Consider the following 142,151-nt stretch of genomic DNA (forward strand, 5'->3'; position numbering starts at 1 on the left):
TCTGCTTTTGCATTTCCTTGTGAAACAATGTCTTTGGCTTTGGTGTGTGCTTTACATTTGCACACAGCAAGTCGTCTTGCCAGTAGTACAGCTGCTAACAGTTCTGTGAGAAGGTCAGCGTGCTGCACTTGTTTTCCTGATGATGTTTTCATGCCTCTTCTGGCCCACATTGCTGCAAAAATGTGTAGAGTCGAGTGGGCATATTGGCTGTCAGTGTAAATTGTTACTTCTTTGTCCTTGAACAATGCACAAGCTTCTGTGAGGGCGATGATTTCTGCTGCTTGGGCCGACAGGTTGCTAGGCAGCTTTTCTGCTTTCAGGGTCTTTGTCTGCGTCACTACTGCATAACCTGTGTTGTTATTGCCTTGTTGGTCTTTGCTTGACGAGCCATCAACAAATACTGTCTCTCCTTCAGTCAGTGGAGTGTCCAACAAGTCTTTCCTTGGTTTGCAGTCTTCGTCCAAGGCTTCCAGGCAACTGTGTTTTTCCCCATCTTCTTCCGTGGGAATGAGTGTTGCTGGATTCAAAGTGCTGCATCTTTTTATTGTCAGGTGAGGTTGTGATAATAACACTGCTGTTAAACCTAGATGTCTTGCAGGTGATAAAAACGACATCTTGGTTTGGGTTAACAGGACATCCACTGAGTGTGTTACCAGGAGAGTTGTTGGATGGTACAACACTACTTCAGCTGATTGTTGGACTGCCATTGCTGCTGCACACACTGATTGGACACAGTGAGGTAATGCTTGTGCTACTGCATCCAGTTTCTTTGAGTAGTATGCTACTGGTCTTAGTTTTTGACCTTGTTGTTGTAGCAATACTGATGTCATGAAACCATTTTTACAATCAACTGTTTGAGTAAATGGTTTATGGTACTTTGGCAGGCCTAGTGCTCCTGTTCCAGTGATGGCTTGTTTGATCATACAGAAGTTGTTTTCTGCTTCAGGTGTCCATGTAATGGGGTCTGACAGAGCAATGTCTTCAGTGTAGATCATGTCAACTAGGGGCTGAGTGACCTCTGCATAATTAATCACCCAGAGCCTGCAGAAGTTCAGTAACCCCCAAAAATGCCATCATTTGTCTCTTTGTTACAGGCTTTGGTGCATTCAAGATTGCTGTTTTCCTTTCAGAGGTGAGTTTTCTTCCGTCTCCAGAGACCAGATGTCCAAGAAAAACAACTTCAGTTTGTGTCCATTGAAGTTTGTTCAATGATGCTTTGTTTCCTGTAGCAGCTAAGTGTTTGCAAAGACTAACAGCTTCTTGGTGATTTTCTTCTTTGGTCGGACTTGCAATCAGTATGTCATCTACATATACTAAAATTTGTGTAGATTCTTTGTGTTCATGTTGGCTAATGCAATTGTTTATTTCTTGTGAAAAAATAGTTGGGCTTTCTGCGTAGCCCTGTGGTAACCTTGTATATGTGTATTTTTTATTGTTAAATGTGAATCCAAACCAGTGTCTGGCTGACTCATGCAATGGAATAGAAAAGAATGCATTACTCAAATCAATGACTGTGAAATATTGTTGTGACGCTTTGAGTTCATTTAACAATGTATGTGGGTCAGGGACACACGGAGCTCTTTGTTTGACTGCCATGTTCACTGCTCTTAAGTCATGTATCATTCTCCATGATATTGTGTCTGCTTTTCTTACAGGGAAAATGGGTGTATTACACATAACTGTTGGCGCTTCAATCAAAATTCCTGCCTCTACCATGTTGGCTATGACTGGTGTAATGCCTTCTTTGGCGTCTGGCTTCAATGGATATTGGCGGAGTCTTGGTCTGTAATTTGTTTTGGCTTCAATGATGACTTCAGTTGCTGTGGTCATTAGGCCTACATCTGTCTTTGATGCTGACCACAGTCTGTCGGGGATTTCTGACAGTTCTTCTTTACTGATCAGAATCTTCTTCTCTCATTTTGTTAAGTGTTTGTTTGGAGTGAAGGTGGTTGTCCAGTTTAGGGCTAATCTGTAGATGTCTTCTCCTCTCAGATTGTTGATTCTGCAATTGTTTTCCATGCTTGGTTGTGCATGATGGTTGGAGTCTGTAGTGGATCTCCATCCCTCCGGGTGATTTCTTTCACTCCAACTGATGTCTCTTACCTTTTGGTTAAAATCTGACCACTTCATGTCTTGATTTTTCGCTAATGAGATGTGCATGGGTACTGTGGTTGGGTGATTGGGGCGTAGATTCATGATGGTGTCTGGTAAGATTACTGTCACAAACATCCAATCGTTTTCTTGTGACCAGTACACGTTTTTCACTCTGCCCTTACTTGGTTTCACTTTCCTCCACTCTTTTAGGAAATGTGTGTCTGCTGGGTGTTGGCAGAATTTAACTGTGGCATGGAGGTCGTATTCATTTTGAGGTTCCCATTCACTGGAGGCTAATAGTTCTTCTGGTAGGTTCTTTAAGGCTCTGACTATTGAACCTGGGCCATGGGAAGTGGGATCCAAGCTGTAGAATGTTCTCGGTTCTCCTGTTCCTTGAAGAACCAACATTGGCTTTAGATCATCTTTCTTTTGGACCACCATTTTGTGACCTTCTACCGTTAATGTGAAACCCATTTGTTTAATTAGGTCTCTTCCCAACAAATTTTCTGGGCAATTTGAGACGTAAACGAAGGTTACCTTTTTATGTTCTGTAGCGTCTTCGTCATACACTGTGATTGGCTCAGTATATTTTCTGCATGAGGGGGTTCCACCTACTCCTGCAACTAACAGAGTTCTTTTTGACAATTTGATCCCAGGTGGCAGCACCTTGAGGACTGACGACTGCGCACCTGAGTCTACAGTGAACGTCAATTGGGTCTTGGCTGGGCCTACATCTAATTTTCTCTTTGGGGGTGTGACTGATGAGGTGTTGCTAAATAAAACTGATAAGTCAAACACTTGTTGGGGAGGGGAGTCTGTGTCTTCTTCTTTTTGACTTTCAGGTTCCTCCTCAAACAATTGTTCTCCTAGTCAGTCTTCATATTGTTCTTCTTCAATAGGTTTTGGTTTCTTTTGTTTTGGTTTGGATCTGCATTCCCTGGCAAAATGTCCTTTCTTTCCACAGTTGTAGCAGGCGTCGTCGTAGGAGGCAGACCTTCCTCTGCCTCTTCCTTGGCCTCTCCCCTTGACTGGTCTGTCTTGATAGTACACTGGAGCTGATGCAGTCTGTGCTTGTTTTTTCTTTTTCAGAGTTTCAGCATGGATGATCCAACCCATCAGATCGGTGACTGAGGCAGTTTTCCAGTTTGGGAAATGTTTTTTGGTGAAGTTTGCTGTCCCCTCCATTATGCCATCCATCAGGGTGGATCTCAGGAGGGTTTGGAAGGGGCTGTTAACATCCTGTGAGTCTTCAAATCCACTGGACAGTCTCATTGTATCAATCAGACGATCAAGGAATTGTTGGGCACTTTCAGTGGATTCTCGTTTGCACTGTCTCACTCTATCCAGGTCTGGTGGTTTCTTGTACATGTTGACTGCTCTTTGTAACATTGTGTCTAACTCTTGGAGGAGTTCAGCATTAGGGTTTTTAGGAATGCCAGGGGCTTGGTCTGGGTTGAGGGTGCCCTGGTATCTTCCCAGTCTGTGTCCAGATGTTATTTTCAAAACACTCAGCAGTTCACGCCCATTAAGATGATATGATCTTTGCACATCCATAATAGCATCAGCCCACTTTTGAGCATTCTCTTCTATGAGGGGGACACCAGCACACAATGCTTTTTTCTCTTCTTCGGTCCATGGCCTATACACTAAGATAGTAGGTTGATGTGGTTGGCCTGTGGTATCATCAATGTTTCCAAATGCTGGGTTAGCTACGGCTACCATGGGATACGTTGGTATAGGCTCCAGCTCAGGCAATGGAGGATATAGAGCTCCTTGGTATGCAAGTACATCAGACTGAGGGCCTCGTTTGTTTTTCTTTGGTTTGTTGCCAGGGGGCGCTTTACTTTTCCCTCTAGTGGTGACTCCTTCAGTGGGTGGGCCTGTGCTCTGTTGGCCCGCCTCTTCTAGTGGGGCTTCAAACACCTCCTCTTCGTCCTCAGACGTGCGTGGAGCTGCTCTCTGCTCATTTCCTGGTGCTCTCTGTCTGACCCTGACTCCTGTTTCCTCTGTCTCAACGATTCTCATACGCAAAACTTCCTTTCTAAGCTTTTTCTGCTCTACTTCTCCTTGTCTTTTCTTTCCCTGAGCAATCCATGCATCAATGGCGCGGAGTTGGGCTTCAACTCCCGCTGTTTCTTTCCCTTTACTGGCTTTTTCCTTTCTTTTCTTCACTGACTTTCTTTTCACTTCCTCCTTATTAGGGACATCGACCAAATCGGGAGAAAATTCTAATTTTCTCACCCAACCCATCACATACTTTACATATTCCTCGCTCACTGTTCCCATATACTTCACATCTTTATGTTCCAACAAAGCTTTTCTCTGGGTTTGCCCCATCTTTAATTCGGCAAACCAAACCAATTGGCCAACGCCCTAAACCATCAATCACAGCGCTGATCTGACACACACACACACACACACACACACACACACACACACACACACACACACACACACACACACACACACAGACGTACAGACGGGCGCATGCGCACTCACGCACACGCACACACAGACGTACAGACGGGCGCATGCGCACTCACGCACACGCACACAGACGTAAAGACGGGCGCATGCGTACTCACGCACACGCACACACAGTGCACTTTATTTTATTTCTGTATAACAAAACTCCGATTTTACTTGTAATCACTCACAATGTGTTTTGTTCCGGCCAGACAATTCACGATGTTAATAAAAAATGATAGTACAAATTATGATAACAAGAACTACCAAAGTCATGATTAAACACGGTTCCTTACAGCACTCAATCATTGTTTTATACTCTTTTAAAACTTTGTAGGTGGGGTTGGTCTTTCCTTTTGTGTCACTGTTACGTAGACACCGATGTTTAATTTCCACTACCCAGATACACGATCCCGTTAAGTGCTATTACCACCAACTAATGTTAGTCGTTATTTTACACTTAATTATAAACCAACTCTAATTCATTTTTATGGTTTCTTGGGTTATCCGGATTTTAAAATTGCCAGCTGGGCTTTTTCAACGAGGGCCACTGCCCTTTCGCGCGCTTGCCAACTCCCACCTCCTTATTTTATAATTCAACCTAAAACTGTGCTTTTTTTTTTTTTTTTTCCAATTTCAAAAACGTGTAGTAGATTTCACTACCTGATTATCTGATGCCGGCCTGGTTCGTGGGACCCAGTGTCTAGGCGCACTGCCGTGAAAGCTGGAGGAGACCCGCTTCAAACAAAGGGAAGCGCTGTCGACAGATTCTTGGTGTCCTTCAATCCAGCGTCGGCAGATCGTCCAGATGTGGGTCCCGGGTTTCGGCACCAATTAATGTGGGGTCCATTTAAAGGCAGACCCCGTGTGGTCGGTCATCAGATGTAAAAAGAACTTCAGGCAGAGACAATGTACAATTTCATACCGCTGCAGCGGGGAGAGGGGAGGGAAGAACACACTGGATGTGTGTTCTCGACTCCATTGTTTCTTCCTCTCTCTCCCTTACCCCCCAGCGCAGCCAACTTTTATTAGGTAGAAGAATGTGTCATAGGTGGGAGGGCATTAGACAGACAAAGAAAGAGATATGTAGACAGTGAATAATGAAGAATGTTTCTGAGAAATACACAAACTATGTATAGAACATTCTGAAGTAACTTCACACATCCATACAGCACAACCAGTGCGGAAGTCACCGTTGTCATTCATCCAGCCACCACAACCTGCGCTGGAAGCCCGCTTGCGAGTGTCCTTCTTCCGCGTAACATGCGTTGTTCATGCCCGTGTGCTCTAAGTGTGGAAGTCATGGTAGTCATTCAACTAGTGCGCTGGAAGCCCGCTTGGGTGCGTTCCACCTGCATACCATGCCTGGTTCATGCCTGCACACCCTAAGTGTGGAAGTCATGGTTGCCTTTCATCCACCCAGCACAACCATGCGGAAGTCACGGTTGACATTCATCCAGCCAGCACAACCATTGCGCTGCAAGCCAGCTTGCGGGTGTCCTTCACCCGCATACCATGCATGGTTCATGACTGCGCACCCTAAATTTGGAAGTCATGGTTGTTATTCATCCAGCCAGCGTAACCAGTGCGCTGGAAGCCCTCATGGGTGCGTCTTCCCATCGCATACCATGCCTGGTTCATGCACGTGCACCCTAAGTGTGGAAGTCATGGTAGTCATTCAACTAGTGCGCTGGAAGCCCGCTTGGGTGCGTTCCCCCTGCATACCATGCCTGGTTCATGCCCGAAAACCCGAAGTGTGGAAGTCATGGTTGCCTTTCATCCATCCAGCACAACCATTGCGCTGCAAGCCTGATTGCGGATGTCCTTCGCCCGCTTGCGGGTGTCCTTCACCCCCATTCCATGCCTGGTTCATCCCTGCGCAACCTAAGTGTGGAAGTCATGGTTGTCATTAATCCAACTAGAACAACCAGTGCGGAAGTCACATATTTCATTCACCCAGCCCGCGCTACCAGTGGGTTGGAAGCCCGCATGCGAGTGTCCTTCACCCGCATACCAATTCTGGTTAATGCCCGCGCACCCTAAGTGTTAAAGTCATGGTAGTCATTCAACTAGTGCGCTTTAAGCCCGCTTGGGTGCGTTCCCCACTGCAAACCATGCCTGGTTCATGCCTGCAAACCCTAAGTGTGGAAGTCATGGTTGCCTTTTGTCCATCCAGCACAACCATTGCGCTGCAAACCTGCTTGCGGGTGTCCTTCGCCCGCTTGCGGTTGTCCTTCACCCGCCTACCATGCCTGGTTCATGCCTGCGCACCCTCAGTGTGGAAGTCATGGTTGTCATTCATCCAACTAGAACAACCAGTGCGGAAGTCACGGTTGTCATTCATCCAGGCAACACAACTATTGCGCTGGAAGCCTGCTTGGGGAAGTCCTTCAAACGGATACCATGCCTGGTTCATGCCCGCGCTCCCTTAGTGTGGAAGTCATGTTGTCATTCATCCCTCCAGCACAACCGGTGTGAAAGTCACGGTTGTCATTCTTCCAGCCACCACAACCTGCGCGCTGCAAGCCCGCTTGCGGGTGTCCTTCTTCCGCGTAACGTGCGTTGTTCATGCCCATGTGCTCTAAGTGTGGGGGTCATGTGAGTCATTCAACTAGTGCGCTGGAAGCCCGCTTGGGTGCGTTCCCCCTGCATACCATGCCTGGTTCATGCCTGCACACCCTAAGTGTGGACGTCATGGTTGCCTTTCATCCACCCAGCACAACCATGCGGAAGTCACGGTTGTCATTCATTCAGCGAGCACAACCAGTGCGGAAGTCACGGTTGACATTCATCCATCCAGCACAACCCTTGCGCTGCAAGCCTGATTGCGGGTGTCCTTCGCCGGCTTGAGGGTGTCCTTCACCCGCATACCATGCCTGGTTATGCCTGCGCACCCTAAGAGTGGAAGTCATGGTTGTCATTCATCCAACTCGAACAACCAGTGCGAAAGTCACATATTTCATTCACCCAGCCCGCGCTACCAGTTGGTTGGAAGCCTGCATGCGGGTGTCCTTCACCCGCATACCATGCCCGGTTCATGCCCGCGCTCCCTAAGTGCGGAAGTCACGATTGTCATTTAACCAGGCAACACAACTATTGCGCTGGAAGCCTGCTTGGGGAAGTCCTTCAAACGGATACCATGCCTGGTTCATGCCCGCGCTCCCTAAGTGTGGAAGTCATGGTTGTCATTCATCCATCCAGCATAACCAATGCGGAAGTCAAGGTTGTCATTCATCCAGCCACCACAACCTGCGCGCTGAAAGCCCGCTTACAGGTTTCCTTCTTCCGCGTAACATGCGTTGTTCATGCCCGTGTGCTCTAAGAGTGGAAGTCATGGTAGTCATTCAACTAGTGTGCTGGAAGCCCGCTTGGGTGCGTTCCCCGCTATATACCATGCCTGGTTCATGCCTGCACACCCTAAGTGTGGAAGTCATGGTTGCCTTTCCTCCAGCCAGCACAATCATGCGGAAGTCTTGGTTGTCATTCATTCAGCGAGCACAACCAGTGCGGAAGTCACGGTTGTCATTCATCCAGGAAACACAACTATTGCGCTCGAAGCCCGCTTGGGGGTGTCCTTCAACCGCATACCATGCTTGGTTCATGCACGCGCTCCCTAAGTGTGGAGGTCACGGTTGTCTTTCATCCAGACACCACAACCATAGCTCTGCACGACCGCTTGCGGGTGGCCATCACCCGCATACCATGCCTGGTTCATGCCCGCGCACCCCAAGTGTGGAAGTCATGGTTGTAATTCAACCAGCCAGCACAACCAGTCTGGAAGTCATGGTTGCCTTTCATCCATGCAGCACAACCGTTGTGCTGCAAGCCCGCTTGCGGGTGTCCTTCACCCGCATACCATGCCTTGTTCATGTCCGTGCACCCTTGTTGTTGAAGTCATGGCTGCCTTTTATCCATCAAGCACAACCAGTTCTTTGGAAGCCCGCTTGGGTGCGTTCCCCCCCAAGCATAATTTGCCTGGTTCATGCCCGCGCACCCTAAGTGTGGAAGTCATGGTTTCCTTTCATCCAACCAGCACAACCAGTGCGGAAGTCACGGTTGTCATTCATCCATGCAGCACAACCGTTGTGCTGCAAGCCCGCTTGCGGGTGTCCTTCACCCGCTTACCATGTCTTGTTTATGTCCGTGCACCCTTGATGTTGAAGTCATGGCTGCCTTTTATCCATCCAGCACAACCAGTAAGCTGGAAGCCTGCTTGTGGGTGTCCTTCTCCCGCATACCACTGTCTTCAATCATTGGCGTTTCCCTGAAATAGCAGAGGACCTGTAAAATCTTGAGGTACTTTTTGTCCGTCATATTTTGGAACATGACGTTGGATTCGTATTTCTGGGTCAAAAGAGTGGCGGAACTGCAATCCCAATGGAATCTGGCGATGTTTTTGCTTTGAGGTTTGCTGAAGATACCAAGCAGAAGTTGTTTTGACTGTTGTTCCTGAAGGAGTGCTGAATAGACACAAAACTGTTCAGCTGCATTGGCCGAGAGTATGATCCAATCTACCTGCATTGCAGCAGATAAGTCTAACATTGAAACGCCATTTCATGGATTTGGAGTCCCTTTGTCAAATTCCCTGGGGAAGCAGGAGACATGAAGCCTGAGTCCCAAATTCCTTCAGGGTCGAATCAGTCAGTTACGCGCCGTGAAATCCTAATAAGACAAACTCTGATTCCGAGACAAAGGACTTTGAACAGTTTTACTCTCAGTATCGCTCAGTTTACATAAAAAGGACTAGCTGCATTGGCCGGGAATCGGACTCGCGCCTCCCGCGTGGCAGTCGAGAACTCTACCACTGAACCACCAATGCTTTCTGGCAAAGCAGTAGGATTTGTGGTCTTTCGTATTCATTAAAACAATCTGCCATTTCGGATAGCCGTCAAACAGGGCTATGCCCCATTGCTCCTCCACCAAGGGAAATCAGTACCACTGTCAGGATGGCCAAGCGGTCAAAGCCGCTGCATTCAGGTTGCAGTCTCTTTGGAGGCGTGGGTTCGAATCCCACTCCAGACATTCTCCCATTACAAAGTTTTAGTGTAAGCTTTTGTTAGTCCCCCTCTACTGGTGTCTCCCCGACTCTTGTCATGAATCTGACTTCAACAATGAAATCGCACTCCGAACCAAAACCTCATTCATCATTGTTTGTACCACCTACCTTTTCAGAATAATCAAGTCATTACACACTGTCTGTCGTGACCACAGTCTTCAATCATTGGCGTTTCCGTAAAATAGCAGAGGACCTGTAAAATCTTGAGGTACTTTTTGTCCATCAAATTTTGGATCATGACGTTGGATTCGCATTTCTGGGTCAAGAGAGTGGCGGAACTGCAATCCCAATGGAATCTGGCGATGTTTTTGCTTTGAGGTTGGCTGAAGATGCCAAGCAGAAGTTGTTTTGACTGTTGTTCCTGAAGGAGTGCTGAATAGACACAAAACTGTTCGGCTGCATTGGCCGAGAGTATGACCCAATCTACCTGCATTGCAGCAGATAAGTCTAACATTGAAACGCCATTTCATGGCTTTGGTGTCCCTTTGTCCAATTCCCTGGGGAAGCGGGAGACATGAAGCCTGAGTCCCACATTCCTTTAACAGTCCTTGTCATCTTTGTAATGCTCTTTATTTGTACTCTTAACTTTCAGTTGAGGGTTGAATCAGTCAGTTACGTGCCGTGAAAAGCTAATAAACAAGACAACTATCATGCCATGAAATAGACACACAATAGTTGCCCTTCTTGTTGGCCGAACCGTCAAAAGAACTCACTTTAGGTTGCAGTCTCATCGGGTTTGTGGGTTGAAATTCTGATTGCAAGAGAATGGACTTTGAACATTTTTACTTTAAGTATCGCTCAATGTACATGAAAAGGACTAGCTGCATTGGCCGGGAATTAGACCCAGGCCTCCCACGTAGCAGGTGAGAATTGTACCACTGAAACACCAATGCTTTCTGAGAGTTTGTTTTTAATTTTGCCGTCTTTCATATTCTTTAGAACAACTCGCCATTTCAGATGGCCGTCAATCAAGGCTATACGCCGTTGTTCCTCCAATACAAGAAGTTTGCGCCAATCATTGCCGTTTCCATACATTCACAGAGGAACTGGAAAATCTTGAGGTACGTTTTGTCTATCAAATCATAGATCATGATATTGGACTTGCATTTCTCAGACAAGAGAGTGGTTAAACTGCAATCCCAATCAACCCTGGTAGTGTTTTTTACCATGAGGTTGGCTGAAGATGCCGAGCAAAAGTTTTTGGGACTGTTGTTCCTTAAGTCGTACTGAATAGACATAAAACTTTTCAGCTGGATTGGTAGAGATTCAGACCCAAGCTACCCACATTGCAGCAGAAAAGTCTGCCATTGAAATGCCAATGCATGGCGTTGGAGTCTCCTTGTGCATGTCCCTGGGGATGCAGGGGATATGAAGCCTGAGTCCCATATTCCTTCAACAGTTTTTGTCATCTTTGTAATGCTCTTGATTTGGATTCTTATTTTTAAATTGAGGGTTGAATCAGTAAGTTATGTGCCGTTGCATGCTGATAAACAAGAAAACTATGATCTATAAAATAAACACAAAATAGTTGGCTTTCAGGGTCGCTGAACCATCCAATGAACTCACTTCAGATGGTATTCTCCTTGGGTATGCCAGTTAATAACATGAGCAGTATCACATTAACTTCATTCATAGGCGTTTCCATACCCGTACATTGGACCAGGAAAATCGTAGGCCAGGTTTCATTCATCAAGTTTGTGATCAAAATTTCAAAAGCAGGTGTGTTATATTCATTGAAGACACTAAATTGTCCACAGATGTAGATAAAATTTATTTTCCAGATGCCTTGCAATTTACTGGCAACCAGTCTAGGGTAGGCCTAAAATCTATACTTCAGTCCATCAGTCTGCAAATGGTCACATCGCCCTCTTGTTCTCAAACCAGTCTTAACAGTTGTGACAGTGCTCATGTTATTAACAGAAAAGTGAGTGCTGTAGTGTAATATTCATACCACAATGCTGATTCCATTTCCATTTCAAAATATTTAAACTAAACCTGTTCCAAGGACAATATTTCTTGTGCTATTGACACATTAACATATTTCAGTTACAGTTACATAATTAACGTATTCCAGTGACAGAATGAGTCAAGAGATATATAATTATCTTTACCTATGTGATGTGTGTGTAGTGATTATATTGTTTTAGCTTCCCCAAATAAGATCAAAGGAGTTCTTCCAGGCACATTTTAAGCACCACCTGCCTTTCATACAAATATTTAAATAATCAAAATGGCAGCTGTTGTCACCAACAATACTTCATAGTGTTTTAAAGCTTTTAATGCAATTCAGTCGAGACAATCAATGAGGAAACACGAGTTTGTGTATTACACAATGTGCTTTATTGCAGCGAGGGAAGACCAGTATAAAGCTGCGTGAAATAAATGCTTATCGTGTTTTTGGTTCTTGGTCATTTTTAACTACAATTCTTCAATACAGCTGTCATTATCTTTTGCTTGAGGATGTCACCCTACATCTCAGCCAAAGTAGTGTTGTTCCAGGCAACATGGCAAGCATCCATCTCTACAAAATTAATGCAAATTCTGAAATAGACCAAAGGAGAAATGTGTTTATGAATGAATAGGGAGGAACGAGCAGTGTATTTTAGTCACCAGAAACTCATTGAAAAAAATTGATATACAGATGCATGTGTGTTACCTTTCAGGAGATATGCCTAGGTGTTTGTTGAGCAGCCCACACAGTATTTTGGAGTACTCCTTGATTTTAACACAGCTGATCTTGTCAATGCTGTGGTAGGAGCAGAGTGCACATGGGTCGACATTTCCTCCAATCATCATAATTTGATCTGCGTGGATATGCACCGCAATTAACTGATTCGTGCAAACAAACAAAAAGACAACAAAGGTGCATTAAATTACTATCAATGACGAACATCAATCTCATCATCGGGTAATTCATTCATACCATGAATCTCGACATACCTGTGCAGGCTTGCCCACAGCTTTAGCCAGTTCCTCAGTCGTTTCTGACAGCAAATCCGCTGGCAGGTCCTCTTTACGTACGGTTGTGTTAACAAAAAAAATCTGCATGGTTTCCGCAGAGCACGGTCTTCTCTTTGCTTCAACGTGGGACTGACTGATGTTCCAAAAGGTGTGAAGTAGAAGATGGAAGGTGGAGCAATGTTCTTATATTCGTGTTTGGCAAGTGGTAAGTTAATATACATGTAATTATTCCTTTTCATCCCTCAGGGGTAAATTCAACTCACACTCTCCTACAGATCTGCGTTGCACACCACACATACAGTAGAAGTAGGAAACCCACATGCAAGTATGCAAGGAGATGGCTATCTTTCCCCTTTATTTTCATTTTCCTATATTGCATCAGGTTGCAAAGACAGGAGGGAATCCCCAACTTAAATCTTCCCAGCTGTTTCATCCAGCTCTATGGAGGGGTCCCAAGGTGTTCCCAAGCTCACTGGGGAAAAGAGCCTTTGGAAAATCAATCTCCTAACCTTTCCTTAGTATCCATGTCAAGTGAAAAATGTCTTGCAAGTTTGGCAGACTTGACAGAAAATCAACAACCTTGCTAAATTTGAACAATTACAAAAAACTAAAAATGCCTCAAAATGAGGCTTCAAAATTGTGAAAACTGAATCATTTGTCTCAATGGCTAGAATCTTATGGATCTGACCGGGCCAAGTTTGACAGTTTGCCGCTCCATCTAGTCCAAGGGTGCCCAGGGGTGGGAGTTTGGGGTTGAATTTTATTTTTTTTATTTTAGAACGACCAATAATGGAATAGAATGACCAAGTCACAAAGATCTACCCACTACAAAAATGCAAAAAATTATTTTAAAGTATATTGAGGATTCTTTATGTTTAAATGTATGTTTGTGTGCCTTTCATAACCGCATGAGCCATTATTGCACAACACAACATAGTGAATCATAAACATTTTTTGTACAGTGAAGAAAATAAGTATTTGAACACCCTGCTGTATTGCAAGTTCTCCCACTTAGAAATCATGGAGGGGTCGCAAATTTTCATTGTAGGTGCATGTCCACTGTGAGAGAGATAATCTAAAAAGAAAAATCCAGAAATCACAATGTATGATTTTTTTCACGATTTATTTGTGTGATACAGCTGCAAATGTTAGGGTAATGTATTTGAACACCTGTCTATCAGCTAGAATTCTGACCCTCAAAGACCTCTTTGTCTGCCTTTAAAAGTCCACGTCCACTCCATATATTATCCTGAATCAGATGCACCTGTGTGAGGTCGTTAGCTGCATAAAGACACCTGTCCACTCCATCCAATCAGTAAGACTCAAACTTATAACATGGCTAAGACAAAAGAGCTGTCCAAAGACACCAGAGACAAAATTGTACAACTCCACACGGCTGGAAAGGGCTACGGAGAAATTGCCAAGCAGCTCGGTGAAAAAAAGTTCCACTGGTGGAGGAATCATTAGAAAATGGAAGAAGCTAAACATTCAGTCAATCTCAATCAGCCCAGGACTACATGACAGGACTTGGGTCAATGACCTGAAAAGACCTGGGACCACCGTTTTCAAGGTGACTGTTGGTAATACACTAAGACGTCATGGTTTGAAATCATGCATGGCACGGAAGGTTCCCCTGCTTACGCCAGCACATATCACGGTCCATCTTAAATTTGCCAATGACCATTTGGATGATACAGAGGAGTCATGTGAGAAGGTTTTGTGGTCAGATGAGACCAAAATGGAACTTTTTGGTCATAATTCCACTAACCGTGTTTGGAGGAAGACGAATGATGAGTTCCATTCCAAGAACACCATCCCTACTGTGAAGTATGGGGGTGGTGGCATCATGCTTTGGGGGTGTTTTTTTGCACATGGGACAGGACAGCACTGTATTAAGGAGAGGATGACCATGGCCATGTATTGTCAGATTATGGGGAACAATTTTTTTCCTCGCGGCACGCCGACTGGTCGATTATGATTGACGCATTGAGCACCCCTGATCTAGTCTATGCACATTTTCAGTAATAATCTTTGAGCACGTAAAATGTATTTGGAAACAAATCCATGATTTTCCTTTATTAGACACAATATGATATTATATGGTGGCCCATCTCCAAGCAGCAAACGCATGAGGTATTGTGACCTTTTGACACATTCAATATGCCAGCGACGTTTACATATACCGCAATTTGCATCAAGGTGAGGATTACATAAACTTGAGGTCTATGGAAAAGTAAGCCCATTCGATACAGCGAGGCAATGAGAAAACATGAATTTGTGTACTACCAGATGTGCTTTATTGTGGAGGGGAAAGACTACTGAAAATCTCCATTGATTGAACTAGTAAGTGCAATAAAGGTCAATTGACAAGGTATAATCATGTGTATTTTGCTTTTGCGCATTAAACTATATTATCACATTTCAATGCAGATGGAATGGTTTTCTTTGAGCCCCTCAACCTCCATCTCAGCCAAAAGTGGAGTTGTTCCAGGCCACATTGCTGGGATCCATGTCCACACAATTAATGTAAATCCTGCAATAGACAAAAAGAGAGACAGTTCATAGATACAGCTACAACAGAACAATGTGTTCATTTTGGTAATCATCCTGCCTCATCATAATAACTGGTTGGAATACCTGTCAGGAGATACGCCCAGGTGTTTGTTGAGCAGTCCACACAGTAGCTTAGAGTACTGCTTGTTTTGAGCAGAGCTGATTTTTCCAATACTGTGAAGGAAGCAGAGTGCACACGGTTCTCTCTTCCCTCCAAACATTATCATTTGCTCTGGGTTGATTTGCACAGCAATGTACTAATACATGCAGAAAGAGAAAAAAAAAAACATTGTAAAGGGTGGATCACAAAAGTACAAACCCCTATTCTAATTAAAGGAATACTCTGCTGAACAATGAAAAGGCTTAATCCGATATCATTTAATGGTGTTTTGAGAAGATTTTTATCGACAAAGACACATTTTCATGGGCGCTGCCATTTTGGCAAGTCACATGACTTAAAAAACAGGAAGTGACATCTCCTTTGTGCCTCCTGTGCGCAAACACAATCACGGACAGCGCTGATTTCTCGGGTTTATCCTCATCTGCTGAAGAAATAGCAGCATTGGTTGATCGGGAAGATGGAGGAATACGTCCATACAGATTTAAACTTGTGGCTGTAAATACTGGTGAATATTTGGATGGATTTTCGGACGGGAATGATGCGGAGTCTGACTCGCTAACTACTAACCATAGGCGCAGAACGGTCAAACGCCGATTGTGTGGAACTATAATTTTGGAAACTTTTGACAAAGGTCGCTCAAAGAAAAAAATAATAAGAGTACTGAAGTTTTTAACAAGAATGGACAGCCTTTGTGGCGAGGGAGGGTTCTGCTGTGTATATAAATTCACAGATGGGGAATATACGAAAGCATTCATACAAATGTTTCTTTTTCTTACTAGGCAGAATATACCACCAAGCCTTCTTCGGATTATTTCAATCCGAATTATGGCAAACTTTCGCAGTAGAGTAGGGCATTTTCACATGTCCCATGGTCGTGGTACTGCATGTGTTTAGACTACAAATTGGGCCTGACTTTTTTGTTTACGCAGAGAATACATCACATCCGGGCAAGTAGGTCATGTGACTTGCCAAAATGGCGCCGCCCATGAAAATTCGTAATTTCCAATAAAAATCTTCTCAAAACACCATTAAATGATATCGGATTAACCTAAAATTTTCAAGGTACAGTAAGTATGACATGACCTATCGTTTTAAGGTTTTTCATTGTTTAGTGGAGTATTCCTTTAAGTTGAGACGTAAAACTGAAAATTTGCCAAAACCTTTCAACCTCTATTAAAATGAAACACTATGAAATGAGATATTTAATGTTCAAACTGATTCTCGCACCCAAATAGTCTCCCATTTTGAGTTTGATGCCTGTAACATGTTCCCAAAACATTAAGACAGGGGAAACAAAAGACGAAGAAAGTTGAGGAACGCCTCCTCAGAAAACACGTTTTGAACATTCCACAGGTGAATAGGTTAATTACAAACAGGTGCGTGTCATGACTGGTTAGAAAAGTAAAGCCATTATATCAAAGAGAAAAAACAGCATGCGGAATGTTTTCAGTCAAATTCAAGAGCCAATATCTTGATGGCATAAGGGTGTGTTAGTAACTATGGCATGGATAACTTGTCCATCTGTGAAAGCACCATTAATGCTTTTAGGTACATACAGGTTTTGGAACAACATATGATGCCATCCAAGCAACATCTTTTTCAAGAGCTTCCCTCCTTATTTCATCAAGACAATGCTGAGGCACATTCTGCATGTATTACCAGTCACATTTGAAAAATGCACAGGTGTGGTCCACCAGTCAACCCCAGTGTGGTGGCCATCCAGGCCACCAAATGTGAGGCGTCCGGGTGGACAGGTCAGGAGGACGACCCGGACGCCAAGCACCAGGATGCCCACGGGGCGATTCGGGTGGATGACCTCGGTGAGGAACCAAACGGTGAAGCAGGAACCAGACCAAGGCAGGCCACTGCTCCGGACAAGGACCTCCCACGCCGTGGTTGCGAGATGACCAGGGATTGGTCGCCACCGATGGTTGGTCAGGAGGCAGCCGTAGATCGGTCGCCGCTGAGCCTCGGTCACGAGGCAGCCAGAGATCAGTTGCCGCCGAAGTCCGGTCACGAAGCGGTCGGGAATTATCCGGAGCAAGGAGGACGGCGGAGAGAAGAACCAAAGCCATGACCGCCACCATCACCGTCACAGCCATCCCGAGGACCCTCCAGCTCTGGGGTGGCTCATCAAAACTCCCCAGCTCTTATCGCCGTCGAGACAGGGTCGTGGGACGGCCTCCTGGACAGGAATGTGAGGCGGCTGGTGAACCGTCGCCACCTCCTGGACAGCAACGTGAGGCGACGGTGGCATCACCACCTCCTCCTGGAAAGCAACGTGAGGCGGCGGCAGCAACGCCATCGTCACCTCCTGGACAGCAACGTGAGGCGGCAGCGGCGGCGCCGCCATCACCACCTCCTCCTGGACGGGAACATGAGAAGGCGGTGGCGCCATCGCCACTTCCTCCTGGACGAGAACGTAAGAAGGCGGCGGCGGCATCACCACCTCCACCTGGACGGGAACGTGAGAGGGCGGTGGCGCCATCGCCACCTCCTCATGGACACCAACGTGCGGCGGCTGAGGAACCGTCGCCACCTCCTCCTGGCCGGGAACGTATGGGCGTCCCCGTCGCCGTTGGAGCAGGAACGGGGGATGACCACGGACCGGTCGCCGACGAAGCAGGAGCGTGGCGCGGCTGCGGACCGGTCGCCAGTGGTACTCCTGGACACGGACAAGAAGCGGCTGTGGAGACATCGCCACCTCCTGGACAGCAATGTGAGGCGTCCGGGTGGACAGGTCAGGAGGACGAGCCGGACACCAAGCACCAGGATCCCCATGGGGCAATTCGGGTGGACCACCTCGGTGAGGAACCAAACGGCGAAGCAGGAACCAGACCGACTGCTCCGGACGAGAACCTCCCACGCCGGTTGCGAGACGACCAGGGATTCGTCGCCACCGAGGCTTGGTCAGGAGGCAGCCGTGGATTGGTCACCAACGAGGCCAGGTCATGAAGCGGCTGGGAGCCATCAGGTGCGAAGAGGATGATGGAGAGAAGGACCAGAGCCAGGATCGCCACCATCACCATCACAGCCATCCCGAAGTCTCTCCAGCTCCGGGGTGGCTCAACAGAACTCCCCAGTTCCTGTCGCCATCGAGACAGGGAAGTTAGAAGGAGGCCGCGAACCGGTCGCCGCCGGTCCTCCTGGACAGGAACGTGAAAAGGTGGCGGCATCGCCATCGCCACCTCCTCCTGGACGGGAACATGAGAAGGCGGCGGCACCATCACCACCTCCTGGACGGGAACGTATGGGCGTGCCCGTCGCCGTCGGAGCAGGAACGGGGGGCGACCGCAGACCGGTCGCCGACGAAGCGGCAGCGTGGAACAGCCGCGGGCCGGGCGCCACCGGTACTCCTGGACACGAACGAGTAGTGGCTGCGGAGACGTCGCCACCTCCTGGACAGCAACGTGAGGCGGCATCGGGTCGGTCTCCACTGCCACGTGAGCTTCCAGTGCATTCGTTGAAACAGCAACGTGGGCGTGGCACGGTGGCGGGTCCGTTTCCACGGCGACGTGAACGAGAGTAGGCAGAGAGTCAGTCGAAACTGACACATGGGCGTGTCTCGGGAGCCGGTCAGTTCCAACTGCCGCGCGAGCATGAGTCAGAAATGAGTCCGTTAAAACTGCAACGTGGGCGTGTCGAGGTGGTGGACCCGTTCCCACTGCAACGTGCGCTTGGTGAGGTGACGGATCCGTTCCCACTGCAACGTGAATCTGGGTCAGCAGCGAGTCAGTAGTAGTCGCGACGTCAGCGTAGCTCGGCTGGTTCTTCAATCTTTACTGAACCTGGGCCGTGAAAGCCGCCAATTCGGCGCTCTGCCGCTCTATCTCCGTGTGATTTGGCGGCTCCTCCTCCCTCTGGCCTGGAAGCTTTGCCACCAGCTGCGCGTCTGCCGGTTTCACCATTGCCAGCGAGGAGTGGGAGGACGGTGTCTTAGTTGTCGCGCAGCGGGAGGCACAAGGGAGCGCCCGGCTGGGGAGTCTCCTCTGGCCGCCACGCGGAGGTCCCGGGTAGATGGCCAAGCGGTTCCCACAAACGGGTTGGTGTACTCGGACCTACCTGCTGGAAACGCGGGGAGGTGAAACAAACTGGCTTGATTGAAGATTCGGCGAAGAGATTCGTAATCGAAATAATCAGAGTCGTACTCAGGCAGCCGGTCATACAAATCAAGGTCCTCCTCATAGTCCGAAAAGTCAGAGTCCAGAAGAATATGCGGTGCCGGACGGGTCGTGGTCGGGTCATATTCGTAGCTTGCCGGTGGAGCATATGACACGGAAGCAGAGAACGTCATAGAGCCTACCCGGATCGGACAGGCTTGGTCCTGCGGCAGATGGTCTACCTTGCGTCGGTCCCGGAGACGCCGGGTCTTTCCTGCTGGGTCCTGTTTTGGCCAGATCGTTCTGTCAGGACCCATAGGAACGGAGGTAGGACCCAAATGCAGGAGGACACGGAAGATACAAGGTAGTTCGGGGAAAAACGCTAATTATTAAATGGTCGGGGATCGGGCAGGCAGTCAGGTGCAGCAGGATCATGACAGATAACGCGGTAATATCGGGGAAAATGAGTGTTCGCATTTAGATATATGGACAGACTAGTCTAACATTAGAACTTAGATCAAGTCAAAGTAAATCACAATCTCATACTTATTATAGTTAGATACTGAAATACTAGCTGTGTTATATCCCAGAAATCTTTTCAATGTAACTCAGCCTTTCACAATCGACCGGCGTGGTGGGGTTGCATGTGCGCATTGCCGCAACTGCCATAAATACGAGGCCGGCTTACTAGAACGTGCCTTTATGTGCGTGCGCTTGACGTATTGGCCCACACATGAATCAAGCGACGAGGTGGATGATAGTCTCACGTCTTTTTTTTTGGGGTGGACTGCCGCCAAATGATCAACCAAAACTGCCTTGTGATCGACGCATTGAGCACCCCTGATGTAACTGAATTTCCTTTGACATGGCTCATTATGTTGATGACTTTCGACATAAATGCACTCGCAGTACATGAAGCAGCTCGGAACATATGCTTTTGGCATCGTTTCCATACACGCTCAGTACGGTTAACTTGCATTTGCTGTTTCCAGGTGAATACTGATTGTTTAGAATCTGGCTTGTTCTGTTACAAACGTTTATGTAATAAACACGTTAATTAGTATTAATTGTACACAAAATAAGCAACGTCTTTCAAGATCTATTTTTTATACTCATAAATTTTACCTGGGTGGGTTAGATTTGCGAGTGCAATGTGTGCATCAAATGTGAGCGACTGTATATATGTTTGGCACAATTCTTACGCCGGATGCCCTTCCTGACACAAACCTTCTCAGGGAGTGGAGGCCGCAGTGGGATATGAACCCACAACCCCTGGTTTTCCAAACCAGTGCTCTAAGCACTGAGCTACGGAGCCTCAACTGTATTACTATAGTATAGCTTTGTAATAAAAGAGTGTGAGTACTGCACTGGCCGGCCAGCACTCCAAACCCGTCTCTTACTGAAAGTGTGTGTGGAATTTTAAAGTTCAAAACACTACAATGGAAACCCTGACTCGTGAGAAACTTAAATTGTACATCAAGACTCTTGAGAAACTTAAATTGTACATCAAGCAACAATGGGCTAAGCTGCTCAGAAAATTGAAGTTTTAAATAGTATTAATTATGCTCTGAAGCTTTGGGGCTCAACATTCTCGGAACCTTTTACCCATCTTGGGAAATGCGAAAATTGAACCCATTAAATTGCTCGGAGCTTGACAAACTTTACAGAAGCGTGTGCCATGTGTAATAAGAAGCCGTGTCGCTTGTCATACCTGCGCAGGCTTGCCCATAGCTTTAGCCAGCTCCTCGGTAGCTTCCGACAGGAGAGCCGCCGGCACATTGTCTTTGGCCACGTTGGTGGAAACCACGAACATCGGCATGATTCTCACGTAAAGTGGTTATCTCGTTCTTTGAAAACACTAAAAAGGACTGCGACTGAAAGGTTCCGGTCCGGGAAGCTGTAAGAGACGGATCCGTAGGCATATATAGATACACAAATAGAGGCTTGATCGAGCAGGTTGATGTGTCGATTGGGTACGTCAGTTCGTCTGCCATATTTAATGTGGAAGCTCTGCTTGCGTACTCAAACTACAGTGCGTAGTTTCTGTCGCCCCCGAGGCTTGATTTATGAATTACAACAACAGAATCGTCATTTTGAAACTCTATGGCGCCCCCCAGATATGGGGAAAGCAATTTATACCCGTGTTTTTATTAGATACACATTATCTTCAGATTCTCTCAAGTCAATCGATCAATCCAATCTTCAAAATTCCTCTGAAGAGATCATTATTGGATGATTATTTTCTGGTACGAGAATGCAAAATAATAGTTAAGTTTTATAATTATGTTAGCTTTTAACAAATCGCTCGGTAAAATAGATCGTCTGCGGTTTGGGCTAATTAATGTTAGCTAGTAATGTCCAGTGAACCTTTGTGATGCCTGTCTGACAGGGACAGTATGGAAAATGGCAGCAATGTTTTTCTCTCGCTCTCACACAGGTAGAACACACACGATTATTGTGCGTATTGTGTGTGTATTGTAGAAGCGCCATCAGAGAGGTCATCAATGGTGGCATCGTTGGACCTTAAGTGTTCTTCAAGCCCACCTAATTGATGTGGGTTTTTTTTTTTATATTTTTCTCAGAAAAAAAAGCAGCAATAAATTCGACAAAAAAACGTACATTTTTCAAGACATTTCACTTTTATGTATAGACTCAGTCTCGGCTCAGACGAGGCGTAGACAGGTCCGGTTTGGTGGCCTCAGTATTGCATCTCTGCCTTTTCCATATGATATGGTTCTGTTGGTTTCACCAACTCATGCACTCCAAGTCTCACAGGAGTGGTTCGCAGCCAAGTGTGAAGTGGTTGGGATGTGAATCAGCATTTCCAAATCTTAGAACATAGTCCTCAGTCAGAAAAGAGTTGAGTGCCCCCTTCAGTTCAGGGATGGGATCTTGTGCTAAGTGAAGGAGTTCAAGTAACCTGGGATCTTGTTCACGAGTGAGGGAAGAATGGACCGGGAGATCGACAGGCGGATCGGTGCAGCGTCTGCAGTGACTTTGTATCGGTCCGTTGTGGTAAAGAGGGAGCTAAACTGAAAGGCAAAGCTCTAAATTGACCTGTCAATCTACATTCTTCCGCTCACCTCTGGTCACGAGCTGTGGGTCATGACAAAAAGGACAAGATCCCGGATGTACGTGGCCAAAATGACGTTCCTCCGCAGGGTGTCCCTTAAAGATAGGGTGAGAAACATGGTCAGCCGGGAGGGCCTCAGAGTAGAGCTGTTGTTCCTCCACATTGAGAGGAGCCAGATTAGCTGGATGGGGCATCTGATTAGGATGCCTCCTGTATCTCCCTCTGTTATCAGGCATGTCCCACTGGAAGGAGATACAGGGGAAGACCTATGACATGCTCTAGTCTAGAGACTATGTAGGCCAGGGGCCACCAACCTTTTTGAGGCTTAGTGCGAATTTCTGAGCTCCGATTGTATGAACGGGTACATGACCTGTTTCCAGCAATCTTCAGAGTCAGAGTTTATCATACATAAAAAAAAACGTTTTATTTGTTATATTATACAATATTGAGTGCTGCGCCGCCGTGACGCCAAAACACTTAAGTATTGTCATTGAATTTATAAACTGTGTTTATAATGAGCAGATCCTGAAGTGGAGATCTGAGGTGTAGTTTTTGTCATGCTCCTGGCTTCCTGCCCAGGCTGGGCGTGGCTAGCCAATTAGTCTGAGCACACCTCCACCTTGTTCCAGCTAATGCCTCCCAGTATATATAGGACTTGGGGGACAACTTGTCCTTCGCCAGATCGTCATCCTTGATGCTTCGTTCCCGCAATCCCGTTTGCCTGACTTCTGCTCTCCGTGTACCGACCTACGCCTGTCCCTTGACCCCGCTCTTGAGCCTGCTGCACGATTACTTCTGCCTTGTTTGGACTGCCTGCCTGATCCCTGACCTTGGACCGAATAAAGGTTTTCTCTATACTGTCTGCTTATCTCTGGAGTCGTGCATTTGAGTCCACCCTCGTGCCCAGTTCGTGACAGTTTTCTAATTTAAAAAAAAAAAGAGCACGGACTAACTTGTGGACGTTTTCAGTGAAGCGTGAACACACTTGTTGCCATCAGATTAGATATTTGAGTGTTTAGTTATTCTGACACAAGACAGTTACAGTTATACAAGATGAGCATTGACTATTTTACAAAGGAAAAAAAGTCTCCAGTGCTGTCCATTGAAAAGACCAACATTTTTTTTTCATGAAAAGTGATGGGTAGACTTGGTAAATGTAATGTTCATTTTTTTTTTTTTCGTGTGTCATAGCATTAGCGACAAATGATGCGTGAATAACAAGATGCAATCAAAAGTAACTGTTCAGTGTGACAGTTATGAATCCCGTGAACATGGTTTTTGACTGAAAACGTTAGACACATCTCCGAACAGAAAATTGAGTCATCCGCGCTGATCGTTGCTTTGCCACAACGAATATGGCGGCGATTTCGACGTAAGAACCATGCCCAATGTTTCTGCGGAGAGAATGGCTATAGACCAAAGGACGTGGCGGCTTTTTTTCTTTTGTTTTAAGCGCACGCTACCTCGCCACCAGCCGCCATTGATTCCACATTGAGATAATACAGTATTTACAAACAAACCAACTTGATTATTTTTCTTAGAAACACGACTTGAGCGCGCACCCGGACAAGAGCATCAATGTTCTGAGCGCGACTGCTCTTGTCTGCACGGCACGTGACTGAGCATGCGTAGTGTCCTAAAGCATCATTAGGCAGGGTTGAGGAAGTGGGGGGGACTCGCGGTGGGAAGTAGTAGACAAGTTCCATGGCGTTTTCCTTTGTCGTCCTCGTCCTTTGCTTTTGAACTGGGCTCGCCCTGCGTCGGCATTTCTGAACACGAGCGGCTTTTTCTGCGTTTTTCAGGGAATCGCCGCAGGCATCGAAATAAACATACGGTGAGTATTTCAAGGCATGTACCAATTTCCATTCGAATACAGTACATGACTCCTGAATGCTCTGGCTTGACATTTTCTCAACATCTATGTGCTGTTTGACTCCAAGAAGGTTGTGGAAATCGGAAGTTAATGAGAGGAATAAAAACTCGTTGGCAACGTTTTGTGTTTGGGATATCGGAGCGACGAATGGAACACGTTTTTGCAGTTGTGTGCGTGTATCCAGTATAGCCTGTAAATACACGCATACATACTTTTACATAATTAAAACACTTATCAAAACTTTTCGTTTGGTAGTCACAGAAAAAGACTCGACAAATTAGTCATTAATATTAAATTAAAGTTAATTGAAAATCAGTCATTGCTTTTGATTTGTGGTTCAATCAACATAGGTTAAAAAATGATGTTACCCTTAATATGCAGTTGCGCAACTCTTTCAGGCAATCACTGCACTCAAACACAATTTTGGTAACTTTCAGTGACACTGCTGCACCTCTCAGCAGGTATGTTGGACCACTCTTCATGAACAAACTGCTCCCGTTATTTTGTGGACGGAAGTAATATGTATGTACGAGCAGTCTTTTGAATCTGTCATCAGCTTTCCTCCTACAGCCATGTCCAGGGAAGTCGGGTAGTCCTGTGGATCTTAAATTTCTCAACATGTGCAACTACTAGTCACAGCAACATCAAGGTGCTTGGAGATAGCTTTGACATTTATGATGCTTGTCTTTAATTATTTTTCTAATTACTGACACAACTCTCCTTCGCTTCCTCTGGTCCATGTTTAGTGTGATACATACCATGTCACCAAACAGCACTGTGATTACCTTTCACACTTTAAATCGTCTGACACACCGTTTAGAAATTTGAAGACACCTATGATGTGAAAAAGAGGACGCCTGGTTTCAAAATGTCTCTTAGGGCCAAATGATTTTTATTTTCTTATCTAGGGGTGATGTAATTTTTATCCAGGAATGTTTCATATATTTTTTTTTATTTTTTTGTCATTTTTTCTGTTTTTCCTTTGGTGATTATCCATCCATCTTCTACCCGTGTATCCGGGTTGTGTCGTGGGGGAAGTAGGATTAGCAGTGTTGCTCAGACTTCCTTTTCCCCAGCCACTTCGTCTAGCTCTTCCAGGGGGATCCCAAGGTGTTCCCAGGTTAGCCAAGAGACTTGGTCTCTCTACCGTGTCCTGAGTTGTCCCCGGGGTCTCTTTTCGGTGGGACATAGCTGGAACACCTCACCAGGGAGGCGTCTGGGAGGCATCCGAATCAGATGCTCCAGCCTCCTCATCTGGCTCCTCCCAATCGACTTAGCCCCTCTCAGATAACTAAGCTTCTCACCCTATTGCTAAGGGAGAGCCCATACAGCCTGTGGAAGAAACTCATTGTGGCCATTTCTGTCCAGGATTGTGTTTTTCAGTCATGACCCACTGCTCGTGACCATAGGTGAGGATAAGATCCTCGATCAACCAGAAAATTGAGAGCTTCACCTTTCGCCTTTGTTCCCTCTTTACCACAGCGGACTGAGACAAAGTCCGCATTACTAGAGACGATGCACAATACGCCTGTCAATTTCTCCCTCCATTCTTCTCTCATTTGTGAACAAGACCGCAAGATAGTTGAACTCCTTCCCTCAGCGTAGGCTCTCATCCCTGACCTGGAGAGGGCACGCCACCCTTTTCTGACATGTGGACTATGGTCTCTGATTTGAAAGTGCTGATTCACATCCCAGCCACTTCAAGCTTCTCTTCTTCAAACCGCACCAGTGAGAGTAGGAGATCATGGCTTGATGAAGCCAACAGAAGGACATCTGGAAAAAGCAGGGATGTAATACTGAGGCCATAAAACCTGACCTCATCTATGCCTCGGCTGCGTTGAGAGATTCTGTCCATAAACGTTATGAACAGAGTCAGTTACAAAAGGGAGCCTTGGCGGAATCCAACTCTCACACAAAATAAGTCTGACTTATTTCCGGCAACGCAGACCAAGCTCTGATACCGGTCGTATGCAGCCCCTGTTTCCCCTGGAACATGAGTAAAGTTCTATCAGAAGTGGGAGTCGAAACTCCTTCTGACAGGGGATTCTGCCAGACGTTCCTAGCAAAGCCTAACTTTATGTTTGGGCCTGGTACGTTGGACCAGCATCTGGCCCCACCATAGAAGCCAACTCACCACCAGATGGTGATCAGTTGACAGCCCCCCTTTTCACCTGAGTGACCAAGAGATCCGATCACATGACCACAAAGTCAATCATCGGACTGTGACCTAGTGTGTTCTGGTGCTAAATGCACGTGTAGACCCCCTTATGACTTAACATGGTGTTTATCAAGAGTCCGTGATAAGCACAGAAGTCCAGTAACAGAACAGCACACGCTCCTTCGTACTTGCAAATCTGCACAGTCGAGCACGAAAAATAATGCGCGTAAAATTGAGTAGAAATACATAGATATTGAAAGACGTAGCTTATTTTGTGTAGTCTTGACTAATGATCCCTACAAGCTACGCCATTGCGCACTTGTCGCACACTCTCAGCGCACATGAAAACCAATCCAGCGCAGTGAACCATAGCCTGATGTCTTTTTTTTTTTTTTTTTTTTTAATACAGAACCACACAGTCAGTCTCTCACAAGCTGCTGCTCAGCCTACTTCTACTTCCTAGTTTACCTGACACTGCCCCCCTCCACTCTTAAAGGGGTACACTCATAATTAGAAACAGAACACACACCCAGAACTTTGTCTGCGGGCATGACTAGTGGACCACACCCATAACTTTATATCTGCGAGCATGACTGACCAAACCAGAACATGTTTTTCAAATCTGAGTGACTGTATTTTGATCGGGCGGGGCATTCTTTCCACTCACACCCTTCCAGTTCTGTCATTGCCCACGTGAGCATTGAAATCCCCCAGCAGAACCACCGGTGGGGCTTTCCTTCACTACCTTTAAGGACTCCAAAAATGGTGGGTACTCTGAATAGTTGTTTTGTGCATCAACACAAACAACAGTCAGGACCCGTCCCCCGACCCAAAGGCGGAGGGAAGTTACACTCTCATCAACCGGGGTGAACCCCAACATACAGGTTGCAAGCTGGGGGGCAACAAGTACACCCACACTTGGTCCCTCTTACCGTGGGCAATTCCAGAGTGTAACAAGAGTCCAACCTCTCTCAAGAGGACTGGTAGTGTGTGGAGGCGAGTCCAACTATTTCTAGTCGAAACTTCTCGACCTCACACACCAGCCAGTTTCTGTAGCTGGAGATCGGATCGCCAAGGTCCCTGCCTTTGCCCATCACCCAGCTCACACTGCACCTGACTCCTATGGCCCCTCCCTCAGGTGGTGACGCCATAGGAAATCGTTGATTTTTTTTTTTTTTCATTTATTTCTATTTCTATGCACACTGTGGGATTTTTTTCATTACCAGAGGGGTACCAAGAACTTTGTCTACATATATTTTTAAAAAGGTGAAAGAAAGGAATTTGCTTGAACTCAATGTAAATACTACGGTGCCGTGAAAAAAAATATTTGCCCTCTTCTCAATTTCTTTTGTTTTTGCGTCGTTTCTAGGGTTGGGAATGTTGTGTACAAGGCCAATTCAATACAGATCTTGATATGTGGGTAAAACAAAACAAAACAATAGCTATATGGGTGGAACGATTCGATTCAATAATAAAGTATGGGAGCGATATAGCTCAATTCAAATCAGTGCTTAAAAAAAAATGAACATTTGCACATATGCCAATCGTAAAGAACCTTGACTTAACCCAATTCTGTCAGAGGACATTTGTCCAAATTTATCTCCAAACATCTACAGTATTGTAAAAGAATGGTTAACCCTGAGCTTGGTTGCTTTGTGACACTGGAAACACAAAAGTAGTTTTATTTAAATATCAAATTAATTATTGAAAGACTAGAATAATACTGCACTGCACAACAATTTTCTCTCCCCAAACTGTATAAACAATATTTAAAGGGCCACAGACATACCTATAAACATTCTAAAATAGATGAAATGAAAAATACATATAACATTATTCACTTCAATGTCTACACCAAAAAATAAATATGAGCGGAGAGCGTTTCATCGATGCGCAAAGTCTCATTCGACAGCCAAGTGGTAGCCATATTGCCTGGAACGTCATCAGCAGACATCACACTGGGACATTCGCCATTGAAAACACGTAGTGGCACCTGCTGTGGGAGAGGAACATCAAAGATTTTCAGATTTTTTCCAACGCTCCTTCTAACACAGAAGCTCTTTTCGAAGAAGAGAACATCTCACAATCAAGTGAAGTGACTGGGGCAATATTACCGTATCGTTTCAAGCCTTATTTAGATGATATGCGGATCACTTCTAACTAACACCAGACTCCCTGACAGTATGTGTGACAGTATGTGACGTACTCAGCTGCGAGCTACGATAAAGCGTGCCGGCTCGGCAGAACAATGAGCCACCCCGGCCGAAGCCGTGATCGGCGGACGTGCACATCGACACATTTAGCACCCATGACTTACGGACGCAGATCTTTTGTTCCGTTCTGAGAGGATTATGCCCCCCCAAAACTTTTTTTTTTTTTTTACTGCACGCATGCACTGCTTTTTTTAAAAATGTATGTATTCTTTGCTACTTGCCGAAGGCTGACTGACTTTTTAAAATTTTTAAGTTGTGATGACTCTTAGTTCAACATCTTGTTGTTGTCATAATCCCCTTGTTAAATAAATTAATTGTAGCTAATCACAATTTTTGGTTAATTTTCACTCATAAGATTCAAGCCTGATCACCTCCAAGCCTATTAAATCAACAAATCTCTCTAAACAAAACTGTTCCAACAAAATGACATGATCCAAAGAACAGTCATTAAATCAAGTAATTGACATGTATCTATCCGGAAAGGGTTACAAAGCCATTTCTAAAGCTTTAGAATTCCAGCAAACCTTTTGGGAGAGCTGTTATCCTCACATGGAGAAAACGTGGAACAGTGGTGAAATATGCCAGGATTTGGGTGGCCTACAAAGATTACCCCAAGAAAACAGCAACGCCGTATTCGGGAGCCCACAAACTCAGGATAATTTCTAACTAACTGCAGACTACCCTTGCCTCAGTTAAGGTCAGTGTTCATGACAGAACAATAAAGAATCAGCATCAGCTTTAATGGCCAAGTGGATAAAAACAAGGGATTTTTCTCCAGCATTCGGTGCTGCCCTGGTACTACATTCAAAACAAGGAGCAAGACCAAAACCACTGCTGGCCAAAAAGAATATAAAGATCTCGAAAAGCATCTAACTGACTCACAATACTTTTGGGTTGGTATTATATGGGCTGACAAGAAGACAGTTGAGCTTTTTGGAAGCTGTCCATTTTCACCTGACGTAAATGTAGCACAAAATTTCATGAAAGGAACATCACACCAACAGTCAAAGATGTGTGAGACAGTGTGATTTATCTTGGGCTGCTTCGCTCCTTGAGCAACTTTCTGTGACTAATGGAACCATGAGTTCTGCTCTTGAACATATATTGGTGAGATAGAATGTTCAGTCATCAAATTGGTGACTTCAAGCTTAAGCGCACTTTGGATTCTGCAGCTGGATAATGAGGCCCCTCAAAAATTTGTGGTTCCGATTTCCTACATTTCAGAACTAAGGTAGGTCGGGATTTATTTATTTATTTTTTAACAAAAATATTTTTACATTGTCCAATCTGAACTCGACACCCAACAAGCATGTAACCATGAATCTGTGTTATACCCTCAGTCTCTCAATCTGGCAGCGTGTATTATTTATTCCATAACAACATGGTACAATTAAAAAAAAAAAAAAGATCCAGCGCAGTAAACCACAGCCTGACGTCTGGAGGTAACAGAAATGAAGATGTTGAGGTTCTCGCTTGGAGTGAGCAGATTGGATAGGATTAGAAATGAGCTCATTAGAGGGACAGCCAAAGTTGGATGTTTTGCAGAGAGAGAGAGAGAGAGGAGAGAGAGAGAGAGAGAGAGAGAGAGAGAGAGGAGAGAGAGAGAGAGAGATGAGAGAGAGAGAGAGAGAGGAGAGAGAGAGAGAGAGAGAGAGAGAGGAGAGAGAGAGAGAGAGAGAGAGAGATGAGAGAGAGAGAGAGAGGAGAGAGAGAGAGAGAGAGAGAGAGAGAGAGAGAGAGAGAGATGAGAGGAGAGAGAGAGAGAGAGAGAGAGAGAGAGAGAGGAGAGAGAGAGAGAGAGAGAGAGAGAGAGAGAGAGAGAGAGAGAGAGAGAGAGAGAGAGAACAGAGAACAGACTTCGATGGTTTAGACGTCCAGAGGGGAGAGAGTGAGTATATTGGGAGAAGGGTGCTGAGGATGGAGCTGCTAGGCAAAAAGAGCAAGAGGAAGACCAAGGAAAAGGTTGATGGGTGTCGTGAGGGAGGACAGTGTGTGTTAGTGAGGAAGATGCACAAATGGGCTTAGATGGAAAAAGATGACACGCTGTGGCGACCCCTCACGGGTCAAGCCGAAAGGAAGAGAAGAAGAAACATGGAAAATAACACTTGACACGGGGTCCTGAAAGCCAACTCCATCTCCAGGACATGGTGCCACCCTTTTCTTGATGGTTCTCGTTAATTCACGCTTTCTTGTGCGTAATGAGATGAATATTCATGAAGGAGTCTCACATTGCAAAACATCGGAATATTAGGAGAGATGATAAATAAACTTGACTAACGAGGCGAAGGGTTGGACCCGGATACAGGAAGACAAGATGTAAGCATGGATTTTAAGAAGGTTTATTGGCAGGCAGAGGTCATACACGGGAAGGCAGTCGAACAGGACGATGGTACACAAATCCAAAGGCAAAAGGCTTGGTCCAAAAAACATGAAACCATATAAAAAATTCGTACATGGCAAAACATGAAAACGTAACTTGACTTTATATGGCTCTGTAACACTATGACATGAGACAAGGCATTTACACTAGCTGATGCTTGTAAACACACATGCATGTACATACAACGGTCTGGCAAACATGAAAAACGAGGCTTAAATACACTACGAAATCAGGGCGTAACCAGGTGCAGCAGCGCGCACCAGGAAGTGGCACGGCCATGCCCCCACCCCCCCATGGCTGCTGTCAAACACCCGGGATAATCCTATGCTTACACAGTAACGCGTGCACGCATTCAGGGAGTGTGCTAGGTCGATCATATCTGTGCCTCACTCTTTGTCATCCTCAATCCTCCGCGCCGGGAACCACGCCCCGCACAGATTTATGATGTTGTATAAAAACGTTAGGGTCGGCCGGAAAATCTGAATTTTTTTTTTTTTTTTTTAAATACACCTCATCCAAAATACAACAGGTAGTCAACTTCTGAATGAGTTAAAAAAAAAAACCAACAAAGGTTTTGGAGTGCCCGAGTACATGTCCAGAATTAAATCCAATGGAAATTCAGTGGCATGGCTTCAAAAAGATGTTCATGATCAAAAACCTTCCAGTTTTACTGAATTCAAACAAGTCTGCAAGGAGGAATGAGCCAAAACATTTCCATTAGAGATGTGAAAGACTCTTTGCCGAAATGCTTGATTTCCATTGTTGCGTTTATGATGGCCCAACCAGTTATTAGGCTTATTAGGTTATTACTTTTTTGTACAGGGCCAGGTAATTTTTGAGTCGGATTTACAAAATGAAATCACCATTTGAAGTCTGCATGTTGGGTTCACTTGGGTTTTATGTGCCTATTTACATCTGTTTGGTGATCATAAACATTACAAGTGGGGAAAGAATTAGAGAAAGGGGCCAGTAATATTTCACAGCATTGTATTTTTCTGTATTTGAGGCATGGCTCAGTCTTTGATTACTGTATGAGCACTCCTATATATCACAAATATAACAAATACCATCATGTCCAGCTCCCGTTCGGACCTGTCCCTGCGACAATGGAGGAATCAGTGACAACATTCGAGACACATTTGACAACCATTATGGACAGCCTCATACGGGCATCTGTGTGCGAGATCACCAAACTGTTCCAGGAGACGGTGGCTGACTACCTGGTGGAGCTTTCGCTGAACCGTAAGGAGAATGATGCTCTTAAGCTGCGCCTGAGGCTTACTGAGAATAAACTGAGGACAGAACGCATGTACGGCGTGGGTTGGGCCACAAGCCGCCGCAACGCCAGACCAGCAGCTGAGGAAGGAGGACATCACAAACGGAAAGTTGAAACAGACCGTAAGTGGAAGTAATATTATCTCAGCGGGTGCTATTATACGATGTTATGACTACTGTAATTTCTCGTGTATAATCCCCACCCCCAAAGTTGACCTCAAAATTCTGGAAAACCCTTCTATCTTTGCATTTTTACAATGCGTGATTTTTATTCAACACATATGATCAAAATATGGAGTTTAATCTGTATTTTGTTAGTTTTATTTCATTTTTCTGATGTTAAACACTTTATTTGAACAATAGCTCTGCCATTTGCAGGGCACATATAAAAAAAAAAAACTACCATTGACACTCACATTCACACCTACAGGCAATTAAGGGTCTTCAATTCCACAACCATGAATGTTTTTGGGATGGGGATATGGGAGGAATCCGATGTACTTGGAGAAAACTCACATACACTAGCTACGGAGAAACATGCAAATTCGACACAGATGAGGCCGGATTTGAATCTAGATCCTCAAAACTGTGAGGCAGATTTGTTAAGCAGTCGTTCACCATCCTGCCACAATGTTGCTTATTTACAGTTTTTTATTTTTTTTCATTTTTAAACCTATATCATTGATACCCAAACATTTTCCTCCGAGGTTGCATAAAGGCAAGATCAAACTATGCACGTGCTGCTTTTATCTTAAATTAAAAATGCTAGAATCAATCTATGTCCCAGTTTTCTGTAAAAGGATGTTTAAGGCAAATAATTTACAGTGAGATTTTACAAGATTTTTGAGTGGCCGAGGGCCACTAGAATTAATTTAACCTGATTTGACAAGCTGCCGAATCCCAGCTCCACATGCAAAACAAACACGAGCAATCTGGAGTAAACACCTAAAGGTCAAGTGTCATCCCTATAAACATTCTAAAATAGATATTGTAATAAAAAATAAATATAACATTATTCACTTCAATGTCTATACAAAAAAATAAATATGAGCGGAGAGCGAGTCATCCATGGGCAAAGTTGCGGAAGTGTCATTCGACGACATCCAAGTGGTCGCCATATTGGCTTCGTCCCCTGTCCGTGACGTCACCCCGGATATTCGCCATTCACTGCGACGAGATATATGATAAGCCACGTCGGCGCCGAAAATGACGAGCCACCCCAGCCGACGTGGCTTATCATGGCGTCGTTGTTCATAGCTGCCGTCCACGATGAACAACACCGCCAAGCCGGGGCGGTTTGCGGCGTTGTCGTCACACTAGGTCGAGTACAGCATTGTCGGAATGGTTGTTCAGAGCCGCCGCCGTCTGCAAGCCCAACGCGCAGCCTTCACTGAAGCCATGACCGGCGGACGTGGCACCTCGGCCGGTATGATTCATTTTTGGCGCCAAGGTAGCTTATCACTGAGTCAAGCCGGGTCGCTTTACGGTGTTGTCACACGTGGCTGAGTGCGCCATTGTCGGAGCGTTGTTTATAGCCGCTGCCATCCGTGAGCCTATGCGGCAGCCTTCTCTGGCGAGGCGACGCAGCAGCCTTCGCCGGCGAGCCCAACGCCGTCCGACGCGCACATCGACACATTTACCACGGCTGTCATACGTCCGCGGATCTTTTGTTACGTTATGAGAGATGGATTACGTGGTCCGCCCCAAACTATTATTTTTATTTTTTAGTAGCTGTATACACACCTACCTGTCATTTGGAACCCACAAAGCTCTCCTCCATTGCACCCGTGCAATCCATTTTTCATGACTAATCGGGTCTCTTACAAACTTATGAAGGGTAAATCCATCCTCAAGCAATGTCCAGCAATGCAACAAGCCAGCATTTTGGCGAACGCGAAGGAACATTGAGCTACCTTCCCGGAGGTAAAACTAATAGAAACAAACGAGTCCACTTGAGGGCATCCTGCCATGTACGTCACTTCCTGCTTCCCGAAAACAAATCCCTCGAGAGGATTTTCATGGCGGGAGTTACAAAAAGCTGTATACGTCAAAATCATGTTTTGTGGTGGGGGGGGGGGGGGAACTCATGGGTCCAAATGGATTGCACAGGTCCAAAGGACAAGAGCTTTATGGTTTCCAATTGACCCCTCCGTACAGGGCACTTAACCACGCCTCCTGAAGTTACGTCACCCCACATGTGCTAACTTCAGACAAACAATTAGCAAAAATGGCGGTGCAGGAAGAAAAGACTTGAGCGAAATTGTCCGATTTACTAGCTGATTTCTCACTCGCATTCTTAGCGAATAGTGAAATATCGTTGAAAAGCAGACAGCCGGCTTCAAGTATTTCAGTGAGGGGTATTTCAATGGTATTTACATGCATATCGACGGAGAAACCATTGACATTAGCGCGAGATCTTTCCGGAGTCAGAGGAAGACCGAGAAGCCACATAATTTAATATATTATAACCCAAAGACGAATTCGTCATTGACAGTTTCCTATTTTCGTGTTACATATCACACTTGTGTGCAGAATCTGTATGTGTATCTGTATAGCCGTTTGTGAACCGCCGTATGAAGGAAAAGAAGGCGAGGCTTGATTTTACGAGTTGTTTCTCTCGTTTTCTTTGTGTAACGTCATGCGCTCCCCTCAATAATTATTCTTGCATTATTGCCGAACCTACGTAAGTCCCGACCGAGTACGACAATCACTACTTTAGTGTCCTCAAACATCTTTCCTTGAGTCTTGGTGTCTCGGTGCACGTCGAAGGCTTTTAGGACTCGCTAGTCCAGTTTAGCTTAGATCGCTAGCCACCAACAGAGACACGTTTGTGCAGTCAGATCATCGCAAAATATCGCTCAACACAGATCAAGTTTGTCAATCATTCACACGTAACTATATTATGCAAGCTGCTAATTAATTTATATGAGACGTATTGAAAATCAAATATAGGGCTTACCTTCGTGCAAACATCTGTTCTGGTTGATTTTAGATGGATTCAGTTGATCATACGATCTTCCACAAAGTTTGATCCATCGAAGACATTTTACGTACTGGGTCTTCGGTTTTGGAAAGGGTACGAATTGAACTCCACCAACTAGCATTTCAGGATATCTGTCGTCACTATTACAAAGTCCGTGACTACACCTCTTAACCATATCTATTGTTAAAGAACCCAAATACGCGATAAAACGCTAACTAAAGCTATACTGGACCATGCAACGTTGTCTGAGGGAACGGTGGGTGCAAAAAAGGGGCGTGGTTTAGGCAGATTTCTGGCCTCTGATTGGTCAGTGACGCGGATGATGCAATTTCTACAGAGGGGTTAATTGACAGATAGGTGTGTATAGAGCTATTAAGATAAAATAAAAAATTGTTGTGGAGGACTAATGTGTAACACAGTTTATAGCTTATGTTACGTGTGAATTTAGAATAAATCCCCTTGGTCAAAACAGCAAAATATAACAAAGCACTTGTATTGCTTTTAAGACAATTTAATCAGACGCAATACAATACAAGACTAAACAATAACAAAATAGAAGTACAAGGACAGTTTAGTAGTGTGTAACATGAACAAACAACAGTCACCAAACTGGTGTGTTCCAAGTTGGCGAATGTTATTTTCAGCGAATGTTTGAAGTCGCCAAATACTCTGGATATCTCCTTAAGACAAAAGGCAGAAAACAGCTTGGCCTCCGTGTACTTGTGTACTTGTCCAAAAGCAGCAGTGATAGTAAAGAAGCTCCATCGACAGCCATCCTCCCGAACATTCCGGACATCCGCGTCCGACGATGTAACGGAGTCCTTCTCTCAGAACGTAACAATAGATCAGTCATAATAACTTCATAAAGTATGTAAGTCAGGGTTGCCCAATGTTTCGATGGGCGTCATTTCCTGCGACACGGTGATGGGTCGGGCGGGGTGGTGGCCGGGTGCGTTCTGTCGCACCAGGGGCGGGGAGGAGAAAGGCGCTCTCCCCTCGACCTGCCATCGGTATCTGGGCACCTCTGATGTAAGTAATAAAGAGATGAATAAAAAATAAATAACTCCAGTAGCAATACAGACAACAGACACACACAGCTCTAGATTCATTCCGATAACATCCATATTTACCTCCTGAGTACGCTACATGCACAAGACTTGTGAAATGGTTAGGAAATCGAACAATTATGGGCCAGTCATTTAGAGCATTACACCGGGTCCCTCGTCCTCCTCGTCAGCCCACTCGTCTGTGTCTGGAGGGGAGTCTTGTGTCAGTCGACGCATATCGTCCAAATATGGCTCAAAACGATATGGTAAAATGGTCCTGGTCACTTCGCTTGCTTCTGAGATGTTGTCTTCCTCAATAAGAACTTCTGTCTCTGAATGTGCATCAGAAGAATCTGAAAATCGCTCTCGTTCATCTGGCATTACATTTGGCGCAGTGTGATGTCTGCACATGATGTCACAGACAAATATGGCCACCACTTTGATGCGCATTGTATCGAGGCCGACTGATGGAACTTTGCATTATAAACCATTCCCAGCTCACTTTTCACGACAATTATCATCAAAGTGATTAATATTATTTGCAGTTTTGATAACAGTACCTATTTTATTTTTATATTTGTGTCAGTGGCACTTTCAGGATCATTGTGATATGGAGCAGAGAAGAGGAAACTATTTTCCCTTCTAAAAATGATTTATCTTTGTTCAGAAGATTTTTTATTCAGAAGAGAAATTACTATTTTTGTTGCAAATGTGTTATTTGCATATTTTCACATCTAGAAAAGCTGTATAGTATATCAAACTAACTCAATGGTAGTAGTAGTGGTGCCATCAACCCCCCCATGCCAACATCTACTTTTTTAAATCTAATGATAAATTCATCCATGTTTTTGTACTTGAACGTACCTCTGTTAAATTAAAATTAACCCAATGCTGAACAATGAAGTAAATTAAAATTGTAAACTTTTCTGTGTTCATGTTTGTTGTACCTAAAGGAGTTATTTTATTAATGACATCATTTTAAATGGTTGACAGACTTTTTTTTTTTTTTGTCAAATATCGGAATCAGCCTCAAATAATCCTTATTGGGTTGGGCCCTAATAAAAATGGAAGTTATGTTGCAAGCCATCTGGCAGGAGCACATCACTCTCTCCCATCCCTTTCTGCAAGTTGAAGTTCCCACTTGGCTCTTTTTGTGCTCTGACACACACTTCCTCCTTTTGCTCCTCTGCCTCCTCCTTTCTGTCTTCTTCCTCCCCCTTTCCCCCCTGACATGCTTTAAACTCTTCCTCCCTTCTCCGTCTTGTACCTCCCCCCCTCCTGTTCTCCACTCCCTCTGGCTTCCTCCTTTACCTCCTCTCCACCTCACTAGTCTTTCCATGCGTTGATTCTTTTACTCCATCATCACTCTCCCTCCTCCCCCTCCTTTCTGTGCCTCACTCTTCGTCATCCTCCATCCTCTGTCTCCTCACCTTTTAGTTTTAACTTTTCTTTTCTCGCTCTCACACTTTTCTCCTTTGCTTTGACACACCATTTCTCCTTCCCTCATCTTTCCTCATCCCCTGCCTCCTCCTTTCTTTGTCTAGTCTCCCTTCTGTCTCCCGGATGCTTTGACACGTCCTTTCCCTCAATTTTCCTACCGTTCCTTCCTCCTCCGTGCTTCACCTCTCCCACCCTTTTTTCTCCCTCCCCCATCTTCCTCAGCCTCCTCCACATTCTAACATTCTACCTCCCTCCTCTGTTTTATGAAGCTCCTCCTCCTCCTGCCCTCACTTCATTGCTCCTCTCCCTCCCCCACCTCCTTCACTACCCTGCCCCCTCTCTCCTCCTCCCTTGGAGCCCGCCTCCACCTCCTCCTGTGCTCTTTGCTCACACGTCACGTCTCTAGTGTGCTCCTTTCCCAGTCCTCCTCCTCCACCACCACTACTGTCGCAATTAAGCGTTCTCTCCACTTCGTGTACATCCTGTCCTTCCCTCTCTTGTTCTTCATCTCTTTTTCCTTGCTTATATAACAAGCAGATTCAACATTGAAAAGCTGAGTTTGAGTAGCTAGCAGCAACATATTTCTGATTTGTCATAATTACCTTCTGAATAGTTGACATTTCCATTGTCAAGTGAGACCCCATTTTGTCCTGATAAATCTGTGGTTTAATGGGTAAAATGAGTTATTGAGGAGACAAAATAGTTTGGATTGTTAAATTCAACGCATGTCCAGAAAATTACAATGCTCTCAGAATGTACTGTTACCAACATTCACCAGGTAGGTGTCTAGAACGAAACACAAAATTAAAACTAACCAGTAGTACACATTTATAACCGCAAGGTGGAGTTATATAGAACGTTACTCATTATGACACCAGGAGTGTGACTTCGGAGTAACACTTCCTTGTTCCCTCTTAAGTCCTTCCAATGCCATCACACCGTGAAAGATACGCGTATGAGTTGCTTTTAAATGGATCAATTTTTTAAATTGTTTAGAGGGCGTACATGTTTTTACATAAATGGGATTTTTAATGGAAATTTACTATTTGGAGGTTGGGAACACATTAAACTAATTTACACAATCCATCCATCCATTTTCTGAGCTGCTTATCCTCACAAGGGTTGTGGGAGTACTGGAGCCTATCCTAAAGAAAGACAGTGGTGCTACTGTGAATTATGAAAGGAGATATTCGCGAAGTACAAAACTGAGGCGCGTGTTTGTTACGGTTAAGTCGACTATACCAAAGAATAAAAATGTAATAAAAGGCAGCTAGTGTTGCAAAGGAGTGACTAGCATTACAAAGTAAAGGCCACAGATAACAGAAGAAATGGAGAAGCTACTGGAGAATTACCCAGTCGAATTATGGACAGTGACTTCGGCGTAACACTCATCCTCCTCCTCTCTTGAGTCGCTTCAATGCAATCACACCGCGAGCAAAAAGATAAATGATACACATATAAGATCCTTTATATGTATGTATTTATTTTTTATTTTATTTTATGGAGGATGTACATGTTTTTACATAAATAGAAATGTAAATGGGAATTTAGTATTTGGAGTTTGGGAAAGGATTAAATCAGAATCATAACTGATGAATGCTGATACAAAATAATAATTTTCCAAATAGGCGTGATCAATTTTGTACTATATTAAAAAAGAAACGCAAAAGAAGATTCACTCAAAATTAACTTTTGTTTGAAAACTCACCAATTATATTTATCCAGCAAAAATGCCTTAATTCTACTTGATGTTCGCTCGAAATATGAACTGTTTCATGAGCTTTTGTTTATTGAACTCGTTCAGGAACAATACTGTGTACATCAGTGTACAAATCAAGATTCATAAAGACACGGATGAAAGAGCTCAATGGGAATGAACTTGACTGGCTGGCACAATTCTGACCTCAAACCTATGGAACACTTAGAAAAATTAGAGCAGAGACTGAGAGCCAGACCTTTTTGTCAAAAAGTGTATAACCTCACAAATGTTCATACATTCCCATAAACAGACTTCAAACCCTTGTTGACAAACCTTCCAGAAGACATTTGTTATAACTACAAAGATTGGATGGACGCTGTATTAAACCGTATGGTTTAACAATTGGATGTCACTTAAATTTATATCTGAGTCAAGGCAGGTGAACAAATACTTTTGGCATGACAGTGTATATCGGAATAGGGACATGTAGTTATAGGTACTAAGTGGAAATAAAGATATGTTATACTGGAATTATGACTAGACAGGATCATATTTGAGATGTAAAAGTGGAGTTACAGATCTAAAATTCCATTAATTATAGATATCAGGAAAGAGAAACAACATACATTTACTTTTAATGACAAAAGTGACTTATCTATCTTAAGGGAAATGAGATGGTAGATACCTCACATGCCATTTGTGGATAGGAAGAATGCAGTTTTGCATATGTCAAATGTTTTTTTTTTTTTTATTAGATAAAACTGAAATACAGATCTGTAACACATATCCAGTGTAACTGTTAAATGCTAAGGGTTGCCATACACTTGTCACTCCAATACCCTCATCTTCCTCCTTCAGCCTTACAACCCCACCTTTTCTCCTTCATCAGTCTCTCCTGACTTACCACTCTTCTCCCACTCATACTCCCTCCTCCTCACATTGTGCTGTCTATCCTTCCTGTCCTTATGCTTTCTTTTCCCCTTAGCAGGCAAGTCAAAGAAGGGCCCTGCAGCAGCCTATCGTAGAGGCTGGCCTGGAGGCGTGTGGGAGGAAGGCGGAGGAGGTGGCAGCGAAGGAGGAGCAGCAGCAGTGGTAATGACAGCAGGACAAGGAGGGAAAGATTCCAGGCAGATGTACCTTGTCCAGCTCCCCAGGGGTGAAGAGGATGAGGAAGGCACGGTGCACGACAACGAAGGGGAGGGCAGCCTCAGCGTTGAGGGGAAGGAGACACCTAGCATCAAAGAGGAGGTGAGGGAGGAAGAGGAGGAAAAAAAATCAAGCACATCATCTGCTTCGTAACTTCACACAAAATAAGACACAACAAGATTGTGGTCAGATCACTGTGGCCGTGTAGTTAACAAATGGAGGACCAGTGATTTGATCGAGTGGAAGCTCTCCGTTTCACAGGAGCACTAAGCTTTTGTGTCCAAATAAAAAGGCCATAGAGCAGAGTGTCTGTGCATAAGCATTTAAAACATCCATAAATTTTCTGAACCACTTATCCTCACTAGGGTCGCCGGAATCCTGGACTCAATCCCAGCTGTCTTCGGCAGGAGGCAGGATACACCCTGAACTGGTTGCCAGCCAGGTGCAGGGCACATGGAGACAGACAGTCGCAATCACAGCTAGGGACAATTTAAAGTCTCCAATTAATGCATGTTTGTGCGATGTGGGAGAAACCCCACACAGGCACAGGGAGAACATGCAAACTCTGCACAGACAGGGCTGGGATTCAAACCCCGTACCTCAGAACTTTGAGGCCAATGCTCTACAGCTGCTCCACAGTACTGCCCATTCAAATCATAATATGCCAAATGTCTTAATCGAGCCATTTCCAAATACTTTTTTTTTTTTTCCCTAAAGGTAACGCCACACCAAGTGATGTCATTGAATAATTCATGTCGCCGCTTGTCTGCAACTGGTTTGGCTGCGACTCTCGAATTTGCAATTAGATGGCAAATCAAGAGTACTTGTCACAATATCAAAATTCTGCCTTTTGTTACTTTACCTGCATAAAATACCTCAATTCCGGTACTGAAACGAGAATGATGGCATAAGTATAAAACAGTTAAAAAAAAGTGGAATGAAAACCAACAAAACAACTTGAAGTGCTTTATTTTTTAAATTAATTCATAATGTGAGGATAATCTTGTAAAATTATGCAGTGACGAAATTAACCAATTAACTCCTTTTCTAAAAAATTACTTAGATCGAAGCCAGCATTATTGTAATAACAGGTGTATGTGTATAAAATCGTGTATCTATTTACAGTATTTGTATGATATATTAAGCTCATAGATCATTTTCCATTTGAGACTGAGATCCCCACGATAAACATGTCTGGAAAGAATGAGTCCAAGCCCTGGAACAATGAGTCCCTGCAATTTACCACCTCTGCAATATGATGGTTGTTGCTTCGCAGTCCCTCTATTTTGGGGATTTTCATTTGTATGTTTTTGTATATTTTCAGTTGCTCTGGGTCCCTCTCAATATACATGATGCATTTTTTAGACAATATATTTTTTCTAACAGTCAAAAAATGATATATTTAAAGCCCAAGTGTCATCCCTATAAACATTCTAAAATAGATATTGTAATGAAAAATACATATAATATTATTCACTTCAACGTCTATATGAAAAAATAAATGTAAGCGGAGAGCGCGTCATCCATGCGCAAAGTTGCACAAGTGTCATTCTACGATATCCAAGTGGTCGCCATATGTGCTGCATCCTCCGTCCGTGACGTCACTCGGACATTCGCCAATGAAAAACGTGGTGCACCCGAACTATGGGAGACAAACGCGCCTCTTCTGACACGGAAGCTCTTTTTGAAAAGAACACCACACAACTGAGTTAAGTTACCTGGGCAATATTACACTATTGTTTCGAGCCCTCGAGGCAATATTACATTATTGTCTCGAGCCATATTGAGATGATACGCGATCACGGCAAAACCGCATCCCCGTCCAATGCACTTCCGTGGTGGAGATGAGCCATCGCGGCTCATCGCTGCCGACCGGTGTGGCTTGTGACGGAGCCAAGCGGTGCTGCTTTAGGGGGTTGTTCATAGATGCTGCAGTACGTGATGAACAACAGAGTCGAGCCGGGGCGGTTTAGTGCGCGCACGCGGCTGAGTGAGGCATTCTCGGCTGGTTTCTTCAGAGCCGCCCCCGTCCGCAAAGCCCGACGCGCAGCCTTCGCAGAAGCTGTGACCGCCGAATGCGGCGCCTCAGCCGGTGTAACTGATTTTTGGCGCCATGGTGGCATAATATGGAGCCGAGCCTTGTTGCTTTAGGGGGTTGTTCATAGCCGCCGCAGTCGGCAATGAGCATCACCATCGAGCCGGGGCCCTTCACTGCGTGCATGCGGCTGAGTGAGGCATTCGTGGCTGGGTTCTTCAGAGCCGCCGCCATCCGCAAGCCCGAAGCGCAGCTTTCGCTGGCAAAGTGACGCAGCAGCCCGACGCTGTCCAACGCGCACATTGACATATTTCGTACGCGGATCTTTTGTCACATTATGAGAGACCGATTACGTGGTCCGCCCCAAACTATTATTTTTTCAGTAGCTGTATACACACCTACCTGTTATTTGGAACCCACAAAGCTCTTGTCCTCTGCACCCGTGCAATCCATTTTTCACGACGAACCGGGTCTCTTGCAAACTTATGAAGGGTAATTCCATTCTTCAAAGTGTTCAAGCAATGTCCAGCAATGCAATGAGCCGGCATTTTGGCTAACACGAAGGAACAACAAGCTACCTTTCTGGAGGTAAAACTAATAGAAACAAACGAGTGAACTTGAGGGTGGTCCCACCGTGTACATCACTTCTTGCTTCTTCTCGAAAACAAATCCTTCAAGAAGATTTTCATGGCGGGAGTTACAAAAAACTGTATACGTCAAAATCATGTTTTGTGGTGAAAAAACGCATGGGCCCATATTGGCTGCCGTTTTTTCAATAATAACATACTAAAAATCAACCATTTCATGACAGTAGCCCTTTAATGCCATTGATACAATACCAAATACATCCTTTTTAAAGACAATTTAAATTCTAAATAACATTGGCATTGTAATGTAGAACAATAAATCATCTTGGATACAATACTAAAGTTCTCTGTTTGCAAAAATTGTATTTAAATATTAAATATGTGCGACACAGTGGTTGCTTGGTTAGCACATCCGGATCACAGTTCTGAGGATCGAGGTTTAAATCATGGCCTGGCATATTTGGAATTTGCTCATTCTCCCTGTGCCAGCGTGGATTTTTCCTCCCAAATTCCCCCGCAAAAAACAAAAACATGCATTGTAGGTTAATTGAAAACTCTAAATGTGTGAATGGTTTACAGTGAAGAAAATGAGTATTTGAACACCCTGCTATATTGCAAGTTCTCCCACTTAGAAATCATGGAGGGGTCTTGACATTTTCATCGTAGGTGCATGTCCACTGTGAGAGAGATCATCTAAAAAGAAAAATTCAGAAATCACAATGTATGATTTTTTTAAAAATGATTTGTGTGATACAGCTGCAAATAAGTATTTGAACACCTGTATATCAGCTAGAATTCAAAGCTGTTCACCAGCTTTGCACACACTGCAGGAGGGATTTTGGCCCACTCCTCCACACAGATCTTCTCTAGATCAGGTTTCTGGGCTGTCACTGAGAAACATGGAGTTTCAGTTCCCTCCAAAGATTTTCTATTGGGTTTAGGTTTGGAGACTGGCTAGGCCACGCCAGAACCTTTTATATGCTTCTTACGGAGCCAATCCTTGGTTTTTGTGTGCTTCAGGTCACTGTCGTGTTGAAAGACCCTGCCAGTCTTCAATGCTCTGACTAAGGGAAAGAGGTTGTTCCCCAAAATTTCACAATACATAATTTAATCCAAAGCATGATGCTACCCACCCCCATGCTTCACATTAGGGAATGTATTTGGATGGAACTCATCATTCATCTTCCTCCAACGGTTAGTGGAATTATAACCAGAAAGTTCCATTTTGGTCTCATCTGACCACAAAGCTTTCTCCCATGACTCCTCTGTATCATCCAAATGGTCATTGGGAAACTTAAGACTGGCCTTGACGTGCTGGTTTAAGCAGGGGAACTTTCCGTGCCATGCATGATTTCAAACCATGACATCTTAGTGTATTACCATGTCACCTTGGAAACGGTGGTCCCAGCTCTTTTCAGGTCATTGACCACTGTCGTGTAGTCCTGGGCTGATTCCTTACCTATCAAAGGATCATTGAGACCCCATGAGGTGATATCTTGCATGGGGCTTCACTCCGATCGAGACTGACCATCATGTTTAGCTTCTTCCACTTTCTAATGATTGCTCCAACAGTGGACCTTTTTTCACCAGGCTGCTTGGCAATTTCTCAGTAGGCCTTTCCAGCTGTGTGGAGTTGAAAAATTTTGTCTCTTGTGTCTTTGGACAGCTCTTTGGCTTTGGCCATGTTACAAGTTTGAGTCTTACTGATTGTATGGGGTGGACAGGTGTCTTTATGTAGGTAATGACCTCACACAGGTGCATCTGATTCAGGATAATATATGGAGTGGACGTGGACCTTTAAAGGCGGACAAAGAGGTCTTTGAGGGTCAGAATTCTAGCTGATAGACAGATGTTCAAATACTTATTTGCAGTTGTATCACACAAATCATTAAAAAAATCACATTGTGATTTCTGGATTTTTCTTTTTAGATTATCTCTCTCACAGTGGACATGCACACATGATGAAAATTTCAGACTCCTCTACGGTTTCTAAGTGGGAGAACTTCCAATATAGCAGGGTGTTCAAATACTTATTTTCTTCACTGTATATGTGCCCTGCAATTGGCTGGCAAACTGTTGAGGGTGCACCCCAACCCTTGTCAATAAATTGCTGAGATAGGCTCTAGCATGCCTGTGTCCCAGGTGAGGATAATCAGAATTATGTTTATTCACCAAGTACATTAGTACCATACAGGGAATTTTTCTTTGGGAGTTGGAGCTGCTCCAGTACGACATACATGACAACAACAGTCACCTGAGACTTAAAGACATTGCTGTAACAGTCATGGAGCAATAAGGGCTGCTAGTAATCTGGCAATGATTGAACTTTTTTTTCAAGCATTACAGAAGATCAATGAATGAATGAATGTTCCATAGTGTAGGTATAGAGCTTGTGTACGTGACGTCACCATTTTCACCCAGCCATATTGGCGGTCAAACAGAGCTGCTTGACATTGTGGGAGACATTGAACCAGACGAGAATATTTACAATACCCGAGACCTGTTGTGCTGTTGTTTGTCACAACAGATGAGACAGATATTCAAAGAGATCATTCTATAGCATACCAGCCGAAAAGACCAGAAAATATCTATGGATTTCAGCAATTAAACATGATTGATGGTGCCCAATGAAATACAAACACGCCTGTGTAGCAATCGTTTCATTTCAGATATGACTTATTCTTCTCAATCTCAAATTACCAAAAAGTATTCATAATGCCAAGTTGGCTCATTTGAGAACAATGCGTGTTAAAAAAAAAACTGTCTGTGGCAGAGGTTTACGGAGGTTAAGTGTGGCCGCAATCGCTTCCATGTACGTCCCATGGAAACCAACTCCGTCCTCAACCAGGGATCATTTATTTAAATATTGGTATTTGTATTGAATACTAGCAGAAAAGATCGATGGTCAAAGGTCTCACTGGGATGCCGAGAGAGACTCCGTGTATGATATGTTCTCCGCTCATTTTTTTTCGGCTAGACATTGAAGTGAATAATATTATATGTAGTTTTCATAACAATATGTATTTTAAAATGTATCATAGGGATGTGCCTTTAAGCTCCAGCCTTTAGATCGCTAGCGAGTGTAATAAACGGGGTAACTTTCCATTAAGATTCCCTAGTTGTGTGGATTTATGGCCCAAACGCTGTTCTGCTAGGAGCTTGCTACGTTGTGCGTGGTGCAGTGGGTATTACTGCAACAATGGAAATCAATCTGTTGCAGAAAAAACTCCCATGTCCATTGTATGGAACAATAACCTGCCTTACTCTGTCTTTGATTAATGAAGTTATGGGAAAGAGTAGTGGAGGCTAGACTCAGGACAGAAGTAAGTATCTGCGAGCAACAGTATGGTTTCATGCCTAGAAAGAGTACCACAGATGCATTATTTGCCTTGAGGATGCTCGTGGAAAAGTACAGAGAAGGTCAGAAGGAGCTACATTGTGTCTTTGTGGATCTAGAGAAAGCCTATGACAGAGTACCAAGAGAGGAACTGTGGTACTGCATGCGTAAGTCTGGTGTGGCAGAGAAGTATGTTAAAATAGTACAGGACATGTATGATGGCAGCAGAACAATGGTGAGGTGTGCCTTAGGTGTGACAGAGGAATTTAAGGTGGAGGTGGGACTGCATCAGGGATCAGCTCTGAGCCCCTTCCTCTTTGCAGTGGTAATGGATAGGCTGACAGATGAGGTTAGACTGGAATCCCCTTGGACCATGATGTTCGCAGATGATATTGTGATATGCAGTGAAAGCAGGGAGCATGCAGAGGAACAATTAGAAAGATGGAGACATGCACTGGAAAGGAGAGGAATGAAGATTGGCCGAAGTAAAACAGAATATATGTACGTGAATGAGAAAAGTGGAGGGGGAAAAGTGAGGCTACAGGGAGAAGAGATAGCGAGGGTGGACGACTTCAAATATTTAGGGTCAACAATCCAGAGCAATGGTGAGTGTGGTAAGGAAGTGAAGAAACAGGTCCAAGCAGGTTGGAACAGCTGGCGAAAGGTGTCTGGTGTGTTATGTGACAGAAGAGTCTCTGCTAGGATGAAGGGCAAAGTTTATAAAACAATGGTGAGGCCGGCCATGATGTACAGATTAGAGACGGTGGCACTGAAGAAACAACTGGAAGAAGAACTGGAGGTGGCAGAAATGAAGATGTTGAGGTTCTCGCTCGGAGTGAGCAGGTTGGATAGGATTCGAAATAAACTCATTAGAGGGACAGCCAAAGTTGGATGTTTTGCTGACAAGGTTCGAGAGAGCAGACTTCGATGGTTTGGACATGTTCAGAGGCGAGAGAGTGAGTATATTGGTGGAAGGGTGCTGAGGATGGAGCTGCCAGGCAAAAGGGCGAGAGGAAGACCAAAGAGAAGGTTTATGGATGTGGTGAGGGAAGACATGAGGGCAGTTGGGGTTCGAGAGGAAGATGCAGGAGATAGGCTAAGATGGAAAAAGATGACACGCTGTGGCGACCCCTAACGGGACAAGCCGAAAGGAAAAGAAGGCTGTCTTTGATTACCTCCTACCAAGGCAGGATTTGTACTTTTGATTTGCTATGTATGGAAGTTCTTCAGCAACACACACAGACACATATGTAGGGCGGGTCATATGCCAATGAGTATGTTTCATGATCAGGAAATCAAGTTCAAACTTGCATATATAAACTATTTGTGATATAACCGTTCTGAATAACTATTTTAACAATGCTGTATTTAACCTTTAGCTGAAACATGAATGAATATGGGTTATTTCCACACGCATTGCCTTTTAGTTTTTTGGTCTGATATTGATCCAGGTTATAAAAAAGTCAAATGTTCATTTTAGTCTTTATTTAACACTCTTTATTTAAACAATGCAAACATTTTTGACTCTGCCCCCTAAAAGAATTGGAATCGAGAATTGTTTGGAACCGGAATCGTTCACATTCAGACGATGCCCAACTCTCCCAAAGAATACATTGACTTAATTCTATTATTAAATATGATTTTATTTATGGGGCGCCACAGTGGATCAGCTGGAAAGCGTTGGCCTCGCAGTTCTGAGGTCTCTGGTTCAATCCCGGACCTGCCTGTGTGGAGTTTGCATGTTCTCCCCATTTTTGCGTGGGTTTTCTCCGGGCTCTCCGGTTTCCTCCCACATCCCAAAAACATGCAACATTATTTGGACACTCTAAATTGCTCCTTGGTCTGTTTGTCTCTATGTGCCCTGTGATTGGCTGGCAACCAGTTCAGGGTGTACCCTGCCTCCTGCCTGTTGACAGCTGGGATAGGCTCCAGCACTTCCGTAACCCTCGTGAGAGTAAGAGGCTAAGAAAATGGATGAATTTTGTTTATGATTAAAAAAAAACATAGAAAATGGTTAATTATCAGGTCTTAAACATGATGAGCTAATTTTATTTTAAACAAACATACCTCTTGTTGTAACAGGCCTTAAAAGTATTGAATCTGTTACCCCATCACTATATACATACAGTATGTTATATATATAAGTTTATACAATGCAATAGTCATTTATTTGAAAACTTTTACATTCTTTAATGATAAAGAATACATTTTCATCCACTCATTGACTTCTGTTGCTTTTGTTCATTGCCTACGAACACATGACGCTCCAATAGTGGACTTTTTTTTCCTTTTTTTGCTCCACGTTGATAGTGGTTTATCGTCCAATATTCTGGTGGAGTTCTATTTTTCTCCAGTGATTGGTGTCCTTTAACATGCGCTAATTCTCATTTGTCGTGAACCGTACCTCTGCACTTGTAGACATATGTCTAGCTTGTTTGCTGATAGGTGGTCATATATAAGGTCAGATTTGTCACTAAATTATTTATATAACTATATCTGCAACTTACACGTTTTCTGACCTCCACAAATATAGCTGCAATTTACAGTAAGTGATACTTCAAAATGTTTGATTTTGTTACAGTGACTTCAGGATTGTCTGTAGGTGTTGTCTGCATGGCTCAGTTGCTAAATGTTGTATGTCCGCTGTCCAGTTTCATCTACTATATTTGAATTAGTCAACTGTAGTTTAGCCATGCTGCTAGGTGTGTCTAAAAAACGAGCATGGCAGGATGCATCACGGCCATGCCATGTTTCGTTCTTTTATGCCCACTTTTACGCTGCTGTAAAAGTCACTATTTTTCCTGCTTTTTTTCCATTTTGCTTTTCTGTGTGCATTACCTGCCTAGGGAATTTTAATGCTGTTCTGCTGGCAGCCGTTTACCTTCCTCCCAGCTCAACCAACAACAGGAGGAAGGCACTGTACGAACTCCACCGGCTCATCAAAAGACAGCAGACATCGTACCCTGATGCCTTCCTCATCCTGGTGGTAAACCCAAGACAACGTTTCCACAACTTCATGGGCATGTTCAATTTCTCACATAAGGAGACGGAATTTTGGACAATGTTTACACAACTCACAAAGGAGCCTACAAAGGCCTCCTCACTCCCCACCTGAGAGCTTCAGACCACAGTACTGTCATGCCTCCATACAGACCGTTGGTTAAGGTGACGTAACCAGTCCAGAAGAAGATCTGCGTGTTGCCACAGGGGTCATCAGATGCACACAAGGTTTTTTTTTTTTTTTTACCACCACAGGCTGGAGCATGTTCAAAAAGGCAGCTACCCACAGCAACATCACAGACCTCCAGGAGTACACAGAGACCATCACTGCCTGCATGAGGAAGTGCATGGAAGATGTTATGGTCTCCAGAACCACCTCCATTTGGGCCAATGAAAAATCATGGTTCACAGAGGAAGTCCACAGGCTTCTGAAGTCCCGGAGTGCTGCCTTCAGCGCTGGGACGAGGTGAGCCTCAGGGCAGCAAAGGCCAACCTATCACGTGGCATCAGAGAAGCTAAGACACATTACTCCAGGAGAGTTGACAACTGCTTTGACATCACGACGAGAGAGACCAGGAGTGGCGTGGTTCCCAGACATCACGGATTACAAGCCCCCCCCCAAACCTGTGACAACTCCTCTTAGCTGCGGGAACAGTGCAATTAATTCCTTTTTTGCTTTAATGCAGACAACGCCCCAGCACAGAAGATCCCTCTACTTCCCAATGACTGAGTGCAGCTCCAGACAGGGTGCGGAGAGCCCTCACAAGGACTAATGCAAAAAAGGCCTCTTGGACCGGATGACATTCCTGAACGCGTCCTGAGAGACTTTGCAGATGAACTCACAGCTGTCCTCACAGACATCTTCAACACCTAACTAAGCCAAGCCGTCGTTCCAACCTACTCTGAGCCACCACCATCTTCCCAGTCCAAAAGAACCCATCTCCCTTCTGCTACAATAACTATCCCTTGATTGCACTCACTCCCATCATTATGAAATGCTTCGAGCAGCTAGTTATGGAGCACATCTAGATCAGACAGGTTTCTGGGCTGTCACTGAGAAACAGAGTTTCAGCTCCCTCCAAAGATTTTCTATTGGGTTTAGGTCTGGAGACTGGCTTGGCCACGCCAGAACCTTGATATGCTTCTTACAGAGCCACTCCTTGGGTTTCATGGCTGTGTGCTTCGGGTCATTGTCATGTTGAAAGACCCAGCCACGACCCATCTTCAATGCTCTGACTGAGGGAAAGTGGTTGTGCCCCAAAATATCACAATACATGGCTGCGGTCATCCTCTCCTTAATACAGTGCAGTCGTCCTGTCCCATGTGCAGAAAAACACCCCCAAAGCATGATGCTACCACCCCCATGCTTCACAGTAGGGATGGTGTTCTTGGGATGGAAGTCATCATTCGTCTTCCTCCAAACACAGTTCGTGGAATTATAACCAAAAAGTTTAGTTTTGGAGTCATCTGACCACAAAACCTTCTCACGTGACTTTTCTGTATCATCCAAATGGTCATTGGCAAACTTAAGATGGGCCTTGACATGTGCTTGTTTAAGCAGAGGAACCTTCCGTGCCATGTATGATTTCAAATCATGACGTCTTAGTGTATTACCAACAGTCACCTTGGAAACAGTGGTCCCAGCTCCTTTCAGGTCACTGACCAAGTCCTGTCGTGTAGTCCTGAGCTGATTCCTCACCTTTCTAAGGATCATTGAGACCCCACGAGGTGATATCTTGCATGGGGCTTCACTCTGATTGAGATTGACCATCTTGTTTTGAGATTGACCATCTTGTTTAGCTTCTTCCATTTTCTAATGATTGGTCCAACAGTGCACCTTTTTTCACCAAGGTGATTGGCAATTTCTTCGTAGCCCTTTCCAACCGTGTGGAGTTGTATAATTTTGTCTCTGGTGTCTTTGGAGAGCTCTTTGGCCTTGGCCATGTTACAAGTTTGAGTCTTACTGATAGTATGGGGTGGACAGATGTCTTTATCTATCTTACGACCTGACACAGGTGCATATGATTCAAGATAATACATGGAGTGGAGGTCCACTTTTAAAGGCGGACTAACAGGTCTTTGAGGATCAGAATTCTAGCTGATAGACAAGTGTTCAAGTACTTATTTGCAGCTGTATCACACAAATAAATCGTTAAGAAATCATACATTGTGATTTCTGGATTTTTCTTTTTAGATTCTCTCTCACAGTGGACATGCACCTACGATGAAAATTTCAGACCCCTCCATGATTTCTAAGTGGGAGAACTTGCAATATAGCAGGTTGTTCAAATACTCATTTTCTTCATTGTATGATGGTATCTCTTTTGCCCTCCACTCAGCCCTCACCGACCTGAAGACCAAAGACGCAGATGTCAGAATGCTGTTGATCAAATTTAGCACAGCGTTCTATACCATCGTCCCCCAGCAGGTCATCCTCAAACTAGACCAGCTGGGACTCAACACCTCCCTATGCCAAAGGCTGTTGGACTTCCTGATAGGGAGAGCCCAGGTAGTTCGGGTTGGCAGCAACACCTTCAACACAATCATACTGTACACAGGGGCCCTCCTCTTCACTCTGCTGACATTCTACTGCACACACACATCCAACTCCAACCTCTAAATCAAGTTTGCAGACGACATGACAGTGGTGGGTTTCATCAAGAAAAAGATGAGACAAGCTACAGGAGTGAGGTAAGCCACCTGGCGATGTGGCGCCAAGACAAAAATCTCCACCTGAATGTGGAGAAGACTAAGGAGGTCACAGTAGACTTCAGGAGAGGGCACATCCAGAGTCCCCCCCTAACTGTTAAGGGTGCTGCAGTAGAGCTGTTGAGCAGCCCCAAATTCCCGAGTGTCTCTGAAGACCTGTCCTGGACCACTAACTCCAAAGCACTGGTTAAAAAGGCTCAACGATGACTAATACCAGCTGAAACTGAGAAGAGCGAGAGCCCCATCATGATCTCCTTTTACAGAGGGCGATTGAAATCATCCTGTGCAGCAGCATCACAGTGTGCTACGGCACCTGCACCAACTTCTGCTTCAGAATCCTGCAACACACTGAGAGCACCTGAGATGATCATCAGTCTCTCTCCCCCTCCCTTCTGGAGATTTATCACACCCGCTTCACTCTCAAGGCCACCAGGATACCAGGTGAGCCCACTCACCCATCCCAATGCCTCTTCAAATTGCTGCTATTAGGAAGGATACTGCAGAGCCTTCGGGCCAAAACCAGTGGGCTCAAAGACACCACCATTGACTCCAGACCATAAATTAAGATCATGCACAAACTACACTTTAAGCACTGTATTTTCTTTGCCCTTTCAGCACTGTGTACATTTCCCAACTGATTATTCTGCTTTGCTGTGAATAAATGTCCATCATTTTATACACTGTCCATAATATTCAACCGTGTACATTGTTGTTCATAATGTCAATACCACACAGCTGTGTATATAAAAATTGCAGTTGTTGGAAACTTAGCCAGATTGACCACATTGTCTATAGAAATAAAAGCACAATGTACATATTTTAGACCAGTTTATTTATATTTTATTAATTTATATTCAACTGTTTAGTCCAGTGGACCGGTGGCACAGCTGTAATGCATTGGCATCACAGTTCTGAGGTCCCGGGTTCAAATCCCGGCCCTGCTTGTGTGGAGTTTGCCTCTTCTCCCCATGCCTGCGTGGGTTTTCTCCAGGCACTCCAGATTCCTCACACATCCCAAAAAGATGCATTCATTGGAGACTCTAAACTGTCCCTGGATGTGATTCTGAATGGGACTTTTGTCTGTCTCCATGTGCCCTGCGATTAGCTGGCATCCAGTTCAGGGCGTACCCTGCTTCCTGCCAGATGACAGCTAAGATGGGCTCCAGCAATATCATACTTCTACTATTTTTTTTAACACACCAATCCCTTTCAACAAATTGCCCAATTGCACAACCTATTATGAATACTGGACCTTGTTGGCTTTCTTAGAATTTACTTATAGTATGGAATGTAGAAATAAAAAATATACTGAAAATGGGTATTAACCTGGTTAGTCACATTGGACTGCTATTATTTTCAACACTACAGTATAACACATCTGACAATCAAATTACTTGAACATGAGCAACACATAATGGGGAGATAAGACCGTCTTTGGAGGTGGTATCAGTGACATGACAAAGACTAGACAATGCACATTTATGAAGGAATGCCTTGATTAAGGCCAGTTTGGGTGTTAAATGTAGCACTCACTCACATCCCTACATTGTTGAAGTAATATACAATACAATTTATATATACATATATCCATACTTCACACCAGATGCTGGCATCATGCATATTTATCTTATCTTACCTTATTGCAGGACGCTGTGCGAAAGCTGGCAATGTGACCGTAATGATGACAAGCACCATAGAAAATTGATGAATTGACTCCAACTGGTTCAGTTTGATGTTGCTTGGAAAACATCTGTGCTTCTCCTTCCAGTTTCCTCAAACCGAGGGATATCAACCGGCTTCTCTCAGGCTAATCAAGGAGGCTCTGAAGATGGACCGGCCTAACCACAACGTCTGCAATAATTCAAGTGTTCAAAGCGAAGGTAAACAAGCTCTGTGTATACTTATACACAGCATTATGACGACTTGCACTTTCTGATTTTTGACACGAAACATATGTATACACTAATCACAAAGCCTTATGCATATTGGGCTTTGTGGTGAAATTGCACAATAAACCTGAAGGACCATATAGAGCTCGTGCACGTGACGTCACCATTTTCACGGTGCCATATTGCCAGTCAAAAAGAACTGCTCGACAGTGTGGGAGACATTGAACTGGAGCAGAATATTCACAATGCCCGAGACTCGTGCTGTTGGTTGTTACAACAGACGAGACAGATATTCAAAGAGGGCATTCTATTGAATACCAGCTGAAAAGACCAGAAATGATCAATGGATTTTGGCAATTAAACATGATGGATGGTGTCCAACCAAATACACACGACTGTGTTGTGATCACTTCAGGTAGGAATTATTCTTCTCAATCTCAAATTCCCAAGAAGTATTTATAATGCCAAGTTGTCTTATTCGAGAACAATGTGTTTCAAAAAAGAAAAAAAAAGTTTTAACACCACACGTTAAACTTCGTTAAACCTCTCCATGACAGACGCTTTTTTTTAAATATGCATTGTTCTAAAATGTGTCCAATGCGTATTGTAGGGATTTGCGAGTTTGGACCCTAAGCGTGTTCACGGATCGAGGAAGATATGACCAATGATTAGAAAAAGTTAACAGCAAATGGATTTATTACAAAGGAATGTGCAATACAGACATCCGGGTCTTATGTAGGTATCTGCCGCACACGAGATGTGTGTCTTCTGGCAGGATAGCCAAAGAAGAAAAGAGCTGCCCGGTAAGTTAAGGTTTTTATGTGTATGGGTCCATGGTAAAAGTGGTGCCCCCTCTTTTTTTAAATACGCATTGGACTCTTTTGAGAACAAGGCATATTTAAAAAAAAAAGAAAAAAGGCTGTCACGGAGAGATTTACCGAAGTTTAACGTGTGCCCGCAACACGTTTCCGTGTACGACGAGCCGACTCGCTCTTTTTTTTATTCTGCTCAATCATAGTTAATGAATGCGAGTTTCTGTAAAACCAGGGGTAATTTAAATATTGATATTTGTATTAAAAAAATCTGAGTGGGTCCATCACTATGTGAGATTCATTCCTGATTGAGAACAGATCCAGCAAAGTGCTTGTTTGCGTCCAGACTTTTCTACACTTTCAAACTCTTCTGTGTAAATCTTGACGACTTACTCACCAGATACAAGTGTAGATCCAGTTGTCCAAGACAAGCGGAAGTGGGTTAACAGTCCTTTATCGGCCAAAACATCGACATTAAATATGGGTCCTCTATGCCAAGTGTCTCTAATTTTTCCACTTACCTTCGTTTATCACTTTCTAAATGTTTAACGGTATTGGACAAACCCCTGGGTGTCATGCTATAAGACATTTTCGTTTTGTCTCAATGGACTTAGCATTGAACAATGCTTTGTTTGACCGGCAATATGGCCAGTCACCTGACTAGCTCTATAACCTTTATAGGTGAATGTAATTTGACCTCTAAACTTCTGAATCCACATGTCCAACAGTTCAATCTTTCACTACTTTTTGTTAAACTGAATTGGAAAATCCATCACAGCTGTAGACTATATTATGCAAATAGTCAGTGTTGTGGTTAGTTGGAGTAGATGATGAGGCCTTTGAAATCATAGAAATGCAATTAATCCATTCTTGCCTGTTTAGAAAAGCAATGTTATGTAAAAATGAGAAAAAATAGCTCTCTATGATATTGTACTTCATAAAAATACACTGTAATGACATAATCTCGTAAAATTTAATGAATTAAAACCCATTGTCGCATTTTTTGTGAGGCACGTGTGCCTGTGATTATCTGCTGTAGATCTCACAACTGATTAAATGAAGCAACTATTTAGATAATTGTTAAAAGATCTTGTTTAATTGAAAATGATCTAAATAGAATCTCAGCCTCTCAATCAATAATATCAGATTTCTTCAGTCTGTCATTAAAGCAGACTGATTTTGTTTGAAAAAAAAAAATCAAATTAAGACATTGGCATACATCTGCTTTTACTTTGAGAGAGAAATGATCAGCATTTTTTCCTTTCCTCACATGTTAGACAAAATGAGAAACTGAATCATAAATTTGTGATGAAAAAATAGTTGAATCTATTACCAGAATAAATATTTGGAGGACTGCTCTTTTCTTTTACCCATCATGAGATGTGTCTTGACTTCCACCTTTGGATTTGGGAAATTTTGTAGAGCATCAATTCGGACTGAAGCAGCTAATATTCATTTGCACTGACAAGGGGCTACGTTGTTGTTTGATTGTTCATAGATTTTGCATCTTCTTGGCTTTCCATGCCTTTTTGAATCTCGATTCATATGTACAGTTACTTTTCTCTCATTTCACATTATTACACAGAAATTATTTCTGATGCTTTTTGTTGCACTTTGTATGTTTGAATTACTTGGGTTGTTCCCAACATCAAGTTAAAATTTCATGTCGGTAGCACCTTTTGGCAATATATTGAGAAGTATGGTCAAGCGTTAAATATTTATTTTAGTTGTATCTCAAACCTTTTAAATGTCGCAAGGCACCATTTCATTATGAAACTGGTGGTAGTCTTTTCACATTCCTCTCCTTATACCTCTCAGGAGACCTGTCAGATCATCCCCTGAGCGTCACCGCCACCAAGAAAGAGAATGACGACTGGGACGTGGGCACAGTGGAGCAATCGGAGGGTGGTATGACCGCAGACGAGTTGAGGGGATTGGAGTCTGCACTGAGGGCCGAGAGAGGCTGCGAGCAGGTCGCTATAACGGCCCCCCATCCCGTGTGCCCGCCGACTGAGGGGGTTTTAGGCGGCAAGATTGGCTTGCCTCCAAAGTACATTGGACTGGACGGCATGGAGCAGGAAGGAGATGCAGAGCTACAGCCGCCCATATTGCAGCAAGAGGAGCATACAGGACGAGGGCTATTGAAGGACCATGTGAAGGGCCACGTGAGGCCCGGGAGGTTCAGGTCAGGCAGGTCCAGAAAGATGAGAGTGAGTGAGTCTGCCCTGAGTAGAGAAGATGGAGCTGAGCAGGGGGAGTTTGAACACCTCCACCTGTCTGCGGTGGGAAGTGCAGGTGAGAGTGGAGGTGAGGAGGACACCGCTGCTGACCTGCTCCACTTCTGCCCTCAGTGTGGGGGTGGCTTCACCACAGAGGCTGAGATGGGGGAGCACCCTTGCCCACTAGGTGCTGCCCATTTACAGAACAATGGCGGAGAGGAGAATGTTTTCCCTTGTGGCCACTGTGGGAATACATTCAGCCATGCTTGGGCGCTCAAGAACCATGAATGCGCCTGCGCCGCTGAGAGGCCCCACTGCTGTGAGATTTGCGGCAAGCGCTTCACGCACTCCCGTTCTCTAGAGCGGCATCATCTGGTGCACACGGGCGAGAGGCCACATCAGTGCCCGTTGTGTGGACGTAGCTTCAGCCGGCTCGGGAACTTGGAGCGGCACCAGAGAATCCACACAGGCGAACGTCCGTACGGGTGTGATGCGTGCGGAAAGCGCTTCAGTCGGGTGGAATATTTAAAGAGACACCAGCTCATTCACAACGGCGAGAAGGCTTCAGTGCAGTGCTCTGCTTGTGGGGTGCAAGTACGTGACATGGAGCAGCTGAAAAGCCACCAGTGTTTTTAGACACTTCTAGGAAAGAGCAGCTTTTTAACTAAATGTGGTAGAATTTAGTGGACTAATGTGTCTGGTATTTTCTGTGAAATTTGCAGTTCCAAATTTTTACAAAATTGTTAACTGACTTAAAGGTACCCAAGTGGCTATAAGATAGGTGGCAATCTGTCATTTAACTGAACCTATTCCTGTTTGTGCAAAGCCTATACTGTACTTATTTATAAGGGAAAAATAATACATTTTTATGTTTGTACTAAACACTCCCTTGCAAGAGGACAGCATTTTCCCCTTGAGAGGAATGACTCTATTTTGTATATTTGTCTATGGTCTACATCAAGAAATAAACTTTTAAGTCCATCGGAACACACTTCTCTTGTATACAATTACAATAAAAAAGTGTAAAATATATTAATAAATGCAGGCATTCTCTTGCATCTCTTGTTCAGGATTGCAGAGCAGCTGGAGCCTATACCAGCTGGAATATTGTATATCCTAGACTGGTCGCCAGTCAATCAGGGCAAATTATTGCGAGACAACCGTTTACACAGTTGCTGAGTGGAAACTGAATCCACTGCCGGCACACAAGTCAGGTGAGTAACCCACCATCATCAGCGATCTTAAGTAAATACACTACACAATACAAATGGTTAGGCAGTTGCTCATGAAAATCAATGGAGTGGGTGGGATACAAATGTAGGGGGAAAAAAATAACTTGGCCCTTTGCAGCTCAGATTTATTGGAAGATCAAAACTACAACAAATTTTCCGTCATGTTACATTCAAAAACTATTGAGATAAGCAACATAGAAGAGATTAATTTGATTACATTATTGATTAAAGCCCATAACCACAGAACCAGATGAAGACAGTATGCAAAGTTACTGACACTGGCCATCAAACAAACTGATGGGCATCGCCAGCCTTTGTGCCAGGATGCTCTCCAGGGTTTGCAGGGGCATCTTCCTCACATCGTAGCCCCGTAGTGAGAGTCTCGCTTTGGGGTTCACGGACACAATCTCCTCACCGCTGTCGCGATCGTTTCTGCCAACAGCGGCGTATGTTGGAAACAGGGGCCGCACATCCCGAGGGAGCTTGGCCTTATAGAATGGACAGCAGTAGGCAGACCACATGTATTCCGGGATAGATACCCTGTTGTTGAGCCACTGAGCACCATTTGCATAAGGCAAAGCCCCTGTGATAACATACATGGGGCCCTCACAGAAGGCCTTGAACTTCCTGAGCACTTGTTTCTCCAAGGAATTCCAGGGACCCGAATTGGAGCCCGCTTTCTGAGGGACAATATTGGTCAGGGTGAACGTAGCTGCACGGTCTTCACTTGTCTTCTGGTGCATGCTCGGATTGAGATGGCCCCTGGTGTAGTTGGAATTCTTGTAGTCCTGCAGCACTGCTTGACTTTCGATAACATTCTGATCCAGTGGTGTGTCATCGAATGGTTTCATTTCTGGCTCAGCGTTGGAAAATGCCAACTGAATAACAGACGATAGTGCATCTTATTGTAGTTAAATGGGGAAAACAAATAATACAATAGTACAAGTCTTAGTGAACATTTCCATGATCAAGACCTCAGTAATATTTGTTGCATTTATTGAGCTATTCTTTTTCCCAATATTTGATTATTGTAATTATATAAAATCACATTAATTAAAATGTAAATTAAATTGTTTTTGTTGCATTTTAGGCATTTTCTTCCTTAAATTGTTTAAATTATTTTTTCAGTTTAATTTGAACAACTAAAACTCCCTATCCTCACAAGGGTCGCGGGAGTGCTGGAGCCTATCCCAGCTGGCATCGAGCAGGAGGTGGGCTATACCCTGAACTGGTTGCGACCCAATTGCAGGGCACATGGGGACAGACAACAGTTCCACACACAATCACACCAAGGGGTAATTTAGAGTCTCAAATGATTGCATGTTTTTGGGATGTGGGAGGGAACCGGAGTGCCTGGAGAAAACCCACACAAGCAGCAAACTCCACACAGGCGGCGCCGGAATTCGAACCCCGGACCTCAGAACTGGGAGGATACCGTGCCCACCCTAAATATGAATTTGACGTGCTTTGTCTTAAAAATCTTACAAATTACATCACTTAAAAATGTAATAAAAAATGAGCATGAATTATTTTACTCATCCATTTTTTTTTGTCAATTTACTTTATTTTTCCCCAAACCTTAAATACATTAATGCAATTTGACAAACTAGATATTTTCATCATTATGAATAAACAAAAAAATTGGTGATAATAATTTGACAGATTATTATGGGTGCCATGGTTAGCACATCTGCCTCACAGTTCTGATGACCCATGTCCACGTTTGACTGAAACTGTCAGAGTTAGTACATATTTTCTTACTGTAGTTTGAAAACTGACACATCCCTAATCATACTGAGATGCATTTCTATTACAATGAAAAAAGGCTCTCATCACCCATCAATGTATTATATTGATAAATATATGTCTGAATTCTAAATTACATACCGTCCACATTACATAGTGTACAGTGTAATTTTTCTCACCTGTGGCTCATACATCCAGGTTGAATTGGGACGTTTCCCATCCGCAGAGCTGATTATGTACGCAGAATACAAAGGCGTGCGATTCTGACGGTGGTACAAGCTGGCAAATCGGTACTGGTTTTCAAAACGCTGGCATATAGACTGGTATCCCACTCCATTTAGACCCTTTGGTGGCATTTTCTTATAAAAAAAATCACGGCACTTGGAGAAGTCCAAGTCGAGTTCTCCAAAGACTAAACTGTCAATCCTGCTAAGGAGCAGAAAGAAAGCTAAAATAGAGGAACACGTGTTGCGTGAATGAGACATACTGCACAAGTCTGGTAGGCAGAGATGCATAAAGATCGTCGGGGTTTCCTTTATATGCAGGCAGACGGGTGACGGTTTCAACCCAGCCCCCCTAACCCTGATTTGCGAACTTCCCCTCTTGACCAGCAGTCACTATCTTCTGGGAACTCTAGAACATCCCTACTGCCTCACTTAACGTAGAATTTTTTTTTGACAAGAAGCACACACTAAATTCTGATTAAGATATTGAAGGTGATACAGAAAATTACCGTTCCAAGTTCTATTTTTTTAACACCACAAACTTCTGATATAGCATTAAACGAGGAGAATTTCCACTGATGGTTTATAAAAAAAAATTAATGTGGGATTTCTTCAAATATTACTGAGTACTTATCCTTTTTTTTTTGTGACTGGACATTTGTACATTTCAAGTGATACATGATTTGGCCATTGTTCCATTAGGGTTGCTACTATTGAATATTTTCAGAATGTATTATTCTGCTGATTTTCATTAGTAAACAAAATGTGCATTTGAGGGTATTACTGTTCTCCACTTGGGATCACCATGCTCACATTCCATACTGTAATATCTGTGACTGAGTTTGCGTTACAACTGGTCAACCTCATGAAGTAAATAATAATACACTGCCCATTTCATCACTGGCCTCTGCTCGCGAGCAGATTAAAAATCTTAAATCCTGACTTTATATGGGTCTTCTCCAACCTGAAGCTGTTTCTCTGCAATCCCACCGATATGGAGGTACATCTTAAAATCTAAATGTAAACTAATATTCTTATATTCCGCATTAATTTCATCATTTTAACTCTTAAACGTTCGCACCAAGAAAAAAACCAAGATAAAAATATTTCTTGGCATTTCTTTATCCCTTGGGTGAGACACAAGTATTATAATTATTATTATTACCGTAATTCCAGTGCGGCGCTACCATTAGCGCGAGCATTCATATGGGAATGACTATCACATGGAGAAGGAATAATGATTCTAACTCCTGTTAAAGGATATACCTGCGCAATTATATTCAATGAGTCAGCAAAATGAAATAAAATTTCATAGCACAATAAAAATAAATCCTCTTGAAAACCAATCTAATTCCAATGAAGTTGAGACGTTAAAAACAATGCAATGATGGGATGAGGTTCACTTCTTTGAACAAGTGCGTGAGAAAATAGTCTTGACAGTTAAGGACAATCTTCGTCAATGTACCATTGTAAGGAATTTAATGATTTCATAATCTACAGTCCATAATATCACACGGTTCAGAGAATCTGGAGACATCACTGGATGCAAGCGACAAGCGCGCAAAATCAACATTGAATGCTCGTGATCTTCAACGCCTCAGGCGGTATCAAAAACTAACAGTGTAAATGATATCACCACATGGGTTCAGGAACACTTAAGAAGAGCAATTTCGGTAAATACAATTTGGCACTACATCCATAAGTGCAACTTAATACTCTACTATGCATACCACAAGCCGTGCATCAACAACACCCAGAAACGGTAAAAGTCACATTCATGACAGAATTTTCTTTGTCGCATTTTGTTTCAGTTCCGACTCATCAAAACTTCCCTTATCGTGGGAACCAGACATTTTCCTGAACATGTTACAGGATTGTCTGTTTCCTGTTCTGTGGGGTTTTGTGGGGAAACCCTCTCTTTCTGACACAATTTTCCCCATTTGACTTGTGAATTTCTAGTTTATTAAAAGGACATGGGGCAACCATTTGGGAAATCACAGTCAAAGTGAAAGGCCACAGTGCTTGTGTAGTACCACACGAGCAGTGTTGTGGGGAACGGGTTACTATATTGGCCACTACTGGTTACTAATCAGCCAATCAGCAAAAAATGCCTTTTGTCTGCCAATTCCTATCAGGCCGATAAAATTGATGTAAATTCTACTGGTTATACAAAATGTATGTACTTATACTCTCTTACGTTACTGTGAGAAAATGTGTAGTTAAATTACATTTGGAAAAATACCCCCAAAAGCTTTTTTCCCCCCCATATAGTTTCCTCCTCTTAAAACTGAGGCTTGTGATTGTCTCTTTAGTCAGATATGACCTTGAAGTGTCACCTAGTGGTGGAATATGCACGGTTTTGCCAAAAGTATTTTCTCACTTGCATCAACTCAGATATGAATTCAAATGACATCTCATTCTTGAACCATGTGGTTTAATATGACATCTTAACTCTACTGGCAAGGTTTTCAACAAAGTTTATCAGTGTGTTCATGGGAATTTATGGCCATTTTTCCAAAATCGCATTTGCGAGGTTACACACATATGTTTAATGAGAAGGCCTAGCTCTCAGTCTCTCCTCTAATTCATCCAAAAGTGTTCAGGGTTGAGGTCAGGATTGCACAGGCCTGTAAGTTCATTCACATCAAACTGTCTCATCTGTGTCTTTATGAACTTTGATTTGTGCACTGATGCACAGTCATGTTGGAACAGGAAGGGGCCTTTTCCAACTTGTTTCCACAAAATTGGAAATGTCCCAAATAGTATCCCCTGAGCTCCAGTGAAAGGAATTTTGAATGCTTCAGCATACTGTACTAAGAGATTTTGGACAGGCAGTTTGTTCCAACATGTCTGTACAGTGGTGTTCAAAGCAAGGTAAAAAAAAAAAGATGGATGAGAGTATTTGGTATAATTCAGTGGTTGTCACACTTTTTTGGGCACGCCCAACGATGTAGAATAAAAACTGGACTACGCACTCTGCATCCGTCATTGGTTCCGCCACGGTCAACAGGCTCTGACTTCTACATAGGCTCCTCTAATAGTGGCCTGTAGCAACTGGCGGTATGATTTACATCTAAAGAGTATTTCGGACACTGAAATGATTCATTTGCTTATGATTATGTAAGACAGGAAAAACAGATTTATCATTTGTTATAGTGCCCCCCCCCACCAAAAAAAAAAGCTGCTGAGTAAATGCTTTCACAGCAATGTGCCTGCCATGATATTACTTGCTTAATTTATCTGAGTCAGAGTTTTTGTTTTTCACCCATTTTGTCTTTTCAGCTGGTTCAACATGCTCATGATCTAAACCTGAGTAATGACTTGACTTCGCCTCAACTTGAAAAATGGGACCATTTGGGTCCAGAACAGCTGATTTGAATTTGTTCAGTCCAATCTCCTTTATCTGAGCTTGTGGATGAGCACAACCAAAACAAATTTTCAATGGAGCCCTGATATTCATCAAGGCAGCTGAATGAAACATCTCAAGTTACTTCCTTCAATGGAATTGGAGGTGCTCATACAGGCTTATTGTGATATGAAAATATATTCTGTGGGGAGTGGGTCGTCTCAGAATTTCTTCATGATATTATTGCATGATGTGGGGTTTGGGCCCCCTCCTGAACAATAGGGAACTCCCCAAATCCTCGATACCCTGGAAAAGCTGGTCCCTTTTCACCCCAGTGTGGTATGTGTGTACCCAGCTAAAGATTTTTTTTTTAGGGATTGGGAGAAAAAAAATCACTCTTAAAGCAAAAATTATTGATCATTGTAATATTTTGAGATATCACACAACTGAGCCATTGTTGATTTTGATTACAAGGGAGTGAAATGCTCACATTTGTCCCAGTGGTCGGTACGAGGGGCGTTCATCCAAGATTTCCCCTGACCTACTTCCAAAGAGCCGAGAGAATTGAATCTTGGCACAAATATTAGTCTTTCTCTACATAGGCTCCTGCAAGGGAGGCACACTTCTCCCATCGCTTTATGCAGTTTTGGAGACCTCTTCTGTAGAACTCAGGTTGTCCCTGAAGCCATGTCTTGACTTCAGAAATGAGGCTTTTATCGTTTTTTAATTGCTTTCTTTTTAAAAATGACTTCATGGATGGAAGTCCACACTTGAACTGACGATGGCAGTGTTTGACAACGTCATATGATGGGGCATCTTCCCCATAAACTTCTTTCATCTCATCAAATGCCTCCGTCGGAGTGCGACCTTTCACATACAGGAACCTGATGACTGCTCTGTACTCAACTTGCTCCATCACTCTACCTTACTTTACTTCAACACCTGAAAATGAGAAACGAATTATGTATCAGAGCTGCAAATTACCATGTGACCTATAGAGGTGTAAGGTATTGTCCGTGTACAATTTCAACTTCCTACCTTAACCGAAAGTAGGTCAGGGAAAATCTTTAATGAACGGCCCTAGTATGTGTAGATTAAGATCAGTAAAACCACTGTTGCTGATTTTTTTCCCCTAGTCATGTGTTGGCTCTGTCACGTTTTAAAAATTAGTGACAGATTAAAAATTGGTATGTGCATATCCCGTGTTTCATTTGTAAAAATATGTTTCAACATAAAAATAGATTTCACCATACATTATGGTTATTTACGTCACATAGAGAGAAACAGCCGCACTGACAATCACACCCAGGGGCAATTGAGAGTGTCAAATTAATGTTGCATGTTTTTGGGATGTGGGAGGAGACCGGAGTGCCCTGAGAAAACCCACGTAGGCACGGGGAGAAAATGCAAACTCCACACAGGCAGGGCCGGAATCAAACCCTGGACCTCAGAACTGTGAGGCTAACACTTTCCAACTGATCCACCGTCCTGCAGGTAGGTGTATAACAAAATAAATTTGAAATGTTTATATTTCACTCAAGGATATACATTCAATTATTGAATGATAAATCCATTCGTCCATTTTGCAAGTGGCCTATCCTCACAAGGGTTGCAGGAGTGATGGAGTCTATCCCAGCTAACTTTGGGTGAAAGGCAGACTACACCCTGAACTGTTCACGTCAGTCGCAAGATACAAATCAACACTATCAGTGAGGAGGAATCGATCCCACACTCCCCCAACCAAAGTCAGCCAGCCATCAGTGACTTGAATGAAATATAAAATGTTAAATTTCATTCTACAACCCTGTGTTAAATATTTTCATTTCAACTGAACTACACACAAAAACGAATTGGCCAATCAATGAATGAGATACTGTCAATTCAAATAAGTTCTAAAAAAGAAAAGAAAAAATGAATAGAATATAGTGTAACTGCTAATGTTAATGTTCAGTTAAGTTTGCTTCCTGTTGTATGACAAGAATACTTTGAATACTCTGGAAGAAACAATTTGTTCTCTGCTGTGTGCAAATGGCTGCTTGTGACTGTGCGGCATTTCGCAGCACCTAAACCCAGGCAGTCGCCAGTCCTGTTGCTGCACGTCTTCGCGACTGGGCTTGGTTTGGGGGGAGGGGAGACAAAAACCATACTGGCGCTCAGAACACGCCCTTTCACACTGCCTCAGTTGTGAAGGCTTGCGGAGAGTCGGAGACGAGTCTCGCCGTCGTGTTATGCTCAAGGAGAACTCGAGTGGGTTGTTGTTCCTTGAGTGAGTGAGGACTATGTCCAGGCGGGATCACAATGGCGGAGGCCGGAGCACTTGAAGAACTCCAGTCGGAACTCACCTGTCCGGTGTGTCTGGAGATCTTCCGCGAGCCTGTCATTCTCGAGTGCGGCCACCACTTCTGCCGGGTTTGCATCGTTCAGTGCTGGGAGGCCAAGGCGGACGAGCAGTCCACTTGCCCCAAGTGCCGCAAAACCTGCGCCCGGAAGCTGCGGCCCAACTCGCTCCTGTGTAACGTGGTAGAGAGCGTCCGTCGAGCCAGGGCTATGGACGCCGTCGCCGGGGGCGGGGCGCCCCAGGTACAGTCGGTGCCCGATTGGGACCCCGAAGGTCTGCCGGACGAGCTGGAGGAGCGCGAGCCCGGCTCCAGCATGAGCAGCGTCGCCTCGTCCGTCGGCCACTGGCCGCGCCTGTTTGGAATGGATATGTGCGAGGAACACGAGGAGAAACTCAAGCTTTATTGCGAGGACGACCAGCTGCCGATTTGTCTGGTTTGTGGCATGTCCCGGGACCACAAGACGCACAACGTCATCCCCATTAACGAGGCCTTTGACAACTACAAGGTATCTAGCCAACCATCTTCTACCTTCAAGCAGATAGAATGCACATCAGAGGAGCTCTGGAATATAAAAACATTCTGAAATATATCACTTCCGTGATGATTTTGTGAAATGAATAATATGATTGAAGATGTATTTCAATGCAAAAATCATATATATGTATCTCCTTACTACTTACACAGTGGCAAATACACAAAAAGAATCTGAATGGGTGTGCCATATTCCCTGCTATTTGAAAACCTGTTATTACAATCACATGTCACTTGGCGTGGTTTGGATTCTTTTCACAAAGCAGACGGGCCAGTTTGTGAGCCCCCTGGCACTTAAGTGTTTTTACAGGAATTTAGCAGGCCAGCGTAAGGTCTCACAACTCCTCCATATTCGAACTCTGATAAAAAAAAAAAAAGCCGTTTTTTCTTTTCTGTGTCTGACTTGTGTCATCTGAGTGCAAGGAGTGTAAGACAGGCTGGTGAAAGTTCATCCTTTAATCTACTTTATTTCTGTAATATATTGAATGTTTTTGTCCTCCCTACAGGATAAGCTTTCTGTGGCTCTGGAGAGAGTTCAGCAGCAGTCAAAGGATGCCTCACTTTTTCAAAAATGCACCAATGAAAAAATCCTTCTGATTAAGGTATGCACTTTTGTTCGGTGACAATAATCTTTGGCCACATTCATGTGAGTTACACTGTTACACAGATGTGATCTCTCAGTATTCATTACACAGCATTAAACACTACAATTACACAGCGCAGGGACATTTTGAATAACTTGCTCGCAAAATGCAAATGGAGACTTACAGATGACACACTGGAGGAGGTGCATAAACACGTCATATCATGTTTGTCTTTCTCTATTTCTCTCTCAGAAACACAATAGCAGAATGGACACATTTAGACTTGCATACCACGCAGAGTTCAGTGAAGCTGGCCTTTGTTTTCCACTGTGGTTTGAAAGGGAGGTGTGTGTGTGTGTGTGTGGTGTGTGTGTGTGTGTGTGTGTGTGTGTGTGTGTGTGTGTGTGTGTGTGTGTGTGTGTGTGTGTGTGTGTGTGTGTTAAACAGAGATATGAGGGTAGAGCATGAGTGTTTGCAATGTACTCGAGATGTCCCCGTGCACTATCGGTGCGCAAGGCTACAAGTCAAAATGTGTACAAGTTCCTACAAAAAGCATTAACTCCATTTGTCAGGGCTTTTCGGTGTTTGACAGCTTTATTGCACATTCACCCATTTTCACTTCTTTTTCTGCATCTGTGTGATAGGATATGAGTAATCAACATGAAGGGGAAGTTTGCCAAGTCCTCTCTTCCTGTGTCAGTGTTTCTTGTGGGTGTTTTGTGTGTGATTTGCTGTCACAGCGTGCAAATGCAGCCTTTTTTGTATGGGAACACTGGTTTAGCATCTGGGGTACCTCTCAAGCAGTCATTTTAATGTGCTGTGAGATATTTTTACCTAAATTGCTTAGGTACTTAGTACTTTATTCACAAAAAAATAATACATTTGTTTTTCTGTCTTTGCCAACGATGTACGGTGAAAGGCAAACCAATTAAAGGGTCGTCCATTTGATGACAGAATGTAGAGTTAATCTGTGTCTGGACTTGTTGTCATTCACACAACAGAAATCATTGCTTCAGCTCACTAAAGATTTAGAAATATTGCTTTAAAGTCATACATACGACATAGGTACAGAGAGGGAAGAGTTTGTGACCTCTGGAATTTCATTTAACATTGTCTCCATAAATTGGTCTTCAAATGTAGTTTCATCATCCAGAGTTCTGTAAAAAAAAGTATTCGCCCCCTTCCTGTTTTTTTTTTTTTTTTTTTTTGCATTTCTATCAGACAAAGGTTTCAAATCATCAAACCAATTTTAATATCACTCAGAGACACCCAAGGCAATGCAAAATGGAGATTTCAACTGACAATACAATTTATTAAGGCACATACCAATAAAACAAATCCAAAACTTTCTGTCCCTCTATGAAAAAGTAATTTCCCCCTGAACTTCATAATGAGTTGTGCCACCCTTGGACGCAATGACTGAAGCATTTGTGAAAATTGGTGATGAGTCTTTCACATTGCTCTGGAGGAATTTTGTCCCACTTTCCATTGCAGGATTGTTTCAACTCCGCCATACTGAAGGGTTTTCTTGCATAAACTGCCCGTTTAACGTCACACCACAGCATCTCAGTTGGACTTAAATTTGGACTTTTACTTGGCTACTCCTGATTTCTGTTTTTTTTTTTTTTTTTGCAGATCTATCACACACAAAGGTTTATAATCATCAAAACAATTTCAATATCACTCAGAGACAGCCGAAGCAAATACAAAATGCAGTTTTCAAGTGACAATTGACCTTAAACCTTTACTCTGAGGTCTCGCCTTCCATGCATATATTTGCATGTTATTAGCAAATCTTGGTGGACGGCAGTGCAGCAAGCATCAAAGAATTAACTTTGTGTCTTGTTTTGCTTTAGTGACTCTTTTGGCAATCATCTTTCCTAAAAACGTATTGAACTTCTGATCTTTACTGTAGTGTATATGCAAGTGTTACCATTCCTACAGATTTTGTCAGACATACTGTACTTTACTGTACTTTCAAAATTTTTTAAACCCAATTTTAAACCATCCTCAGTTGTCTGTGACATTCATACCACAAGAAGCAAGAATTTTAGCACACTACCCAATTTTTTTTAACTGGAATTTCTGCCCCTGCGGCGACCAGTTCAGGATGTATTATGCCTTTCGCCCAAAGTTAGCTGGGATAGGCTCCAGCACTCCCGCGGCCCTTAGAAAATGGATGGATGGAATTTACTCACTGGAGAGGGTGGCCTTGTCTCATGCAAGTGATAAAACCCTCATCCAGCACGATATAATGCTCAGCCAATGACGAAGAGTGATTTAGTTACCATAACGACTAGACGTGACCCTAAGTGTAGCTGTGCAGGTGCCTGGAAAAAAAAAAAGAGCTTGAGCTGCAACGCACACACTAGGCCAGGGCTCAGCAACCTTTTTGAGGCTGAGGGCTACTTCATGAGCACCGATCGTATTAAGGGCTACGTGACCTGTTTGCAGCAAATTTCAGACTCAGTTCAATACACGTATGTAAAATATTTTAGTTTTAATTTATTGTTGTAAATGAGATTATAGGTGTTTTAAAATTTTAATTCAGATAAGCAAGTCAGATTCAGAATTTAAAGCAGAAATAATAGTAAAATTTGTGGCCTATGGTATTTTTAGAACACACCTTGCAGGTGCCTTACATGGTCCTTGTGGGCTACCATTTGCCCGCGGCACCGTGTTGGTGACCCCTGCAAAGGCCCTACAAAGACAGCATGTATTTTTCTTTATCGTGTGGAGGCCGTACCAGACCGCCAAGTAATTTTCCACTTTTTGCAATTACTCTATGAATCTGGTATGTGATGCTGCAGATGTATTACCAAACACAGATAAAGTATGCCTTCACTGAACATTTTTTCAGTGTGATATGCAACAGAGAAATACCTTGCAGAGTATAATTTGAATTTCCCTTTCAGGAATTATAAATAATGAAATAGGTAAGAAAATAAATGTAATTGATTGTTGGCGAATAGCCAAATACCCGGACATCAATTTCCAACCAATTAAAAAGTACACTTTTCATAATATACTCATCACAACATATAAGAAGTGAAATAAAGTGGATCTTTAATTTTTTCTCTCCACTGAGGAACAAGCAGGGGATCTGGTGGAAATGGTGACCGCTGAGTTCGTCCGTCTGAGGGAATTTCTCCAGGAGGAGGAGGATCGCATCAAGCAGAAACTGCAGAAGCAAAAGGAAGAGAAACTCAGTGAGCTGGAGCAGGCGCTCACGGAGGCCACGCAGCAAATCAGCTGCCTGGAAAGCACTGCTGACCAGCTCCGCCTCAAACTGATGGAGGAAGAAAACCCTGAGCAACTCAAGGTGAGTGAGTTGAGATGTTTCGTGACGTCAGGAGTTAGGTGTGTTTGTGGCGTGAGTGCATGGAAAAGGATGCAAGTGCATGGGAAGTGATGTACACCAAGTGTGTTCAACCTGTTTTTGTTTTCTTCTATTTTAGGGAATTAAAGATTTCATTGGCGGGTGAGTAACATTATTGATGATACTTTTACGTAATTTTTGTGTTTTCTTTTTTGGTCATTACTTGATTTGTTGTACTATGACTGATTAACCACTTGGGGGCAGACTGACAAAGGTATGGACAAGAAATTCTAAAAGCACGTTTAATTAAATACTTATCAAAATTAAACGACGGTTCACATCCATGTTCTAAATATACCACAGCTATAAATTTTTAGTCTGATTTGCTTATGTTATTTAATTTTTAAAATACCTGTAATGTCACATCATACAAACATTAAAACGAAAATACTTTATGTATGTATAATGAATTACGACTGAAGTTTGCTGCAAACAAGTCATGTAGCCCTTCGTACAATCAGTTCTCACGAAGTAGAACTCACCTCAGCCTCAAAAAGATTCATGACCCCTGTTTTAGAGGCATTCTGGGGGGTGGCTAACGTGGATTAATGACTATGTGCCAAATGTTTAATGTGAGTCTCAGTGCCTTTTTTGCAAACAACCTGAGTCTGCTTTATTCATATAAGTCATCTAAAATATTTTATGTATTGCTCCACATTAACATACCATGGGACAGCACGGTGGCGCAGCTGGAAAGCGTTGGCCTCACAGTTCTAAGGACCCGGGTACAATCAATGAAATGAAACACTGTACTTGTCTAAAGGTTTGCATCTGTTCTGCGGTAAGAACCAGAGAGATTTGGGTGTTAAAATCACATCTAACAACCAAGAGGGATGTTGACTATTGAATGCAGTAATTTTAATCTCGATGACCTCATGTATTGTCTTCCTTGTGGTAATGAACATTTACCTTCATAGTTTTTGAAACCCAGCTCGAACAATGAGTCAGGATTTCTGCCTGTCCAGGGCTGAGAGCTTGTTTGAGCGGCCGTCAGATGTGAGTGTGGATCTGCAGTCAGGAGAGTTTCTGGGACCTCTGCAGTACAGAACCTGGAGGAAAATGAGCACAGTTTTTGAACCTGGTATAAATGCACAACCACACACACACACGGCATATCCAAGAGTTTCAGTGTGAGTGTGAACATATTTTTCCCAATATTTGTAGCTGTGACGGCAGTGTCACTGGATCCGGACACAGCTTACCCCTGTCTGTGGGTTTCCCTATGCCGTACCAGTGTCCAGGTTGGCAATATCCAGCCCAATCTGCCCAACAACCCGGAACGCTTCACTCGCTACAACATCGTCCTTGGCTCTGAGGCCTTTTCTTCAGGCAGACACTACTGGGAGGTGGAGGTGGGCTCCAAGACGGCGTGGGGTCTCGGCGTGGCTCGAGCTTCTGTCAACAGGAAGGATGAGATTGACCTCTGCCCCGAGGACGGTTTCTGGACTGTGGTACTGAGGGACAACGGAGATGGCACCAGCCAATATGAAGCGTGTACAGACACAGAAGAGGATAGCTTGTTATACCCGATCAGACCTCCAAGGCGGGTGGGGGTTTACCTGGACTGCGGCCGCGGCGAGGTGGCGTTTTATGACGCCGGAGACATGAGCCACCTGTTCACCTTCTATGATGCCAAATTCAACGAGCCAGTTTACCCATATTTTAATCCCTGGCCTATTATTAAAGGATATAACTGGGAGCCACTGACCATTGTCACGCCTCACTGGGGATAGATTGGTAAGCACATTTAGCTACAAGTTGTTGAAATGTGTTTTCTGGGTAAATGTAATGGTGGTGAAAAAAGACCGCCGTATATTCGCCAGTGGGCATTTGCAAATTCTGCGATTTTTGAGCGTGAACCTTAAATCACATTCCTTTTCTTGGGATTGGTCATAGTGTTTCTTTGACGCCATCTGGTGGCACCTCGAAGAGCTTTGTGCCATCTATCGGATTTTACAGTACAGTATGTTTAGTATATAAATGATGTGCAGATTTTCCTTATTCACGGCAGGGCTAGGTCCCTAACCCCACGTATAGTGTGAGTTCACTGTAACATAGATAGGTTAAAAAAATACTAAAAGGATGATAGCAAAGAAATAACCTCAAAGAACAAAATATATTGTATATTTTTTAGAGAACCTTGTACCAAGCAGTGTGAAGAACCTCTTTGACTTTTGGGGCCACAAAATGGCCCAAACTAAATCTTTTTTGCAAGTGTCTGTATCCTGGTGATAGTGTATGTATTTGTGTGGTGCTGAACACAACCATGTTCAAAATTCATTAAGTACTGCTTCCATGAAAGCTTAACTTGATCAACATAAAACTCAATGACACCAAAATCATAGCAGGCGTCAAGCAGCTATTTGGTGGGCAAATTCTAGGGCTCATCCTTCTCAAAAGTCCTTTGAAAAAAATCACTCAAATGAGCTCTAATGATAAGAGACCAAAATAATGGTGAATGTTGCAGGTTGGTAAGTAGAATATAGAAAAAAAATCAAAAACATTGCACAAGGAACACATACATTTGTGTGAAAACGTGTTTGCAGCCTATGAGGTTTTCTTAATTTTTTTTGCATGTTTGTTCCATTAAATGTTTCTTATTATCAAAGAAATGTCAACATTAATAACAGCACAAGCAAACACAAAACGCAGTTCTTAAATGTTTTTATTATTAAGGGAGGAAAAAAATCCAAAACTACATGGCCCTGTGTAAAAAAATGATTGCCATTCCTTACAACATAACTGGTTTATCATACCCAAGTTCACTTTCTCTAGCCACACCCAGAACTGGTTCTCCCTAGACCTTTTCTCAATCAAGAAATCGCTAAAAAAGGACCTGCCGATGAAATGAAATAGAACCCTCACCCTCGAAAGAGATCATGCCGAGATCGAAAGAAATTAGCAGCAAAGAATATATATGGATGGATGCATAATACAAAGCTTTATTTCAAATCTGCATTTTATGTTTACAGTACCTGTTTTGTCTTTGACTAATATTTAAATTTGTCTGATTAGAAACTGTGACGTGCAAAATAAGAAATCAGAAAGAGGCCAAACTCTTTGTCACAAAATTAAAGGATAATATCAGGAACGGCGTTTAGGAATTATTTCAGTGTAATGTTTTACACTTGATAAGTTTTTCATTTTTATTCTGCCATCACAGTTAGCGACTGATTAGCACATCTGCAGTCAAATCTGAGCTCGACTGTGTGGATTTTGGATATTCTCCCCGTGCCTGCTTGGGTTTTTTCCAGGTATTCTGGTTTCTTCCCACATCCACAAAACGTGCAGGGTAGTTTAATCGAAAATTCGCCGTTGTGTTTAGTATTACTGTGTTGTCATAATGCATGACACAGAAGAGGCAAGAAACTATATATATATATATATATATATATATATATATATATAATAGATTAATCCTACAGCTGTAAATACTTCATTTCCAGGTGAATCAGATGATTCAATGTGACCTTGATCAATAGCTTTCGTGCTTGTCGAGTCAACTGGATATCTGTCACCTGTGATATAAACAAATAAATAATGAGAAGAACATGTCTGACCTGAATAAATGTGTCTATTATTCATGGATGTTGGTAGGATCCTTTTATTGACTGCTGCCAGGGTTACTCAATCTCCTGATCTCTAATTAGATATCATTTCGGGCCAGTTAAAACGCAGTAACACAAGCCCTCATTACTAAATTACGTCCGGTATGACTGTCACGCTCCCGCTCCCATTCAGCGTTACCAGTACTGTACTATAAGATAAATACTAGCTCCACAGTGCCCTCTGAGCATCTGCCAGTTCATGGCCAAGAAGAATATCGCTGTACACCTGCAACTTCCCTCTACCCTCCTGGGCTACGCTTGATTTTTTTTTTTTTTCCTTTCTTCTTTCCCAAAGTCAAGGGGTTATCAAGAAATCCATTTTAAAGATGTGGTTGTTGTTAAAATGGTCATGATGACAGAACTGCGAAGGATCCTAGAAGAACCCCCCTAGGTTTGCATGAAGGCATGGCATGTCTGGTTGTAGACACTTTGGTGGATTGAATTGTGAGGTTCCACACACTGTACTGTGATTGCTAATAATGGAAAAATACATTATTCAAACGTTCTGAACTTAAGTCTTGACTTAAAGTTCTTTCATACGAGCTTGCAGAAAGAACCGGGGTGTCAACAGTGTTTGGAAGCTGGTTGGTAGGCTGATACCTTGGGTCCAGGCTCGGAGTAGTACAGACACAGGTGCTGTCTTATCCGTCGCTTCCATTCAGCCGGCGTCAGTAGCCTCCTTCGAACTGCATGGGCTCCCCTACTTGAGAGAACTGAGGAAGAGACAAGGCATCCAAATCGGGTAAAGCGTTCATATCGTGGCCGAAGAGTCCCAGGATTCTGAGGCGCATTCTCTCTCCTGCTCGCGCAGCTGGATTTGAAGTCGAATGGCAAGTGTAATCAGTTCCTCCTTCCCCTGATGACTTATCTTGGGCAGCCAGCTCGTCCTTAACACAGACACTCAGTCCTTGGCATTGAATATTCTGAAAATTTAATAGTCTGCCTATGACAAATGCCTTTGCACAAAATCCAGCAAGCTACCACCAGCTTCTTGGCCCCTAAAGGGATAATCCAAAATTCTGCGCATCTCGACTGAATGTTATGGAATGCCCGAACTGCCAGCTTAGTATAGCTCACCACCTTGGTCCATGCTGCAGCTTTGCCAGTAAGAAAACTCACACATAAAAGCTACCATGGGTCTTTCCTCTGCGTATGTGGATTGTTGGAGGTCAAACACTGAGGTACACTGATGAATGAACTGCGCATACAAGCCATATTCCCCAGAATAACGGGTTGGGTGCTGTATAACGGGTTCACGTGTGCTGGGAACACAAGGAACTGGGAGACATGCCACATCAGTAGGTGAATCCATCACAACAGGTGGGGGGCTTTCAGCATCCAATTGAGCACATGGTTGATTGACTCGTGAACCTGATAAGACAGTCACAGCCTCTATGAGCTTCTATAACGTTTGCCCTGTGCGGACCTACTGATTTGCCTTGACTTGTTAAGGCGAGATGGATTTGACGAGGATCTGCGGCGTCCATGCTTTGGCTGGATTACTAAGCAGTAACACTACTAACCATAGAAAACGCGGATAATAAGGTCAGCTTGAAACAAGCACTAATAATCCTGTTGTAAGACAAATGGGCGGACGGAGCCAGAGCAGAAGGATGATGCCAAGGGGAAAAACAAAAACTAAAGGGATGAACACTATTGAGACATTGTTGACTGGGTGACGTTCACATCAACACATTTCATACGTGGCTCTTTTCTTACGTTATGAGAGAGACCGATTACGTGACGCGCCCCAAACTATTTTTTTTTTTTAGGAGCTGTATACACACCTCCCTATTATTTGGAACCCACGAAGCTCTCATCCTCTGCACCTGTGCAATCCATTTTTCACAACGAACAGCGTCTCTTTCAAAGTTATGAAGGGTAATTCCATTCTCCCGAGTGTTCAAGCAATGTCCAGCACTGCAATGAGCCGGAATTTTGGCTAACACGAAGGAACAACGAGCTACCTTCCCGGAGGTAAAACTAATGGAAACAAACAAGTTCACTCGGGGGCGCATCTGTCATACGTCACTTCCTGCTTCTAGAAAAAAAATCCCTCGAGAGGATTTTCATCGCGGGAGTTACAAAAAGCTGTATACTTCAAAATCATGTTTTGTAGTGGAAAAAACACATGGGACCATATTGGCTGTGGGTTTTCCATTAATAATATACCAAAAATCATCCATTTGACAACACTTGACCTTTAAATGACCAACTGATCATCATTGCCATCGGGTGTGCAACTGGAGGCCCCGCCGACCTGCAGTCAGCAGGATAACAGGAAAGTGAAGTGGTAAAAAAAGAAGAAAAAATACCCAAGAATGACAGACCCACGACAGGCTCTTGTAGAAAAATCGTTGCAAAAAATACAAACTACTTTTAAATGTTCGTGTTTCTGTAAATTGAGCTGTTTCCTTTGCTTCGACTCGTAATTTTATCTCCCCCGCCTTATTAATAATCAATTAAGGGCAAGAGACTAATGCTTCTTTATTTTATTGACAAGGGTCACTGATTACAGTTCTATTTCATAATGTACATTGTATTCACATCTCCCCAAGAGGGGTTGCGTCAGGAAGGGCATCTGTTGTAAAAACTGTGCCAAACAAATATGAGCGTTCATCTGAGATGTTACGCTGTGGCGACCCTTAACGGGACAAGACAAAGGAAACTTACAGTGTATTCACATAAAACTGACAAACACTGTATTAAAGTGCAAGAAATATCACATAAATATGTTTACATGGATTTACAAGCATAAATACAGCTTTGAGTGATTCATCTAAAAATAGAGATGAAACATTCAAATATGTGCACGTGTGTGCTCAGGGGTGCTTGCAGGATAAGATTATGCATGCAGCAGCACTGAATTGATGCCTTTGAACCCAAACAAATTACATGATCATAGTTTAGTTAAAAAAAAAAAAGACACACACAAATAGAAATAATCCAGTTTGTGCCTCAATAAAGAGGCCTGATATGAAAAGGAGATTTGAGAGCAGGTAAATAGATGCAGGTGGAAAAGGAGAAGCATGGGTAGCAGTCAGGATTAGAGTTGGAAAATTCAAGGAATTTTTAAAGATGGAAATTAACAGGAATGTATGGGAATAAAGGGAAATAAACCACAAATTTATAAAATTGATGGTTGGGTCTTAATAGGTCACTTGAAACTAGTTCTCCACCCATTTGGTATTTGTGAAATGGCTGCAAGTGGGAAAAATGGCTGGAAAAGGTACACAGAATTAGGATTTGGACCACAGGTGTCAAACCCAAAGCCTGCCAGTGAAATCTGGTCCGCCACATCATTTTATGTGGCCCATGAAGGAAAATCATGTGCATCAACTCCTGGGATTCTTTCTCAAATCTGTACCCTAAGTAAGTTTTTAATTGTCATTTGGAAGAATTAATGTGAAACTATTGCAAGCATTTTTTTTATTTTTATTGTTACTGAATCCTTAGCTTCTGATTTCAGAATTGGTTATTCATATACAGTATTTGTTGTGTCTGTGCAATAATATGAAGTGATTCAACATTTCTTATTGCTCTGAGGGAAGTGCTAACTACAACATGGCCCGTGTAAAAAAAAAAAAAAAAAAAGAGTTTTACTCCCCTGATTTAGAGGGTGAGAAAACACAAATAAGGAAGGAAGGGTTCTTGTAGATGTGAAGTGAGCGTTTTCCCTAGATGGCCATGTTGGAAAAGAGGAGGAAGGTCAGCCTGCTACAGGTAGAAAGGGCGAGACGTAAAGTGCAGGAGGTATAGGGTGTCACCTAAAAGGCCGAGAGATAGCGAGTGAGGGCAGAGGTGCAGAACATTAATCCTCGAGCCAAGACAAAAGATGAAAAAAATCCACCAAGAGAGAAATTTGCACTGAAGAAGGCGCGACAGAGAGGACACAAGCGGTGGAAACTCTAGGCTCAGGTCTGGTCCACAAGATGAAGGGTGGACAAACATTTTAGTATTGCATCTTGAGACCGACTAGTCTAACCAAATTTTGAGGCAAAACCCGAATTCTACAGAACATTATTTTTGACTGACTGAACTGGAATTTTTCCCAATAAAATTTTCTTTAAAAAACAGAGGAGAGTAGCTACAAGGGACAAGAGAGGGAGGGGCATGCGCCTGTGTCCTATTGAGATGTTCATGATCATTCGAGAGTCGACGGCTGCGGGAGGTGCTGCTGCATCCATGAGCGTGCCACAGGAGAAGACCACCAAACAGGTGTGTGTTTAATCCCTCTCTCATGCACACAACATTATTATTGAAAAACAAGTATGGTGGACTGCGAAACAATGTTTGAGCGAAAATGGATTTACTACAGGATGTAGCGAATTTGAAGTTTCCGATGTTAATTGTATGGCTCTTATTACAAACGTGCACAGAATGGTATAAACAGCTCTGGCTTACCCATGACCCGAAGACCGCTGATCACGCTCCAAAATGAAAAATGGATGGACAGATTATCTAATATATATAAAATGAAGGATGAAGGTTATTATACTTTGATTGTGTTCACTTGCACTGGATGACGCTGAGCAGTACAGCATATTAGTAATATTTTTGCCATGATCCTGCCGGTCCAGCCCTGGCTGCGCAGGTGCCCTCGCGGTCGCGCTGATTGGGAGGCACACATCTGTGCCTCATGCTGGCTGATGGCCCCGACCATGGGGACGACTGGTCCAGAGCGAGATCGTTGCGGTTCATGCCCCGTTCCAGCACTCCCGTATCTCTGATCGTTTTCCCGTGTGTACCGACCTGCGTCTGTCCTCCGACCAACCCCGTAAGCCTGACTCCTTTGATACTCCTGCCTGCTTTGATCGATCTCCCGTGTACCGACTCCTGCCTTCCCGAATTGCCTCTGCGTCTCCCGTGTACTCCTGCATTTGGGTCCTACCTCCATCTCGATGGGTCGTGATAATTTTATACCTAAAAAAGATGACCAGAATATATCATGATGCCGTACAGTGTTTTGCAACAAAACAGAGGGCACGGTAGGTAACTGGTTAGCACATCTGCCTCACAGTTCTTAGGACTGGGGCTCAAATATGGCCTCACCTGTGTGGAGTTTGCATGATCTCCCCTTACCTGCGTTGGTTTTCCCTGGGCACTGGTTTACTCCCACATCTAAAAACATTTATGGTTGGTTGATAGGAGACTTTTAATTGTCCATAGGTGTGAATGCGAGTAGAAATGGTGGTTTGTCTACTATTACTGTGCCCTACGATTAACTGGCGACCAGTTCAGGGTGCAACCCGCGTCCTGCCCATTGACGGCTGGGATGATATCCAGCACTCCCGTGACCCTTGTGAGGAAAAGCAGCTAAGAAAATGGATGAATGGATGCATGTATTTGTTTCAAATATAGCAGTTTTATTTTCCAAATGATAGCATCGGTCCCTATAAGATTGTGTGAATGCTTTATAACAATTCTTCTGCATTCTGATTTTCAAACCGAGTTGGTCTAATTAGTGGAGGGGTAACCCAATCTTTTTTAGCAAGTTCTTGATTTTGAAACACAATACAGTATGTATTATACAGTATATATCAATGATTGTTCATGTCTATATGTGCCCTGTAACTGACTGCCAACCAGTTCGGGGGTGTAGTCCGCATTCCGCCCAAAATCAGCTGGGATATCCTCCAGCGCCCCGTGACCGTAAGTAAGATAAGCGATGTTGTAAACGAATGGATGTATGGAAAACAACACAGACCACATTAATTGTTAATCTAATTGTAAGGTGAAAGCTGCTAAAAATGGATGATGGGCTGTAAACGGCCCCCGGGATGTAATTTGGACACTACTGAATGAATATGTCCAAGTAGTGGTTCCTCATTTCCCCCTCTGTTGAACAGCAGTAAAGAGTTAAAATTGTGTAAGACTGACACTAGTCGGACCTAAGGTTCTCAAACCAAATTTTCTGCCACAGGTGCAGGCTGCCATCAAAAAGACAGTCAAAAAACAGAGAAAGTTCACCGGCGAGCAGGGAGGAGGCATCGCAGCACAGGTCCAAGTGTCTGGACCTCAGGTCATCCACTATCAGAGAGGAGCACAAATCCCAAAGATGGCTAATGAGAACGAGTGGACGCTGGAGGAGATGATGGAGGGAGCGCAGCGGAAAGCCACCACCAGAGAAGAGGTGGAGGAGTATGAGCCTGTTGACCTCCTGCCCATTGTGGACTCTGTGTTTGGACAGGTAGCTAAATGTCAGTTGTGTGTGTTGCCACTTCCTCACCCAAACAATTACTATTCTAGTGACAATGCATAAGACAAAACAGATATGGACCAGACCAAGAGCTATTTGAATATTTTGCTCCATCTAGCCAGTGTACAGTAAATTCCTTGCTATTATTGGGGAAGAGACCTGGCCCTGCGGTGAACACCCCCCCCCTCCCCAAAAAAAGTGACAAACTGACATTGTGACAACTCCCCCCAAATTTAATTGTCTATAGTAAAACTGTAAATATACCACATGCTATGATCCCCAAACAGTCTTATCAATATTTCGTAGCTCATTTTGTAAATTTAATCTTGGAAATAAATGACACACAAATGATTCAATTTTGAAATGAGTCGACCAGAAGGGCATGAGGACAAACACACGACTGTAACTTTCATGAACAACACAGGCTAAATTTAGCTCCTCCCACAAATACAAGGATGTACCTCAATGTACAGTCAATGTACCATCCCTATATGTTCTCTGGGTCTTTTCCACCAGTCCACTACAAAGCCATAAGGCCACTTTATTTCAAGCTCATGGTTTGCGATGAGGTCCAAGCAGGGTGGAACAGTTGGCGGAAGGTGTCTGGTGTTCTATGTGACAGAAGAGTCTCTGCTAGGATGAAGGGCAAAGTTTGTCAAACAGTGGTGAGGCCGACCATGATGTACAGATTAGAGAAGGTGGCACTGAAGAGACAACAGGAAGCAGAGCTGGAGGTGGCAGAACTGAAGATGCTGAGGTTCTCGCTTGGAGTGAACAGGTTGGATAGGATTAGAAATGAGCTCATTAGAGGAACAGCCAAAGTTGGATGTTTTGAAGACAAGGTTGGAGAGAGCAGACTAAGATGGACATGTTCAGAGACGAGCGAGTGAGTATATTGGTAGAAGGGTGCTGAAGATGGCGCTGCCAGGCAAAAGAGCGAGAGGAAGGCCAAAGACAAGGTTTATGGATGTGGTGAGGGAAGACATGAGGACAGTGGGTGTTAGAGAGGAGAATGTGTAAGATGGGCTTGGATGGAAAAAGATGACACGCTGTGGCGACCCCTTACGGGACAAGCCGAAAGGAAAAGAAGAAGTTTTGCGGTGAGGAAGTTAAGAAAAAAACTGACGTACACGTGATTTTGTTGTATTTCGGATCACTATATTAATTTAGAACCGCACATAATGCAAACATCTGTCTGAGAGGAAAACAAAAGACAGCTGGCTGCTACAAAGACAGAGACTCTTAAACAGGTAAGGGAGCAGGGTGCGAATTGAGGAGAGAAGAATAGAGCAAAACGAGCAGGGGTAGGGGATGCAATGGCAAAGGGGCCTTTGCCACTCTGAAGTGTAGATCATTTCATCATACCATACAGCGCTTAATAAATTTATTATCACAATTATCATAAAAACAAGAACTTCTGTGGACTTTTTCCATATCAAAGAATGGAGTGCTGGAGCCTCTCCCAGCTTTCCTAGGGCAGGAGGCAGAGTACATCCTGAATTGGTTCCCAACCAATCTCGGGGCACCTAGAAACAAACAACAATTTACACTCACATTCACACCTACTGGCAAGTTAGAGTGTTCATTCAACCTACCATGCATGTTTTAGGGATATAGGAGGAAACCAGAGTGCCCGGAGAAAACCCATGAAAGCACGGGGAGAAACAGACATGACAAGATATAAAAATATTTTTCTGTAAATTTAAGGCACCTGTGGCATTCCCTTTTAAACATGGCGGAGTTTGGTAAATATATCAAACAATCTATATTCTTATTAAGATGGATATTATAATAATACAGTATACTGTACTTTTAATAACATTCTACATAAACATAAAATACAGTAGTAACAGTACATATTTAAAAGTGTGATGAAAACAGTTGATTCACTAAGGTTGCTAAACTCTGCCCACGATTGCTTTATGTATGTTTCATTAGCTCTTCTGACACATAAAGCCCATGTTCATCTATTAAAGGCATCCATATTTGTAGCTTTTGCATTGCAGCTCATCTCCCACGTCTGACATCTTATATTAAAAGGCAAAAAGCTGCACTTAAAATGGCAACTGTATTCAATCTCATAGAGTGTCTGATGGAAGCATCAACGTTAAGGATGTGATAGCGTGTGTCGGAGAGGATTTAAGCTCCTTTACTTCAGGAAACGTTAGGAAAGCGTAATCCGTAACAGATAGGGCTGCGCTCGACCGATGATATGATGATACAACCATACTCGGGCAGCCATTGTGCACCAGCTCACATCACGTTATGTGTCACTCGCAACGGCAACACGAGAGACACGAGACACATGTGTAAATATTCACATTGCATCAGGATGTGTGAGACAAAAAAATAAAATCATAGAGGATTAAGATGGCACTGCTTCCCGTGAGTCATTCTGAGTCCCTCTTAGGCCGAGGAGGATGTAACACACTAACGTCAGCGGGAAATCTCCAGAAAAAGAAAAACAGCTGATGTCAGCGGCAATGCGACAGGTCCAAAAATAAGATGAGTCAGAGCGAGAGTGTTGACAAAACCGAGAAAGAGCGGAAGAAAGCAAATGTCTCTATTTAATTAGAACCTCATTTCCTGGTGGCCCCTCAGCCCGCACAAGGCCAACTCAAGTCAGATGAATGACGCCAGCAAGTCTTGCACAACTCCAGTGGCCTTTTTTTTTTTTTTTTTTTTTTTTAAGAATTACAGTTAGACGCCAAGCACTTAGGGCCAGAGGCGGTTCTAGCTTGAATGGCATCTTGTGCGTATGGTGGTCTAACGTCCTCATACTCTTGAGAGCCATTCCTTTGAATCGAAAAATATAGAGAACACCACAACTCTTTTTAATGGTTATTAACGAAATCCTTGAAGGCTCCATATAATGTATCTGTTATTAGCTAAAAGCAATAAAAGACATTACAAGGGGTCATAGACCACTGTACCAGCAAATGTTACATGTTCTTTTTTTTTAGTTATGCACCTGTTGGCATCTGCCACAGCAATGCTGCCCTCTGTTGCCCCCATGAGGTGACCCATTAAATGGATGGATGGATGGATGGATGGAAAACAAAGTAGATACTATGAATACTTGGAATTTGAGCAATCACTTGTTGCGCAACAGATTCAGTTTCACGGGACACAATTCTAACTGGCAGAGCAGACAAATTAAATAAGTCCACTAGGCACATGTAATAAGGAAATTTACTTTCCTCCAAAACTGATAAGCTAACAAGTTTTTTCATGCATGTTCATTTTGCAACTGAATCTAATCCCTGTAATAAATATACAAATATACTGTATAGCCTTCTTGAGGTGGACTTTCCACCTACCCCTTGTCCAGAACCTGATGTCCCAAAGGTGACATTATTATCATTATTACCAAACATCTTGAGTTAAGGACTATAATTCAGTAGGTTTTTGCTCCAGAATATTATGTTTTGTCAAATTAATAAGATTAGCTAATGGTTTTACATAATTTGTATCAAGTGACCTGGAAGCCATCCACCCCCTCGTGCCTGATTCCTTACATCATCTATATTTGACGGACAGCTCTTGTCAGCGGACACCATTTCGTCAACATCTGACACCGGATCAGTACCTAATGTGAGCCGGCCACCCATCCTCACGTACACACAAACAAGCTGATTTACATAATGAATTGTAATGCGATAAGATGGAACCAGGATATTAATTCTTGGTATCAGTTCGTTGTGGCGTCATTGTGTCATGTTTATCCCACAATCCTCTGGGTGAGTCTTTGGTGAGTGTACCACCACTGGAAATGATGTCATTAATTGATTTCACACTCACTTATCAAGATACACAACCCTCAAATCAATAAATAGATGCTAAGCACGGTAGAATAAAACTCAAACCAAGCACAACTTCTCACAAAAATGTTGGACAGTCAGATCATGGAAAATGAACAGGAAGCTATGATACTGTCACCTGGCAATTTGATTGACTACATAGGTTTCAGTTTGCTTATTGTGTGACTTCGGCCTGCTGCACTCTGTGCGATGAGGTCAAACCCGATTTGACTGGACCATCAAATAAAAATGAGGATTGATGACTCACCCCTGCACATGGAGATATTGGCGATATGGATGCCCTGAATAGCAAGCCTATATGGGCGTTAGATGATGTATACAGTACTGCTCAAAATAACAGCAGTCCATTGTGACCAACCAAATGAATCCACGTTTTCGGTATATTTGTTTAATGTTACATGTCAAACAAGTCACCAGTAGGTGCAGTAGATTCTCAGAAAACCAACATTCATGATATGTACACACTTAAGGCTGTGCAATTGGGCAATTTGTTAAAAGTTGTGGGTTTTTAAAAAAAAAAAAAAAAAAAAAAAAAGCATTCTGCTTTTGACTTAAAAAACTCAAAACTATTTTGTACAAACTTTTTGTTTCTAGGATTTAACAATCCTTTCAATGACTAAACTAATATTTAGTTGTATAATCACAGATTTTCATAACTGGATCACAACTGTGGGGCATGGAGTCAATCAACTCGTGGCACCTTTCAACTGCAATTGCACTCCACAATTCCTTAACGACATTCCACAATTCATTTACATTTCTTGGTTTTGCTTCAGAAACAGTATTTTTGATGTCACCAACCCCACAAATTCTTCATTGGATTAAGGTCCAGGGATTGGCCTGACCACTCCATGACATTATCTTTAACTTCATTTGGAACCAAGAGTTTGCATGTTTTTGAGTGTGTTTGGGGTCATTGTCTTGTTGAAACACCCATTTCAAGGGCATGTTTTCTTCAGCATAAGGTAACATGACTTCTTCAAGAATTTTGACGTATGCAAACTGATCCATGATCCCTGGTATGCCATAAATATACCCAAACACCACAACAGGAGAAACATGCCCATATCATGATGCTTGCACCACCACACTTCAATTTCTTCACCATGTACTGTGGCTTATATTCAGAGTTTGCGGCCCCTGGACCAAAAAGAACAGTTTTAATCTCACCAGTCCACAAAATGTTTCTCTTTAGGCCAGTTAATGTGTAGCCTCTTCTGCACATGCTTTTTTTCTTTTTTTTTTTTAAGAGAGACTTTGCGGGGGATTCTTGTAAATAGATTACCTTCACTCACACAGATGTCTTCTCATTGTCACAGTACTAACAGGTAACTCCAGACTGACTTTGATCATCCTGGAGCTGATCATTGCCATTCTGGTCATTCCGTGATCCATTTTGATGGTTGTCTTCCATTTTCCGTCATATGTGTCTTGTTTTGCTCTCCATTTTAAGGTATTATCATTTTAGTTGAACAGATTATAATTTTTTGCACCTCTTTATAAGGTTTCCCCTCTCCAATCAAACTTTTAATCAAAGTACACTGTTCTTCTGAACCATGTGTTCAACGTCTCATTTTCCACAGGCTTTCAAGGAGAAATACATGTTCATCAGGTGCTGGCTTCATCCTTAAATAGGGGCCACAGCTTTTTTTCTCAAAATTGATTGCCTCACTGTTTGAATGCCACATTGCTATTTTTTTAACACACCCCTTTCAACAAATTGCTCAATTGCACAGCCTTAACAGTGTGTATATACAGTATTATGAATGCTGGGTCTTGCTGGTTTTCTGATAATCAATGGCAACTTGTTTGACATGTAGCAATAAAAACTATACTGAAAACATGGATTTATCTGGTCAGAAATGTATTTTTATCACAAGGGAAAATTTTTGTGCATGAAAGTTTGTGTGTTTTGACTGGCTGAAATTTGTGACGACAGAGCGGCAACTCAAATTTTGAATCACCACTCGTGAAAAGAGTTGGCAAACCTCAAACACTGCATTACAGTTCGGTTCTGCTGCGTCATCAAAGCTGGCACGGGCATTTGCTGGGTCGCATTAAGATAGCCCAATCAGGGGTTGCCACTTGAATCAGGTCCATTTTGTAATGATTAAAATTGACTCCAAGAGTCAGTTTAATTACTGCGGGGGACGCAAACGAACCGCAAGCAAGTTCCCCATTTTGGGAGGAGTTTAAGGACATTAAAATGTACATGCCAGGCAAACATGAGTGAACTGAGTCTCAATTTTGCACACATCCATCATTAAAATTTACAACTTCATCCTATATACAGAATTACACCTGCTTCTATATAACACGCTGACCAGTTGAATAGAAAAGCAATGCTTTGCCAAAATCATGCTGTCTTGATATGCAATTAGAAATTATTTTGCGATGAACATCAATAATCCTCATCCATCAATTTTCTGGACTGCTTGTCAGCATTAGTGTCAAAGTGAGATGGAGCCCAGCCCAGCTGACTTTGAGTAAGAAGTAGGCTACATCCTGGACTGGTTTGCAGCCAAAAACAGTTCACTGTCTAAGTCAGTCTTGTGAGCATTCAAATCGCTATGCAGATAATGTGGTTCTGTTGCCTTCATCAAGCCGTGAGCTCCAACGCTCACTGGAGCAGTTCGAAGCCAAGAGTGAAGCGGCTGGGATGAGAATCAGCACCTCCAAATCTGAGTCCATGGTCCTCAGTCAGAAAAATGTGGCGTTCCCTCTCCGGGTCGGTGTTGAGCTCCTGCCCGAAGTGGAGGAGTTCAAGTATCTTGGGGTCTTGTTCACGAGTGAGGGAAGAATGGAGCAGGAGATCGACAGATAGATCGATGCAGCGTCTGCAGTGCTGCAGACTTTGTATCGGTCCGTTGTGGTATCGAGAGCGCTAAGTCAAAAGGCAAAGCTCTCAATTTACCAGTCGATCTATGTTCCTACCCTCACCTATGGACACGAGCTATGGGTCATGACCTCAAGAAAAAGATCCTGGATACAAGCGGCCGGAATGAGTTTCCTCTGCAGGGTGTCTGGGCTCTCCTTTAGAGTTAGGGTGAGAAGCTCAGTCATCCGGGAGGGGGTCAGTGTCGAGCCACTACTCCTCCGCATTGAGACCAGCCAGATGAGGTGGCTGGGGCATCTGATCCGGATGCCTCACGAATGCCTCCCTGGTGAAGTGTTCCCAGCATGTCCCATGGAAAGAGACCCCGGGGATGACCCACGACACGCTGGAGAGACTATGTCTCTCGGCTGGCCTGGGAACGCCTCAGGATCCCTCCAGAGGCACTGGGAGAAGTGGCTGGGGAGAGAGAAGTCTGGGTATCCCTGTTGAAGCTACTTCCCCCATGACCCTACCAGTAGAAACGATAGAAAATGAATGAATGGGACACAAGACGCATCTTCAAACTACAAATGAATAACAAAGCGGCAGGCCCAGATTTGGTGTGCCCATCCTACTGCAAAGTCTGCGCAGATCATCTCACTCTAGTCTTCACAGTGACAGTCACTACATCTCTGGAACTGTGTAAAGTCCCACCCTGTTTCAAACGCTCCAGCATCATCCCAGTCCTGAAGAAACTTTCAATCTCTTAATGACTACTGTCGCCCTGAAATCTGTGGTATTGAAATCCTTTGAACACATCATGATGGAGGACTCCTCCTGGATTCAGTGCAATTTGCCATGCAAGCAAACAGGTCTGTTGATAACGCAGTCTACATGGGACTGGAGCACCTCAATGGGATGAGGACCTACATAGGAATCCTATTTGTGCACTTCAGTTCTCAGTCCAACCTCCTCTCATCCAAGCTTCTCTAGCTCAGCGCCTCCCCTGCAATCTTCCAATGGATTTACAGCTTTCTGACAGGCAGGACACAACAGGTGAGGCTGGTAGATAGCAAATCATCCTCACGCACCATCAGCACCGGGGCACCCCAGAGATGTATCCTCTCTCCACTTCTCTTCTCTCCCTACATGAAGAACTCCACATCAACGCAGCTAGCTGTCAAACTCCTGAAGTTTGCAGTTGATACCACAGTTACTGGCCTCAACAAAGATGGTGACGAGTCTGCTTATAGATAAGAAGTAGAGAGACTGGAGCGTTGGTTCACCTGACAAAACCTGAAAGTGAACACGTTCAAGATGGTTGAGCTAATCGTGGTCTTCAGGAAGCATCCTTCGCCACAGCTGCCCCTCACGCTGTCCAACTTTCCCTGGGTCAACTGTCGAAATCTTCAAGTTTTTGGGAATTACACTATCTCAGCACCTCAAGTCAGTGACCACCTGTTCCCACCCTTGAGGACTTGAATGCTGCCAGAGCAAAGACAATAGCATGCAAAATCCTCTTGGACACCCCACATCCTGGAACCAAAAAAAACCTCATGAGTTGCGCCTCAGAAATGTGAGGTAACATGCTAGCCAATCATTCACCATGTTGCCTAAAAACCAGTAGACCCTCTAAAATCCCAAAACACGTAACACACAGATGCTCATAAAGTGATAGAAGGGCCCCCTTTCAATATTTCAAAGTAGTCTCAATCTTTTCCTTATTTAGGACTACTTGTTGATTGGTTTGAGTCAACCAACCATCTGCACCAGTCTTAATTTACATTAAAACAACATTCTGAGGCAATTATTCCAAATTCGGAAATGTAATACACCCTTGAGCATTTTATTTTGATTAAAAGTGAATTCAAATGGATGCAAATGTCTCCTTTTTTTGTTCTTTTTCTCTTGCCTTGTACCCTTCCCTTCTTCCATTTGATCATCACACCCATCTTTAATCTCATACAGCGCCGATTAATCCCCTTCTGTTTTTTTGTCCTTTTAATTCTCCTCCTAAAAGTGGTCTTGCTGCAGATTAAGTCATCTGGGTGCTGATGCAACATGGCTGAGCTTGATGGAAAGAAGAGAGATTACAGAAGTTGATCAGTGTTAAAAAGAGGAGCAGAGATGCACCGCTCGAGTGAAGTGTTAAATTGACACTAGTTTAGGGCGATTAGTTTGGTTTACGTGCGATGATGAGATTTGGGGCCAGGCAGAAGTGGGCGGAGTCAGTCATCCTTGTGACTACTAGCGTGGATTAGAGGTGGTCCTTATTACTGCGTGGCATCACATTACAGTACGGGGGAACATTTGGAGAAGTTTTTCGCCGCAATGGAATAGCTGGTCTTTTGAAATGAGTAGTTGGTGAAGACCCACTCCCCCAAAAAAAGAAGTCAGGAAGCACTTGAAACAAAGAAAGAGTTTGAAGAAAAAGAAGAAAGAGGGAGGCAGCTTGGGTGATGGGCAATTGCACCAAATCATCCATGAAAGAAAAAATGAGGAAGGTAAGCACGTACGTCATTTCATTGGGCAATGCGAACTGTTAACAGTTTACCGTATTTCCTTATTTTCAAGTTATTTTGTAGTTCGAATTAATCGATTTACAGTTTGGCATCATCTAACTCAGGGAGTCTATTTCTCATCAGGTCTGAGTTTTTATTTCAGATGCATTTCTATTACAAATGATGCAAAGATAAAATGAATTTATGATGAGCATTTTTGGGTAAAATGTTTTGGAATTTAACATTTTATTTTATTTTTTTGAAGAAATGCATGGCAGGATGTAAAGTCACACAATTTCCACTTTGATGACAAACAGGCCAGATCAGTAAAATCATTGCACACGTGATATAAATAAAGTTTGTACTTTATCTTAATGCAAGGCAATAGAAGTACATTGGGAAAATGTATTACGCTTCAAATTCAGTCATGTATGAAGATCTAGAACTAATTTCCACTCCATTTTCTACATGAGCATCAGAATTCCCCAAATTATCCTCAACTCAGTGGAGTTTTTGGCTGGATTGACCCCCCCCCCCCACACACACACACACACAATACACACGCACACACACACCTGCAGTAAGATTAACATCAACATTTTAACACTGGACAAGTACAACTCTGGCATATGTCTTTGCATATTATTTTCAATTAGATTTATAAATATGGAGAATTATGTTTATTAACAGGCGGCATGGTGAATCAGCTGGTGAAGTGTTGGCCTCACAGTTCTGAGGTCCTGGGTTCAATCCCGGACCAGCCTGTGTGGAGTTTGCATGTTCTCTCCGTGCCTGCGTGGGTTTTCTCCGGGCACTCCGGTTTCCTCTCACATCCCAAAAACATGGAACATTAATTGGACACTCTAAATTGCCCCAAGATGTGATTGTGAGTGTGGTTGCTTGTCTCGATGTGCCCTGCGATTGGCTGTCAACCAGTTCAAGGTGTACCCCACCTCCTGCCCGTTGACAGCTGAGATAGGCTCCAGCACTCCCCCCGACCCATGTGAGGATAAGCGGCTAAGAAAATTGATGGATGGATGGATGGATGGATGGATAGATGAAAATTACCATTGTTTTATTTTTTACTATGCATCTAGATTTAACTCCATTTTAATTTTATTGGCAAGGTGAACTCACAGTTAGACACAATTGACACACACTATATTTTTCTGAAATGATTTTTAGGCAACATTACCCACAGAGTGCAACTTTTGAATCTAATTTATTTAGACATAAGATGACTCAATGTCAGATGTGCAAAGGGCTGCTGACTCCAAAAAGTGAGGTTGTGTGACCCAAATATCTCCCGAGTTTCAATTGGGTCACCAACGGGAGCGTTATTGATTGGCTCGCAGGGACACCGATTTTAACAAAGGGATTTTTACTTTGTGGTCACAAGTTAAAGGGGACATGTTACAAAAAATGATTTACTATTCATCGAATGATATGACTCTGGAGTTCCTGCACATGCATCAAGTATGAAATGTAACAACCAAGTAAATCTTCGGTGAGCTGCCGACTTCCAAAAACGCGTCGGTGATGAAGCCATTCAGAGATTGTTCTAGATTGTTTCGGTTACTGTGAGGCTAATTTTCAAAATACACAGCAAGTTTCTAAAACCTGTAATGGTCTTGATTACATGGAAGTACTGCTATGTTAACGCCAACTGGCTAATGGATCCGTGTTGTTAAGAACTAACCAACCGTAAACACTCATTTGCTGATTTGCCAGCCAAGGCTTCGCTTTTTAAAGCCAAACACCCTGAAAGCCGCAGTTACTGCAGAAAAAAAATGAGGAGGGCTTCCCCATATTGACAAAAATAACACCTGTACCTCACATGTGGATGTTCATTTGGTTAATATTACAAAATCATTTTTTATCTAATTAATTCATTGATATGACACGATTTTGAAAATATTTAGTAGCTGTAGGCCCATTTGGAACATCTGATAAGGTTTTCAAATTGGGAAAAGTATATAGAAAATGACAGTCACTAATGGTGTAGTGGTACACATCCACCCGTTTGTGACGGGAAGCGTGGGATTGATTCCTGCTCAGTGATGGGTGTCAATATCTACCCTGGGACTGTCTAGTGACCAGTTCAGGGTGTAGTCTGCCTTTCGCCCAATGCTAGCTGGGATAGGCTCGAATTTTCCCGGAACCCTTGTGAGGAAAAGCGGCTTGGATAATGACATGACATATGTAAAATGTCTCCTTTAATGACAAATGTGTGCTTACTGTAAGTAGGTTTGATCTGAAAAGGTTTGGGACAAGTAGCTTCTTTCAAGTAAAAACTTTTAAATGCTTCTTTGACGTGAGAAGCCCTATGACAAATGTGATTTTCTTTTAAAGTGTCAGCAAACGCAGCTGACTGAAGACGAGAATAACAACCTGGTCTGCCTCTCAAGGGGGTGTCAGAGGGGTCCCTGGGGAGTGAAGTGAGGGGTGCGCAACAACAGGAAGGGGAAGAAGAGGAAGATGAGGACATGAAGGAAGAGGTGTTCAAAGATCCTTTCAGGACATTGGCGAAGAACAGCAACACGCTGCGCAACATCGCGGGCCCTGCCTGCGTTTTCCTCAAGCAAGGCTTTTCACTGACGCTCGTACGTAACAAGCTGGCAATGCTTTGTGCCATCCTCGCTCATCTTCATCGTACCATCACTGCCGACCTCCAGTGCGTCACCGCTTCGGGGTCGATAGTTCAGCTCCATGCATAAATGATTGGTGCTCGCCCCACATGGGGGGATGCGGGGTTAGGACCTGAAGCCTATGTCTGCCCTTGTGATTGTGCCACAAAACTACTGACCCACTTTTCAATTCATCCTCCATTACTAAAACATCTGTCCATCTATTTTCTGTGGTGCGTATGGTCATTTGTGTGACGAGTCCCATCCTGTCTGACTTTGGGCCAAGGTGCGGCCATTACTGGACTTCATCCTATCACAGGACACGTGTAGACAAACAAAGAGTCACACCTGAGGGCACTTTAGAGTACTGTATTGCATTCGAATAAGAGAGAAAGTGGGAATACCTGGAGAAAGTCCACAACCACAGGGAGAGGATGTAAAATCCACACAGTCAAGCCAGAACAGAGATTCGAACATAACTGTGTGCTAACCACTATTACACCATGCTAGCAATTACAAGAGCATTTTACAGTGTACATTGTTTCCACTTGCTCTCTTAGATGCACAATATATCAATCTTTCTCCTTATCATAATGTCAACCAACTCCTGAGCTTTTACTGTCATACTCTCAACATTCAAAGTCCCTACACACAGTTGTAGGGTCTGTGCATTCCTCTTCTTCTTTTGCCAACTAAGTGGGTTTTCTCCCCTTTTTTGTCTTCGACACACATTATCTGAATATCTCCCTATTCCTTGCAGTTTAACAGTGCTGGGGGTGGGCATAGTTAGCCGGGTCACGGCCTATTCGTTATGGAATTTGTCTGATGAACGCTCATATATGTTTGGCACAGTTTTACACCGGATGCCCTTCCTGAGGCAACCTTCTGCATTTATCCAGGCTTGGAACCAGCCTACAGGTCGCACAGGGATGTGCCCTACATCGGGCTGCAGATAGTCAAATAAAAAGAATCAAACAAAGTTAGCACATTAGGTACACAATTCACATACTACCTAGTCTACGTTAAAGTTAAAAGGTTATGTGAGTAAGTCAGGTTTGAGGATGAAAATATAAAGGATATATGGAGATGAAAGAGATTCAAACCACAATGGCTCCCATGCCAGTAGTTGAAAGTTGGGTCCATTTTTGCAGTTTTTTCTATAAGTCCTCACAGTCCTCGCTGTACAAGTCGTGTAGGTCGTACAAGTTATGTAGTTTCTCATGTTTGATGTCTCTTCAACAGCAACGATTTGATCACAAACACGTCTCATTGTTAGTCAGCTAAGCTAAGGTAAGGTGGGCCGAGAAGCAAGTTTAAGTTGAAGGTTCCACTTGCCCAACTTCCTATAAGTGCTCACGGTGTGTGTGTGTGTGTGTGTGTGTATATATATATATATATATATTGCACATTATTCTGAGTCAAATAAAATTCTATGGATGAATATGTTATGTTTAAGATGGCTATTTTTTTGCAAGGTCTGTTGATTGAGATAAGATTTGTGGTGCAAAAACTTTATGCATTGTGTGATAAAACCTACACTGTGTACTTAATGTAGCACGACAGTCACAAAAGTTCAAGAGCAAGTGAAGTTCAAAAGGGGGATTTTGCGTTAAGGTCTCTTTGTAGTTGTCAACAAAACATCGAGCTGCATTTTTGTGAGCGTATGAACCTCAAATTGTGTTTATCTTTTTATCTGAAGGACTTCAAATATCTCCAGTTCCACAAAATCTCCTGATCTTCGCTTGTATGTTGCCAGGCAACATCACAAATGTAATCTGTTTAACGCTACATGCAATTTATTTCATCAAAATGCTACAATTTAATCATTTCATACAATTACATAGTGTTTCTTTAGGACATAGATTTACCTTTGATCATAATCTGGTTTAAGTGCAGTCACTTGACACGTTATATGATACATATACCCAATATAGGAGCAGTAGTTTCCGGCTTGGTGGCTCAGATGGAAAGCATTTGCCTCACAGTTCTGAGTTCCTAGGTTCAATCCCTGTCTGGAGTTTGTGTGTTTTTCCTGTACCTACATGGGTTTTCTCCAGGCACTCCAGTTTCCTCTCACATCCCAAAAACATGGAACATTAATTGGACACTCTAAATTGCCCCTAGATGTGATTGCGATGTGCCCTGCTATTGGCTGGCGACCAGTCCAGGGTGTACCCTGCCTCCTGTCTGTTGACAGCCGAGATATGCTCCAGCACTCCGCGCGACCCTTGTGAGGATAAATGGCTAAGGAAATGGATGGAATTTCTGTTTTTATATACTTTAAATTCTGCCTTTATGATAAGTATGTAAATGGAGTCGGATTATTTAAATAAATTGAGTTGGCAAAGGTGCAGAACTGTAATAATTTGACTGTATGAGATGGAGGGAAAATAGATGAGAGAGAGAGAGAAAGTGTGAGAGAGAGTCAGACAGAACAGTGACCTATTGGGGCCCAGTCATGCTTCTGAGGACTGGGTTCGAATCCGTCCTCTCCTATCTGGAGTTTGCATGCCTGCGTGGATTTTCTTCAGGCATTCCAGTTTCTTCCCACATCCCCAAAACGAGTGGTAGATTATTTTAAAACTCTAAATTGCCTGAAGGTGTAAATAAATATATCTTTTTTTTTTTAGAAAATCTGTTTTTTTAATTAAAGGATAAGTTTAAATAAAGAGGCAAGTGAGCGTATTTAGGCCATAGTAAATGTTGGCATTTCATTCATAGTCAGTGTCATCTCTTCATTTTTCAACATGTCCTACAACATAAAATGTTTCTCTGTATTTAAACTGTGCTTAGCAACAATTCAAAATAAAGCTGCTGAATGAGTAAGAGACGGAAAAACATTTTGACAAGATGACATTTATTATCATTGCCTCCAACAGGACCGAGACCTGAGACCAGAGGAGATGGATGGTGAGTTTATTTTTTAATTAGCTTTTTTCTTCTCCTTCTAACTTAATACACACAGTAGTTCACTTCCACTTTTGTTCACGTGTGTCTTCAGAGCTCCGTGAAGCCTTTTTGGAGTTTGATAAGAACAAGGATGGCTACATCAGTCATAAAGACCTGGGGGAGTGCATGAGGACCATGGGATACATGCCTACCGAGATGGAGCTCATAGAACTGAGTCAGCAGATTTGTGAGTAAACCACAGACACAGACTCAGCAAAATACTGTTTGAATCTGTTTTTACAAACTCTAAAATGTAAAATGTGTCTGTCCTACAGGCGGAGGGAAAGTGGACTTTGGGGATTTTGTGGAGCTGATGGGACCCAAAATGTTGTCAGAGACTGCAGACATGATTGGAGTGAAAGAACTGCGTGACGCATTCAAAGAGGTCAGGATATTCTGCTACTCTGCACGATAACAGCGGTTCAGATTTGGTATAGACATATTGTACATATAGTGAACTGCCACATATTCACGTACTTACCTATTCACAGACTTTTGGGGGGCAACGAATCCTCCGTTAGTTGGTGATTTTATGCCATGTCTTGTATAATACATTACTTTTAGTTTCGAGCCAGTAGACAACAATTGTTCTCAAGTTAATACTTTCTCAGGATACTGTCTATTGGGCAAAATTTGCTTTACAAGCACTTGCTATGGTAGCAGCGAACTTCACAAGAAACAGCAATGTGGCAGATTGGTAACAATTCTTCGACAAAATGAGCCAAGTACTGTTTTACCGTACCATACTGTAGCTTATTCTCCCTCCCCATACCAATACCATAGACAGGCTCATGAAACTAGCATCAATATTTTGGTAATACAAAAACCTATTAAAAAAAATTATGTTGGAATCCAAGAAACATCAACACATGCAATCAAATTTTCAAGTAAACCTTAACAGGGTGACGAGAAAAGCTGCAGTACTGTACAGTAGAAGTGTACTTTGTTCGTTTTGTTGAAGAATTGTTCACTATCTGTCACATTGCTGTGTCTTTTGGAGTTTGCTGCTACCATAGCGAGCACTTGGAAGGCAAATTTTTCATGACAAAAAAAAATTGCCCAATAGACAATATCTTGAAAAACATGAGAACCAGTGTTGTTCACGGGTTCTGAACCAACGGCAATATTTTATACAAGATATGGCTTTGGCCTGAGCACAAAAACAGCAACAGAGGATTTGTTGCACCCAAAAAGTCTCTGAATAGATTTGCATTGCATATCTATATCTTCTTCTTCTTTTCCTTTTGGCTTGTCCCATTAGAGGTCGCCACAGCGTGTCATCTTTTTCCATCCAAGCCTATCTTGTGCATCCTCCTCTCTAACACCCACTGTCCTCATGTCCTCCCTCACAACATCCATCAACCTTTTCTTTGGTCTTCCTCTCGCTCTTTTCCCTGGCAGCTCCATCTTCAGCACCCTTCTACCAATATATTCGCTCGCTCGTATCTGAACATGTCCATCTTAGTCTGCTCTCTCAAACCTTGTCTCCAAAACATCCCACTTTGGCTGTCCCTCTAATGAGCTCATTTCTAATCCTATCCAACCTGCTCACTCCGAGCGAGGACATTAACATCTTAATCCACCTCCAGTTCTGCTTCCTGTTGTCTCTTCAGTGCCACTGTCTCTAATCCGCACATCATGGCCGGCCTCACCACTGTTTTATAAACTTTACCCTTCATCCTAGCAGAGACTCTTCTGTCACATAACACACCAGCCACCTTCTGCCAGATGTTCCAACCTGCTTGGACCTGTTTCTTCACTTCCTTACCAACACTCACCATTGCTCTGGATTGTTGACCCTAAATATTTGAAGTCGTCCACCCTCGCTATCTCTTCTCCCTGTAGCCTCACTCTTCCCCCTCCACTTTTCTCATTCACGCACATATATTCTGTTTTACTTCGGCTAATCTTCATTCCTCTCCTTTCCAGTGCATGTCTCCATCTTTCTAATTGTTCCTCTGCATGCTCCCTGCTTTCACTGCATATGACAATATCATCTGCGAACATCATGGTCCAAGGGGATTCCAGTCTAACCTCATCTGTCAGCCTATCCATTACCACTGCAAAGAGGAAGGGGCTCAGAGCTGATCCCTGAAGCAGTCCCACCTCCACCTTAAATTCCTCTGTCACACCTAAGGCACACCTCACCATTGTTCTGCTGCCATCATACATGTCCTGTACTATTTTAACATACTTCTCTGCCACACCAGACTTACGCATGCAGTACCACAGTTCCTCTCTTGGTACTCTGTCATAGGCTTTCTCTAGATCCACAAAGACACAATGTAGCTCCTTCTGACCTTCTCTGTACTTTTCCACGAGCATCCTCAAGGCAAATAATGCATCTGTGGTACTCTTTCTAGGCATGAAACCATACTGTTGCTCGCAGATACTTACTTCTGTCCTGAGTCTAGCCTCCACTACTCTTTCCCATAACTTCATTATGTGGCTCATCAACTTTATTCCTCTATAGTTCCCACAGCTCTGAACATCCCCTTTGTTCTTAAAAATGGGAACTAGAACACTTTTCCTCCATTCTTCAGGCATCTTTTCGCCCGCTAGTATTCTGTTGAATAAGTTGGTCAAAAACTCCACAGCCATCTCTCCAAATTGCTTCCATACCTCTACCGGTATGTCATCAGGACCAACTGCCTTTCCATTTTTCATCCTTTGTAGTGCCTTTCTGACTTCCCCCTTAGTAATCATTGACACTTCCTGGTCCTTCACACTTGCCTCTTCAACTCTTCCTTCTCTCTCATTTTCTTCATTCATCAACTTCTCAAAGTATTCTTTCCATCTATTCAGCACACTACTGGCACGAGTCAACACATTTTCATCTCTGTCCTTAATCACCCTAACCTGCTGCACATCCTTCCCATCTCTAGCCCTCTGTCTGGCCAACCTGTAGAGATCCTTTTCTCCTTCTTTCGTGTCCAACCTGGTGTACATGTCTTCATACCCCTCTTGTTTAGCCTTTGCCCTACATCGCATATCGATGTACTCCTTTCGCCTCTCCTCAGTCCTCTCAGTATCCCACTTCTTCTTCGCTAATCTCTTTCCTTGTATGACTCCCTGTATTTTAGGGTTCCACCACCAAGTCTCCTTCTGCCCTTTCCTACCAAAAGACACACCAAGTACTCTCCTGCCTGTCTCTCTGATTACCTTGGCTGTCGTTGTCCAGTCTTCCGGGAGCTTCTGCTTTCCATCGAGAGCCTGTCTTACCTCTTTCCGAAAGGCCGCACAACATTCTTCCTTTCTCAGCTTATATATATATATATATATATGTGTGGCACGTTGGGTATGCTGTAAAGCGTTGCCCTCACATTTCTTGACTTGGGTTCCGATCCCGGCCCCACCTGTGTGGAGGTTGCTTGTTCTTCTTGTGCCTCCGTGGGTTTTTATCTGGGTACTCTGTTTCCTCCCACATCCAAAAAATATGCATTCATTGGAGCCTCTAAATTGCCCCCAGCTGTGACTGTGAGTGTAACTACTTGTTTGTCTTTATGTGCCCTGCGATTTGTCTGGCAACCAGTTCTGGGTGGACCCCGCCTCCTGCCTGTTGACAGCAGGGATAGGCTCCAACCTGTGAGGATAAGTGGCTAAGAAAATGGACGGATGGATGGATGGATGGATAACTTACCTGAAAAAAATGCTGCTGTCGAACAGCATGCTGGTGGCGTGATCAATGCAGTTATGGATAATGGTCAGAAAAAGATATGCAGTCTCGCCAGTTTGGCAGAGCCACACTGGAATTTGGGCGCTCACTGTCAAATCCGGACAGTGCAGTCGACTTAAGAACCTTTTGGCACGTCCACCGTACTGCCCAAGTGAGCTCCCTTTCAATGAATTTACAAATGATTCCAACTTCAGTTGCATCCACTGTACTTCAGTTGTGAAGGACACCAATTTGCCTGACACTCAGGCTGCTCTGGCCCCAGACAGCGGGCTCCCGACACTCCTGGATTGCAGCACTTGGTACATTGCGACGACGCTCTGGGCTTCCGAAGCCGATAGCATTCACCACGGATGAATCCCTCTTCCATAGAACTGTGACAACTACTGTCACACAAAATTAAACATGCCTTAGTTCAGCTTTAACATGCATTCTTCAAGCTTTCGCAGAAACACAATCTATTCCCACCACCATAGAGTGTGCTTAAAAAGAGAAAAACTGGTGAATGAACATTATGCTAATTCTGCATTTTATTTGTTACCGAAATGCTAACACCTTTTTAGCATGCCGCATGATGCTTCTCACAAAGGCTTATCATACTTATAGGCATGGGATTTAGCAAGAAAACTATATATTTATTTATCTTGGGAAAAAAAAAGAGATTCTTGTCAGAACTCACCTCAGTGACAGAACTACAGCAAGTCTGTGCAGACAAAAATGTGCAAGGTGTCATTGATATTTTAGGTGTCAGAAGGGCAGTGCACCTTTAAAGTAACTCAAATACCAACCCATTCTTGTTTTCATATGGTGGTTAATTGTCATTATTGAAATTAATATTTGTTTTAAAAATGTCTGTCTCCAGACGTTCAAACATCACATTATGAGTGGGCAGTTTTTTTTTAAATATCCTGGAGGACTTAAATGCTAAATTGTTTTTCCTTCCCAGTAAAGAGTTGTGAACAGTTTGCCTGAATTATTCTCTCTTTTGGCCTAGTTTGACTCCAACGGTGACGGTCAGATCAGTTTAACGGAGCTGCGTGAGGCCATGAAGAAACTGATGGGGGAACAAGTGACCAACAGAGAGATAAACGAGATTCTCAGAGACGTGGACCTCAACGGCGATGGTTTGGTTGACTTTGAGGGTGAGTGCTGAGCTCTTATTTGCTTTTTTGACTGTCACTCAAATCTACACTTTGATTCTCCTCTCTCATTTGCTTCTTTCAGAGTTTGTGAGAATGATGTCCCGGTGATGTGAAACACATGAGTGATAAATTTCAACAAACAAACCAGGGATGACACTGCATCTTCTTTGTCTGCAGCTACAATATTTTATTTTTGTATGAAAAATACAAATAAAAAAAATGTGATTGAAAGAGATGGAAATTGTATGACATTATTTTTAAAGTACTGTAACTTCCATGTTTGCAATGAGTTTGGTGTTAAAGAAATTTGAGTCTTGGATGAATAAGAATGGACAGAGAGAGCAATTCATCATGGCTAAAGAAGCTTTTGTTTATTTTCACTTTCTGTGGTGTGTATCAGCCAGATGCCCCAACATTTTGTCCATGGACAGCACATTACAAACTATATTAATGAAATGTTTGTGTGTAACATTCTGTTTGTACAGCTGTAATGAGATATTTTTAATGAACTAACAAAACCACACAACTCCCTCATAAGGTCGAAAAATGTGTAGATGCAGCCACTTCTATTTGACTCTTTCTATTATCTTATTACTGTCAGAGACCAACATTTACTGTTAAAATACACTATTTTTATCAGAGGTATTTGGCAAATATTTGTTTCACTGACAGGTTTTTTTTGGTGCTGTGGATATAGAGATACCTTTTCAAATGACTTTTTTTTTGTGATGTGTAAAAAAAAGTTCAAGATATCACTTTGAAAGTTTTTTTTTTCCACATTCAGCTTGAAAAAAACCCAACATATTTTTACTTCCACTATTAATACCCCCACCAAATCAATAGTACAGTTTTAAAGACTTGGAATTTGAATGGGGTGTGTAGACTTTTTATATCTGGCTCACAGTTCTAAAGATCCGGCCTCGGCTATGTCGGGTTTGCATATTTTCTCCATTTCATTGAGGATTCTAAATTTCCTGTAGGTGTGAATGAGTGCGAATGGTGGTTTGTTTCTATGTGTCCTGTGATTGCCTGGTGACCAGTTCAGGGTCTACCCCGCCTCTCGCCCAGAGTCAGCTGGGATTGGCTTAGGCACCCCCTGCGTCCCCAGTGAGGATAGGCAGATCTGGAAAATGGACGGATGGAAGAGACTCACTCAACAACGTCTTTGAAACATCTTTTTATTGAAAACTCGCCCAGGATTCTGTATAACAGAGAGTGTGTGCAATGCATAGGGGCTAGAGCAGGAGGTGCTAATGACTCTGTTTCCCAAAGTGCATTGTATCCTGAACCAAGAATCTTGTGTAAAACCTCGAAATGTGTCTTATTCCTTCTTCAGAGCTGTGTAGAAGAATGAAAATATGGACTAAAAATGTTTTTAAAAAAAGAGAGAGAAGGGGGGGGACTAAGCTTAGCTCATAGGTGAGAAAGAGAAAAATGGACAGTGAGGAATGGAGGTCGTTTCCCCGAGATAAGGTCTAGGTCTGGAAGATCCTCAACCTTCCCCACCGCTGCCTTTTAGCCACTAAACGTGATCAGGTAAGCCCTCAGACATCTTTCCCCCTTCCCCTTTTCTTGCGTCCCTCTCCCTCACTTGTGCTCTTTCTCTTTCTCTCCTTCCCCAAGCCTCACTTGGTCGCCAAGGTGTAGCAACCCTGTTGGTGCCACTGCATGTCACGGATACGGCGCACGGACTGCAGCTGGGGGGTGCGGGCGCCGTACTCATTGAAGTGCCTGTATTCACCCTTCTCCAGCAGGTACTGGCTGCCACGGTAGCCGGGGAACTGGTATCCTACGAACCTGGGAAGAACAAAAAAAAGCACAGATGAACCACACAATGCCGTTGTGTGTCGATGTGTCTAAGATTTCACTGTGAGCTGGACTCACGTTCCACAGCTGACGATAATGCTGCCCACTCTGTCGGTGAAGCCGTATGAAGACAGGCTGGGGACGTCATCGTCCATAATCTCCATCTTGCGACCCTTAAATTCACCCACCTCATGCAGGCAGATCTTGTGTTTATCAGGGTCCTGTTGGAGGGACGCAAAGAAAGTTGGCTAGTTGAGAAGAGGAAACCAAGAAGGGAGTGATGTTTTTTCTTGGCTGGTGAGTGCGTTTACCATTTTGACAGGCCTGAAGGAGAGCAGGTAGTCGTTCTTCTGACAGTTGCTCCAGGAATCCCAGCGAGGATATTCGCCTTTCTCAAGGATATACATCTCACCGCAGAGGTTTATCTGCTCAAAGCCCACAAAGCTGCCAATCAAATAGCATTATGTAGCACAAGTGTCAAGACAGCAAAGGTTGATAGAGAGGATGAAAAGGGGGCTGCACTCACGGGCCGCTTTCAACACGGAGGGAGCGCACACGTTCTATGCCTAGCTCGCAGATGTTCATGACCTCGCTGCTAATCTCAATCATGCGGCCCTGGAAGTTCTCCTGATCAAACACCAACATCTATCGTGGAAAGAGGCACAAAGCGATTCAGTGTTTCATCACATTTTTCATTTTCCACTGGACAACCCCAAGCGAGAGGCCATCACCTTGTAGGAAATCTGTCCAGACTCAGATTTCTTGCTCTGAGAGGCCTTGCCATCAGTCTGGGAAGAGGACTTGGATTTGTCACTAGACATGATTGCTGGGGCAGAAAAGAACCAAAAATGTTATATTATCCAGTTTGTCAAAGCCACTATCGTCTCTGTATGCCCCAGAATGAAGGGTTGGTATAGTATGCGTGCGCGTCTTACCTGATGTTTATGCTGAGCCTCACTCCAGAGTGCAAGCAGCCCGGGTGTGCCCCTCCTTTATATACGCTGGCGCCCACAGGAGAGGGATTAAGGCGAGAGAAACAAACCTGCTGAGGTCAGAGACGTGACACAAAAGAAAAGACAACATCATCAGTGGGGGACATAGCACGGGAAGAGCCAGAGCAGCAGGGCGGCCAACACCCAGCCACCAGCAGGACAGATAAACAGTAGTTACTGTACTTACAAAACTGAATTGAATTTGCATATTTAGTTAGGGCTATTCATAGACTTGAAAACAGGCTGCTACACACTGTGTAAATGAAATAGTAAACAGTGAGCTTCCTAATTATATGTCCAATAATTATCGTACATTATAACATTAAAAAGCGGAAAAGAGAATACTTTCATCAACAATGAACATTTTTTTTTGGAGAGCAGGGGTTGAGCGACTGATTCCTGCGTTCAAATCCGGCTTCGTTTGTGTGGAGTTCGCATGTTCTCCCTGTTGAAGAAATCATTCATATGTTCTCAACTTGTACATACTGTAGCTGGTTACACATCACCACCTACCTTCTACCTTTGAACTCATTGTCTTGAAAACAGATTTCATCAATCAGACAGATGTAATCAATCAGACAGATGTAGTCAATCAAACAGTCACACACACACACATCCACTCATCATGTGATTCACTGAATAAAAAGAAGCTGCAAGGGGACACAAGTTGGAGTTGGTTGGAAGCAGGGAGAAGTCCTGTCGCTCCCCTTGCAGCAAGTAAAACTTGAAGCCTTGTCTGTTCGCCTTCTTTTCAAGAGTCAAGCTTTTTAAACCTGACACTCCCCGTGGCTCCGGCTTAGCTCTTTCTCGACCCCAACCGACCGTTACAAAGTCTGCAAAACTATGAATATGCCTGTCGAGCTCATGTTCCCATCTTCACAGGATAGGGCCAATGAATGCCAGTTGGGGACCTGGCAGTCAGAGTAACTGGGAAGAGGTGGTTTTACACTTAGTTACATGGTGGTGCTTCTGAGGATCCCCAGGCTGGATGGCTGCTTAGCATGGGGGCTTCACTCTCATGGCCCTGGCTTCTCCCTAGGTTCCAGCCCTAATCGTTCTCTTGTCGAGTGCACCTATCCACCCTCCTTTCCCAAAAAATAAGGGATATTCTCACGTCCTCAGAGAATGAAGAGCGTGCCTCAGAGAACCGTGTCGGTGGAATTCAAGAGGTTTTTGATGTGTTCTCCCCACCGACTCACAACGTCCCGAGTCAAGGTCAGCAGTGCCCCATCCTCACTACATACAGTGATGACGGTGCCCTGATTCCCCATCCTGAGATGCCAGATGGTGGACCAGAATTTCCCTAAAGCTAAACCCATGGAAATCTTTATCCATGGCCTCACTGAACTCCTCCCTCATCTTCCACTCATCCTCATGCTTCAGGAACCACCAAAGCTGCATTCCATTTGGCCAGCCGGTATCTATTAGCTGGCTCAGGGGTCCCACAGACCAAAAATGGCTACTAGGACTCCTTCAGCTTAATAGCATCCCTCAACATTGATGTCCACCAATGGGTTTGGGGATTGCTGCCATGACAGGCACCAACCACCTTACAGACGCAGCTCCAGTCTGCCACCTCAGCAATGGAGGCGTGGAACATGGTCCAGTGCAACTCATTGTCCTCCGCATCCCACAGGATATGAGCAAAGTTCTTTCGGCGGTGGGAGTTAAAACTCTTTCTGACAGGGGATTCTGAGACATTCCCAGTTTGGGCCTGCCACTTCGGAATGGCATATTCTCCAACCATTAGAGCCAACTCACCACCAGATGCTGGTCAGTTGACAGTTCAGCCCCTCTCTTCACCCAAGTGTCCAAGACATGTGGTCGCAAGTCCAATGAAACAACCTCAAAGTCGATCATCAAACTGTGACCTAGGGCGACCTGATGCCAAATGCACACGTGGACACCCTAATGCTTGAATATGGTGTTCGTTATGGACGATCCATAACGAGCAAGAAGTCCAGTAAAAGAACCCCGCTCAAGTTCTGATCGGAAGGGCCGTTCTTCACAACCCCCCCCCTTCCACATCTCACTGTCATTGCCCACCTGAACATTGTAGATTGTAGTACCCCAGTAGAATGATGGAATCTCGATCCAGCGTGCTCTCCAGCACTCCCTCTAAGATGCATAAGCATAAACAGTCAGGACCGGTCTCCCCACCCAAAAGCGGACGGAAGCTACCCTTTCATCCACCGGGGTTAACCTCAATCTACAGGTACCAAGATGGGGGACCATAAGTATACCTACACTTGCATGGCACCTCTCACTGTGGGCAACACCAGAGTGGAAGAGAGTTCAACCCCTCTCAGGAGGACTGGTACCAGAGGCCAATCCATGTGTGGAGGGGGGTCCAACTATATCTAGTCGGGTTTTCTTGACCTCATACACAAGCTCAGGCTCCTTCCCTGCAAGAGAGGTAACACTCCAGGTCCCTCGAGCCAGCTTCTGTAACAGGGGATTGGATTGCCAAGGTCCCTGCCATCGCCCACTGCCCAGTTCACACTGCACCTGACCCATATGGCCCCTCGCCAGTGCCAACCAGGCACTCACCTTTAAACCACAACTCCAGGCCTGGCTCCAGATGGGGGCTTCTGGTGAGCTGCATGCAGGCAAGTGAAACCTAGATCCAATTTTTGTATTTGTTTTAGGGGTTTATGGAGCTGTGATTTGTCTGATCCCTCACCACGGACCTTTTTGCCATGGGTGACCCTACCAGGGACATGAAGCCCCAACAACCTAGCTTCTAGCATCGCTGGGACACAGAAATGCCTCCACCACAATAAGGTGATGGCTCAAGGAGTGGGTAACAGAGTCTTAAACTTTGTTAATCCAGTACAGTACATTTAAATACTATTCATTAGTATTAGACTTTTAAGTACCTTTTAATTTAATCTTTTACAAGTGTTATCAGAAATTAATCTAAATTTTTATTTTACTATTATGTGCAAGACATTTTAACTGAATCATTATTTATGTTCTATATAAGCAGACTGTTGATATTCAAACAATGGATTACAATAACATTATCTTCTAGGAATACAATCACTGCCTTATTTTTAGTTGCACAAATGGGCGTACTACTCTACTGTTATTTAAAACTGGTGGTACTCTGACAGCCAAGCATTTTTTGAGCAGGCACCTGGGGTAAAAAGGTCGAGACGCACGGCCTATACAGTACATATTAATTCATTCATTTCCCATTATGCTTATCCTCACACAGGTCTCGGGCATGCTCAAGCCTATCCCAGCTATCATTGAGGAAGGGTGGGGTACACCCTGAATTCATCACCAGGTAATTACAGGGCACTTAAAAAAAAAAAAAACAACCTTCACACCTATGGGAAACTTAGCTTCTGCACGAAGAGCATGGAAACTCCACTCAAGCGAGGGCAGATTTGAACCCAGGTCCTCAGAATTGTGAGGTGGATTTGCTAACCAGTCATCCACTGTTTCATCGTCTTTGCATCGTCCTATTTATGAGAGTGGGGAAAAACAACAGTAGTAAAGCTGATAAGACCAACTTTTTATGAATTGCACATGCATTCAAACTGTCCTATAATGCCTCACAGCCTTAAGAGGTGCCCCTGTGCTTCATTGTTAATCCACTCACTCTCTCTCCATTGTGCGGACATACACGCTGGACTGCTGACCGAGGTCCGAACATACCAGGCCGCCTTTGTTTCTTCTCTGTGATATGTGCTGAGCTGGTCCCAGCATAGGGTCACACCTCTCCGCCATCTGCAAAGGCAAACAACCCAAGAGTGAGCGTGGCCTCACACTAAACACGCAGCTGCAGGAGTGCTCCACCCATACTTCATTCCTCACTGACCGCCCCCACCCTGCATGTCCTGTCTGTCCATATAAAACTGAAGCGCCAGGTTCTCGAAAAACTCTTTGCAAAGCTTGCGGCAGTGCGTTCCAGTCCAGAGCTTTTCTCAAAATTAAGGAGGTAAGTTGCTGTTATCTGCTCCAACTACAAGCAGTTTGTCCAAAAAAAAAATGCATGCACTGAATAAAGGACTAATTGTAAAAGATATTGATGTTTTTGGTCATGGTATACCTGAGACACTTTCTCATAGGTCCGTGTGTTTGTCTTCACCATGCATCAAGGAGTAAAGAAAGATGCTCAGGACTACCAAGTCCCCTATGATTCAACCCCTGCCTAACTCAGGATTGGGCACGGCCCCCTTCTTTAAGGTAACATGAAAAACCTGACAGTTTCCATGTTTTGCAATCATGTACACCTGATGTTGCCTCCACAGGTGACTGTGTTCGAGCAGGAGCATTTCCAGGGCAAGTCCCTGAAATTCACCTCTGAGTGTGCCAACATCCAGGATTGTGGGCTGGACAACATCCGCTCCATTCGAGTGGAAAGTGGCGCGTAAGTCTCATCACTTTTATATCACCTAGACAGAAACGAGTCCCATCTGTTAGTCTTGAGACTTTACAGTAAAGACATAGCATTTGTTTCTTAATACATTGTACAACTCTTAATTCCAATGCAGTCGGGGCATTGTGAAAAATGTAAACAAAAAAGATTAAAATAATTTCTTTTCAACTTTGCCTCCCACATCCCAAAAAGATGCAGCATTAATTGGACACTCTAAATTGCCCCTAGGTGTGATTGTGAGTGTGGCTGTTTGTCTCTATGTGCCCTGCGTTTGGCTGCCAACCAGTTCAGGATGTACCCTGCCTCCTGCCCGTTGACAGCTGGGATAGGGCTCAAAGGTGAGCACCTGGTGACCATGTCTGCACCCATGGGGCCTGCCCGGACACAGCCCGGAAGGGTAACGTAGGTCCCCCCTTCCCATGGGTGTACCACCTATGGGAGAGGCCATAGAGGTCGGGTACAGTGTGAGCTGGGCGGTGGACTAAGGCACGGACCTTGGGGATCCGATCCATTTTAACACAAGGTGGCTCTAGGGACATGAAATGTCACTTTTCTGGCAGGGATGGGGCCTGAGTTAGTGTGGGAGTTTCAGAAAATTTGACAAGATATAATCAGAGTGGCCTCCACACACAGCTTGTGCTCTGGTACCAGGCCTATTGAAATGGGCTGGACTCTCTTCCCTCTGAAGTTGCACACGAAAAGAGGTGCCAAGCATCTGTGAATATACTTATTGCCCCCCAGCTCAGCACTTCTATATTGGTGTTCACCCATGCGGACAAAGGGTAGCCTCCCTCTGCCTTGATTTGGGGAAATGCGTCCCGACTGTTGTTTGTGCTGATGCACCAAACAGAAAGTTCAGAGTACACACCTATTTTTGGATTCCTTGGAGGGGGCGCTGAAGAGCGCTCCCACTGGATGCTCATGTGGTCACTGAGAAGGAAGAAGAAGAAAGAGACAAGGGTGTGATTGGGAAGAACGGCCTCCCTGATCAGAACCCAGTGGTGTTCTGTTATTGGACTTATGTGCTCAACACGGATTGTTTATTACGAAAACCATGTTCAAGCATAAGTGTGTCCACACATCCTGGGTCACAGTTTGATGATCAACTTTGTGGTCATGTCATTGGACTTCAAAATGCACATCTTTGGACACTCTTACAAAGAGTGTGGCGGAGGTTTCAAGTATTCATCACAGGGTGGTGAGTTGGCTCCAATGGTGGGGGAAGATGGTGCTCTGGCGTCGCATCCCCAAATGTATTGTGAGGGTCTACTTGGAACACCTGACAGAATCCCCTGTCAGAAGGAGTTTCAACATCCATTTCCGGCAGAACTTCATCCAGGTCTCTTCAGAGGCGGAGGAGATTGAGTCTGAGTGGACCATGTTCCACGCCTCCATTGCTGAGGCCGTCAATTGGAGCGCTAGCCGCAAAATAGTCGGTGCCTGTATTCCCAGCAATCCCCGAACCCACTGGTGGTCACCAGCGGTGGTTGATGCCGACGAGCTGAAGAACGAGTCCTAGCAACCTTTTTGGAAATAATGATGGGCATGGTGGTTCTTTTATGTGTACTGAGCCACTCAAATCAGTTCCTCAAAAGATTAATTCAAAAGATTCTTTCGACAAATTATTCACTTTTTCTCATAAAATAATTTAAGTGCTTCGTCATTACATTCATGATCCATGACTGACCTTTACATTCACTCAACACATTAACCAAAGCACTGCATGCATTGTTGTTGTCGTGTATTTCGAAATAGCAAAGTTGGCGGGGAAAAAACACGCATCGGCCACTTGGGCTTTCCGCTAACTCACCTTACTGCTACTGTATTGTCATCTAATAGTTGGAAAGTGAGTGTTGAGAAATGTGATGTGAGTTTAATGTATCATGAAAATCTCCAATAATCTCATTAGAAACAGAGAGGGAATTATATGTATGTATACATGGGTACAAAATATTTCTTTTGAATATGTGTGCTTGTATTTATGTGCCATTGCTGCTAGTGAAAGGATTCCCCAAGACTTGCTCATATAATCACTCATGAGTATGCTCATTGCGTAGTATGTCATTCCTCTGGTTAACAAAAGTGGATCAGAAACAAACAACTCACTTTTCAGTTCCTCAGTACACCAGTTCAGTGACCAAATCAGTCAGTTCGGCTAAGCCCTTCCCCAGAATGAATCTTTCTTCAGTTCCTCAGTTCAGGAACGAATCACTCAGTTCCTGAATATACCGGTTCATGAGCAAATCACTCAATTCACTTATGTCTTTCCTCTTCCCGCACAGCCCTGCCTAATGCTGGCTGCTCATTGGTCATTTGCCGAATTTTTAGAAGTGAGTGACAGAACACTTCAATAGTTCTCTTTCTGCTCCCAGGCAATTTGGTTCTCCCACGCCGGTGGGGGGAAGCCATGCAAGAAGTAGGAATCATTTCATAAAATGATGTGATTGAGTGCCGAATGGTGGTTTAGCTGGAAAGCATTGGCCTCTCACTTCTGAGGTCCCGGGTTCAATCCCAGACCCGCCTATGTGGAGTTTGCATGTTCGCTCTGTGCCTGCGTGGGTTTTCTCCTCACAGTTCGGTTTCCTTCACTTCCCAAAAACATGCTACATTAATTGGACACTCCAAATTTGACCTGTGTGTGATTGTGATTGTGATTGTGATTGTGACTGTTGTCTATCTCCATGTGCTCTGCGGTTGGCTGGTACCCAGTTCAGGGTGTACCCTGCCTCCTGCCCTTTGACAGCTGGGATAGGCTCCTGCACTCCTGCGACCCCCATGAGGATAAGTGGCTAAGAAAATGGGTGCATGGATGTTTGTTAATGTAGCAAGACTATTTGTACAATGGGACTCCTGAGGCAGCTGATGCGTACACTCTGCCCAAGCGGGATGCAAACTCTGACATGGGAAGAGTTTGGTGAAGCCATAGCGAATGATTTAAGGAAAAGCTTTGAGGAAAATCTGGTCCAACATAAGGTGTCTCAGGAGGGGGAAGCAGCAGTTGACCTCGACTTGAGTTGTTGTAAGTCGGTGGGAAGAATACCTTGAAGACCTCAATTTCTCCGACATACTTACCCATGAGGAAATGGAGTCTGTGATCTCTGAGGTGAGCTCTCCTATCTCTGTGGTTGAGTGGTTAAAAAGCTCCATGGTGGCAAGGCCCCGGGGGTGGATGAGATTTGCCCAGAGTTCCAAAAGGCTCTGGATCTCTCGGGGCTGTCCTGGTTGACAGGCCCCTGCAACGTCCCCTGGACATCGGGACAGTGCCTCTCAATTGTCAGACAAGTGTGGTCGTCCTCCTTTTTAAGAAGGACGACTGTAGGGTGCCACAAGTTCCTTAGTGAGGTCCACTCAGAGATGCTGGAGAGGAAGGTCCATCGGGAAGTCAAATCTCGCATTCAAGAGGAGTAGTGTGACTTTCATCCTGGGTGCGGAACAATGGAACAGCTCTACACCCTTGGGAGGGTCTTCGAGGGTGTATGGGAGTTTATACAACCAGTTCATATGTATTTTTGGATGTGGAGAACACATTCAATCATGTCTTTGGGGAGTCCTGTTGCAGGTGCTTCGTGAGTTTGGGGTCCCAAACACCCTGATATGGAATTTTGGACTCTGTACGGCCAGTGTCAGAGTTTTGCTGGCGATAAGTCATACTTATTGCAGGTTAGAGTTGGACGCCCCCCTCCCAAGGGTGCTCTCTGTCTCTGATTTTGTTCATAACTTTTATGGACAGAATTTCTGAATTTCGTTTGGGCCTTCCATGTCGGAGCAGCATCTTCCCCCACCATTGACCCCAATTTACCACCAGGTAATGATCAGTTGACAGGTCTGCCCCTCTGTTCACCAGAGTGTCCACAACATGCAGCCGCAGGTCTGATGACACGACCACAACGTCGATCATCGAACTGCGATCTAGGGTGTCCTAGTGCCAAGTGCACATGTGGACATCCTTATACCTGAACATGGTGTTCGTTATGGACAATCCGTGATGAAGACCGAAGTCCTGTCAGAGAACACCACTCGGTTTCCAATCGGTGGATGAGGTGCCTTTCTTTCCAATCACCCCCTTCCAGCTCTCACTGTCATTGCCCATATAAGCATTGAAGTCCCCAGCAGAATGATGGAGTCCCTAGAGGGAGCACTCTCCAGCACTCCCTCTGAGGACCTAAAAAAGGCTGGGCACTCTGAACTGTTGATTGGTGCATCGGCAAAAACAACAGTCAGGGCCAGTATTTGAACACCCTTCTATATTGCAAGTTACCCCATTTAGAAATAGTTGAGGGGTCTGAAATTTTCATCATAGGTGCATGTCCACTGTGAGAGAGATAATCTAAAAAGAAAAATCCAGAAATCACAATGTATGATTTTTTTTAAATGATTTATTGGTGTGATACAGCTGCAAATAAGTATTGAACACCTGAATATCAGCTAGAATTCTGACCCTCAAAGACCTGTTAGTCCGTCTTTAAAATCCGCCTCCACTCCATGTATTATCCTGAGTCAGATGCACCTGTGTGAGGTCGCTAGCTGCATAAAGACACCTGTCCACACAATACAATCAGTAAGACTCAAACGTGTAACATGGGCAAGACCCAAGAGCTGTCCAAAGACACCAGAGACAAAATTGTACAACTCCACATGGCTGGAAAGGACTGGAAAAGAGAAATTGCCAAGCAGCTTGTTGAAAAAAGGTCCACTGTCCAAGGTGACTGTTGGTAATACACTAAGACGTCATGGTTTGAAATCATGCATGGCACGGAAAGTTCCCATGCTTAAAGCAGCACATGTCAAGGCCCGTCTTAAGTTTGCCATTTTTCTTCACAGTATACCCACACATGTTCACTGCCTCTCACCGTGGGAAACTTCTGAGTGGAACAGAGTCCAACCAGGTACTCCCTGGTACTAGAGCCTGCATAAAGGCAAGTCTGACTATGTCTAGTTGGAATCTCTTGACCTCACACACTAGGTTGGGCTCCTTCTCTGCCTGAGAGATGATATTTCATGTCCCTAGAGCCACATTCTGTAGCCGCGGATCAGATTGCCAAGGTCCCCCGCTTTGGGCTCCCACCCAGCTCACATTGCACCTGACCCCTATGGCCTCTCTCACAGGTGGTGAGATTTGAATGGATCTGGATTTTACTTTTTAGATGATCTCTCACAGTGGAGATGCACCTATGATGAAAATTTCAGACCCCTCTATGATTTCTAAGTGGGAGAACTTGCAATATAGCAGTGTTCAAATATTTATTTTCTTCACTGTATATATATATCCATTTCTTAGCCGCTTATCCTCACTAGGGTCACGGGAGTACTACAGCTTATCCCAGCTGTCAACGGACAGGAGGTGAGGTACTCCCTGAACTGGTTACCAGCCAATCGCAGGGCAAATAGAGACAAACAGCCGCATTCATAATAACACCAAAGGGCAATTTAGAGTGTCCAATAAATGTTGCATGTTTGTGTGGAAGGAAACCATACAGGCACGGGGAGAACATGCAAACTCCAAGCAGGGATGACTGGGGTTGAAGTCATGTCCTCAGAACTGGGAATATTGATGGATGATATATATTGTTACTTTGTTATTAAAATTACTTGAAAGGACTCATGTAGGACTTGGAACATGACTCGGGACATGATGCCAAAGACTTGAGCCTTACTTCTGACCTCTTACTTACAAAGGACTGACTTGGTCCTACTTCTGCTAGTAGTGCAGTACATTTGATGATTAAAGAATTCTCAGCTTCAGTTATCTGTGTGCGTCCGCAGGTTCTGTCCAGGCCGATAGCTTATTCTCACATTCGAAAAAAGGATAATTCCGCATTTTAAACTTAAACCGGAAAAACATCTCGGTGCTAATGACTCCAAATCAGTTTGGTACAGATTACAATCACTCACTAAATGCAAGTGACGTTCCCTTCCTGTAAAAAAAACACGAGTGGGCTAGCTGACGACCTAAATAGCTTTTACTGCAAATCCGAAATAAACACTTCCACACCATGCACCCACCAAGCCACACCACAAGCCGCACCGCCTTCCACTTCACCGTTTAACATCCGTAAAAGGGACGTTAGACAGATCTTCAAACAACAAAATATCAACAAAGCATCGGGCGTTGTCTCCCCATCCTGCCTCAAACTCTGCGCAGACCAACTTGCTCGAGTATTCACAAAGATCTTCAACAGATCTCTAGAACTGGGTGAGGTACCAACCTGATTCAAACGTTCCACCATTATTATTATAACCAGTCCCCCAAAAACCAGCAGTCTCGGGTCTTCATGACTACAGCCCTGTTGCCTTGACATCTGTGGTCATAAAGTCCTTTGAACACCTTGTGCTGGACCACCTCAAGAGCATCACAGGTCCCCAGCTGGACCCACTGCCGCCACAGAAAAAGGACAAACTTTGACAGCAACACACAATCAAAACTGCTGAACGGATTGTCGGCACCACTCTACTCATTATTGAAGACTTGCACGCAACCCAAACTAGGTCCAGAGTGGGCAGGATTCTTTCGGTCGCTCTTCATCCTGGCCACCAGCTCTTCCAGCTCCTTCCATCGGGAAAGCGCTACAGATCAATGCAAGTCAAAATTAGTAGGCATTCGAACAGTTTTTTCTCTCTGGCAATTAAGTCAATAAATTCTTGAACCTACTATTTTCTGACTTGTGCCACTGTTGGGACACACACATCCTGATGGTCCAATCAGCATTAGTGTTAGTAATATATTTTGTAGACTATCGCACGATTCGTCACTTTAAACTGCTCCCTTTGCACAATTGTCATTGCACTGGTCTATAACGGGAACCGTGAACAGGTAAAGGGACTCTATACAAGCTTAACACAATGTGGGATGTTGACACACTCTGATCTCTCACCTGTTCTAAATGAAGAAGTCTTTATATGTTGCACATCTATGACTCTTTTAAGGAATAGTTCCTACCAACAGAAATGTCTCTTGTTCTTTGTTCTTGTTACTTTATTGTTCTTCGTTTTGAATGTCGTACCAGAGCAGCACCAACTGCCGGAGAAAAATTCCTTGTGTGTTTTTACACACTTGGTCAATAAAGCCGATTCTGATTTACATCGGTGTGACTGGCTGCCTGTGAGTTTGGTTCACCCATTCCTTTATGTCATGTAAGGGGTTCTCTATCTGTTTGTGAAGCTGGGTCGGTTTCGAGCACCATGACTTCCAAGGCCAACAGTTGATCTTGGAGAGAGGAGAGTACCCTCACTGGGACTCCTACAGCGGTTCCCTCTCTTATCACGTGGAGCGGCTCATGTCTCTGCGCCCCATCTACTGCGCTGTGAGTACATGACACATACAGATCGTATTCCCTGCGGTTCCTCTTGATCAAACTTTGGTACCCTTCTTCCACAGTCCCACCAGAGCAGCTGCATGGTCATCTTTGAGAAGGAGAATTTAATGGGCCGCAGTGTAGAGGTCTGTGATGACTACCCATCTCTGCAGGCCATGGGCTGGGTGACAACTGAAGTGGGATCCATGCACGTGCAGTCTGGCGCGTAAGTCTGGTTAAAGTTAGATTTCTTCCTCACTCCTGATGCCCCCCAGGAGAAGTGGGTCTCACCTATCTTGGCACATTAAATCCAGGATTCCCACGACCAGAATGTGTCCGTGTTGCGGCTCCATTCGTCTATGGCCCAATCTTATGTGCGTCCTGTCAGGTGGGAAATGATGCTATCTTAGCCCCACCGGTGGGGAAGGCTGCTGCTTGAAGCTTGAAATGAAGCTCCCACTTAGTGCTGAATGGTTTGACATTCCCGGAGTTCCTTGAGAATCGTTCCGGGCCGGAGAGAGGTGGGCAAGTGGCCGCAAGCCGTCCCGTCAGGGTGGCAAGCCCACAGGGATTTGAGTGTCCCATGGCCGCCTCTTGTGCTGGCAACAGGTTGGCTTGAGGAAGATCCACGCATGGATTCCATCCGTGAGATTACCTGCTGCAACATGATTCTCTGTTGCAACAGGATTCTCTGTTGCTCCAAGAGCTGGCCAAAGGCAATGAATTATTCTTCATGCTGAACCAGATCATGTCCTTGTATCTGGAGAGCTATGTGCACCAGTTTGGAGTTGGCTGGGTCCATGAGTTGGCCAGACCGTTCTGTCAGGAACAGAACACGGGGTTGGACTCAGAATGCCCGACTCACGAGACAAGGTACAGTTCGGGGAGCGTATTTATTCGATTCAAGGTCGATATACAAGCAAACAGTCCAAACAGGCAACAGTGTCAGAATCACAAGGTCCACGCCCCTGACATTAATAAACAGTTCATATTCATGATTCGCATTAGCGTGCTAGTGATTACCATTTTAGGTAAAGAAAAACCCTAAATAGTATTCAGCTCACTCATATATCATCTTATATAGCCATGACACATCTAACACGGTTTAAAAAATCACTTGTAGACATTCCTGTGTCGTTTTTGGCAAAGTTTATTGGTGGCCCATCACTGCTGTTTGTCTGCAATAAATTTCTGTGGCTCTTGCAGCACAAAACATTTGAACTTTTTTGGTCCTGACTACGCACTGAGGCAGAAAATCTGCGCCAACCTCTTTTTGAAGTCGACTTAGCTGAGTTATTGTCGTCCCCCCCCCGCCCCCAAGTCCGAGTATAGTGCAATCCAAAAGTTGGTCTATTTACTGTATGTTCAAGATTGACTTTATAACTAAAAGAAAAATTGTGCTACTTGTTTCCTCCAACAGCTTTGTGTGCTACCAGTTTCCTGGCTACAGAGGTCAGCAGTACATCATGGAGTGCGAGAGACACAATGGGGAATACCAACACTGCAAAAACTGGGGGTCCCACTGTCAGACTCCCCAGATCCAGTCCATCAGGCGCATTCAGCACTGAGGTTAGCACATCAAGACTGACAAAGCATCTCCTGCCTCTCCACGAGCTCCTTCTTTTTGTTGGGTGGAGTTGCAGCCCACTCCACACTGTTTCACAGTTGACTGTGATAAGAGACAATATGACACTGTTAAAGCACAGGGAACTCCACAGTCCACACACAAACACACCAACAAAGATGACACCTGGGGTCTTTTTTTGGTTTGATGGTTCAACTCCCAAACACACACTGAGCTGTAGCTCAAGTCTACTTGGAGGAAAATTTCCAACTTGCGGTACGGCTCTCGTGTGTGCTTTCTGTGTGGAGGAGGTCACGGGTTGATAGCAAATAAATTCATTTTCACATCAAACGTGTGTTTGCAGTTCTTACATTCTGAAATATTTCGAGAAAAAAAAGCATGCACTGTACTTTTTCTCTCTAGCAGTACGTAAAATGTTTGCATTGGCAGCAAGGGATGCTATTTTGTGTTCTCCATGACAAGGTAGGGGAAATAAACCAATAAAATCAGCATAATCAAATAACAGGGACTATTCCCTAGTGAGAACACATTTACTGTACATGAGAGGGAAACATGGTGGTACAAGAATATACATATAGGGACACAGTGAAAAATCTCAAGTATTATGTTATGTTTGAAGTGTTTAATTTTGTAACTATTCCTTGTTGCGGTGAGAGGGTATGCTGCATAACTTTTTGAAAATACTACGTGCCACTATTGCACCAGGTACCAGTACAATACCTGACTGCGATGTTACGACATGAAAAATCCTATGCTGCTATTTTTTTGATGTGCGTAACAATGTTAATTTTTTTAAAAGCACAATTAATTAGAGGCTTTGTAATCAATTTATCTAGATTAATTGCATTAAAATCCTAGTTGAAATGGTGGATCACATGTCAAAGGACTGAAGTGCTTTGATGGTATGAATCCCCCTTTTTGCAAAATTTGCTCAAACCACAAGCAACCAACTTTGGCTGTCCCTCTAATGAGCTCATTTCCAATCCTATCTAACCTGCTCATTCCTAACAAGAACATCAACATTTCTGCCACCTCCAGTTCTGCTTCCTGTTGTCTCTTAAGTGCCACCGTCTCTGTTCGGTTAGGACATCTTGATACAGTTTTCATTCCTATCTTTTTTCAAGCCATGCCCATCTGAAACAGTTTTTTACCCTGTGGTTTTTACCAATTTCCCTGGCACGATCTTTTCGCTCCAAGACTTTCGCCATACTGGAAAATGTGCAGACCGCTTGATAACATATGCGTACGTATGTCGATAAGTTTTAACTATGCCGTAGTAAACAGAATACTTCTCTCGCGTTAGCATGTAAACATCTGAGTTAAAATATCGATGAAATGCCACCAAAATGCTGCCGGAAATCGGAATGTTGGCGTTAATATAAACACCAAATTTAATGCAAACAGGTAGCAATGCCATAAACAGAGAGCGATGCCGTTTTCCGTTATCACAGCTGTGACTAATTTCACGTCGAGTGCTGCCGATAGATGCTGGCAGCCGGTCTTGATCACAGCCCCCCCCCCCCAAAAAAAAAAAGTTCTGAACGAATCTACACATTTCACAACAATGACATCTTTAGCTGAAAACCTCGGAATTCCGCGGATCTGCAGAAAATTCTCATCCCTGGATCTATCTTTTTTTTTGCTTTATTGGTCCACATGTTATGCCAGGGATGTCACCTTGTATCAATACGCCTTCACATCATATGGTATGTACTGAAAGACGATGTGGCTTTTTTGGGGTGTGTGTGGGGGGGGGAATGTATATATACAATAAGTGAAGTGCAAAGTAGAGAGGGATTACTGTTTATGTAGGTCACCTTTTGTGATCATGGACATACATGGTAAGATAGAGAAAAAAATGAAGTCTGACTCTTGTATTATGTCAATCTCCTCATCTGGCTCCTCCTCCTCCTCATTCATTGAAGACAATGACAGGTAATGGAGATCGGTTCGGGGATGGAATCCAACGCTCCAACCACGTCGATGTATTCTTCTTCTTCAGTTCCTGTTCCCAAGATAACCTCTGTTGATGAAAGTACAGACAAAACATCGCTTTGCTCTGACAGCCTCCTTTTTCTGCATTTTCCCTGCAATCCGAGTCTGCACCTCTGTTTATGTTGGTGAGCCCTTTGTTTTCCTTAACCACTCTTGTCTCTTCTTCATATACTGTATCTCCTGCACTTGCTGGCATGGCGGCATCTTCAGACAAATTCTCAAGAAACAGAGACTTTGGTTCAAAGCGTTTCTTCTTGACATCACAGCCAATATCCTCGGTCTCTTCCTCTGGCTGGCTTTGCCTCTTTGCAGCCCTCTTCACAACCTCTTCCTCCTCTGTCAAGTTACTTTCACATCTTTCTTGATTCTCCTGTGATGGGTCACCATCACCTGCAGGACTTTCAGGCAATGCTGACTTCCACCATAAACCTGTCTTCATCTTGGGTCGTCTTTGCTTAAAGTCATGTAATTTTGACGGGACAGGTTGATCCTTTAAGAAAAGACAGTGTCATTTCATTTAAGTGGTCATAAAATGTTTATTCATTTATTCATGATGTACGGATTAGAGACAGTGGCACTGAAGAAACAACAGGAAGCAGAACTGGAGGTAGCAGAAATGAAGATGTTGAGGTTCTCGCTTGGTGAGAACAGGTTGGATACGATTAGAAATGAGCTCATTACAGGGACAGCCAAAGTTGGATGTTTTGGAGACAAGGTTAGAGAGCGCAGATTTAGATGGTTTGGACATGTTCAGAAGCGAGAGAGTGAGTATATTGGTAGAAGGGTGCTAAGGATGGAGCTGCCAGGCAAAAGAGCGAGAGGAAGACCAAAGAAAAGGTTGGATGTTGTGAGGGAGGAATTTAAATTTATTTATTTAATTTATTTAAATTTTTCAAGACTACACAAAATAAGCGACGTCTTGAGAGAATGTGAGGGGAGGGGCGTTACTGTTATTAGTGTTAGTGCCTCAACGCTCGTGAAAGGAAAGCAACGAACTCAAATGCATATTCGTTCAATGGTGTCAACGAATATCCGGATTAATTTTAGGATATTTTTCCTCAATTTTCCGGAGGAATTTTCATGTAAATTTGAAAATCTAGAAAATCCGGAAGACTTTCATCACTGCAAACAGATTGATTTGATTAATAGTCACAGGAAGACTAAGATGGGGTCTGGTTTGGTCTGGCTCTGAGTGTAGATAATTTTTTTTAATCGGTCATGCTTGCCATATGAAAGCCATTGATAGGGACTCTGTAGTCCACATGAGGTGGTGAAAAGGAAAATCCCTTGAAGCTCTTCTTTTTATTCTTTCAGCCCATCTTAATTTATTATCATCTCTATTACTTATTTCTGTGCCCCTGATGAGAATCGCACAAATGTAACCCTCATGATGGATGGGGGATTGCTGTAAATGACTTTGAGACTCACGTAGTTATGTCTGCAGGTCCAGTCAAGATAATCTGGCTGAGCCTCCACAGTGGACATCATCAAAGTGTCAGTGCACATATGGAGAACAATACCAGACAACAAACGCAAAATAAAAATAAAAAATACAAACACATTGAGACAGTTATTCAACAACATAAAGTTTGTGAAGATGCAAATATTTAAGGCATCATACACATTATATGAAATTTATAGTTATGTGTGTTATTTGCATCACAGGACGTTAGCTCACACTCACATTTTGTGAGAACGAGACAGGCTTCGGCCGGGTTGGTTCATACATACTGTCTGGAAGTCTGTTGTCAGCTGTGACCGCTGTCAGAGGTGGCACTGCCCAAGCCCCTCACGGCATTCTCCCAGGCTGTTGAGCAACAAGGTATGTACTAATCTGTGGTTTTTGGCATATCGTTACCTTGAATTTATATTTATATGCTTTAAATGTTATAACATTTGACATGTACTGAAGATTACATTACCAGTGTGTAGTTTTACTGTCACATTGCGTTCACCAAGGGAACGTTGGATGATTCGCCTCCAAAATGTACACTGTACCTTTATTTGGAAGAAACACAGCAAAAGAAGGGTTAGCCACACATGTAGCGTCATTTAAAAATTAAAATAAAACATGGTTTTAGGTGCACGACATGTTCACGCACAGTTTCATGACTGTCTCCATTTAGGCCAAATGATGCATCTTTTATGAGGAGGGTGTAACTCCCACCCGAGGAGAACCTGCTGTGCTGTATTTCTCGCCCCCTTATTGTCAAATATCCTGTAAGACATAATGGTCATTTGGGATAAACAATATAAATTCTTCTGTAATACGATATGTTCTCAATGAATTATCCCAGGAACATCCATTCCATGAGGCACCGGGCCTGTGGTTGACAGGGCAAAACGTCCATTGAGATTCTGGATTTGGTTTTTGAGGAAATTACGCCGTGTTTTTATTTCATCTATCAGCATTCATTTAGATAGCATGGAACTCACGCGGATGTGTGTGTCCTGCAAGAATGTAAGCAGTGTTTGTCGGAGAATCTGGAATTCACCCGCAGTCAAAGATGAGTATACCTGCAGTGAAAAAAATGTGTCGTGAACGTACTGTAAAATGGCAGCTATAGACATACTTAAAGTTTAGAATTGCCTATATACTGTATAAAAGGTCTCAATAGATTGTGGGTTGTCAGCCAGTGTGAACATGTACCCAAAACCTTTGCGGTAAACATCTATGGCATGTCACATTATATGATCCCATTTAGTTAGTTTGCTTTCAGTAGTAGAAATTATACAGTTTGGTGAAACAATTTGTTGTGCAATTCTTTTGTTTTATGCTCCAGTTTTACACTACATAATAACTGGGAGTGACGATATTAAGAGCATACAACAAGTACATTTTGTCACTTATTTGCAAAACTGAGTGAGAATGTGAGAAGAGCCACAGGAATACTTAAAAGAAGCAGCGTTTGTCGGAGAATCTGGAATTCACCCGCAGTCATAGACGAGTATACCTGCAGTGAAAAAAATGTGTCATGTATATACTGTAAAAGGGCAGCTATAGACATAATTTGTGTTTATAATTGCCTATATGTCACTCAAGATGGCAGCATTGCCATCAAAATGAGCTATGTTTTTATTGAGCAAAGGGGAGAGATTCCAAATAAATTCTGAAAATTGGTGAATTAGGTGAATGCCTAACCCCAAATATGTGTGGGTTCACTGAATACAGGCAAGCATGGTTGTCAGAAAGTACAGAGAATATTGTATATGCCAGTAATAATATACTGTATGGTCTGTGTGTAAGTGTTGCTGCTCTGCATCTGTTAATGTTTAAGGTTTATTATACCTGTCACGTCCCATCGGAACGAGAGTAGGACCCAAATGCAGGAACTCGGAAGACGCAAGGTAGTTCAAGAAGAGACACGTTTATTATATGACGAGGTCGGGGATCGAGCAGGCAGTCCGGTGCAGCAGCGGTAGTTGGGACGTCGGGCGAAGAGAGCAGATGAGCGGACAGGCAGGAGTCGGTACACGGGAGAACAATCAACGCAGGCAGAAGTATCAAAGGAGTCAGGCTTACAGGGTTGATCGGAGAACGGACGAAGGTCGGTACACACAGGTTCGATCAGGGATACTGGAGCACACAAATGGGACATGAAGATCATACGAACTGGCGCCGGCCAGTTGTCATCGCGGTCATATAAATCCATAGCATAAATCAGGCTGCATGAGGCGCAGGTGTGCACCTTCCAATCAGCGCACCTGCGCGGACACCCGCACAGCTCGTGCTGGAGCGGCAGGATCATGACAGTACCCCCCCCCCCTCAATGGCACGGCTCCCAGATGTGCCTAAACGAAAAAACAAACAATAATTAACACAGGCAGGGGTGGGCGGAAGAGGTGTCCGGAGGAGGGCACGCCCCCCCCCGAACCCCAGTCTGGTGGCCATCCAGGCCACCAAACACAAGGCCTCCAGGTGGACAGGTCAGGAGGGCGACCCGGACGCCAAGCACCAGGGTCCCCACGGGGCGATTCGGGCGGACGACCTCTGTGAGGAACCAAACGGCGAAGCAGGAACCAGAACGAGGCAGGCCACTGCTCCAGACGAGAACCTCCCACGCCGTCGTTGCCAGACGACCAGGGATTGGTCGCCACCGAGGCTTGGTCAAGCGGCTGGGAGCCATCTGGAGCGAATAGGATGATGGAGAGAAGGACCAGAGCCATGACCGCCACCATTACCATCCCGAAGTCTCTCCAGCTCCGGGGTGGCTCATCAGAACTCCCCAGCTCTTGTTGGACAGGAACGTGGGAAGGCGGCGACCCCATCGCCATCGCCACCTCCTGCACAGGAACGTGAGAAGGCGGCGACCCCATCGCCTTCGCCACCTCCTGGACAGCAACGTGAGAAGGCGGCGACACCATCGCCCCCTCCTGGACAGCAACGTGAGGAGGCGGCGACACCATCGCCACCTCCTGGACAGGAACGTGAGAAGGCGGCGACCCCATCGCCAGCGCCACCTCCTGGACAGCAACGTGAGAAGGCGGCGACACCATCGCCCCCTCCTGAGCAGCAACGTGAGAAGGCGGCGACACCATCGCCCCCTCCTGGACGGCAACGAGAGAAGGCAGCGTCAGTGTCACCGTCGCCGCCTCCTGGACGGGAGCGTATGGGCGTGCTCGTCGCCGACAGAGCAGGAGTGTGGAGCGTCCGCCGGACGGTCGCCAACGAAGCAGGAGTGTGGAGGGTCCGCGGGCCGGTCACGACTGGTACTCCAGAGCACGGACGAGAAGCAGCTGTGGAGACGTCGCCACCTCCTGGACAGCAACGTGAGGCGGCATCGGGTCGGTCCCCACTGCCACGTGAGCTTGCAGTGCATCCGTTGAAACAGCAACGTGGGCGTGGCACGGTGGCGAATCCGTTACCAGGGCAACGTGAACGAGAGTCGGCAGAGAGTCCTCGTGCTGGAGCGGCAGGATTATGACAATACCGCAAAGCCCATGTTCGTGTTCGTTGGCCCATCTATGGCATGTCACATTATATGATCGCATTTAGTTAGTTTCCTTACAGTAGTTGAAATTATACAGTTTGGTGAAACAATTTGTTGTGGAATTCTTTTGTTTTATCCTCCAGTTTTACACTACATATTAACTGGGAGTGACAATATTAAGCGCAAAAAACAAGCACACTGTCACTTATTTGCAAAACTGTGAGAACAGACACTGAGGAATATGTAAAAGTGTTTTTTGATGGATTAAAATGTCTTTAAAGCTTTTGTTATATAAGGTCTCAATAGATTGTTGGTTGTCAGCCATTGTGAACATGTTGTGACCAAAACGTTTGTGGAAAACGGGGTTTACTGTATTCTGGATCAGGGTCCCTCCATGATCTTCCGAAGAGTTTCATCCACTTTGTTCACAACAGCTGGAGAGCCCTTTACGAATTTTCCTGATGGCGTTGATGTGATTGTATGAGATGAGCAGCAGGTCCTGAGAGCACGAACAGTGGAAGACTTGATACTTGAAGGCCATGATCATCAGCTCGTAGAGCTGTTTGAGAACAGACAGAACATATGTTAAACCTGGGAATTGGGCGCGATTTTGCCAATTTTATGTTGCTGGTTTGTTCTCACGGTCGGTTTTGACTTACTTTCATAGAGGTATTCATTGAATAGTATGTTCATCATTGTCATGGTAGCTTATGTTGCTGTTCCATACTGAGAATGATTTCTCGTGTCATTACCTTCTCCATGCTGACTGTGTTCAGCTTCATGATTGAGACGTGCAACAAACGAGTCAGTACGACTTTCATTGTCCTGTGCGAATATAGCAGTGGAGGTTTTAAAAGTTTGTCCATGAAGGCTTTACTGAACATGGTCCCGACAATGTCATTAATCACTGTCAACAGGAAGGCACAGAAAAATATAGTGATTGGTCTCATAAAGTATGGCACAAAACTAAGTCCATGCTTCCCATTTTTGTAAAAAAATGGTTCAACAGCGAAAGAAATTACACTTAGCTACAGTGTAAAGTAGTCAGTGCACAGTATGTACAACAATGAAAATTTCCTGATGTCATGGTCCTGCCGGTCCAGCCCTGGCTGTGCGGATCCCCGCAGAGTTGCACTTATTAGGAGGCGCACGCATGCGCCTCATTGGCAGCGATGAACCCCTGTATATATCGGACCCAGTGGACGGTCTGGCTTTGCCAGATCATCGCCACCCATGCCTCGTTCCTGCACTCCCGTATTCTTGATCATGAACCCTGGTGTACCGACCTCCACCTGTCCTCCGACTGACCCTGTAAGCTTGACGTCTTTGATACTCCTGCTATCTCCGATCGATCTCCCGTGTAGCGACCCCTGCTTGCTACGCCTGACGTCTTAGTTACTGCTGCTCTACTGTCTGCCTGATCCCCGACCGTGGAACGAATAAACACTTTTCCCGAACTGCCTCTGCGTCTCCAGAGTCTTGCATTTGGGTCCTCCTCTGTACTGATGGGTCGTGACAACTGATCCCTCAAGATAACTCAACACATGGCCATTTATGTCTAAGACAATGGCAACAAAAGTGAATACACCCCTACCCTTTAGCATACTGCATGTACACTTTTTTCTGTCATTTTCAGACCACACTTCTGCAGCGTTGCCAAAAAAAAAAAGGCAAAAATAGGAAACAGTCGTTAAACATTCAAAAGTACAAGCAAATGTTTCTATTTAAAATGTTTTTTGCACTGTATGAGTGGCAGAAGCAAGACTTCAACATACCTTCAGACTTGCCCTCAGAAGTGCTGGGAGCTTGCAGGCGTTGGTCCAGGATGTAAAGCATCTCCGCTCCGAGGTTAATCAAAACCAGGGGGAGAGTTTTCATTGACATCCTGGAATATGACACGGTCAAGAGACAAATCCACTGCCTGAAAGTTAGAGCTATCATCCTTTTTTTTTTTTTTGTAATGGCATGTTTTGCGCCTTGTTTCCTCGCTCTTCACCAAGTATGCCTCTGCAGAATACAAGAAGATGCAACCGGTGGTCAGGATAAGAATCAGCCACAGTCACACTCATGACGTCATATCTGGGATATGGCCTCATGAGATGCAATGAGCCTGGAAGGGAGAAATTTTCATTGGAAGAAATTGTGCATGATTGGCATTGTCTCTTATAAAATCATGCACCAAATACATTAAAGGTCAAGTGTCATCAAACGGATGATTTTTGGTATATTATTAATGAAAAACCCACAGCCAATATGGTCCCATGTGTTTTTTCACCAGAAAACATGATTTTGACGTATACAGCTTTTTGTAACTCCCGCCATGAAAATCCTCTCAGGAATTTGTTTTCAAGAAGAAGCAGGAAGTGATGTAAGGGACAGCGGCGCCCCTTCGTGGACTCGTTTGTTTCCATTAGTTTTACCTCCGGGAAGGTAGCTCGTTGCTCCTTCGTGTTAGCCAAAATGCCGGCTCATTGCATTGCTGGACATTGCTTGAACACTCGGGAGAATAGAACTACCCTTTATAAGTTTGAAAGAGACCCTGTTCCTTGTGAAAAATGGATTGCACGGGTGCATAGGACGAGAGCTTTGTGGGTTCCAAATAACAGGTATGTGTGTATACAGCTACTAAAAAAATAATAATGGTTTAGGGCTGACCACGTAATCGGTCTCTCTCATAACATAGCAAAAGATCCGCGTATGAAATGTGTTGATGTGCGCATACAGCTACTAAAAAAAAAATAATAGTTTGGAGCGGACCACGTAATCGGTCTCTCTCATAACGTCACAAAAGATCCGCGTATGAAATGTGTCGATGTGCGCGTCGCCCAGCCAATAATGTCTCACTCAGCCTCGTCTCGATAGTGTTCATCGCGTACTGCGGCGACTTTGAACATACCCCTAAAAGCAGCATAGCTCGGCTCCACCTCTTCCTTATATGCCACCATGGCAAGGTGTCGCTCTAACATACCCGAACTCACAGTGGACTCCCGGTGACACTGCACAGAGGAAAAATGTGTCATCTGCTATTTAGAGGAAGCACTTTGGAGGAGGAGGAAGGTGTGTTAGCTGGAACACCAGCAAGTCGACCGCAAACGCTCCGCTAGTGAGCTCGACTGACTGCGACGAAAGACTTTTGCGAAACCACAAGAACTTTTTGGGGAGAACGGAATTTGGTCTGCAGTTTCAGAATCCGTATGATTTGTGATATACGGCCGTATACGTAACATTCACCACAAAATCCATATGAACTATGGCTAAACCGTACGAGTTGACAGGTATGCCAAGCAGCTTGGTGAACAAAGGTCCACTGTTGGAGCAATCATTACAAAATGGAAGAAGCTAAACATGACAGTCGATCTCAATCAGAGTGGAGCCACATGCAAGATATCGTCTCTTGGAGTCTCAATGATCCTTAGAAAGGTGAGGAATCAGCCCAGGACTACATGACAGGAATTGGTCAATGACCTGAAAAGAGCAGTTTCCAAGGTGACTTTTGGTAATGCACTAAGATGTCATGGTTTGAAATCATGCATGGCACAGAAAGTTCCCCTGCTTAAACCAACACATCAAGGCCCGTCTTAAGTTTGCCAATGACCATTTGGATGATAGAGAGAAGTCATGGGAGTAGGTTTTGTGGTCAGATGAGACCAAAATGGAACTTTTTGGTCATAATTCCACTAACCGTCTTTGGAGGAAGACGAATGATGAGTTCCATCCCTACTGTGAAGCATGGGGGTGGTAGCATCATGTTTTGGGGATGTTCTTTTGCACATGGGACAGGACGACAACACTGTATTTTGGAGAGGATGACCGCAACCATCTGTTGTGAGATTTTGGGGAATTCCCTCTTTCCCTCAGTCAGCTGTTTGATGAATGCAATCTTAGTTTCTGAAAATGAGCCAAATCACTGGAGAAAAACTGTTATATCAGTAGAGAATGGAGGGATTATGGCAACCTGTTACAATTGCACACCTTTAGACATCACATCAGCAAAAAGCTCTAACTGGGGTGTGACGAACATCCGACTCACACTCCTCCCAGGTTGTTGTGTTGAAAGCAAATGTTGCTGCGTATCAAGTATTCTACATATCACACCAGGCTGGCATGGATGCCATGACATTTCAAATTAGTTGAATACAGGAATCTGTGCCAGAGTTCAAAAGCCAGAGGTGGCACAAGTACTCCCATGTTGCTGTTAAGTTAGAAGGACAGATGTTTTTTCATTAATTAATCAACAAACCAATGAATAAATCAATAAATAACATCTAAGAACCAAAGTAACCAAAGTAGCACTGTAAAAAGAAGTACAAGCCTGAAATATATTTAAGTACTTAATAAATTAAAATACTTCTTTTTTTTTTTTTTTTTTACTGTCAGCTATATACAAAACCCATGTTCATAACTTTCCCCAATGGAAACAAATAATTCTCTTCAATCAGCTATTTGATTGAGAATATCTTGCTTCTCTGAAATTGTTGCGATCATTTTGGATGCACGCTCTTTTACATTCTTCTGTGATGCTGCTGTCCCTGTTTTTTTCCTCCACCTTATAAAGTCACCTATATCTCAATAAATCAAGATTTCATCTGTGGGTGATTTTATTTGTCTCAATTCAAGTCTTTTGCTACCTTGTCATCATCCACAGTTGAAGTTAAAAAATATTAAAGTCTATTTTGAGAAAGTAATGTGTAGAAAGTACAGACATCTGTTTTGTAAGTACAGTACTATATAGTATGTAGGAGATAAAAGTAAAAAGTCATCAGAAAAATGCTTAAGTGAAGTACTGCTACCTGGAATTCTAAAATAAATACAATGAATTATTTGGATTTAATAATGTTCCACCACTGAGTTCTGAGTGAAAGGAAAAAGGCACGAGATACAATACATACTAGAACTTCAGTTCCGGCTCTGATAGTGGCGGGATCACTGTGTGAAATCGGATTTTGTCATGTTGACCTTGTGAATGACTGGGGCTTTGGGTGAAATGAACGTTAACTAGCTGTGTTTGGACATCGGCCAGGAAAAGAAAAACATTCCGAGAAAGCTGTCAAGCAAACAAATTGCATCTCATATGACCTAGAAGAATGTGAACTTTTTTAGATTATGAGGCTATGACGTTTGCGCAGCGATTGGAGATTACCAATGAGGAATTTCTCTGTATAAAGGAGGAGGATGAGGCAGTGATAAAGTAAAAGGATTCAAGAAATCAGCTGGGGAGCTCCTTTGAGGAACTGCAAGGTCTGTATTACTTTGTTTTGGGTTGATGTGGTAACTTAACCTTTACGTGTTGTTCAATTTTAATGTGCACAGATTGTTCCAGATCAATTCTGAATTTCGTACATAATATCCTCAAAATAATGGTCTAAAACAAATTTTGAGCGACACGCTGTGTCTTTTCCAAATGTATGCAATATCCTGACTTCTTCATCTTTTCCTATCGGCTTGTCCCGTTAGCGGTCCCCACAGTGAGTCATTTCTTTTCCTGTGCCCCTGTCTCCTGCATCCTCCTCTCTAACACCCACTGCCCTCCTGTTTTCCCTCACAACATCCATCAACCTTCTCTTTGGTCTTCCTCTCGGTCTTTTGCCTGGCAGCTCCATCCTCAGCACCCTTCTACAAATATACTCACTCTCTCGCCTCTAGACATGTCCAAACCATCCAAGTCTGCTCTCTCGAAGCTTGCCTCCAAAACATCCAAATTTGGCTGTCCCTCTAATGAGCTAATTTCTAATCCTATCCAACCTGGTCACTCCGAGCGAGAATCTCAACATCTTCATTTCTGCCACCTCCATTTCTGCTTCCTGTTGTTTCTTCAGTGCCACCGTCTCTAATCTGTACATCATGGCCAGCCTCACCACTGTTTTATAAAATTTGCCCTTCATCCTAGCGGAGACTCTTGACAATGAAATGTCCTGACTGGTGTTCATAAATTGATGATTCATCGAAACAAAAACATTATTTGCTGTTTCACCTCTTGAGCTTGAAGGCAAGCTGTTCTAATGCACAGAATGTGGCTTGTGATTGTCTCATGAAAATAAGCGGCGACATCCTTGAAAAAGACATTGCTTGGATGGTACCATATGCACCATGTATGTACTGTACCTTTCAGCATTTATGGTGCCTTCACAGATGAAGAAGTTACCTATACAATGGCCTGTAACACACGCTCATATCATTACACAGGGTTAGGATTTTTTTTTTTTTAGCTTTGTGCAGATAAAAATGTTAACATCTTTTTCCCCTCTTTGTTCGGATCTATGAGTTCCCAATAGACATGAAATGTGGAGTCTTCACACCATAGACTGTCATGTGCAAGGCTGGACCACGACCAAGAGGGGCGTGGCCTGGCCACCGCTCCGAGCGGCTTCACCTCTGACGTCTGTCGCTGGTCACAGCTGCTTCACATGCGGCACTGTGATTGGACAATTTATTTAAGTTGGAGTTTTGTGACTGGACTTTGCCAGTTCGTTGACTATGCCCTCCCGCATCCAGGGTTACCCGCCACTGCGCCATTTTAATCCAGTCACGCTTTTGGTTATGCTCTTTAGTTGACTAATAGTTATTGGACATTGTTTCTTGTGTTTTGGATCCTGCCTTCTTGGATTGTGTTTTCGTGCACAACTTTCGTTTATAATAAAACCCATTTCCTCATCTTGGAGTCCTGCATTTGGGTCCGCCCGTCCACAATAGACTGTTTTTCCCCCACTTTGCATCAGCCCATCTCAGAAAAGCGCCGACGTTTCTGAGTGTTGTTGATAGATGCCTTAACTTTACATAGTAGTTTTTACTTACATCTGTAGAGTATGCAATGAATTGTGTTAATTGAGAATGCTTTTCTGAAGTGTTCCTAATCCCACAAGCCTTTACACAATGACATCATTATTTAAGGCCGTGCCATCTGGGGAATAGAAGGACACATGCATTGACTTTCACGTTTCTGTTTTTGCCATTTCAATGCTGAGATTTGTCCAGATTCTCAATCTTTGCAAATGTACATTATAATTGTACATTGAGGAATGTTGTTTGCAAAATGGTGACTTTCACCATCCTCAGTGGTGAACGTCTGAGCCTTTCGGGGATGCTCCTTTTACACCCAATCATGACACTCACCTAGTTCCAATAAACCTGGACATTTGTGGAATGGTGTTTTTTCAGCATTCATCAATTTTCCCAGTGTTTTGTGTCCCCTGTTCTAACATTTTGGGAGCATGCTCTGGACATATAATTCAAAGTAAGAATATTTGGAAAAACAACATTAAATATCTTGTCTGTGTAGTATGTTCAACTGTTTACAGCAGGGGTGCCCAGACTTTTTTACCACAAGAGGCAAACGTACCTCGAAAATGATGTCGTGAAAAATAAGTCCACCTCACATTCCGTATTAAAATTATATGTTTTTGTCCTCTTTACCCCAGCATCCATACTCATGTTTGATAAGATTTCTTAAGCGAGGGCTTAAAATCGGGGGAACTGGCTGACTAGTGTGTTTTCCTGCACTGTAGTTGTTTGCACATGAGCGGTGAGCTAAAGGTCAGAAAAATATGGCTTTTTTTTTCTCGCGCCACAACTTCGCGATCAACCAAAACTGCCTCACGAGCGACCAATTGATGGCATTGAGCACCCGTGGTTTATAAGTTAAGGAATTACAAATTATTGTTTTCTGTTTTTATGTTCATTTTATACAGCACTGTCAGTTCTCAGCACTGTTTCATCCATCCATCCCTCTATTTTCTACTGCTTTTCCTGGTCAGGTTGCGGGGGAAGTAGCTTGAGCAGGGATACCTAGACTTCCCTTTCCCCAGCCACTTCTTCCAGCCCTTCCAGGGCGATCCCGAGGTGTTCCCAAGCCAGCCGAGAGACACAGTCTCAACAGCGTGTCCTGGGTCATCCCTGGGGTGTCTTTACGGTGGGACATACCCGGAACACCTCACCAGGAAGGCGTCTGGGAGACATCCAAAAATCAGATCCCCCAGCCACCTCATCTGGCTTCTCTCAGCGGCTCGAAACTGACCCCCTCCCGGATAAACGAGCTTCTCACCCTATCCATAAGGGAGAGCCCGGACAGCCTGTGGAGGAAACTCATGTCAGCCGCTTGAATCCGGGATCTTGTTCTTTCGGTCACAATCCACATAGGTGAGGGTAGGAACTTAGATGGACTGAGAGCTTCAACTTTCGACTGAGCTCCCTCTTTACCACAACGGACTGATACAAAGTCCGCATCACAGCAGATGCTGCACTGATCCGTCTGTTGATCTACTGCTCCATTCTTTCCTGACTCATGAACAAGACCCCAAGATACTTGAACTCCTCCACCTGGGGAAGGATCTCATTTCCGACCCGGAGAGGGCATGCCAACTTTTTCCGACTGAAGACCATTTTCTCAGATTTGGAGGTGTTGATTCTGATCCCAGCCGCTTCACACTCAGCTGCTAACCGCTCCAGTGAGCGTTGGAGATCACGGCTTGATGAGTCCAACAGAACCGCATTATCGAAAAAGACCAGAGATGCTATGCTGACGCCACCAAAGTGGACACGCTCTATGCCCAGATTCTGTCCATAAACGTTATGAACAAAATCTGTGACAAAGGGCAGCTTTGGTGGAGTCCAACTCTCACCGGTAACGAGTCCGTCTTATTGCCAGCAATGCCGACCAAAGTTTTACAGCAGTCCTACGGGGACTGAACAGCTTGTATCAGGGGGTTCGGTACCCCGTACCCCTGAAGAACCCCCCTCAAGACTCCTCGAGGGACACGGTCAAACACCTTCTCCAAGTCTACAAAACATATGTAGACTGGTTGGGCGAACTCCCATGCACCCTCGATATCCCATCTCCACTATATACAGTGTTGACGGTGCACTGCTTCCCCTTCCTGAGACACCAGATGGTGGACCAGAATTCCCTCAACGCCGTTTTGAAGTCGTTCTCCATCGCCTAACCGAACTCCTCCCACATCCGGGTTTTTGCCTCATTGATCACCGAAGCTGCATTCCGCTTGGCCAGACGGAACCTATCAGCTGCCTCGAGAGTCCCACAGGCCAAAAATGCCCGATGGGATTCCTTCTTCAGCTTGACAGCAACCCTCACTGTTGGTGTCCACCAACATGTTCAGGGGGTTGCCACCATGACAGGCACCAACCACCTTACGGCCAGAGCTCCGTTCGGCCGCTTCAGCAATGGAGGCGCAGAACATCGTCCACTCGGACTCAATGTCCCCCACCTCCTCTGGCACGTAAGCAAAGTTCTTTTGGAGGTGGGAGTTGAAATTCCTTCTGACAGGGGAATCTGCCAGCCGTTCCCAGCAGACATTCATAATATGGTTGGGCCTGTCACATCGGACCGGCATCTTCTCCCACTATCGGAGCCAACTCACCACCAGGTGGTGATCAATTGACAGCTCCGCCCCTCTCTTCACCAGAGTCTCCAAGACATGCAGTCACAAGTCAGATGGCACGACCACAAAGTCGATCATCGAACTGTGACCTAGGGTGCCCTGGTGCCAGGTGTACATGTGGACCCCCTTATGCCTGAACATGGTGTTCGTTACGGACAATCTGTGATGAGCAAAAAAGTCCGATAACCAAATACCACTCGGGTTCTGATCAGGTGGGGGCTGGGGGGGTTCTTCCCGATCATGCCCTTCCCGGTCTTACTGTCTAAGCAAAATGATGGAGTCCCCAGAGGGGGCACTCTCCAGCACTCCCTCTAAGGCAGGGGTGCCCAGATTATTTTACCCCAAGATCTACTTTTCAAACAGCCAGCATCTCGCGAGCTACCGACGACGACGGTTTGGTGATGATGCTCCCAATATTATGTTATTAACGTTATGTGATATATATATAAAAACAAATTTTAATACAGAATTAGCTTTTTGTGCACTGTATTGTGTGCTTTCATCCTCGATCAGGCTGTGCCAAAGTGGAATTTTACACACCATCTGTTAGGTCCAAAGCACGGACTTCTCGCTCAATGTGGACCCAGAAGCTCACGGCACCGGGATAGAATGATTGAGACAGAGGCAGAGTTATTTTTTACCAAACTGCAGTTTGGGGAGAACTCGGGGAAGAAGAACATATTCTTCAGCCCGCACGTAAGACTCTCTCCGAGTCTCCCCAAAACCACACATTTTATTGAGCTCCACACATAGGGTGGGGGAGAGCAGGTTTCACAAGACAAGTAAAGTTGTTATACAGAGACAGTTAATCTTCTCAAGGCCGGGTGTCCTCTGAGTAGACACAGTTCTTCCTGTTACAAAAACCCACAAGAATGCAGCTATCATAAATTTGCAGTCACCTTGAGCTCTTAAACTTCCCATAGACAAACAGCACACACACGCATCCCTGCACAGCAACAGAGTCATTAAAAGAGATTTATGACACATGAGGTGATACATTTCACAGGCCTCTGTGAAATGTGTAAGCTTATCTTACACCATCTCATCCTGCACTTTCTACTTTGGCTTCAGACCAGACCTTTCTCACTCTGATAAGATAAATTCTTGTCAAATTTAAACACTTTTTCTTTGATTATTCACAAACTCCGACAGGCATTGCATCTTAAAACAACAGCATTACTTCTTTAACTTTTCCCATTAATACCAAAAGTAAACATAAGCAGCATGTTTAGCTCGTCTTTGCGCTACGTTGCCCAGACTTTGTTGCTTACTAAAGCAGCAGTGGTGGACGCTGTCATTATAAAACACATTGATGGGCTGCATAAGTACTGTAACATTTTTGATTATTAACGTGCGTCTGTAAAAGACCAGGGATGAGGGGTGGGTGTACGGTAAACTAGGAAAAAGAAAGTGTGGCGGAGCAGCGGTCGTTGTTAGAGAAAGTTCCGTGTGCTGCCTGAAAGAAACCAGTGGCTTCTTTTCCATTTTTCAGTACGTATGTGAATTGTGCCATTGGATGTAACAACCAGTCACCCCTCACTCATTGAATCACACACAAACTGAATAGCTGTATATTCTCAATTTGTATTGGATTTTTTTTTTTTTTTTTTTTTGGGCACGCAACACAGAATATCTGCAAAGAGACTGCATCGGCGGTGCACAATGGACCTTTCCGACCTGCCAATCACTCATACAATAATAGCCAATCAGATGGGCGCTTGACACGCCCCTCTTGTCATCATGTCCCACAAGCAATGCTGGTTATCAGTCGCGTGCGCTTTGAAAAGTTGATGTTACGGACAAAATGGTCCACAGATGTGCTTGGGGAATGTGCAATTCTTCTGAAAGATATCCTGCTAGGTTACAAGGTTGATTCATTTTCCAAAGCCTAAAACATAATTAAGGAAGTGTCGACGATGGATTAAGGCTCGCGGAAGTGCGCAAATACAACAAAGTGTGGACGACAAACACAAGGCTGTATGTTCGAAGGTAAGTGAGGGAGAAGTAACTTCTCTGAATTTGAACAAATTATTATCAGTGCTTTATACATTGCAGGAGAACAACTTTCACTTTGCTAGCGTATCACTGACCTGCTGAATGAAGTGTGTAATGTTTTATGCCGAAGAGTCGGGCTAGTGATACGTAAATGCGGGATGTCATGCAAGAGAAATACCTATTTGCCTATTTGTATCACATCAGACTTTTAAGACAGAGCACTGGATTCCATTACGAGCCAAGTCAAATGAATACACCCACTCACTTATAAAGCCTACAATGATATTACTCGTGATCTTTCCAAGTAAAAAGTACTCACCCTGCTTTACATGTGCAGTACGATTCCACTATTTTATCCTGTTGGATTTGAATATGAAGTTTGTGAGGCGTCAAACTTTGTTGCATTGATCAGCAACGTTTCGCTGTATCTTTGACAATGCGTCCTGCTCCGTCCAAAGTCTTAATTCTGTGTACATATCCTTGCGTGAAATAGTTGAGACCTCTTTGTAGAATCCTCTTGGACAAGTCTGGAGCATTTGGCAAAAAACATACCGCAATGTTACCGGGAATACGTGATAGAGAATCCACTTCTAACCTGTTCTGTTCAGTTGCCAATTTGGAAGATTGTTGGAGACGGCAGCTGTTGCTTAAGGGGATGGAGCTGAAGATCGCCAGTCGGAAAGGTCCATTGTGTGCATGCATTGCAGGCCGTCCCCGATCAACCCAGACTGCCTCGCAATCGACCAGTCTAAGGATTTAAAAAAGGGTGGGTACTAGGACCCGTCCCCTTACCTGAAGGCGGAGGGAGGCTACCCTCTAATCCACCAGGGTAAATCCCTAAGGGCTGGGGGGCAATAAGTACTCAGGCTCCTTCCCTGCCAAAGAGGTGACATTCCATGTCCCGAGAGCTAGTTTCTGTAGCCGGGGAGTGGATTGCCAAGGCCCCGGCCTTTGGCCACCGCCCAGCTCACATTGCACCCGACCCCTATAGCCCCTCTCACAGGTGGTGAGCCCATGGAAAGAGGGACCTATGTTACCCTTTCTGGCTGTGCCTGGCTGAGCTCCATGGGTGCAGGCCCGGCCATCAGGTGGTCAGCTTTGAGTTCCACCTCCAGGCCTGGCTCCAGAGGGGGCCCCGGAGATCCGTGTCCGGGCAAGGTAAACCAAGATCCAATTTTTGTACTCGTCATGGGCGTTTTGGAGTCGTACTTTGTCTGGTCCCTCACTTACGACCTTTTTGCCCTGGGTGACCCATGCATGGGCATGAAGCCCCAGACAACTTAGCTCCTAGGATCATCGGGACACACAAACCCCTCCACCATGATCAGGTGACAGCTCGAGGAGGGGCTGTTTCAAGCACCCGCTTTAAAACTGTTGCTACAACTGCGCCCCCGCCCCCCAAAAAATGGCACATTTATGGCATGTAATACATTACAGTTTCGGTATTATATATTATTTATCAATATATACTATTACCAGTTTTTCCTTGATTTAGCACACATAGCTATATCTAAAATCCATTTTAAGAGATTATCCCAGGTTGACTGAAGCATTGGAGCACATCGTACGTAAAAATGACCTTTTGAAACCTTTTCAGTTTTGTATATTTTAGATCACTTCAGAAAAAGTAATAAAATTTAGGGATAAAAGAATGGCATTTAGAATATTTAATGAGCATGAAATATCAAAACAGGTCAATTTTCACCTAAACAGCATGTTAGAGTTAACATACAGTAGAATATAAGTCAATGTGGATTTTACATACAGTAGACAGAGGATAATAACCTGCACATTTATTATCATTTTGTATCATCTCCTCCTTGCCAGGTGTGTGTTCACGAAGCTTGAATGATGTTGCTGTGTTCAACAAACATAAAAGTACGACAAGGCCTCACCTTCGTCACAGGCATGGTGGAGTGTCTATTCTTTGCAGGAATAATTTTCGGGTGGGCCTCACTTGTGTTCATCTTCAAGTCCCAGGGGTTCTTTGGCTCCTTTTGCATCAACACCACAAACAATGACAGCTTGCAGCTCCAAGGTCAGATTGCTCTTTTTCTCTGTGATTGAGTTATTCTGCTTTCACCTACGCAATTTCTTCACGACCTACTCCAGCGTCAACTTTTTTCCCCACCATTTTCCATTTTCTAGTAGCTAGTCAAAAATTGCATAATGGACCCTATGCGGGCAGAAGCCAATGCAATCTGTAGGCCGGTCCCAAGCCCGAATAAATGCAGAGGGCTGTATCAGGAAGGGCATCTGGCTTAAAACTTTGCCAAACAAGTATGACCATTCATCACAAGACCACCATACCAGATTAGTCGTGGCCCAGGTTAACAACGTCTTCCTCCGGCACCGTTAACCTGCACGGCGTCGGTGGAAATTCAGCTCCTGTGGGTCGAAGGAGGAAACCGGATTCGGCGTCAGAAGAAAAAGAGGAATGCAGAGAGCCTACAACTGAGTTGTAGGGACTTTGAATATATTGGGACAATGACAGGAAAAGCCCAGGAGTTGGTTGACATGATGATTAGAAGAAAGGTTGATATATTGTGCATCCAAGAGAGCAGGTGCAAAGGTAGTAAGTGTACAAGTTTAGGAGCAGGGTTTAAATTATTTTACCTAGGAGTAGATGGGAAGAGAAATGGAGTAGGGGTTCTTTTCAAGGAAGAGCTGGCTAAGACGAGTAGTTAGAAAGGCACTAAAGAGGATGAAAAATGGAAAGGCAGTTAGTCCTGATGACATACCTGTAGAGGTATGGAAGCAATTTGGAGAGATGGCTGCGAAGGTTTTGACCAAGTTGTTCAACAGAATACTAGCGGGCGAAAAGATGCCTGAAGAATGGAGGAAAAGTGTTCTAGTTCCCATTTTTAAGAACAAAGGGGATGTTCAGAGCTGTGGGAACTATAGAGGAATAAAGTTGATGAGCCACACAATGAAGTTATGGGAAAGAGTAGTGGAGGCTAGACTCAGGACAGAAGTAAGTATCTGCGAGCAACAGTATGGTTTCATGCCTAGAAAGAGTACCACAGATGCATTATTTGCCTTGATACTCGTGGAAAAGTACAGAGAAGGTCAGAAGGAGCTACTTTGTGTCTTTGTAGACCCAGGGAAACCCTATGACAGAGTACCAAGAGAGGAACTGTGGTACTGCAGGCACAAGTCTGGTGTGGCGGGACAGAAGTAATTATCTGCGACCAACAATATGTGTAGGTTCCTAGTCGGGCTAATCGTGATGCATCATTCGTTCTTTAATTGCACAAAAAAAGGGGAAATAAAAGTAATCCAGGACGCAGGTGGTTTGTTCAAAGAAAACATCCATCCATTCATCCCTTTTCTTTGCCGCTTATCCTCACGAGGGTCATGAGGAGTGTTGGAGCCTAACCCAGCTGTCAACGGAACGGAGGCAGGGTACACCCTGAACTGATTGCCAGCCAATCGGAGGGCACATTGAGACAAACAACCGCACTCACAATCACACCTAGGGACAATTTAGAGTGTCCAATTAATGTTGCGTGTTTTTGGGATGTGGGAGGAAACGGGAGTGCCTAGAGGAAACCCACGCATGCACGGATAGAACATGCAAACTCCACACAGGTGGGTCCGGGATTGAACCCGGGACCTCAGAACTGTGAGGCCAACCGTGCCACCACAGCGTACATATAATAAACAATTTGGGAATACACAATGTTACATAATTAAAACTATCTGAAACTATATCACAGAAACTTGCCACAAATTATTCTGACAAAAATTATTCTCAAAAAATATTTGAAGAACAGAAATTACATTTAGGCTCTTACAGTATGGTTTCATGTCTAGAATGAGTAGCACAGAAGCACAGTTTTTACACCGGATGCCCTTCCTGACACAACACCTCTTGGGGGAGTAGAGACCCCAGTGAGATACCAACTCACAACTTGTGGTTTACCAAACCAACGCTCTACCCACTGAGGTATGGGGCCTATACAGAGAAAAGTATATATTTTTTTAAATCCGTCAGTACAAAGCAGCAGATGGACAAAAACTGGTGTACATCAAGGTCAAAGACGCTCCTGTGCTTGGGTGCCATATTCAATATAAAAATAAGCAGAATAGTTAGTTGCAACCATCCAAGTGCGACAATCAATCACATCACAAAACTAGTACCTGAGGAAATGATAAAACACAAGCGCTGATATAGCTAATTGTACATGTGGGTGTGGTGAATATAAGAGAAATGAACAGTCTGAAAGCTTAAATTTAATTAGACTTCAATAAATTATTAGAAAGTCTTGAAGAAGTGGAAGTACCAACTTTCATGAGTGGACTTCTCCCAAACATTGACAGAAAGATAAATACATTCAGCTGGCTGCTTTCGATGAACAAAGGGCTGTAGAAAGTCTCTGTGACCAGACAACTTCATTTCATTTAGAACTTTAATATTCTCTGACAAGGAGAAGGCTTGTTTCAAGGGAAAAGGCCAACACAGAACAGAAGTGTTGTGAAATAAGTGACAGAGTACGCCGAGGCATCACAATATCACACCAGTCACTGACAAGGGCAGTTGAAGATCATCTGGAATTACCCAGTTAATTTCTAGAGTCTGTGTTGTTGCAGTACTGAACAGCTACTGTCCTATATCATACCTGCCATTCCAGCTTTTTTACTGCTGAGATGCTTGACAGCAGGACATTCAAATTCCTCACGCTTATATTAATCAGTAGCGAAGATCTCAACCTTCCCTTTGTGCTTCTCAGTCAGTGCTGGCAAGAGAAAAAAAAGTTGCTGCAAAAATGTCTGTAAATTTCCAGAATGCTATGTAATATTTGTTGAAGTTTGTCTGTCTTTATCAGATTGCAGGGGGCAGGATGAACAGTTCTCTCTGGTCTTCACCATTGCATCCTTCATGAATAATTTCTTGACATTCTTAAACGGTGTCATCTTTGACCGGTTTGGCACCTTGGTGGCTCGGCTCTTTGGATTGTGAGTGCTAAAATAACTTAACATTAAACTATTTAAAGGGACTGTTTAGGTGGCACAGTGAACGACTGGTTATAGCATCTGCCTCACAGTTCTGAGGACCGGGGTTGAAACCCCGTGCCCACCAGTGTGGAGGTTGCATGTTCTCCCCGTCCCTGTGTAGGTTTTCTTTGGGCACTCCGGTTTCCTCCCCCATCCCAAAAAAATGCATGAATTGAAGACTCTTAAATTTCCCTAGGTGTGATAGCTGGGATAGGCTCCAGCATTCTTGCAATCCTTGCGAGGATGAGCGGCTCAGAAATGGGATGGATGAATGGAACTGTATCGTCATCTTCTGTTAGTTAAAATTTGGCAGTTTTTTTCAAAACACTCTTCTCCATGGTGTGTTCAATTTTCTGTCCCTTTAAAAATAACACCACACCTTGAATGTTTGAAATACACTTCATAAAACAATGTTTATCTTCAGGTGCATTTTTGTACATTGCATCACTCTGCTATCATGATATAGATTAGATGACCTAAACAGGGGTGCTCAATGTGTCGAACTGTGATCAGTCGATCGCAAGGCAGTTTTGGTCAATTGCGAAGGCATGCTGCGAGAGAAAAAAAAGCCATATATTTCTGATCTTTAGCTCACGGCGCATGTTCAAACAACTACAGTACAGGAAAACACGCCAGTCAGCGAGTTCCCCCCTATTTTAAACCCTAATAGATCTTGCGGTAAAAAAGCTTGGGCACCCCTGACCTAGAATCTATGTCTATCTAATCTCGGTGGCGTGAGAGTTTATCAGGTTTGCTGCAGGAAATTATCTAGTTCCAGTTAATTGTAATTTTTTTTTTCCTACAAAATAATCTTTGCTCAATTACCTATGCCAACGACATATAGTGATAGGTGGAACAATTAAATACTCTTTAAAGTGGGACTGTCATCACTATAAACATTCTAAAATAGATATTGTAATGAAAAATACATATAACAGTGTTCACTTCAATGTCTATACGAAAAAATAAATGTGAGCGGATTTTGCGTCATCCATGCGTAAAGTTGCACAATTGAGTGTCCCTCGATATCCAAGTGGTCGCCATATTGGTCGCGTCCTCTGTCCTTGACGTCATCGTCACTTCCGCCATTGAAAACACGCAGTGCCGGCAACTATGGAAGCCGAACAACAGAGATATTCAGATTTTTCCGACGCCCCTCAGAGCAATATGACACTATTGTTTCGAGCCATATTCAGATGATATGCGATCACGGTCAAACCGCATCAACGTCCAATCCACTTCCGCGGCGGAGATGAGCCATCGCGGCTCATCGCAGCCGGCCGGTGTGGCTTATGACAGAGCTGAGCGGCGCTGCTTTAGGGGGGTGTTCACAGACGCCGCAGTACTGAGCAACACAGTCGAGCCGGGGCAATTTATGCACGCACGCGACTGAGTAACGCATTCTTGGCTGGGTTCTTCAGAGCCGCCCCCGTCCCAAAGCCCGATGCGCAGCCTTCGCAGGAGCTGTGACCGCCGAACGCGGCGCCTCAGCTGGTGTGGCTGATTTTCGGCGCCGTGGTGGCATATAATGAAGCCGAGGCATACTGCTTTTAGAGGGTTGTTCACAGCCACCGCAGTACGCGATAAACACTATCGGGACGAGGCTGAGTGAGACATTGTTGGCTGGGCGACGCGCACGTCGACACATTTCATACGCGGATCTTTTGTTACGTTATGAGAGAGACCGATTACGTGGTCCGCCCCAAACTATTTTTTTTTTTTTTTGGGAGCTGTATACACACCTACCTGTTATTTGGAACCCACGAAGTTCTCGTCCTCTGCACCGGTGCAATCCATTTTTCACAAGGAACAGGGTCTCTTTCAAACTTATAAAGGGTAGTTCTATTCTCCCGAGTGTTCAAGCAATGTCCAGCAATGCAATGAGCCGGCATTTTGGCTAACACGAAGGAGCAATGAGCTACCTTCCCGGAGGTAAATCTAATGGAAACAAACGAGTCCACTAGGAGGCGCCGCTGTCCTTTACGTCATTTCCTGCTTCTTCTCAAAAACAAATCCCTCGAGAGGATTTTCATGGCGGGAGTTACAAAAAGCTGTATACGTCAAAATCATGTTTTGTGGTGAAAAAACATGGGACCATATTGGCTGTGGGTTTTTCATGAATAATGTACAAAAAATCATCCATTTCATGACAGTTGCACTTTAAGCAGATGGCTGAAGGTACAAAACTATCTTGTGTATTTAGATTTTGTAACAAGTTGACTTGGTGGTGTGCCATGATGTTTTTTCTGATGTAAAATATTTGCTTTGACTCAATATAGGTTCGGAAACAATAACCCAGATGAGTGCAAATAACGACTTATGTTTTGTTGCACCAGAGCTCTTCACACTGGGGGTCTCTTGATGTTGGCCTTTGCAACGCCAGGTAAATATAGAAATATTTCTATCACCTACAATACCTGTCACCGACCTTTTTGAAACATCTTGGGAATTCACATTCATAATTCAGAAAGGTACCAAATGATCACTTCACAACATTCCAATAAAATCACCGTGTCCCGCAATGGGGAGCCCACAGACTACTCTTCAAGTCCTTGGGGGCTACCGGCTGCCCTTGGGTACAATGTTAGTGACCCCTGGACATTGTATATCAGAATTTTGATTTGATTGTCTAGGTGGTGGCATGTGTGTGTGGAGGCGTGGAGTTCATCCATTACTCCTTATTGTCCATTATAGTGAAGCACTTTTTGGGGGGCTGGAAACAACCAAATTACAGCACATGTACTTTTCTCGTTGTCCAAAATACCCAGTACAGTACTACGTTGTTGTGAGTAAATATATAAAAAAAAGCTAGCAAAATATTTGAAAAATACTCA

The 142,151-nt window shown here is 43.9% G+C and overlaps 10 protein-coding genes, 1 non-coding gene and 1 pseudogene across 14 annotated transcripts in view; 6 read left to right on the forward strand and 6 right to left on the reverse strand.

Annotated features, from left to right (window-relative positions):
* The first annotated feature begins 9,500 nt into the window (after positions 1-9,500).
* Positions 9,501-9,582, forward strand: trnal-cag (transfer RNA leucine (anticodon CAG)). The gene has a single exon. It is a non-coding gene; the product is annotated as a tRNA-Leu (tRNA).
* A 2,392-nt stretch (positions 9,583-11,974) lies between these two features.
* Positions 11,975-13,414, reverse strand: LOC133508841 (macrophage migration inhibitory factor-like). Its single transcript, XM_061835311.1, has 3 exons — positions 12,557-13,414; positions 12,273-12,445; positions 11,975-12,157 (listed from the first exon to the last, which is right to left on the reverse strand). The coding sequence occupies exons 1-3, from the start codon at positions 12,662-12,664 to the stop codon at positions 12,085-12,087; spliced, it is 354 nt and encodes a 117-aa protein (XP_061691295.1). The 5' UTR covers positions 12,665-13,414; the 3' UTR covers positions 11,975-12,084.
* Positions 13,415-13,683: 269 nt separating this feature from the next.
* mif (macrophage migration inhibitory factor) lies at positions 13,684-21,276 on the reverse strand. Its single transcript, XM_061835313.1, has 3 exons — positions 21,063-21,276; positions 15,215-15,387; positions 13,684-15,110 (listed from the first exon to the last, which is right to left on the reverse strand). The coding sequence occupies exons 1-3, from the start codon at positions 21,168-21,170 to the stop codon at positions 15,044-15,046; spliced, it is 348 nt and encodes a 115-aa protein (XP_061691297.1). The 5' UTR covers positions 21,171-21,276; the 3' UTR covers positions 13,684-15,043.
* LOC133508840 (uncharacterized) lies at positions 15,396-21,056 on the reverse strand. Of its 2 annotated transcripts, XM_061835310.1 has the most exons (3): positions 19,400-21,056; positions 18,054-19,313; positions 15,396-17,958 (listed from the first exon to the last, which is right to left on the reverse strand). In XM_061835310.1, the coding sequence occupies exons 2-3, from the start codon at positions 18,671-18,673 to the stop codon at positions 17,694-17,696; spliced, it is 885 nt and encodes a 294-aa protein (XP_061691294.1). In that variant the 5' UTR covers positions 18,674-19,313; positions 19,400-21,056; the 3' UTR covers positions 15,396-17,693. The 2 variants fall into 2 exon arrangements, with proteins under 2 accessions (XP_061691294.1, XP_061691293.1); XM_061835309.1 differs by having other exon boundaries at positions 18,054-21,056.
* Positions 21,277-24,077: 2,801 nt separating the features above from the next.
* On the forward strand, positions 24,078-58,239 carry si:dkeyp-121d2.7 (zinc finger protein 263). Of its 2 annotated transcripts, none has more exons than XM_061834178.1 (5): positions 24,078-24,258; positions 32,128-32,446; positions 40,477-40,739; positions 54,074-54,185; positions 56,825-58,239. In XM_061834178.1, the coding sequence occupies exons 2-5, from the start codon at positions 32,155-32,157 to the stop codon at positions 57,859-57,861; spliced, it is 1,704 nt and encodes a 567-aa protein (XP_061690162.1). In that variant the 5' UTR covers positions 24,078-24,258; positions 32,128-32,154; the 3' UTR covers positions 57,862-58,239. The 2 variants fall into 2 exon arrangements, with proteins under 2 accessions (XP_061690162.1, XP_061690163.1); XM_061834179.1 differs by having other exon boundaries at positions 40,480-40,739.
* A 223-nt stretch (positions 58,240-58,462) lies between these two features.
* LOC133508321 (endonuclease domain-containing 1 protein-like) lies at positions 58,463-60,774 on the reverse strand. The gene is made up of 2 exons (XM_061834181.1): positions 60,383-60,774; positions 58,463-59,335 (listed from the first exon to the last, which is right to left on the reverse strand). Exons 1-2 carry the CDS (start codon positions 60,716-60,718, stop codon positions 58,727-58,729), a joined length of 945 nt encoding a protein of 314 aa, XP_061690165.1. The 5' UTR covers positions 60,719-60,774; the 3' UTR covers positions 58,463-58,726.
* Positions 60,775-65,891: 5,117 nt separating this feature from the next.
* LOC133508320 (zinc-binding protein A33-like) lies at positions 65,892-74,171 on the forward strand. Its single transcript, XM_061834180.1, has 6 exons — positions 65,892-66,617; positions 67,150-67,245; positions 70,316-70,549; positions 70,686-70,708; positions 71,572-71,687; positions 71,771-74,171. The coding sequence occupies exons 1-6, from the start codon at positions 66,072-66,074 to the stop codon at positions 72,337-72,339; spliced, it is 1,584 nt and encodes a 527-aa protein (XP_061690164.1). The 5' UTR covers positions 65,892-66,071; the 3' UTR covers positions 72,340-74,171.
* Positions 74,172-76,543: 2,372 nt separating this feature from the next.
* On the forward strand, positions 76,544-100,462 carry LOC133509119 (calcium-binding protein 2-like). 2 transcript variants are annotated; one of them, XM_061835851.1, is made up of 7 exons: positions 76,544-78,432; positions 80,138-80,404; positions 95,057-95,087; positions 95,179-95,313; positions 95,402-95,511; positions 99,794-99,941; positions 100,024-100,462. In XM_061835851.1, exons 1-7 carry the CDS (start codon positions 78,328-78,330, stop codon positions 100,047-100,049), a joined length of 822 nt encoding a protein of 273 aa, XP_061691835.1. In that variant the 5' UTR covers positions 76,544-78,327; the 3' UTR covers positions 100,050-100,462. The 2 variants fall into 2 exon arrangements, with proteins under 2 accessions (XP_061691835.1, XP_061691836.1); XM_061835852.1 differs by lacking the exon at positions 80,138-80,404.
* Positions 100,463-101,141: 679 nt separating this feature from the next.
* crybb1l1 (crystallin, beta B1, like 1) lies at positions 101,142-102,789 on the reverse strand. The gene is made up of 6 exons (XM_061834681.1): positions 102,683-102,789; positions 102,479-102,573; positions 102,274-102,392; positions 102,059-102,191; positions 101,826-101,968; positions 101,142-101,738 (listed from the first exon to the last, which is right to left on the reverse strand). The coding sequence occupies exons 2-6, from the start codon at positions 102,566-102,568 to the stop codon at positions 101,567-101,569; spliced, it is 657 nt and encodes a 218-aa protein (XP_061690665.1). The 5' UTR covers positions 102,569-102,573; positions 102,683-102,789; the 3' UTR covers positions 101,142-101,566.
* Positions 102,790-106,640: 3,851 nt separating this feature from the next.
* cryba1l1 (crystallin, beta A1, like 1) lies at positions 106,641-116,145 on the forward strand. Its single transcript, XM_061834683.1, has 6 exons — positions 106,641-106,688; positions 106,850-106,936; positions 107,002-107,120; positions 114,289-114,430; positions 114,505-114,647; positions 115,842-116,145. Exons 2-6 carry the CDS (start codon positions 106,862-106,864, stop codon positions 115,987-115,989), a joined length of 627 nt encoding a protein of 208 aa, XP_061690667.1. The 5' UTR covers positions 106,641-106,688; positions 106,850-106,861; the 3' UTR covers positions 115,990-116,145.
* Positions 116,146-120,141: 3,996 nt separating this feature from the next.
* LOC133508853 (protein OSCP1-like) overlaps positions 120,142-142,151 on the reverse strand; it is a 36,024-nt pseudogene continuing 14,014 nt past the window's right edge.
* Positions 136,171-142,151, forward strand: part of LOC133508852 (equilibrative nucleobase transporter 1-like) — a 27,452-nt gene continuing 21,471 nt past the window's right edge. The window contains exons 1-3 of the mRNA XM_061835344.1: positions 136,171-136,357; positions 139,149-139,278; positions 141,654-141,700. Coding sequence (XP_061691328.1) covers positions 136,171-136,357; positions 139,149-139,278; positions 141,654-141,700 — 364 coding nt within the window. The remainder of the gene's footprint in view (positions 136,358-139,148; positions 139,279-141,653; positions 141,701-142,151) is intronic.

The sequence above is a fragment of the Syngnathoides biaculeatus genome, chromosome 11 (genome assembly GCF_019802595.1).
Source record: "Syngnathoides biaculeatus isolate LvHL_M chromosome 11, ASM1980259v1, whole genome shotgun sequence".
Taxonomy (NCBI): Eukaryota; Metazoa; Chordata; class Actinopteri; order Syngnathiformes; family Syngnathidae; genus Syngnathoides; species Syngnathoides biaculeatus.

Coding starts and splice junctions, on each gene's coding strand:
- crybb1l1 (XM_061834681.1), bottom strand. CDS start 102,568: ATGTCTAGTGACAAATCCAAGTCCTCTTCCCAGACTGATGGCAAGGCC. Junction 102,192..102,273: donor CTCCGTGTTGAAAGCGGCCC/GTGAGTGCAGCC, acceptor TTTGATTGGCAG/CTTTGTGGGCTTTGAGCAGA. Junction 101,739..101,825: donor ATTATCGTCAGCTGTGGAAC/GTGAGTCCAGCT, acceptor TGTTCTTCCCAG/GTTCGTAGGATACCAGTTCC.
- mif (XM_061835313.1), bottom strand. CDS start 21,170: ATGCCGATGTTCGTGGTTTCCACCAACGTGGCCAAAGACAATGTGCCG. Junction 15,388..21,062: donor CTATGGGCAAGCCTGCGCAG/GTATGACAAGCG, acceptor TGCATGTATTAG/TACATTGCTGTGCAAATCAA. Junction 15,111..15,214: donor CTGGGCGTATCTCCTGACAG/GTATTCCAACCA, acceptor TGTCTATTGCAG/GATTTACATTAATTGTGTGG.
- LOC133508320 (XM_061834180.1), top strand. CDS start 66,072: ATGGCGGAGGCCGGAGCACTTGAAGAACTCCAGTCGGAACTCACCTGT. Junction 66,618..67,149: donor AGGCCTTTGACAACTACAAG/GTATCTAGCCAA, acceptor TCCTCCCTACAG/GATAAGCTTTCTGTGGCTCT. Junction 70,709..71,571: donor ATTAAAGATTTCATTGGCGG/GTGAGTAACATT, acceptor CTGCCTGTCCAG/GGCTGAGAGCTTGTTTGAGC.
- si:dkeyp-121d2.7 (XM_061834178.1), top strand. CDS start 32,155: ATGGAGGAATCAGTGACAACATTCGAGACACATTTGACAACCATTATG. Junction 40,740..54,073: donor CACCTAGCATCAAAGAGGAG/GTGAGGGAGGAA, acceptor TTCTCCTTCCAG/TTTCCTCAAACCGAGGGATA. Junction 54,186..56,824: donor TTCAAGTGTTCAAAGCGAAG/GTAAACAAGCTC, acceptor TATACCTCTCAG/GAGACCTGTCAGATCATCCC.
- LOC133508841 (XM_061835311.1), bottom strand. CDS start 12,664: ATGCAGATTTTTTTTGTTAACACAACCGTACGTAAAGAGGACCTGCCA. Junction 12,446..12,556: donor CTGTGGGCAAGCCTGCACAG/GTATGTCGAGAT, acceptor TGCACGAATCAG/TTAATTGCGGTGCATATCCA. Junction 12,158..12,272: donor CTAGGCATATCTCCTGAAAG/GTAACACACATG, acceptor GGTCTATTTCAG/AATTTGCATTAATTTTGTAG.
- LOC133509119 (XM_061835851.1), top strand. CDS start 78,328: ATGCGCCTGTGTCCTATTGAGATGTTCATGATCATTCGAGAGTCGACG. Junction 95,512..99,793: donor TGCGTGACGCATTCAAAGAG/GTCAGGATATTC, acceptor CTTTTGGCCTAG/TTTGACTCCAACGGTGACGG. Junction 99,942..100,023: donor TGGTTTGGTTGACTTTGAGG/GTGAGTGCTGAG, acceptor TGCTTCTTTCAG/AGTTTGTGAGAATGATGTCC.
- LOC133508321 (XM_061834181.1), bottom strand. CDS start 60,718: ATGCATCTCTGCCTACCAGACTTGTGCAGTATGTCTCATTCACGCAAC. Junction 59,336..60,382: donor CCTGGATGTATGAGCCACAG/GTGAGAAAAATT, acceptor TCTGTTATTCAG/TTGGCATTTTCCAACGCTGA.
- LOC133508840 (XM_061835310.1), bottom strand. CDS start 18,673: ATGCCGCCTCACGTTGCTGTCCAGGAGGTGGCGACGTCTCCGCAGCCA. Junction 17,959..18,053: donor CCGTTTGGTTCCTCACCGAG/GTGGTCCACCCG, acceptor ATTGCTGTCCAG/GAGGTGGCGATGTCTCCACA.
- cryba1l1 (XM_061834683.1), top strand. CDS start 106,862: ATGCTCAGGACTACCAAGTCCCCTATGATTCAACCCCTGCCTAACTCA. Junction 106,937..107,001: donor GCACGGCCCCCTTCTTTAAG/GTAACATGAAAA, acceptor TTGCCTCCACAG/GTGACTGTGTTCGAGCAGGA. Junction 114,648..115,841: donor ATGCACGTGCAGTCTGGCGC/GTAAGTCTGGTT, acceptor TTCCTCCAACAG/CTTTGTGTGCTACCAGTTTC.